Source organism: Sceloporus occidentalis, unplaced genomic scaffold (assembly GCF_023333645.1).
Source record: "Sceloporus occidentalis isolate IW3139 unplaced genomic scaffold, rSceOcc1.0.p SCAF_2, whole genome shotgun sequence".
Classification (NCBI taxonomy): domain Eukaryota; kingdom Metazoa; phylum Chordata; class Lepidosauria; order Squamata; family Phrynosomatidae; genus Sceloporus; species Sceloporus occidentalis.
The window spans coordinates 212,133,942-212,255,837 of record NW_028316982.1 but is presented as its reverse complement, the minus strand read 5'-3'; the positions used below and the strand labels follow the sequence as shown (position 1 = coordinate 212,255,837).

At 38.6% G+C, this 121,896-nt stretch overlaps 1 long non-coding RNA gene across 1 annotated transcript; it reads left to right on the top strand.

Moving 5' to 3' along the window:
* The first annotated feature begins 12,540 nt into the window (after positions 1-12,540).
* On the top strand, positions 12,541-103,601 carry LOC149319668 (uncharacterized). Its single transcript, XR_016279888.1, has 3 exons — positions 12,541-12,843; positions 69,405-69,466; positions 102,284-103,601. It is a non-coding gene; the product is annotated as an uncharacterized LOC149319668 (long non-coding RNA).
* Positions 103,602-121,896: the final 18,295 nt, after the last annotated feature.

Sequence of the window (121,896 nt, the reverse complement as noted above, 5' to 3'; positions counted from 1 at the left end):
GAAATCCATTGAGTGACACTCAGCCAAAGGAAGGCAATGACAATCTCCCATCAATCAAATCTTGCCATAGAAATCCTGTGACAGGTTTCTCTTAGGCATACAATAACACCAAGAATAAATATTTTAATTAATAAACAAATATTCACCCATCCATCCATCCTTGTCTGTATATGTTCATTCACAGAGTATATATGGATACAGTGTATCTTTTCTGTCCTGTAAAGAAACAAATTCCAGGGTACCATTGACAGAAAAAATATTTTAATTAAAAAAACAGTTGTGAAAAAGTAAAAATGTGAAGTGTACCATAATTGACAGGTTAATTAATAATACTAATACTACTAATAATAATACAATTTATTTATATTCCACTTTTTTGCAAGGAATCAAAGTGGATTATAATAATATAAAGATAAAACACGGTACAGTTAAAATTATAATTGAAAAACAACCCCATATGCCAACCCTCCACCAATCATAAAACAAAGTCAAATTCATAAAAAGAGATTAAATGATAAACTGAATTAAAATGATCCAAGCAAGTTCTCTAAAATTATGAGTAGAGTGAGAAGATGTCCTCTTCTGGGGGGTGGGGTGGGAGGACAGGGGCCAATGGTAGAATTAGGGGAGGCTAATCTCGAAGGGCTAATCTGAAAAGGCCTGCTGGAAAAGATCCGTCTTAATGGCCTTTTTGGTAGTAATATGATGGATCTTGTTCAGCAGGCCATTCCAGAGCCTAGCAGCGGCAGAAGAGGAGGTCCTCTAGGTCACCGCAGAAAGTCTGGTCTTGGATTGCAGTGGCTTCTTCCCAGAGGATCGAAGAGTGTGGGGAGGATTATGTGGAAGAAGATGCTCCCACAAGTAGTCAGGACCCAGGCCATGTAGGGCTTTAAAGGTCATAACCAACATCTTGTACCTTGCCCGGACACTAATAGACAGCTAGTGGAGAGATTTTAAAACAAGTGTAATGTGGCCAGTTGTAACTGTGCCCGAGACCAACCTGGCTGCCATATTTTGTACCAGTTGGAGTTTCCAAACTTGGCACGAGGGTAGCCCCATGTAGAGTGTGTTGCAGAAGTCAAGCCCAGCATGTACTACTGTTTCAAGGTCTCCCAGCTCCAGGAAGGGGCGCAGCTGGCGTATCAGCTGAAGCTGATAACAAGTGCTCCTGACCGTCGCATCCACCTGAGCAGTTAGTTGGAGCGACAAATCAAGGAGCACCCCCAGACTGCGGACAGAGTCCTTCAGGGCAAATGTGACCCTGTCCAGAACTGGCTGGCATATCTCCATTCCCAGATTAGGGGTTCCTATGACAAGTACCTCCATCTTACCTGGATTCAGCTTGAGTTTATTTTCCCTCATCCAGTCCATTACCGCCCTCTGCATTCAGAGGAGAGATGCCAACCTTAGTCACTGCATCAGTCAGAGACATAGAGAAGTATATTTGGGTGTCATCAGCGTACTGATAACACCCTGCCCCATGTCTCTGGATGATCTCACCCAGCAGCTTCACGTAAATGTTAAACAGCATGGGAAACAGGATGGCGCCCTGGGGGACACCAGATTTTAGCTCTCTTTTAGAAGAGCAACTGTCTCCCATCACCACCTGGAATCTGTCTGAGAGGTAGGAACGGAACCACTGCAAAGCAGTGCCTCCAATTCCCAATTCTCTCAGGTGTTCCAGAAGGATACCATGGTCTATGGTATAGAAGGCCACTGAGATGTCCAAGAGCACCAACAGGGTCACATTTCCCCTGTCAGTGCCTAGACGGAGATCATCGACTAAGGCAACCATGGCAAACTGAACTCCATATCCTGTCCTAAATCTGGTTTGAAATGGATCTAGAAAATCCATTTCTTCCAAGATTGCTTAGAGTTGAGTGTTTACTATATAATTATAGTATATAGCGTATAGTTTACTATATAATTATAGTAACAAGGGTAATATAATATATTACCCCTACAATTAATCTCAAAATTGAATAGGTTTTTCCCCCACTGTAGGACACATTTGTAGTTGGACAATTTTTCAGATACTAATATTTATATTTTATTTTTCAGCTACAACCATTTTGTGTCTCCCTCTCAAAAATAAAATGTTCTAGTCTGTCCAGCAGCTCTTACTTTGACTTATCAGTCATGAGCCTTTCACTTTTCATTACTATTTGACTTTTGTAGGGATGGGACTGTGTGGAAACAGAGCAAAACAGGATGAAGAAAGCATGTAATATTGTGTGTGACATTCAGGTTTCTATACTGTATATCCAAACTTAACTTCACATTCTATCATGCCTGTCTATTGTAAGAAACACTGTGTCAGATAATATTTTAAAGACATTCTCTCAACAGGTTAAAGGGAATAAATATCTGTAAAATATCTGTACAGTGGACCCTTGCCTTACGTGGGGGATCCGTTCTGGACCCCCACCTGTGTAAGGTGAATAACTTCTATACTCAAGCCCCATTGAATATAATTGGGCCAAGGTACAGTGGTGTGACGGTGTGCATGCACCATTTGTTTTATTGCAACGTGGCTTCAGCGTAAGCTGAAAGCCGCATATAGTGTGCCCTCATATCGTTTGGGTGCACTGTACTTTGTTATTTTGTTACACAAAGTCTTTTAAGTATAAAATAGCTTAAGACTCTACTTAGTTATGCATATAACATGTTTTATTGGTCAGATTTCCACTATCCCTAAAGTGGTCAACATATGAGAAAATATCAGTGAGAAACTCAATGTAGATCAGTGTTTTAAAAAGGAACCTTTTTCTCTTACTAATTCTCTGCCTCCTTTCAGATTTGGTTTCAGCACAGACTAAATTCTTGCTACAAAGAAAGCCTTCACCTGCCTCCAGCTATCCCAGACATCAACCTAGTTTGATGAGAGTTATCCATAAGTCAGCACCTCTCACACCTTATCCTTTCCCTTTCAAATCCAAACACCAGAAGAGCTGTTCCAAAAGATATAATGCCTTCATTTCTGTTTTAAGCAGCCAGAGGAGCAATTCTGAGGTTGCTAGATCAGGGTAGCACTTTGCTAATCTTCAATACCTACTAAAATGTAAGGCACGCTGCCCAGAAAGGTACCATCCTTCAAATGCATTTAATACACCCCAGGTATAGTCCAAGAATTCAATCTCTAAATTAAATCCTGGCATAAAGTCTCAAAAGTAGCTAACTAACCCACAGGGGCTCTAGCAGGCAATTGCTTGAATTTAACTTTAATAAAAACTGAAGATGCAAATATTTAAGGAATTATTTTTGTTATGGTTTGGGAGACTGACCATGATGACCCCACAGGATCCTTTCCTACTTTGTAATTCTTGTCTCTAAGATATTGTAAGTAGAACTATTACTGTGGGTATCATGGAGCGGCATCATCATCATCATCATCATCATCATCATCATCATCATTTATGTCCTGCTTTTCCCCCCAAAATTGGGGCTCAAAGTGACTTACAATAAGAACAATACAATTTAAAATATACAAAACATCAGCATTAAAACAAGATTGCAGTACCTTTGTAGCCCATTCTTTAAAACCTTTCGGTTTTAAGAGTCTTTTTGAATAAAAAGGTTTTAGCCTGCTGACAGAAGGATACAAGGAGGGCGGTATTCTAGGGGCAGTCACCAAGGCCCTCTCTCATGTCCCCACCAACCGTGCTTGTGATGGTTGTGGGACTCAGAGAAGGGCCTCTCCTGATGATCTCAGGGTTAGCAGCAGCACTTTGAAATGGGCCCAGAAGAAAACTGGCAGCCAGTGAAGCTGTTTCAATAGGAGCATTGTATGGTCTCTCTAACTTTCCTCAGTTAACAATCTGGCTGCAACACTTTCATACCTTGCTTGTTTCCATATTTATCCTATAGGTACATCCCAGTTTTTGCACCTCCTTGTGGGGAACTTAAAACAGGGGCATGTGGAAAAACTGCCTTGATTGCCATTTGTTTCAGCATAGTGAACCTCCAAGAATGTTTGCAAATTAATAATTTTTTAAAAATTAAAAGAAACAATGGCGGGTTACAGACCGCCGAAATGCGGCGGTCTGCTGCCGCTGCCGGCTGCTGCGTCCGGGAACCGCAGCAGCCAAACGGCGCAGTTCCTGGACACAGCAAAGAAGGAGCACGAGAATTGCGCTACTTCTTGCAGCCTGGAAGATACGCCGCGAGGCGCTAGTCGTGCACTCGTGGCGTCACTTCCGGGGCGTGATGTGCGGACACATAGCGTCCATTACGTCAAAATGACGGCGGCCATGTGGAACGGCCGCCACCATTTGTTATGGACTCTGTCCATGATAGGGTAAGGGGCGTCTGGAAGAGACGCCCCTTTTTCAAAATGGGACGTCCTAAGGACGTCCCTTATGGCGGTGTGTAACGCGCCAATGTCTTACTAAGACAGTATTGAATACTAACTCTGAGCTGATCAGCTAGGACTCATAGTATGAGGTTGTTTCTTCCCTATCTGTGTGCCAAATTGTGCTAGACAAAACAGGATCCTATTCGTTGTCCTTTAATTGTCCAAAACAGGATCCTTTCATTCACCTAAGGATGGAAAGACTATTCAAAATATTGTGGAAAATCCATTTCTTGAGAGTTGAGAAACCCTTACAAGAACAATTCTAGACTGAGTGCTAATCTTAGCACTTAGTCTATGCAAAAATTATGTGCAGTATTTTATTTTGTGCATAAAACAGCATTTTATGAACAGGAAATAACATTTTTCTATAGAGAAAATATTTCTGTGCAGAAATATGGATGAGAGTGGGTGCTGTTTCCTGCAGAGAAAATGCTGTTTTCTTTGTAGAAAATTCTGTTTGCTGTTCAGAAAAAAATGCTGTTTTCTGCACAAAAATACCAAGTGTACATTTTATGCAGAATGAGTTCCAAAATGGAAATAGCCTTTGAAAACTGAGCATAACTTCCCTCTATGAAAAAGGTAGCAAACAATTTTATCCATAGCAAATAATATATTGCTATTTCAAAAAGCTTTGGATGCATGTGAGTGCTGCTTAGGATATGTTATTGTCCTATTTTAATGCTGCTGCCCTTCTTTTGTATATAGATGTGTTTTTTTTTAACTTATAGATATATAAAGACATATGCACCAGTACCTAGTGGTTTAATTCTATCAGTGCAAGTATTGTAGCACTAGCACAAGTCTAGTTCTAGTTGATATACTGGATGACCCTTGCGGTCTCTTCCAACTCTATGATTCTATGACTATCTTGTACAATAGAATAATGTTGTTGGGCAGAGTGGAATCTCTTGCACAAGTGGAAAATCTAATGGAACTCTGCTAGAGCATTATCTATATACATTATTTTATATTTTTCTTCAGTCATTTTAGCTATTTTGGCTATTTTACATGCAACTCATGATAGAAAATTGGGATACAATTAATTACAATGTATTGAGTCATTGAGTAAACACCCATTAAAATTTAAATCTAAAATTCACTGAATGAATTTCAACTTCTTCAGTAGTTTAAACAAATTCTATAAGAGAATGGTCTCAACATTTGGAAGATCATTCCTTCAAAGAAATATATCATGTAAACTGCCAATAATCTTATATATGTATTCACTGACATGAAATTTTAGCTTTTAATTTTAAAGTTAAATGCCACCATGTTAACTCTATCATGTAAACTTGTTTGAAACAGATAGGTCCAACAATATACTTCTTTACCAAATTCCACATCTTAGAAGTGTTTCTCTAATTTCAAGTGTTCAATTTGCATTTACAAATACTGTGTAATAAATACATATGAAAATTATTTTTGGTAGCTGTTTCAAAAGATTAAACTAGATGAAAAACATGAAACTTGGGGATTCCTTTCTGTGTTGGTCATGAACATTTCTCATCCTCAAAAATAATGTGTGTGTGTGTGCTCATGCGCGCGCGCGCACACACACACACACACACATACACACTGAAATGTTTTCATTACTGAGTAAAAATATTTAAAAACTCAACATAACACACACCAAAGGCATATGTTGGCAGACGTATGGGTACTTTAAACTTTTCAAGGAAAGCATTTAGTTTTTAAGTGACAAATACTGAAATACATAACTTGAGCTGCAATCTTTAACTCCCCTACTCCTATTAAATTTAGTGGTCTTTATTTCTGAACAAACATGATCAGGGTTTTTTCCATTTATCATTCGGTACCCCTCCCTCCAGAGTGTATAAAATTGAAACACAAGTTAAAGCCTGCCATCTTCTCCTTGTGGTTGCATTCAAGGAATGCAAGATGAAGACCCTATGAGCCTGAGAAAGACTTATCTGCACAACTCGGATTTGGCGTTATGTCCATATTGGGCCACAGAATAATGCAAGTAATATTTGGACTCTAGATTTATTTAGTCCTTGGCTCTGTGGGACATTATTTTATATGACTGAAATGCTCTTCTAGATGTTTCTTCAGGACTGTCATGACCAATGTCTGCAACTATTGTCGGAAATAATATTATTTATGGTAATTCCATGGCACTTATGGGAAATTCTTCCTTTTGATTCCATTCCTTCTTCTCCACTTCCTCCATCATCCTACCTCCTCAAATTAATTCATTCCTTGCCTTTTCCCAAAAAGGTGCCTTGCAATTTAAAAGTACAATATAGTGGAAACCATACAAAAGTCAGTGTTAAGAGAGAACTAAACTATTTACAATATTAAAACAATTCAAAATACACACAATTGATAAAAATAAAAACAGTTAAATCAGCTCAATTCAAATAATATAGCAATCTCTTGAAAGCCCCTTTCCTGAAAACATTCAGTGCTAGAAGCTTGTCTTGGGGGTGTGTGTGTAAATGTGTCTGCCAACAGTAGGACAGCAAGGAGGTGGGGGGGGGGGTTCACATCTTCCTGAAAGTAATTTGCAACTTGATTTATAACTGGTTTGGTAACAATAAATTGTGTTGCTGGTTGTGGAGGCAGAAAATGTTCTCCAAAATTTCTTACCTGCCATATAATGCTGGTCTTTGGTAACTGTCCTATCCTTTAAACAGCAAGTGTCCTATCCCAATGCTTTGTGCCATTGGAACAGCTCTCAGGAACAAGAGCTGTTGATCTAACTTTTGATGTGAGCTGTTGTATAGTTAATTCAGACCAGGTCCAGTTCAGTCCCATAGTATCCAGCAGGATGGAAGGAGAGGCAAAAATGTGATTGTAAGTCAGAAGTCATTCAGCAAGTCAGTAGTCCAGATAAACTAAGGCTCTGTACAGACCGGTCATTAAGGCCAGCCTGGGGACACAGTCGGGATGAGGCGTCTGCACAACATCACACCCGAGGCTGGTGTGATGCCGTGCACCAAACCACACAGTGCATAGCATCACAGCGCTCCTCTGGCACAGCAATGTGTCTACATGATGCAGTGCCAAACAAGCACCAAAAAGCTGCGGCACCAGTGGCTATAGTGCCCTTTCCGATGCTTTTGCGGCTCCTTTTTGCACCACAGAAAGGCAAGATTGGGGTACCACAGCCCCGATTCAGTGCTAAAAGGGGTGGTCCGTACACCCCCAAAGTCAGCAAGAAGTAAAATAGAGTCCTAAAAGCATATCCAGCCCAAGGTCAAGAGTACTGTCAGTCACACAAATAAGACTGTTGTGAGTCACAGAGATGCTAGGGAGCTGCTGGGAGATTTATGGGCAACTGTCTCTAAAGCACCAGGTGTCTAATTAGATCAGTGTTTCCTACTTAACAACACTGGAAAGGATGCAGTCTCTCTTTGTCTCTTCATCACTCCATGAATGATAGCAATAGGTCCTCAACATCTGCAGCCTCATACTAGAGAGTAGTTCTTTGCCTCAATCCCTGGCTCTACAGACTCACAAAGGTAATTGTTATCAGGAGCAACAGATTCCTGGCTATCTGCCTTTTTCTCTCCATCTCAATCCTCTGACTCTAGGGGAAGAGTTATGACAGTGACACACACAGGTGCATCATACTATTAACAATTGTAACTTCCAAGCTCATCCATAAGGGAAACTGGCTGGAGATTCAGCAGGTGTTCCCTCCCCAAAAGCTCACAAAACTGAAGAGCTTGAGTGCAGCTCTTAGGAACAGGAGAGCTGTACCAGCCCTGGGTCCCCACCATTTTTTACTGTGATACCCAGATAATGCCCAGAAAAATGTGAATTAGCCTAAATATTCTAAAGGTACCAGATATCATCTGATCCAGGAAGCTAAGTAGAATCAGCTTTGGTCAGTACTTGGGTGGGAGATGACCCAAAATGCCAAGTGCTGTAGGGTATATATCTAAAAAAAAGGAATTGGCAAACCAATCCATAAGAGAACCCTATGAAATTTATGGGGTTGCCATGAGTCAGCAGGAGACTTGATGGCACACACACACACCGTTCAAATTTACAGCACTTTATAAATAAAATTTAATAACAATAACAATAAATTCTGTCAGTCCAGGAAACCTTGAGAACCTACAGGGTCCTCTACATAGTTATAGCATTTTGATGCTCTTTTTTACACCATGACTCCATAATCTGAAATCATGGGATTTACAGTTGTGAAGTATTTAAAATTCTGTGCCAGAGAGCTTTACTGACCTTGAGCTCTTTGCAAAAGCGTCTAGAGCAGAAGTAACAACAACCGTCAAGGATTCTGTAGAATGCTACCATGGCAATTAAAACAGTATCTAAGTTATATAACTGGGTATCATAAAAGACACCTAAGCAATTTACCATCAAAGTATCTGCTTTGCCTTGTCTTGTCTCACCTCCCTTTCCTGGCCTGCTGCCTTCTTGAGGCCTGCCTGCACTGGATTGTGTCTCTTTGTCTTGACACTTCAGATTTACAATTTCAGCCTTCATGACTGACCCTGCTTATTGTCTCCTTCTGGACTCCTCTATCTGGAAATTTACCTGTATCTGCCCTGGCTCCCCACCATTTCCCTCTGACTCCCCCCACTGAATGCTTTCAAGTTTTACCTTGCCAGGCTAGCAATGATAAGGAAGATTTGAATAAAAGGAAGCCCGTTAACACATAGAGAAGATGATACTGGAGTAAAAAATCATCACAAAATAAAGTCGGCCCTTCTTATACACTGATTTTTTATACACAGATTCAAGCATCCACGGTTTGAAAATATTAAAAAAAAGTATAAATTTCAAATATCAAAACTTGATTTTCCATTTTTCATAAAGGACACCATTTTGCTATGTCATTATATTTAATGGGACTTGAGCATCCATGGATTTTGTTATCCACGGGGGATCTTGACACCAAACCCCAGCGTATAACAAGGATCCACTGTACTGGTTTCCAGCTGTTAGAGTCTTGGCACAGCAGAAGATATGGTTCCAACTTTCAGGGAACCTACCTGCCATCTAATAACATTCACCTCCACCCCTGTGGGAAAACCAGCAGAGTGGCTGTAATGGGTTGAAAGGCATTCTGGGATTCCCAGTGCCATCATAAAGCAATGATGATAGCTCCCCACTTCAAGCTGGGACTGCTCTAAGTGCCTCAAACCCCAAGGAGATTCCCAAAGCAGGGTTATGGACACATAGATCTGTTTCTATCAACATGGATCCAGCCTGATGTCCAAATATCACCTCAACGTTGTGATGTTACAGTACTACCTATGGCAGGATAGGAGTACACCAGAATCTACATGTATTGCACCAGTAAACTGGGAAAACCTGTCAAAGTGAGACTGGCTGAAGTCACAACAGGGAACATATCTATGCTCTCCAGGTGGAATGGAGTGAAGATTTCCAGCACATGCACTGGGGAGTCCTGCTACCAGCCAACCAGCTATCATTTTCTGACATCTTCAGGAAGCCTGCGCTTGTTATAGGACTCCCTGGGGGGGAAAATCTGCTGGGTGCAGAAAATGACAGTCCCTTTAATCTTTCTCTCCTATAACCAACAAAGGGGAATTTGTGGTCATACAGGAACTTGGTACATGGTGATGTAATGAAGATATTGGCCCTTTATCTTTTTGCAAGGTGGTAAGTCAGAACACATTTCTAAGGAATGACTTATTGCTTCAGCTGGTTAAATTAAAATAATGATTACAGACAAGAATGAACTAGAAAAGCTGGGAAAGGAATTAAGCAATGCTATCTACTTGAAAGTAGAGGTTAGGGTCAGATGCTGGATTATGTTTTGAGTTGTAGAAGCAAAGTTGGGGGATTATGTAGATGGAGGTTTTGTGGCTAGATGTTGAACTGCAGTGCCCAGTATTCCTCACCATTGACTATGTTGACGAGGGCATCTAAGAGTTGTATTTCAACAGCATCTGAAGGGCCATCTCATTATAGAATCATAGAGTTGGAAGAGACCACAGGGGCCATCCAGTCCAACCCCTGCCATGCAGGAAATCACAATCAAAGCATCCCCGACAGATGGCCATCCAGCCTCTGCTTGAAGACCTCCAAGGAAGGAGACTCCACTACACTCTGAGGGAGTTTGTTCCACTGTCGAACAGCCCTTACTGTCAGGAAGTTCCTCCTAATGTTGAGGTGGAATCTCTTTTCCTGCAGTTTGCATCCATTGCTTCAGGTCCTAGTCTCTGGAGCAGAAGAAAACAAGCTTGCTCCCTCCTCAATATGATGTCCCTTCAAATATTTGAACAGGGCTATCATATCACCTCTTAATCTTCTCTTCTCCAGGCTAAACATCCCCAGCTCCCTAAGTCGTTCCTCGTAGGGCATGGTTTCCAGACCTTTCACCATTTTAGTCGCCCTCCTTTGGACACGCTCTAGTTTCTCAATGTCCTTTTTTAATTGTGGTGCCCAGAACTGGACACAATATTCCAGGTGGGGCCTGACCAGAGCAGAATATAGTGGCACTATGACTTCCCTTGATCTAGACACTATACTTCTATTGATGCAGCCTAAAATAGCATTGGCCTTGTTAGCTGCCGCATTGCACTGTTGACTCATGTTCAACTTGTGGTCTACTTGGACTCCTAGATCCCTTTCACACGTAGTTTCATTCAGCCAGGTGTACTCCATCCTATATCTGTGCTTTTCGTTTTTCTGCCCTAAGTGCAGTACCTTACATTTCTCTGTGTTGAATTTCATTTTGTTAGCTATGGCCCAGTTTTCTAGTCTGTTCAGGTCATTTTGAATCTTGATCCTGTCCTCTAGGGTGTTAGCTATTCCCCCTAATTTGGTGTCATCTGCAAATTTGATAAGTATGCCCCCAATTTTGTCCTCCAAGTCATTGATAAAGATGTTGAATAGCACTGGGCCCAGGACAGAGCCCTGTGGGACCCCACTGGTCACTTCTTTCCAGGATGAAAAGGAGCCATTGTTGAGCACCCTTTGGCTTCGGCCAGTCAACCAATTACAAATCCATGTAACAGTTACTTTGTCTAGCCCACATTTTACAAAGCTTGTTTGCAAGAATATCATGGGGAACTTTGATACTACATCCACAGCATTCCCTTCATCTAACAAGTTGGTAATTTTATCAAAAAAAGAGATCAGGTTTGTCTGGCATGATTTCTTTCTCTGAAGCCCGTGTTGACTTTTTGTGATTATGGAATTGCTTTCTAGATGTTCACAGACTTTTTGTTTAATTATCTGCTCCAGAATCTTTCCTGGTATCGATGTCAGACTAACTGGACCATAATTGTTGGGATCCTCTTTTTTCCCTTTTTTGAAGATGGGGACAACGTTTGCCCTCCTCCAGTCTGCTGGCACTTCTCCTGTTCTCCAGGACTTCTCAAAGATTATTGCCAATGGCTCTGATATTACATTTGCCAGTTCTTTTAATACCCTTGGATGTAGTTCATCTGGTCCTGGAGACTTATATTCGTTTAGGTTGAACAGGTATTCCTGTACAATCTCTTTACAATGGCATAGTAAAATAGTGCTTTATATATAAAACCTTATATATAAAAGGTTTGCTCTTTGCAATTTTTCTGTGTGGATATTTTAACCATGGTTGATTGAATCAATGGGTGCAGAATCTGTGGATACAGAGGGCCAACATTACAAATTGATCCTAGACTTAGAATCATACAATCATAGAATAATTTTCCTCTCTTAATAATTTTTAAATTGTGTTGCAGCCAGTTTTGGGGTTCAGTGGTTTATTGGTGTTTCTAACATCAATAATGGTGGAAAGGTTTCCCTGAAATTTTATTTATCTTCTATCACCTATCATGTACCAGGCTCTGCCACTTGTATTCCAATCCTTTAACCCATTCCCAATCTCCAGCATTCAATGAGCACCTCTCTTCTTCTTCTTTCAACAATCACACATGCTCATCTTTCTTTTATTGCACCAGGAGAGAGGAAGTGGTTAAACATAATGACGGCTATATGACAAAAGCAAACAAGGAACATATTTTAACATGATAGAGTGTGTTGGAGAGTCATCACAGCCCTGGTGCATAGCTCAGAGCCGGAAAGCAAACAGCTGCTGTAGCCTGATTTGAGTTAAAATAGTGTCAGTGTTTAGTCTGGCGCAGTGCTTCAGGAGAGATTGGCAGCTGGGTCAAACAAAGTCATTCCATTGGCTCCTTTCCCAGTAAGCTTCTGCTAGCATTTAGGTACTAGTGCAGCCTAGGCCCTTTTTCTCAGGGATAGCCTAACATATAACCGCACCCTCCTTACTCGTTTTGTTTTCTTTTCTTTTAAAAAGCCCTGTTCTTTAAGATAATTTCAGTATTCTGCAGTCTCCTGGCTTTTGTGTATTAAGTAAGCATTCTGCCTTGAAAACCGATGCATCCTCCTCCCAACATGGTGCAGAAAGAAGTTTGTTACCGTGCTGGATTAATAAAAGGGGCCTTTATGGGTTGTGAAAGAATATCTGTGTGCTTAGGAAGGAAACTTTTTGATCCACAGAAAAGCCAGACGACAACTAGGTAAGGCTGAATATCAAATCTGCTTTTATGAGAAACTGTGCAGTGAGTTCTCAGTTAATTGCAAATGCTTAAAACTATCCTGCTTGCATGAAACTTTCCTTTATAGTCTGAATGAGAGTTGTTGTCACACAGTAACTGTTTTTCTTGATTTTAAAAGCTAATAGGAAGCAGAACTGTTATGTTTAGCTTTAAAGTTATCATAAAAATAAAATAAGTTGTGGCATGTTGTTTTTATTTAGAAGAACCAATAGGAAAGAAAATGCGTAGCTATTTCTCTCATCTACATACATACATACATACATACATACATGTATATGTATATTCATCCAATGGTTAGGGAAGAGTTACAAAGAGTGCTTTTCAGCTTTTAAAGAATATCGGCACAATAATTTAAAAGCAGTTGGAAATGGCTTTGGACTAATAGGGTTTGAATGACTAAAAAGTTTAATGTAGCTCTGGAGAGAATATTAAGTAAGTTGTCTTTGTCTCCTAGTTTCTAATTTTTGTTGTTGCTTTAGCCTGTTGGGTCACATTTTTTGTTAGTGCTGAAGGCTGCCATGAATTGGTAATGAGGGCCCCTTTTGCACATGATTTTGGCACTTGGCCAAAATCAACTTCCCAACGGAGCGCTTTCTCTAAAAGAACCTGGAGCATTTTTCTTTCTTTTTTGTGATGAGGAATCACTCTGAAAGCTGCCATAACCAGTTGTGTAGGCATGTCAAAATGACTTTATACAGTGGATGTGAAACATTCCTTTTCATTCTGGTCTCTCTCTCTCTCTCTCTCTCTCTCTCTTTTTCCTAGTATGCAAAATGGTTTGTATTATCATTTTACGTTTCTTTTAGCCTGTTCACCATTCAGAATAGGTTTCACTGAGCCCATTCGTACAGAAGGTTTGTACTCAGAGAAGCTTTCCTTGGAACATCAATATAAGCGTTAACTATCTCATTTTAGTCAGTTTACAATGGTGAGCTTTACTCTTAAAAACAGCAAGATAAAGAACAGAAGAATTCCTTGAACTCTTCAGTTCATTAAAGCTATATGAAGAGTAAGTAAATACCTTTACTAGAAGTTTCTCTACACATGACTAGGAAAATCTTTAAGACAAAACTTTTCTTAAAGTTATAAATATAATATTGGGTATTTTCTAGTAAAGAGCATTTAGGATTCTTTATGAAGGGGAGATTAAGATTCTTTGAATGTGTCTGTAGAGTTGGATTTTTCAAACTCTGTGTAAAATCTATGCAGTTTATATTAATAATAGAAAGGGATGAAATACTGTAAGACTGGCATCTCCAGACTGCTTTAGATTTGTTCCTGTTGTGCGTCTCTGCAAGTAATTGCTTACAGAATTCAGCATTAGCATTGCTAACAAATTTGGAAGCTCTCACCTTTTCCCCCACAGATCTGGGACGATTTGTTTTACAATGAAAGATCATAGTGATCATAGTGTGTTTGGATGCATTGTATACTTGTATTTGTGAGTGTGTATTCATATGTTTCTAATAATGCAATCTAGTGGTTGGAAACTAAGCACCTGGAACAGCTTGAGATGTTTTATAAAACCTCAAGGGTTTGCAAATTCCTGTCAGTTCACCATGAGTGGCGGTTGTTCGGTATTATATAGCTGTGGTCCAAATTATGATACTGTAAACTATTTCCTAAGTGCAATATTTAAAGTGTAGTGCATGAATTTTACAGCGATGAAAACATCTTGCATTAAAATATGTTGAAGTAATAGATTCATGGTGTTAATAAAGCATATAAAATATATAGGCTTTAGTAGATTTCACTGGGGATTTTTTTTTTAAAAAAAAGTTGCTAAGTGGAAAAATATATATTGCTGTTCAGCTTTCTGGTTTTTAACCAGAAATCTGTACTTCTAATAACCAGGGTAAGAGTATAAAATAAAATGTTAGCAGGGATTCAGAAATGCTTGTGAACATGATAATTTTTTTTCCTGGATACTTTATGAATATAAAGATCAGCTTATTAAATTCCATTCAGTGAGCCATCCAATATGGTCAGTTATGAACTTCAGGTTCTTAACTAAAACTTGATATACAGCTTAAGTAACAGAGAGGTATTCTGTTTAGATAAAAAATATCAAGAAGTTCTTCTCTGTAGGCAAATTAATTTTAAAACTTGGAATTTAAGAGACAGGTTTAGGTTATTACATAGCTCAAAATTACTGGGCTTGATTATTCAGAGTTTTGATCTTTGCTATATAATGGTCCAGTTTTTGCTTGGCAAAGGAAAACATTTAACATGGAAAAAGGTTGACCATTTTAATGTCAGGCTATGGAACAATATATTGATGACAATATTACTCTCATTGGCAGTTCCAAAATTATTTATTCCAGAGTAGTAACATTATTTTCAAAGAGAATATCACTTCAGCTTCTTAACCCAAACTGTGTTCTTTCACTGTGTTTTGAAAGTGCATGTAAATGAGGACAACATTTCTATACTGGTCAGTTTTCCATGAAATTAAAAATAATATGAGGATGACGGTTCCTTTTAAAAAGCCCTCCAAATAAGTTCTTTGAGATGTTTATGGCTGGTTTTTATTCAATGTACTTCTGGATGTATCTGTACAATGGATTATTCTAAATATTTTTTTTTGCCATGACTTCTTTAGACATATAAACTCACCATATTGGAAGCCATGCTGTAACCACTGGAACTTACTTGCACAAAATGAGTGCAGGACAGTGGTGCTATGTTTTCTACCATAGAACAATTGTGCCTTTGTATTCTCATCCCTGTGTATCCTCACTACAAATTAGTGTATAGTTTTAGGTAGTTTGGGTCTTTCATAGTTTTGGAAGATGATGTTTTGAGACATTTGATAGCAAAAACACATATTTCAAATTGCTAGCTAAATTTTCCTGAGATCTAACATCTGTAATGGCTTCAATAACATTCCTCAGAGCACTCTCAGGTTGCAGAATGGCAAAAGTTTATATCTCAGTCAAAGACTTCAAAGTACTGAGATGATAACTTTTAAAAAGTTGATATGATTTAATTTTTAATAAATGAAGCACTCAGTTGAATATGAGCTGAGCGCCAATAAATAGATAAACACATCACTACATGAAAAGCAGCATATTTATTGAACTTGGACAGAATTTCAGTGATCCATGCCATGCAAGATTAATGTACAGATTTATCTAATGTTATAAAGTAACAAGACTTTGATAAAGGTTGTACTGAACAATTTTGCCATTGTGATAAAAAGGGAAGAAAGGAGGGTGAGAACAAGAAAGAGAGAACAAGAAAGGGGGGGGGGGTGATAATATAAATCATGTTTTCATTTCAAGTTGCCCACACTACAGTTTTAGTGATACAGATACTCTGAAACATGTTAATGTTTAGTTCACTGTGAATTTGGCTGCAGTCCTAAACATACATAACTAGGGAATAATTCTAATTAATCTCAGTGGGACATACTTTTGAATGAACATGCTTAGATTCATGCAGCAGAAATCATGATTTCTTACTTTATTTAACTTAAATATGATTTCTAGTCTTTGTTGTTGCTGCTGCTGTTGTTTTAATCTAATATAAAATAAACTTTGCTTTAACATGAAATGGAAGAATAGTGTTAAGGAGCTGCTTGAGAGGAAGAAATCCATGTTATCAAAGTTTGCTTACTGTTGGTTTAATTTGTAAATGTTATGTAACAGGTTGGCTGAACTTGTTGCACAGAGACTGTATCTAGTTATTTGGCTGATTTTTATTTCTGTGTTGATCACTGAGTTCCTATTGTGTTGGTTGCTTGTTAAAAGAATAATTCCAAAATCATTTATCTTCAGAAGTTAACTTGCTTAAATACTTCTTTTTTTTTAATATTTAAGAGTCATTCTTTTGCTTATTCTGTTTTTCCAGATGGGAAAGAGCAGAATTAAAAAGTAATTGTATTAACAATTCCATATGGAAAGAACTGAGGAAATGTATGTACCAAAGGTCATATACTTTTAAACTATTACTGTTCTTAGTTTTGTAAGTGGCCTGTTTCATAGCTATTTAATTTTTTCTGTGTTTTTAAAATCGTGTTTGCAAGCATCCTTGGGAAAGCTTTGCCCTGCATATAGGGTTGCCATAATTGTCCACTTTTACCAGGGACAAAATGTGGAACAAATTCAAGACCAAACTGTAGGACAACTGCAGGACAAAACTCAGCCCAAAATGTAGGACATTGAAGAAAAATGGTGGACCTTAAATGTCCTACATTTTGAGCTGAGTTTTGTCCTGCAGTTGCCCTACAGTTTGGTCTTGAATTTGTCCTACATTTTGTCCCTGGTAAAAGTGGACAATTATGGCAGCCCTACCTGCATAGCATATATATACATTTCTTCAGTACACAGAGATACATACGTGTGTGTGTGTGTGTGTGTGTATATATATATATATATATATAGAGAGAGAGAGAGAGAGAGAGATGGGTATGATGAGAAAAACTCTGGACATAATAACTTTATTTATTTATTTCACTTATAAGCTGCCTTTCTCTCACAAGGGACCCAAGGCAGCTCATAGATAAAACCATCTTCCTAGATACCATACTTCTGCTTTTTTATTACTATTTTCTTTTAAGAATCTCAGTTTAAAATCAAACAGCTAGGACTCCCCCTGCCCCATATACTTTTAATCACATTTTACTACCATTTGTCTTATCCCATAATGAATACAAAATTTAATGCATGCTTGAGCAGTACAAACACTAACCAGAAAAGACCTTTATACATATTTGCATTTCTTAAAAACTGCTGTAAAAAAGTAGGTTCTTATTGATATTAAGGATGCACCCAGTGTTTTGGAAAACAAAATGTCTCCATTGGAAGATTTTTTTTTTAAAAAAATCATGTTTTAAATATAGTTTGTATAGTAAACACAACATAAGCCAACAACGTGTGCATTATAATACTTGTGTTCTGTTTGCTGAATCAGCGGTGGTGAACATGTGATCCTCCAGATGTTGCACTCCAATTCCCTACCCACCCCATGAGCAATAGGTTTGGAGTCGTATTGAAATAATATGTGAGTTTTTAGATATAAACAGGTTCATTATCCCTGATATAAATCTAAAATGCTAAATGACTTTTTTTGAAAAGGAATATTACACTGACAGAATATGAAACTTAAGGAGCAAGATCATGTGAAAGGTTTTGGAACAAAGTTACAACAACATATAGTTATCTGAAGGGGTTGGTATCTATAGGAATATAGACCTTATCTACCTCTGCAGTCTGCCTTTGTGTTAAGAAAAAGTGTATGTTGTATTGTGGTATGCCTTCAAGTCATTTCCAGCCTATGGCACCCCTAAGACCAACCTATCACAGAGTTTTCTTGGCAGGATTTGTTCAGAGCAGATTTACCCTTGCCTTCCTACAAGGCAGAGAGAGTATGACTTGCCCAAGGTCATCTAGTGGGCTTCTGTGGGTGAGCATGGATTTGAACTCTGGTCACCAGAGTCCTAGTCCAACAAACCAAATTGCTATGCCATGCTGGCTCGGAAAAATCAGGACTAGTTTCTAAATAATAGTTCAGATGTTCTGTCATCAGATTTGCTAGAATCTCTCCTAGTCTTACATTTTAATTCTTGCTTTTCATTTTGTATACATTTTCCAGAGAAAGGGAGGAAGCTTGAGGTGTATGGGATATTGTGTTGTGATGTTATCCCATTCGCTGCACAATCCAAGATATGCTGATATCACATGGCACAGAAAGAGTCCTTAAAATACTTTTACTAGCAGCTGTGTAGCCCTTAAAACTAGTTCTGCTGTTTCAAGGGTATATGTCCATTTGTACAGTTCAGGCAGTTATTTTCAAATAATTATGACAGTATCATTGTGCCACATTCATTTCCATTGACTATTACCAAGTTTAACATGGAGATACTTCTATGAAGCCTTTCATACTGGAAAGGGTGTGTAAGTATTTGCAGAGAGGATCAGAAGGAGGGTGGAATATTTTTGATATTGCAACTAGACTGATGCTTTTCCCCAGCCCAGTTACACATAACAAACTAGCAGAACAGCTGTATAATATACATCTGAATAAACATCACAGTCCAAGTTCTGCAGATTATAGTGATATACACCTGGATGCTCATTTGTTCATGGAGGTTGTCCTTCCTTTCTGTATCACTTTGAATTATATGTATTTTAATTTGAAGCTATACCCCCTGAACTACATTAGAACTGATTACATGCAACTAAACATCACTAGGGTAAAATCTTTCCATTAAGAGATAGGCAATTGGGTTGCTTTGCCAATGTGGAAAATTGCCCTGATCAGTAACATGACACTATGGAAGTTTTTTTTATCAGAGATATCATAAAAATGTGTCCTGACCTGAATGCTGTGTGATGCCAAGATTTTATCCTATTTAATATGTGGTCCCTGATTGGCCGGTTTTAAAAAATAAGAATGGGGGGGAGAGGTCAAACAGTGGTAAGAAGCAATGCTATGTTGGAGTTATGTAAAGATGTGACAAAAGGCCACAGAGGCAAGTAGGATCAATGGGTGTTTGGCACTCCTATGATGTTTTTGTTTTTTGTAGGCATGGAAATGTTTAATCATGACAGTTCAGAACAAGCTATTGATCACTATCATGAGGATACATTTTTGCATATGGACAAAAGTTTAGCTTTTAAATTTAAAAAATAGGATTTTTAGCTATGTCTAGTGTAAGCTATTGGATAAAATGCATCACACATTTCCCCCAAAATATTGATTGACATGATGATTGTTTTCCTCAGAATTCCATGCTGTTTCATGATTCTGCCTGCTGCTTGCACTTGACATATTTGTCTGACAGTTTATGAAGTGTAGTGGCTAGGAAACTGAGCTGTGAGTAAGGAAGTCCTGTGCTCAAATCTCAGTTCTGCTATGAATTTACAAAGTGGTGTCAGGTAGTGCAAAGTCATTTATCTCAGCCACACACCATCCCCTGTGTAGAATGGAAATAATAATACTCACCTACTTTTCTAAATAATCTTCACTTCAATGTGTGTGATGTGTTTTAAACACTAAAATGAAATCTAAATATTATTGTTCCTATTATTATAGTACTTTCTCTCACTTTCATCTCTGAGATATAATGGAAACAATGCCTGAAATGAATATGTAGCATTTAGTTGTGTCATCAGATAGAAATACTACTACTAATAAAAGCTAATATTTTGTTATACAGATACTCCTAATCATGATGGCATCTATGGCCCCATTCCCACTGGGCTATAAAGCGAATCAAGAATCAGGTTATAGGGACATTGTTCCCATTTGAACTCACGTTCGATCCTTGTTTATGGAAAATCGTTCCCATTTGAATTCACGTTCAATCCTACTTTGATCGATTTCTCCAGCGAAAGCCAGAATCAGTGATGGATAACCCGGGTTATCCTGACTGCACTTTTCCAGAGGTCTTTTTAGCAGCTGCCATATCGGATCTGGGGCAAACTAATGAAAATGACAGGTGTCTAAATCGGTATTTAAGAAGGGGAGAAGCAATGTTCAAGGGGCTGTCCCGGGGGTGTCACCAGCTTTGTTCTCTTTCCTGCATTCCCGGTGCCATTTCTCCCCCTTTCACGTAGCCTTTCCCCCGGTGGAGTGGGAAGCAGGGCATGTGTAGACAAATTTATTTTTTTTAAATAAACTAAGCTTTCGATTGCCTAGGCATTCTGTAGGGTGTCCAAACATTGCAAATTGCTCCATTGGTCTCCAAACGCTGTAAGCGATGCCCCCCTGCCAACTCCACATAGATCGATGTGTAAGGAGACACACTGCACACCCTTTTTATAACTATTATTTCTTTTTCCTTTTTCTGTTTTTGCTGAGCACTTAAGCACCTCAGCGCTCCAGCCTCAGCGCTCCAGCAGGCCTATACCTAGGCTGGGGCAAGGGGGTCCCAAAGAGAGGGAGAGAGAGAGACTTCTACACTGGAGAAATCACCTGTTTTGGCACCACTTTCACTCTTTCCTGGCTCTAGGCTATGGAATTCTGGGAGTTGTGCCCACAACAAACTCCAACTCCCAGAATGCCATAGCCTTGAGCCAGGATGCTTAAAAGCAGTGCCAAACCAGGTGATTTCTCCAATGTAGATGCAGCCTCGATCTTTCTTTCTCTCTCTCTCTGGCACATGCGCGCCTGCATGCGCTGCCTGCTCCTCCTGGGAGTTGGAATTTGTTGTGAGACTGGAAACACACACATGCACACATGGGAAGACATGTGTGTGTTTCCAGTCTCACAATGGGATAACCTCCTATTCTTCCTCTTCTTCCCCTCCTTGCTCCTCCTTCCTCCCCTCTTGCTCCTTCTCCTCTTCTTCCTCCCGTCTTCCTCCTCTTCTTCCTCCTACTTCAATTCCCAGAATTCCACAGCCTAGAGTCACAAAAGAGTGAAAGAGGTGCCAAGAGTGTGGATGCAGCTTCACCCTCCCTGGTGCGTGTGTGCTCCCCTGCCCCTCCTGGGAGTTCGGTTTGTTGTTGGCTGGCTGGGTGCGTCCTATTTCTCTTCCTCCTCCTCCTCCTCCTCCTCCTCCTCCTCCCCTCCCTTATTCCTCCCTTCTTCTTCTTCTTCTTCTTCTTCCTCCTCCTCCTCTTCTTCCTCCGCTCTTCCTCCTCTTCTTTTTTATTTTTTCTCCTGTTTTCCTCCTCCTCCTTTCTCCTCCCCTCTTCCTCCTCTTCCTCTTCTGTTGTTGTTGTTATTGTGTGCCTTCAACTTCTTTCTGACATATGCCAACCCTGCAGAGTTCCCTTGGCATAGTTTCTTCAAAGGTTGTCTTTACTTTCTCCTGGGATGCTGAGAGAGTGTGTCTTGCCCAAGGTCTCCCAGTGGGTTTGCATGGCCAGTCTGTCTCCTTAAATTCTCTAGCCACCAAGCCAGCCCCCTCTTCTTCCCCTATTCTTCTTCTTTTTCCTCCTCTTCTTCCCCTGTTCTTCCTCTTCTGTTGTTGTTGTTGCTGTTGTTGTTGTTGTTGTGTGCCTTCTTTATGTCTTATGGCAACCCGGCAGAGTTCCCTTGGCATAGTTTCTTTGGGGGGGGGGTTGCGTTTACTTTCTCCTGAGAGGTTGAGAGAGTGTGTCTTGCCCAAGGTCTCCCAGTCAGTTTGCATGGCCAGTCTGTCTCCTCCAATTCTCTAGCCACCAAGACAGGCCCCTCTTCTTCTTCTTCTTCTTCTTCTTCTTCTTCTTCTTCTTCTTCTTCTTCCTCCTCCTCCTCTCCTCCTCCTTTTCTTCTTCCCCTCTTCCAATCACAATGACGCCTAGCCGCCCAAGCGCTCAGGCACTTCAGCGATCCATTGACCACAAAAACAAACAAACAAACTAACAAAAACAGAAAAACAGATTTGAAAGATGCAAACGGGAATGGGGAACAAAAATAGCCCAAGTCAAAATACATCGAAGCAACTGAGGTCACTGTAATGTCTAATCACCTAAGTGCTTGATTGACACCTTAAAAAAGGAAAACCCAGTTCCAGACAGGCAATGGGAATGGGGAACAAAAAAGTCTGCATCAAAATACAACGGAGAAATATCAATGGGAAGGAGAACACGGGTCAAGAAAAACCAAGTCCATTTCCTTCCTTGTGTAATGGGAACGATGGACATGATTAGAATACGACTCGAGAACTCACAAGATTCGTCGCTTTATCGCCCAGCGGGAATGGGGCTTACGTATCTAAATGTGCTGGCACAAAATCATTTTTCTGAAGTAATTAAAAATATAATTATAATATAAACCATGTTGCATTTGTTAAATAACAGTAAGTAGTGAAATCAAGCATATTAATGTAGATTTAAATTCTATTTATCTGGTCCCTTTTCAATATTTTCTTAACAAGATGTCAATGTGATATAGCAATCCTGGGTGACAACACACTTTAATTTTTTTTTTATTAAATGGATTTTTTGGTATTATTTGTTAACACAAGACACAATAACACAACATATGATGGACCAGAAATGTAAACAGTGATCATGTAACCACTTTAACCAGCTTTAATCATAATCAAATTGGCATGTGGCACATCTTCACTGGTGCTATAGCAAAATAAAGTATGCTAATATTTAGCATAGCTCCTAGGAGCAATTGACTCAAGCTGTTACTGTGCATTCATTAATGCTCTTACTTATCTTTTACCACATTTAAAAAAAAAATCTAATGGCCAACTAAAATGGTGTCACCAAAATACCAGACTGAGGTGTTGGAGCACAACATAATTATATGTATTGTGAAGTCGAAGGCTTTCATGGCCGGCATCCATAGCTTTTTGTGGGTTTTTCAGGCTATGTAACCATGCCCTAGAAGAGTTTATTCCTGATGTAATTATGTGTATTATTCAGGTGTGTACAATATGCTTCACAGTTGTTTGGAGGGTTCCTAGATATCCTTCTTCTCTTTGGCCACACAAAAAGAAAGGATCTATTACTTTTGTGTCCCTTCTGTCTCTGGAAAAGGCTCAAAATATCTGTCTTCTTTGGCCTTTTCCCTCTTTCTTTTGCACACCTGCCTAATCTGTATCCATTTCCTGTTCAATTCACACTTTCATATTCATGAATAGATCTCCATTCCAAGCAGGTCTTGGTTGCAAACAAGACTATAATGCACAGCCCTGGCTGGAAGAGTATTTGGGGCCACAACACTCTGCTAAGAAGATATGGCTGTTTGCCACCCCAGGCTTGTTGTCCTATGTCCAATTTATCTGTCAATTCAACCATTCGTTTTCTCTCAGGGCCTTGTTTCTGCATTTTTAGACACAGTCCAGGGTCATACCTGACCACTACTAGCATTTTGTTTTAATAAGCATAATTCCAACAGCCTAAGTAGGTTTCCTTACATCCTAGGTTTGCTGCTGGCATTAATCAAAAGTACAGGTATTCAAGGGAAGCTGTTACTTTTCTAGATAAGCCATTGTGACTATTTAAATTTAGATTCATGATGCTTTAACTGCTCTTTCATACTATAATGATTTTTCAAAACTGTGATGTGCTACATAGAATTTGTTTAGTACCCAGGCAATCAATAGAATTTAAGGCCTGTTACAGACAACCAAAATAAAGCTGCTTCGAGTGACAGTGGAGGTATGGTGTTTCAATGATGCATGCGTCCTAAGAGTCCAGAAGCCGCACCAAAGCCACACTCCAGTCCTTAGGGCTGCAGCATGGCTTTGGTGCGACTTCTGGACTCGTAGGACACATGCATCATGGAAACACCATACCTCCACTGTGACTCGAAGCAGCTTTATTTTGGCTGTCTGTAACAGGCCTAAGTTTCACTGAAGATTATATACATCAGTTAATTCACCCTTATTACAATGAGTCTTCACAAACATACCTAGGTGTCTGCTATCAAAGCTGTTTCTTACAGGATTCTGACAGGTCAATAAGGAAACATAATCTGTAAATAAAAGTATGAAAAGAATTATCTTGTGTGAAACAAAACCTGGAACCTATTTATTTCTTTGTTTATAAGAACGAGGTTCTTTCTAGTTCAGATAGATCCACAAGGCAATAGATAATGTTTAATGTTATGAACATAGTTTAGGAATAGTCTATCTATAGTCTAGTCTAGTCTAGTTTATCCTATTCATAAGGGAAATCTATGTGGTTGGAGAGAATGTCTCCTTTAGGAAACTGAAGGTCAAACTACATGTTACACATAGTGCAACTGGGTAGCTGACTCCCATGTTCCCCATATAGATCTCTGCATGCAAAGGAGAGAGGCATGAAACTAACTTGAGTTATCAAAATCTGCAGGTGTTCAGAACTGGGGTTTTCACAACAAAGAAAAATCCTCAACTGGTGATACTAGAATCTCCAGATATACAAATGTCATAGTAGATTTATATATAGTAATTTGTTCCATGCAAGATTGTTATGGAGGTTTACAAATGAAACACTCAAATTAGACTTTAATTCAGTGTGTTGCATCTAAAGAACAAATGAATAATTATGTGTGATGAAGAAAAGGGGATGGGAGTGTGTGAATTTTATTCATGGGTGAATTAGTCTCTTTACATACAAAAGTTAAGACTAGCATATTTTTGAACAGCATTTCAGTTTTCCAAAAATACACCCAAACTGCCCCTGTTGGTTTCCAGTTCTGTTTGACTGCATATCGAGTTTTAAATCTGGACTAAGATGTTTGTGGAAATCTAAATTACTTTTGTATTGTATGCAATTTAAGTAGATATTGAAGGAACATACACACAGACACACTGACAAACTGGAACATGCAGTTAAGAAGGACACCATGTCCTCTAAAGAAATGTTGAAGAGCTTGGATATGCTCAAGCTAACTGGATAATGGTTAATATGCAACATAACTACAATCCTCACTAACCTGAAGGGATGTCACCTAAATGATGGAGCAAAGTTGTTTTCTGTTCCAGAAGGTAGAACCCAAACTTATAATGGGCTTATATTACAATATTTTTTTTAAAAGCTATCACTAGTCTTATAATTAGATGAAAGCATCCAAGAGAGTGTTCCTAAGAGGTTATCACTGAATGTTTGTCCATCTAGCTCTGTGAGGTCATCATTATTTGACAGTAGCTCTCTTGGGTTTCAAGGAGATGTCTTTCATATCACTTGTTGTTGGACCCATTCAATTTGAAACCTGAGACATTCTGTACACAGAATATAAGATCTCCCTAGGGATGGTATAGAAATTAATTAATTTTGATTGCATTTTAATGCAAGTTTCCCAAATCACATATATTTTCCAAACCAATATACAAACTGGATTTGTATATTGTATATAGCATTGCTATTAAACCTTGTTCATTCATTAACAACAACATTAAAAATGAACATAACAGGAATGAAGGGAAATAACAGGTTTTTCAGATGCACTTCGGGTAACTAATATCTAACAAAACTTCATGCAGTTGAAGCAATACATTTGCTTTATATCGAACAATAAAGGTTATTGCACAGATAGCATCAGTTTGTAAAACTCATTATACTCTGAATTAGTAGGGAATATTGAGCATAACATTCCAACATATAACCTAATTTGTCCACCAGAAGTCTTGTTGGAACCTTCAGTGGTTTATTTTTATTCCAGTCTACAGTTATATAATAAAATGTGAGAAAAATATTAGGAACATACTGATACGCACCATTCATCAGTACTATAACCTGACCAAACTTGAAAACATAATCTCTTTTTGGGGGAGATAAGTTATGTTTATTTCTGTCCATTTTGATTAGGCCTAATGAGCTGTATCCATATAAGATGTAAGTAATGTAGGTAGATGGTTCTTATGCCCAGAAATTAAATGTGGTGCCTTTTAGGGATGCTGGTGAAATGTGTCACAAAATTTTCTGGCATGAGACTGTCTTTTTTCTGGAGGGGTGGCATTCTTGCAATACCAGACTTGCCTTCTCTCAATGGAATTTGTGGTTGAGTGGGAAAGATCTGTTGCCATTGAAACTTATGAAATTTTTTAGATAGAAGCTGCTGGAAATTTTTGAAAATGTGGGGTGATGATGGAGGGCATGCAAATAAAAGAGAAGGGTGAAGGAGCAGATCTTTGTTTATGAAATGCATATAAGTAGATTGAAAAATGAGTATTATTTTGAGTTTTTATTTCCCACCCAAAATTCTATAATGTGGGGTTTTTTTTTGGGGGGGGGGGGCAATCAGAATCAGGGCACTTGACCTGCTGTAATGTATGTGGGATCAACTATATTTGATTTGTACTCCATGACAGTCTTTTGTAGATGGGAATGCACTCCCCAAGAAAGAACAGGTATGTTGCTTGAGTACTTATTTCAACATTGTCACTTGAGGCCCAGGTGGACTTGGTAGAATGTCTTTTATTGGCTAGCGTCATTCATCCACTACTTCCATTCCTGGGGAATGGAGGGATAATTGGCTATGATGTTTCATGCTGTGATAACCTCCTGAATGTAAGTAGGTAGCCCTTGAGGATGATCTAGAAGATCCAGGCAGTGTAGAACATAGTGTGCAGAAACATAACTGTTACAGCTAGGGAAAACCATGTGATGCCCATTTTGAAAGTGCTGTAGTGTATTCCTTTCCAAACACAACTCGTAGTGGTGCTGCTTACTTCAAATACTTGGGTGCCCAATAGCAAAAGGAAGGTATCTCCTTCTACTAGCCATTCTATGCTTTAAGGTGGCCAGAGAAATAGTAGAGAGAAGTAGAATAGTAATGTTTTTCATATATTATAAATCAGTGGTTCCCAAACTTTTGTCCTGCAGCTGTTCTCAGTTCCAAGAAACCTCAGCCTTCTTGGCCAATGGTCAGGGATTCTGGGATTTGAAGTCCAAACCACTTGGAAGACTAGTGTTCGGGAATCTGCTATAAATCTTTCAGTTATAATACTAACAATTATATAGGGCAGGACCAACCATACCATTAGGCAGAGTGAGGTAGCTGCCTCAGGTGGCAGATTTTGTCACAAATGGGGTGCAAATAGTAATGTGTTTTGTTATGGTATTTTTACAGTAGATTTTTACTCTTTTTATTGTTTCCTGTGTCAAAAATTATTTACCTAGCTTTGGGTCCTTTGCAACTTGGTTTGTGTGAGTGGATCACACAATGTACTCTTCTGTTTCAGGGAGGTAAATATATTAATTCATTTGTGCTGTAAGGTAACTATTATTAACCCTACAATGAAGATGGGGGGAGGACTGAGTGTGAGAGAAAGGCGTACTAACAGTTAACTAGTAAGTTAATGACAGGGTTGATATTTCAACTGAGGACTTCCTGGTTTGTAGCCCAGTGTCTTATTCATTACACTGCACCAAAAATATTTGTTTTTTAAACGCATGTGCATGCAGAACATAGGAAAGCAACTAAGATGCACACAAGCAGGTGGAAAAAAATCTCTGATCTTTCCTTAGACATCAAGAGAAAAAATGTTTCACCAACTGAAAGTTGTACTCAGTTTTAGCAAACTTGAAGCAAAACTTTCAATTTTTCTCTCTTTTAAAGTGAAAATATAAATAGGCTCCAAAGCATTTATCTTTCCCTCGTTTATCTCTCCTCAAGGTCACCTTCCCAAACATTAATAGGGGTAGCATTTCAAAGGTTGGAGAAATTCTCATGGAGCATTAGTGTTCTTTTTCTTATTGAGTTGTTAATAATTTAGTTGCCTGGTGACAGGCAAATTTACAGTAAACAACATGGCCAGAATCACATTAGTATTGTCATGGCCATGTTGCTCTGCCATGCAAAATGAAGCCATGCCAATACCCTCCAGGTTATTTAAATAGTCCATTATTTTATCCTTCTTGAATAATGGGGTATTTGGATCCTCTTGTCCAAAGTTAGATTGGAATGTGGGTAACACCCACTGTCTGGAGACTAAAACTAATTTAGTCAAATGAAATCATATTACAAGAAACCTGGTAAGGTGCAGCTTGAAGGTGGCTGGCAGAATTGATGGTATGAATAGCTATAGAGTTTCTGCGTGTTCCAGAGAGGGATTCTGACAGTTTGAGGGCACATTAAACAGGCAATAAAAAGGCAATAAACAGTGGTGAAATCTCAAAAATGATTTGTGGCTGTTTATTGCCTGTGTGTGTGAAAAACGTATTTGTGATATCGTGTTTTACACAGGATAATTGCTGTTTAAACCCCTGATTTCTCTTCGATTTTCCCCATGTGATAAGGTCCATAATAGACTTGGTCTACTTCCTCAGATGCATGGAGTTAACTAATACTTAGGAACTTTAGCATAAAACAGTATGAATAGCTATAGAAATGCAAACATTATTGGTATCATAATGAGATGACAAGTTGAGTTTTAACTATGTTTTTTAAGGGACTGGACTGCTGAGTTCTATTTTACTAAGGGCTTTTCCATTCATAATCATATAGGGAAATGCTATCTATGGGCGAAGCAGACAGCTCCATAGGAGCAGCCTTTGCCTGTTCTGGCCATTATCTGGTCAGGACTGTGGCAACAGCATGTCCCACTCCCAAACAAGGTTGCCATCAGAGGTTCCAAGCCATATGGCCAGGAGCTGGATTTTTCAGGTCCTTTTGGCTCCAGTCCTTTGGACTAGACTGAGGCATCAATGGTTTCTAAATGCTTTGGGGGCATGCATCATTTGACTGGCACATGCCCAAAGTGACTGGAAGCCACTTTATTTGGCCCATTTGTTCTGGGTCTATGTCTGAAGGTTGGTAATGTAAGCAGCCCTTGAGTTTCTGATAATCTGATAATTACAGTAATTTGAAAGAGTAGGGAGGAAAAAATTGTGTATAAAAGACATTACGGAGAAGGACAAAATATTGCAAACAAGATATCTATATTTATAAGTTTAAAGCAAAACAATCTAATTCAACAAAGACAAGTGTTTTTAAAAAATACACCAGAAGAGAAATAAATAACAAACACTGAGCTACAAAATGAGAAGAGGATTGGTTATGTTACAGTTATGTAAAAAGCTATCGTTCATAAACCAAACATCACTGGGAAATGTAACAATACTACAAAAAGGCTGGTTCTGATTTGCATTGAATTAACAGAATCATCATAGCTATGTTCAACAAATAACTGTTTGACACTAATCAACACTATTTCAAGTCTCAGCAGGAGTGTGCTATACAATTTAGAAATCCACACTGCAATAAAGAAAAATAAAAAGTGCAGATAGAATGGATACCAGGAGAGATTGTTTAGACATAATGTTGGTTCCCATTTGGAATCCTAAGGTTGTACTTTATATATTTTGATTTTAAGATAAAACCTCTGTTGGTTCCCTTTCAACAAGAGGTGTGTGCAAGTAAAACTGGTGCTGCTTAGGGTCTGAAGTCAGCTTGAATCTGAAGACAGATTCAAGACAGAAACTACCCTGCTTCTTTAAATGTCTCCAACTGAATTATTTTCTTTTTTAAAAAAAAGAATCAGTGGAAATGTAACATGCTTGAATTTTTTTGTAACATACCCTCTGTCTCTTAAATTTGGCCCTGCCACAATACTGGCTGAATGTGAATTGTTTTGCTCTTAAAACTATTTAGCTCTGGTGTGTTGTTATAATAGAGAATATTCAAAAATTCAAATTTCAGACTGATGAAAATGAAAATACTCCAGATGTTTGATCTTTCTAATAGTGACTAGTAAAATAACATTTAGCACTCATAATATATTTTTTGTCAGGCTCTTCAGAATGATAATGTAAAGAATATTCACAGGGTTTTCTCATCCTCAGTTGGAAAGTTGTCTTGATACAACAGCTGAAAAACTGTTGACCACACCAAATTTTTGGCCTTAAGCAAGGCCAAAAGATCAGCAACTTTTTCAACAGCAGTTACAGCTCTAGCAATTCAAAGGAGGTTCCACAAAAATGTACTTTGTACAGAAAGTCTGAAATGAAAAAAAACTAATTGAAAAAACCTGACAATGTAAAACATGTGCAATGATTTCCCTCATTGGGGAGAAAAGTTATGAAATTGTTCATTCTTGAGTGCAAGATTGAAATAAAGGTGTACCTGTTACCTTAAAATGATATATATTGACATTTTGTAATCTGCACATTTAAAAAAAACACTAGTTGATTAAAGATTAATTATTAATCAACTGAAGTCCTTCATTTGTAAGTCCTAATTTATGCATAGTGTTCATTATGAGTATGTGCATTTGTAAGATCACTGCTAAAGTCAGATGCTATCATCATTAGACACAAGTATTTTTTTAATATTTTTATTTTGGTTAACAATGAGTAAAAAGAAAACATAGTATAATAATTACATATATAATTTCTTTTCTCTTTTATCTAATATACTATTATTTATACAGTTCTAGTTCATATTGTTATCCTTTCATATTAGAAATCCTAATATACCTCCTTCCAACTAAGTCAGTTTGTTGAATCGGTTTAGTATTTACTAAAGCAACATGTGTAAATATTCTTTCTTAAATTTAGTTGTTTCTCATTTTTAATTTGTTTTCTCCAGATCATCTTATGAAATTTTGTGTATATGTGCTTATTTAAAATGATCATAAGCCATCTTATACTTTTATATTATATTTATAATTATAATTTGTTTAACTCTTTTTACAATCATATATCATCTCTCTACTTGCCCTTATTCTTTTTACACTTTTACAATTATTATAACCAGAACACAGTGTGATGAGGATGCAATACATAGATTTGCCTGTCCATAATTCTTGTTATTCAATAATAAAAAAATGCTATAATAACCTTTAGGTAGACCATTTAGTCTTACAAAAACTCAGTAGTAAATTCCAATCTCTGTCCTATCCTTTTTTCATATTTTCATTTAGTGACATTGTCAGTCTGTCCAACTCTATCATGTCTATGGATTTTCTGAGCCAGTCATCTACGGTCGGTGTTTGTTCATCCTTCCATTTTTGTGTGTATATTAATCTGGCGGCAGTGACAGATTATAAAATAAATTTTAGATGCTTCATCTCTTCTCTTTCTTCCACATTGTTTAATAGGAAGCTCTCCGGTGTCATTTTAATAGGGATTTGTAATATTGCTTGTACTGTGCTATGAATACTTTTCCAAAATTTAAATGCTACTGGGCATGTCCACCAAAGGTGGTATAGTGTCCCTTCGTTCATATCACATTTCCAACATTTTCCTTTTTCGAAGCATCAAATTTTAGCCAGTTTATTTGGTCTTAGATACCACCGGTGTACCATTTTGTAAAAGTTTTCCTTCAAGTCCATCCTCGATGTATACTTTAAATCTTGACCCCAAGCTCTCTCCCAACTTATCATCTGAATTGTATGACCAATATTTTTTGCCCACTTGATGGTACAGACTTTTACTGTTTCACCTTCTAATTCTCTTCTCAATAGTAGTTTATACAGTTTAGATATTGTAGATTTTTGAGATTTCATTGGGATCACATCTAATTCTGTTCCAGTTTTGCTGATCCCTTCTAGTTTTGAATCCATTTTAAATTTCATTGAGTTAACGATAGGTGAACCAGTGACCTGTATATTCTATCTCTTTCAGATCTTTATTTGATTTTAGATTTGTTTTTTCTCCATCCCAATTTAAGAGATCCTGATATTTTAAACTTCCTGTTGGTTCTTTCATTTGTCCAATCATCCATGTCTCTTGGGGAGAGAGCCAAGTTAGTAATTTGTTGTAGAATTTCCATTTTATTTCATTCCATACTGTTAATAAGGATCTTCTGATTATATGATAATTGAATTCTTTATTAACTTCTGCTCTTTTATACCATAGGCATCCATGCCAACCATATAATTTGTTGAAACCTTCCAAATTTAATAGCTTTGCATCTTTGAATGTTATCCAATTGTAGATCCAGTCTAGAGCACACAAATAATAATATAATTTGAGGTTTGGGATTCCTAGTCCTCCACATTCCTTGGTGCATTAGACACAAGCATTATGCATTACCCACAGATTCACCATTATTATATATAGCTACATTATCATATAAGAAACCTATCCTCCTAGGAGAGGAGAAGTAATGTATGTTTAAGCATTATTCCTTGTATAGCTAACTTTCTAAAGAGATTTGTTTAAGCATCCCCACCCACAAATACTTAAAGGAAATGTTCCACCCCCACCCTGAATGTTCCTCCTCTCCAGGGCCTGCTACTTCAGAACATATTGAAGGTATCTACATATATAACAACTTGTACATGTAGACAGTATTGGCTGATTCTTCCATTACTCTGAGATGATGAATCCATACTGGGTATTACAGGAGCTATTCTTGGATACTTTTATAAGAGCTAAGAAAAATGCCGAATCCTACTGCCAAAATAGATACAGTTGCTTGGATTATTCCATTGAAATCAGAAGTAGCTCTTATAAAACTTAGCTTTGATCGATCATCCAAAGGAAGCAAGACTTGCTGGTCACTTCTGCATGTAGATCTCCAAGTGAAGCAGGACTTTGACCTAATTAGACCCCCCTGTGCACTTGCCTCATGTGGCAGAGCTTATGTCTGTACAACAATTTTTGATGTGTTTTGAATGAATGGCAGTTTTGGCATGTCAGCCATTTGCAAAAGTAGCAGTGAGTGGAACTAGCAGCTATAATCCTGGGATCCCTTGTGTGCCCTTTCAAGATCTGGAGGTGGTCGTGTAAAGTTCCTGACTGACAAATCCAAATAAATTCTTAATAGGAAATTAAAGGAATGTATACCGTACTGTATAATAGAACATACTGCTTTAATTGTGGAAAGAGAAAAATAATGTCCTCATAGCTGGTGGTGAGCTTAAGTGACCTCCTGTCTTTCTCCAAAGTGGATGAAGCCAACATGGATTCTTTTATGAGTAAGTGAAAGCACTTAAAGGCATCATAATTTTTCCTGGTTTTGAATACAGCCAAAGAGGACTGTAGCTGTAAGATAGCTTTACTGAGTCCAAGTCAAACGCCTGCAGCAAGATTTTAATGATTTGGAGGAGTAAAATACAAGGATTTGTTTAGTGCTTTAAGAACATACTGTTTTGTTGTTGTTGTTTCCACTGAAGGAAAGCACATTAGCCAACCTGACTTTTCTTTTTTACCAGTAAAGGAAAATTTGAGAAATGGATTCATAACTATGTTATATTTGAGGTTTTTGAAAATTCAACATATTGAGGTATAGGGAAAATGTGGAGATAGTTTGCAGGGAGGTAACAGGAAATTCTTCTCTCCTTTCTTTCCATCAGGAAGATAATATTTTATCTTCTGAAACTCATAACTCTTATCCATGGTTATTCTCACACAGCTATACTACCAGCAGGTGTACTGGTCTGAGTGCTGGACTAGGACTCTGGAGGTCAGGGTTCAGTTCCCCACTCAGACAAAGGAAAGCAAAGGCAAAAACCATGTGAAGAAATTCTGTCAAGAAAACTTGGTAGTAGATTCATTTAAGGATCACCATAAGTTGTAAATGACTTGAAAGCGCATAGCAACAACTAGAAAGAAAAGCAGGCATATAGAATTACAAAAATGAACTTCATAAAATTCTACAGAGCAAAACAGGGTAAATATTCAAGGCCCACATGATTTCTATGCTCTGTATGCTTTTGTTGTTGTTGCGTGCCTTCAAATTGTTTCCAATTTATTGTGACCCTAAAGTGAACCTATCATGAGGTTTTCTTGGCAAGATTTGTTCAGAGGACATTTGCTTTTGCATTCCTCTGAGGCTGAGAGCACTGATTTGTCAGTCACCCAGTGGGTTTCACGGTGAAGCTGGGAATAGAATCCTGGTCTCCAGAGTCATAGTCCAACACTCAAACCACTGCACCATACTGGCTTGGTTCTGGGAATGCAAAATATTTCTGTCCTAGCCAGAGTATGGATGTAACATATCAGATTATGGAAGTAAAATAGCATGATGAAGTTACTTTTTCAAAAAAAAAGTAATGAGGAGGAACAAATTTACTTAACTCATGAGAAAAGAAACACATTCTAGTTAATTTTCAAAGTTACTTAAAATGTCGTTTTTAGAAACAATAAGAACTTTTCAGGTTTTATGTCATTCTCTTATTGGTCCTAAAGATCCACTCCAGCAAAAGAAGAAGAAGAAAGACAATTTAAAACATAACACAAGTAACTTTTAGAGAAATCGTAGCATCTAATTGCAAAAAAACAAAAAAAAAACAAAAAACAAAATTAAAAAAAACCTTTGTGACAAGCAGCAGGAACACATGACTTTTCTAAAGAACTTTCCAAGCTGTAGTGTAAACATCTGCTCAGGTTTAAACATAATTGCCAGTGTCAACTAAAGTGGATCCATTGAATTAACAGGAACACTAGTAAATATCACTGATTATTGGGTCTGCCTAAGCAATGAGTCCACTCTAATTGAGACTAACCATTGTCTGTGATTAGTTGCTACTGATCATGTTGAGTTCTCCTGTAGATTCCCACTTTAGTTTTTTGTGTTGTTCTGCTAATTTTGCGGTTTCCCCAGTGTACAGATCCTTTAAATGTGTTGAATGTATAGTAGCCAAATAAAGATTATCAGTGGGAAGAACCTGTTGCCAATATACAAGCTGAACATTTATAATTAGTGATACTGTGTTTAAATTATAACAGTGGTTAAAAATGCTTTTTTATTTTATTTTTATTTTTATTTCAGTATTTTTTTAAAGGCTGTAAACGCTTGTTTGCTTGTATGATAATTATGCACTTTATCCTATACTTATGCATTGAGGAAAAGGCTGAAAGTGCTATTTCTGCAGAATATTAATTTTTGCAGTATTTTTTTTAATTTTCAAGAATCCCATGGGCTGAATGGAGACAAGAGAAATGAAATCAATAATGTGATCACCCCAGCAAGATATCTGGCTAATTAACACCTTGCAACAGCAAAACAGATTCCTAGAAATTTTAAATAGTTTTTTGCCAAACATTACCAGGGCAAAAAGCAAGCTTTGCTTTTACTTACTTTACTTGGCTTTGTATTTCTAAAGATAACACACTGACAAGGGCATTCAGTTTGTTTACAGTGTGACCAGCATTGCAGAACTGTCCTCACCCTCCTTTTGGGGGAGGGGAGTTAGTTGAACAAATGCTAAGGCATTTGTAGAGGTTTGTGTAGAATTAAAAGAGGAAATATCTAAATGTCAGAAAGCAAAGTGACTGATAAAGAATCACAAGGAAGAGGAAGTTAGGTTTATGGACCTCTCACTCCTCCAGGCACAATCCAACCTCAGGTTGTCAGGCAAATTCAAGTCCCAGACAATGAATATAGGTGATTATTAAATCTAGATTTTTTTTCTGTTTTGAAAACAATAAAGAAGACTGAAATCTTTCATGTTAAATATGTGGACAATCTCAGAACAGCTCTATACCTGAACAACCTAGCCCTAAAAGGAGATGGAGGGTTAAATCCCATTGCTAGTCCTCATTACAGAAGTCCTTTACATAATATTAATTTACTATTCAGAAATTGATTTAATGGGTCTATTCTAGTCAGAAATCATAATTGGATTAAGGCCTATGGTTTCATCATAAAGGGGCGGTATAGAGAGCCTCTAAGGGGTGGCGGGATGCCACCCCTTTCCTAGCTGGATCCGGGCCGTGGCAACCACATGCTGTGGCTCTGATCTGGCCTTTCCGCTAGCGTCATGGCTTTTTGACACTCCTTTGGCACAGCGGGTTTACATGCTGCACCAAGGGAGCGCCGTGATAACTCTTGCCATGTGGTGGGTGCACATCATCATGCCAGCATGGGGATGGGGTCAGGGCACATGCTGTGTGGCTGCCATACCCCCACTCTGCCTCGATGCCAGTGTTTATTCCCCGCTTCCTACAGCCTCAAAGTTACCGACTCCGGCAAGCAACCGAGGAAATGATCTTTAAATGCATTCATTTCAAAATCATATTTAACAGTTGAACTAAAAGTGCTTGGGCTAAAACTATAACCATTCCAGGATCAGTATTTTTTTTTAAAAAAAAAACACTTCAGAAACTGTTTTTTTTAAAGGCTACCGTAAGTGTATCCACAGTGCACAATGGTAACACGTTAACTGCTATGGTTACATGCTATGAAATTCTAGGATTTGTTCTTTGGTAATGTAATTACAGTATGTAGTTAGAGTTCTCTACTAAAGGCTAGTGCTGTATTTCAGAGGTCTGCACTACAAAATTCTGGGTACCTCTAGGGATGTGACAAAAACTTGTTGCTGTTTGAGAAATCCCAAAAATCCTGTATGTTTAACCATTTTCAGCTCAATTCTTTACAAACTCTGAAATTTGTCACCTGCTCAAATGAGTGTGAGAATGTGCAGATATTACATTTGCAAAAGAAGGAACAAGGCGGACACTTCAGTGAGAAATTCTATGTTCAGGGCTTTTGTTTTGTTTTTTGCTTCAGTAATAAAAGTAACAGATATTCATTTTATGTAAGTCTCAGTCAACACAAGTTGCAGGAGGACAGGGAAGAATTCAATGTTCAAGATAAACACAGGTTATCCTTCCTTGTTAGACACTACTAATGAATTTTTATGGTTCACGTCAATGACTTGAAGAACAGTTAGGGAGGAAAAACCAGCTGAGTGTTGTATAGCCCTCATTCTTCAGAAATTTGCCAGGAATGGTTTGTTTCTTTGTGTGGTTGAAATATCTCTCCACATAGGAGCAAAAATAATAAAATTCCCTGCCCTCTTTGGGGATGGCGAGAATAAAGAGGGAAATTAACAGCGCTAGGTGCCTCATTATACTACATATATCTCAGGATTTCATACAATGGAGCCATCGCAGTGGTATCAAGCTACTATAATTGTGCTCTGCTGATAAATCCAGACACTGACATTATCAGAAACTGAGGTTCTTTGTATATTTGGATGGTCCAGCACACTAATGACATATCTCTGATACTTCATGTCATCACTGACCATTGCTATCTGAAGCTGATGAGAGTTGTATTCTGAAACATCTAGAGAGCATCAGATTGGGAAAGACTTCTGTAATGCTCTGCACTCCTTGTGTATTTCAGTGGGAAAATGATAAACTACAGATTCAAACGGAAAGAAGGCTCACCACAAAAGCAATGGCAATGGAGAGATTTTTTTAAAAGTATAAATAAAAAAAGGCCAGACACCATCATGTTGCACATACTCATGGAATTAATCAATTAATCAGAACAGTTCTGTGGTGAAGGAACACCAATGAACATCATACAGATAAGAAAACAGATGATACATAGGTTTGCCCTTGGCTCTGGAAGGAAGAGGTGCTTCTAGCTTGGCATTGTTTCAGTTGCTGAAGTGTAATACTTGCTATTAAACTAGCTATTTATGGTATGGTATCTCTAATAATAAAAACTTGATATAATTGCTGAGTATAGATAAGTCCTTGATACATTGGAAATGGGAGGAGTGCCCTAGAAGTTATTTGGCATGGTAAATAATATTGTGCTTTTTTCCCTTTTGTGGTCATGTTTGTCCACTAAATTGTCAGCTTTGCTTTCACTGCTCTAATGTCAAGATTTCTTTTTCTTCCTTAGTTACCATTTTAAAATGGAATGCAGTAAATCTGTTTTCTAAATGCATAAAGATAACTCTGAAAGTTGAAATGCATATGAACACATTTAATCTAAACACAAATAACAAAATACAGTACTGAAATCTCATGTGGAGCTCTGCTTCAACTTTCAAAATTCAATCCATCATTTCAAAACCCAGGGGGCCTAGATTTGAATCTCAGCCTAGAAACCTTCCATCAGATTGGTTGGAACCATGCCATCTTGTGTTCAGGTCAAAGGAGCAGCAGCAATTTGTCTGGCTAGCAGTTTAACCATGTATTGCTTAGCATAAAGACTATCCTAATAATAAACTTAAAAGCAAATCTATAGCCATTCACTTTATTTGTTAATTCAGATTAGTTCCTCATCAACTTTAATGCACTGTTTTAAAGAGCCAGATACAATTACACTGAATTTTGAGACATACTTTCATATGAAGCCAAGAGTATGTTAGAAGAATTTGTTCTCAGCAGTAGATGTTTTGGTTTTCTGATAGTACCTCAGGGCTGGGAACAAAACAGAAGGAAATACATTTCACAGTTGAGTCTTTTAAATATGTGATTATAGCAATAAAAATAACCTGATTTTAGCCTAGTATTGATCTTAAATAGCATTAATCTGCCTACCCTTCCATAATTCGTCTGGCCAATTGGTCTGTGTACCTAAACAACCAAGTGAATAATTTATTGCATTTATTTAAGATACATTTATGATTTCCATGTGCTCTACATGACTTACAAAGGATTTAAGAAGACAAAACATAAAACATCAGATTCAACAAAACATTTTGGATCAAGAAAGAAACTAGTATTAGAAAAAGATGTAAATCAGGAAGATGTAAGTCTTCCTAAAAGCAGCCAGGAAGATAAAATCAATCCAGCTTGTCAAAAGACCTGCTTCTATTCAAACGAGAAGGTACACACTACAATAGAAATGTGAAATCCAATTAAATTTCTAAATACTACTTTAGATCATGATACAGGAGATGTCTCAGATTGTGAAAGTCCTTAAAGGTTAACACCAGATCACAGTAATACTAGAGAATCAGCATTATATAGTGCGCTGATCCCCAAACTGTGTTCTTTAAGGGATTTTGGATTACATCTCCCAGAATCCCAGACTATTGTCCAATATGGCTAAGACTTCTGGGAGCTGAAGTCCAAAATCTGTTAAAGGGCACAGTTTGAGGACTACTGATAAAGTGTTGAATGTTGGATTGGGACTCAAGGGCGGGGTACAGACCGCCGCTTTGCAGCGGTCTGCCGCCCCCGCCAGTAGGTCCGCGGGGGAGCCGGAGCCTTCAGACGGCCCGACTCCCGCGCGGACCGAAAAAGAAGCTCCAAAATTGAGCTTCTTTTACCGTCGCGTTTGCGACGTAGCGAGGCGCCAGGGGCGCGCTCGCTACATCATAAGCGGCGCGACGCGTACGGATGCTCAGCGTCCGATACGCAAAGATGGCGGCGCCCATGTGGAAGGGGCGCTGCCATCTTGTACGTACAGAATACGTACTAGGGTTAGGGAGGTGCGGAAGCACGGCCCCTTCCTAACCCGAGTACGTATTCTATACGTACTAAATGGCGGTATGTATCCCGCCAAGGAGACCAGGATTTGAGTCACTGCTTGGCCATGGAAACCTATTGGTTGACCTTGGGCATTCCTTCAGTTGTATTACAAAACATCTGAGGAGCATCAGTTTGGGGAAGACTGCTGTAATGCTCTGCACTCCTTGTGTCTCTTGATGAGAAAATGATAAACTACAGAATCAAAGGGAAAGAGGGATTACCAAATGTATCTCAATGGCAAGTCACGTTCTCTCAGCCTCAGGGAAAGGCAATGACAATTCCCTCAAAGAAAATTTGTCAAGAAAACCCTATGATAGACTCACCTTAGGGTTATCATAAGTCAAAAGCAATTTCAAGGTACAGCACAAGAAGACTACTATATTATATGTGGCTCTGCACTATGCAGGCCACATAATATATAGCATATTTACACTATATTATTGAATATGTTATAATTGAAAAGAAGTGGGTAAGGTGTGGATTTTCCCATTACAGAACTAATACTTGAATTTTGTAAAAGCAAACCATATACCTGTTGATTTCAACTTGCTTCTCGCCGATAAATCTGTGGTAACATACAGCTGTACATGTATCCTAACATCTCATCATACCAAAAGATTTTTGAGAGAGTTTAAATCTTCAGTAGGATGTACATGTACTGGTATTAGACTTCATTTATCATTTGAATATGTTCACTCATCCATTTCTCAGACATGCTTTGGAGCTCTCTGCAATATATTTGATTTTGTTTTTACCTCAATTATTTGAATGTAATCCTCCAACTTGGGGCTACAATAGTGTCATTTGTAATGGATTGGACATATTTGTCATAATGAAATAAACTCCTTTCATTTCACTGAGACTAGTCTAGGTACAGCTAATGTTGTATTTATCCCTTGGCCACCACATTATTCCTATATTATTTACATGCATAAGTTTCAGTCTTAATACAGTCTTAATATGGACCTTACTTCTTAGATTTATTCATAATGATAACAACTAGGGATGTTTTCTTCACTGTTTCTTCTTCAAGGAATCAACAAGTAATTCTAGCAATTTTCTTCCTGCTGTGAGGAAGGTTTTGTTTTTTTTAAAAAAAGCATGCTGTTTTCAAAACCTTTCCTCAGTATAGGTCAAATCGTGTGCAAAATTCACATGTGCTTGCTTTGCACGTAAAACAACAGGTTCAGTGAAAAAACTAATATTCCTATGTAGAAATATTATTTACTATGCAGAAAAATCTGTTTCCTGTGAGATTTTTTTCCCCTGTGAAATCACCCACATGATAATTTTGTGTGGAATAAGTCCCTAGTTACAGCATTTTCTGCACAAAAAACAGAAGTTTGAAGCACAGGAAATAATATTTCTACATACAAATATTTGTGCATATACATACTATTTCTGATGCAGAAAAAAACTATTTCCTATACAAAAGACCCACAAAGAGAATAAGCCCTGAAAAAGGAAGAGTCCGGACACTCCAAGGTTCTTCTTGCCATGGTTTCTTGATACTTGAAAAACATGTTGTTTTAAAAAATCAAATTTCTTTTAGAGTACATTTATTTCTATTCTCTGCTTCTGACTCTTCATTACTACTCTAGGAACCTGTGTCCTCATCCTGTGGCTTCCAGATTTGTTCAGGAGTCTTTGGCAAGCCTTATGAAATTCTAGATAAACATCTATAACTCTTCCAAAATTTCATTATAATGTGAAGTCGAAGGCTTTCATGGCTGGCATCCATAGTTTTTTTGTGGGTTTTTCGGGCTAGGTGGCCATGTTCTAGAAGAGTGTATTCCTGATGTTTTGCCAGCATCAAAGATGCCAGCCACAGATGCTGGCGAAACATCAGGAATAAACTCTAGAACATGGCCATCTAGCCTGAAAAACCCACAAGAAACATTCATGGTAATTTTGAAGAAATATGATAATATTACTTGCTCTTTGAGAAGCTATGTTGATTCCTTCAGCAAGATATAATGTTCTATATTTTTTGACAGCATATAATGCAGATTAACACAGACAGTGTAAGGCATACTGAAATGAAATGATCTGATATAGTATAAGCTTTCATTAAAATGTCTCAAAGTACATTGAACTAAATTGCTGAACTGGTGTCTATTCCAATTCAAGCTTTTTGTTTTACAAATTGTATTGAAAATTTAAGCTGTACCAGCACTGCTTAAAAGAAAAGCTAAGTCTACACTTTTTTACAAAGTTTGAAGGAGAACTTTTTTGGACTGTGACTTTCAGAATTACTGAATCAACATGACCATTGCTCATACTGTTTCAATTATGTCCTTCCAAAAAGCTAAGTGCTGCCATTTTATTTAAAGACTGATATTTCTCTTGAATAAGTCTATAGTGTGGCCATTGTCTAAAGTTCTTAATGGACATTCACTGGCCACATAACTTCAACTGGGAGAATGACATGCGAATGCCCCTCTCTATTTCTAACTGACATGTACAGTGCGCCCGCATCATACACAGGCACTCTATATGCAGCTTCCAGCATACGCTTCCAGTTTACACGTGTGCTCCATACGCTGGAAGCGGTGGTGGAATAAAGCCTCCTGTGCCCCGGAAGGAGTAATGGGGTGCGTGACCGTGGTGCGTGCCCTGCAGTGCACCACGGGCACAAGCCCCATTGCTTCTTATCGGGCTTGAGCTTACGTGCTTTTTTCTTACATGGGAGGGGTCTGGAGCAGACCCCCCGCATAAGAGAAAGGTGCACTGTATATCTTTTCATGTTTAAAATGAAAATCTGGAAATGATTTTGTATGTGGAATCAACATGATATTTCTGTCATGATCAGGAACTCTTCAGGCTTTCTGCTGCAAGAGTTTTGTACTCATGTTTAGGCCTATGTGCTTACAAAATGTTTTTTTTAGATCTTTGCAGTAAATATATGACCTTCTATAATATAGGCAGGAACACAAGGATATTGGGAGACAGAGCTTAGCTGAGGAACCATGTCTTCCTTGTTGTGTCTAATGTTGCAGGCAAACACCTTCATAGTCACTGTATAGAACAATATATTATTTTTGGTTTGTTTAATGTCCTTTCAAAAAATGAATTTAGTGTATATTTCTGACTGAGGCTACCGAAACTTCCTTGCTGGAGCCAAAATTGACACCAAGCTCTATGTGGAATGGAGGGAGATAGGTATGTTTAGTTTGGAGATAAGAATTTTAATAGGTGATATGATAACATATTTAGCCTTATGATAAGAGCTGTTTAGCAGTGTAACAACATGCCTTGCAGCAGGGATGTAGCCGGGGGGGGGATCCGAGGGGTCCGGACCCCCCTTCCATTAGATACAATGAGTGGTGTGTGCTGCTGCATCACCATGCTCAAGCCCCATTATAATGGTGGCACTTAATCTGGACCCCCCCCCCCTTCCCAAAATCCTGGCTACATCCCTGCTTGGATATTGGGATCTATCCTATTAGAGGTTTTAAAGGAGACATTGCATGACCATCAGTCAGAAATGCTTAGCTACAGATTTCCTGCATTAGTATGGGGAGACACTAGATGAGCTTTCATATCCTTCCAACTCTATAATTGTATGATTCTATGCATAAATGTTATGCTACTTTACAGAATTATTTTCCCTAAGAACAGTCAGTTTCTGTAGAATGTTGTCCTCTCCAAATAAATGTTAGTTGAAAAAGCAGTATCCAGTTACTGGAACCTCCTTTCAATGTCTGCATGTAAATATGCACCTCTGAAGAGATTTATAATTGTACATCATCAGTGATGGTGATAATCCAGTAAAGGCACTGAAGATCAATAGGCATTCTACTCAACTGTCAAGTCTGTTTGTCTCAAAGCAGACAAAATAGCTCAATAAAGCTCAGTAGGAGTTCAAGCAAGCAAGATGATCTTGGTGTTTCTCAGAATTTGCATTCTTCCCCACTATGGAATTTAGCATTAGGATATGGTAAGGATACAATCCTGTGCATGTATCTAGTGTGGGACAAACCAGTTTAAAGTGTATAATAATCAAATGTTAGTGTAATTCATCCCATTAGAATCCTTCCAAAGAATTCTGCTTCTAATCTAAGACATATGTAAGAATATAACAAAATAACTGCAGTAGGTCAAGTCAAAATCCTGAACAATAGTCCACCTGTAACCGAAAATAACAGTTTTTGTTTCATAAATTTATGTACAGTTTCATAGATATATAGATAGACAGATGCATCAGTTTGACAATCTCATTTGCTAGTCGTATCACCTATTTATCCTTAGGAATGCTTTCCAGTTTTCATTATTTGGCATTGTCCATGACTTTGGTTCTTTCATTGCTCATCTTTTTTTCAGATTATATATCAGAAGTTAAATGGCAGGACTCCCAACCAAACACCCCACTTACCTTCTTCTGTTGTGACAACTATTTTACTCCTGCTAACTAATTGTGATTTATTCTTATCACAAAATCACAAATTAGTCCTGAAAAGCATATCTAGGATCCACAAGCAAAAGAAGAAACAAGTCTTTGTGTGCTCATTAGTAGTTATGTTTTATTCTTTAAAAATATTTTTAATTTTTAAAAATAATTTTAACATATAAAATTTAAAATTACAAAAATATACCTCACACGTTACAACATGTAAACCTATTCACCACAGTCAAACCACACAACCCAACACCAAGACAATTACTTCCTCATCTCTTTGCTTCTTCTGTCTTTAATTATAATATTTTTGTTCATCAGGGATTGATCATTTTTTATCATTTTCCTGTGAGGGAGTGAATAGGCTGTCCCAGCTCCACCAGGGCTAGCCTGAAGAAGAAGAGCCCTCCCTCCAGTCCATCTGCCTTGGTCCAGGCCTCAGAGGGAGAGAAGAACCACTGGACCTCATCCCCTTCCCCACCAACATTCCCTTCTCCTTTTGTGTCGTGTCTTTTAGCTTGTAAGCCTGAAGGCAAGGAACCATCTTATTAAAAATAATAATTGTAAGCCGCTCTGAGAGCCATTAGGGCTGAAGGGTGGGGTATAAATAACATAAATAAATAAATAAATAAATAAATAATTTTCCCATTTCTTCATGTTTGATATCATATTTTGAATATACAATCCTCTTTTGATGTCTTATTTTCCTCAGTTCAATCCTATTGTAAATGTTAGACCCCATTCCTTGTTCAAATATTTTATAAGTGGTTCCCAGTCTTGTTTAAATTTATCAGTCTTGTTTTTTCCTCAAAGGTTGTGTCAATTTATCTATCTACATATAATTGTAAATTTTCCATAACCAGTCGAATCTCTGGACGTTCCTTCTTCTTCCTCTACTTTTTCCACTACTCTTGCTGCAGTTGTCAAATAAAACAACATCTTTCGCTATTTTTGTTCTAGAGATTCAGCAGTTAGCATATTTAATATGTATAGTCTAGGATCTGCACATGCTTCAATATTTAAAATTTTCATTACCTGATATGTATCTCATTCCATGTTTTGTTTTGTTTTATTTTTGCTTTGCAGCATAACCACCAAATATGATCAAATGTTATGGTATCTGACTCACATTTCCAGCATTTATTATTTAAATTTTAAAATATTTTTGCTGATTTATATAGAGTCAGATATTTATTTATACATTCAATTTATATATACATTTCAACAGATGGTTAGAAAAAGGACACACACACACACATACACACACACACACACATAAACCCTGTCTCTCATTTCATGATGTCTACTTTTCCTCAGCCTTCAGTGAGAAAAATTAATCAAATCCTAATGTACATATTGCACTGGGACAAGGGAGGCTGGACACTGTTTCTTGAATTTCAAGATGACTACAACTTTAACACATAATATAGGGGTAATAAATCAATCATAAAATGGCCATAAATCAATCATAATTCCATAATAAATAACCATAATTTGTTTATTTATTTATTTGTGGCATTTATATCCCACTCTTCAGCCCTAAAGGCTCTCAGAGCGGCTTACAATTATTAGTTTAATTAGACAGTTCTCTGCCCTCAGGTTTACAATCTAAAAATTACAGTCTAAATCATTCATTCTGCCTACCCCCAACCCCTACATTCATATCCAACTCATCCAGAGTTTCACCCCTATCCTGCACAGGCCATGTAGCAGTCACACAGTCTGAGGTCCACATGCAGTGTGAGCTGCACACACAGGCTGCCCAGCTGACAATGGCCCTAAGCCACATGGGCAGGCCAGTATAGCAGTGCCCAGTCTGACTACAAACGCCATCAGATCTGGACCAAGATTTCACTCCTGATATCATGCAAAGTCTCATGATGGTTGGCAGCCATTCCAAGACTTTGGCCTCATTACACCAGGTAGCCACTCAGAATAGCAGCAACCCCCTGCTTGGTGCCAGCCCCAGTCCCCATGCAAATGCACTCTTCCAGGAGGCTTCAGAGTAAGTTTTTACTGGATCCCCTTTACTTGCACTTTTAATACCCTTATTTCCTCCATTTTTACTATAAATACTAATAACCAGGTATTACCTTGGTTTCTTTTGTAGTGTTTTCTTGTCTGGGATACTCATGTAAAACAAATATAAATAGCCAAAAACTTCTTAAAGATGGAATTACACAATAATTTTACATGAAGTGGTACAGATCTTATCAGATATGTCCCCTTTAAGCAAATGTTTGGATACATTTTGATTGCTTTGGGAAAGGTTGCTCATTATTGCATCACTATAAAATATTCTATATACCTTTAAGCTGCTCCAGTACATAGATAGCATAGCTCTAAATTTAAATTTGTTTTACTTTCTTAGTTCCTTATCCTTATAGCCTTTTTTTTAATAGCAGAAAATGACATGGCATAATTCTTGAGAGTGGCACCAATTACACCAACTGTTATTCCCTTTTTATATGCAGTACAAATTATTATCTAGTTGTCATTGATCCTTCTTTTAAAAAAATTTATTTGTTGAATGCTGGCAGTACTGTTGTCACAACAGGGCCACTAAGAAACAGGTGGACATTCTCAGCATGCTCAAGAGAATTCACAAGTTTGCAGAACTACATTTCCCCCAAAAAATACTAAGGAGAGGGTATTTCAAGAAAATATCACAAGGAAAACTAAGCATGCTTAGCAACTGAGGTCCCAAACAGACAGGCCAAAATAAAGCTGCTTTGGGTCACTTTTGAGGTATGCTGTTTAAATGATGCCTGTGTTCTAAGAGACCAGAATCTGCGCCAAAGCCACGCTCCAGTCCAAAATGACCCAAAGCAGCTTATTTTGGCCTATCTGTTCAGGCCCTAAGTCAGATTGACTCTCCTGCACTCCTAAAGAATGAACAGGAGGTAGAATACACAAGAAAGGAGGTATTGCTCCCATGACTATTGATGGTTCTGAACACAGCCTCTTCCACGCATGGATAGTCTCATAGGGGCTCTACAGATGGGCAGCATGTAGCCGCCCCTTTTAGTCCCAGATCATTGTCGTGGCAACCACACACCACAGCAATGATCTACTCCCTCTGGAAGGGTCACGATGCCCCTTCTGTCCAGCACCTTTTGGGCGCTGCACCCAGTGAACACCATCATGGCTCAGACTCTCCAGAAGTCTGGCTCATATGGAGACCCTCCATGCGCAGAAAAGTCTAAAAAAAAATAAATCCAGAACATTTGCTTTAAGTACAATCACCAACAAAGGAGGGATGTGTGATGGCCTGCTCATCTCCTTATTTTAACTTGGTTTTGTGTGCTTGAATAAGGTTTCACTTGGAAAATTGAATGCATTATTCAAGTGATAGAAGAGAACTTCAAAGTAAAATACACCTATTAGAAGGTTATAATATTTTGTTATAACAGGCAAAGGGATCTTGTGGCAGCTTTGTGACTAACTGAAACAAAGAGGCTGGTAGCATGAGCTTTTGTAGACTTGAGCTCATGTATTAAGATTTATATTAAGCTTCTTCCAAAATTTTCCACAACACAGGCTTAAAACACATGATTGTAGCTTCTGCACAAAAGTCTGGGAATCTGAATCACTCTGCTTATTCTTGTCTGAAATCAACCCTTTGTGGTGTAGTAGTAGTAGTAGTAATTTACATTAAAAATATGCCAGATAACTGTGGTGTTATAGTTCCTGTAGGATGTACCTGCTTCATTGATTAAATCTGTTTCCTGCTTATTAGTGTTTGCTGCTGAGTAAAAGATGAAGTTTAGCATTAGCAAAGACATGTTACAGAGATGAAAGGCAGCACACAAATCAACAACTATACCACACCAATTAAGGCAAGTGTATTTCAAATTGTTGAAATCTGGGCAATGGCCCTACAGATCTTCTAGGTGAAGCCTATTAGCTTTTAGCTAGGAAACCATTTTTTAAAATTCATTTTGTTATTTTAAGTGAAAATGTTACCAGTCCGTAAATTTTACTTTTAAAGATTATAATTTATAGAATCTCCGAAATAGTATGATCAGCAGATGTAGGAACTGTGCCCCCAAAATATGCCTTTCCAAGCTGTGAATCTTATTAACAACTTAATAAATGGGGAAATCTGGTAAGATCTGTGCACTAAAGTAACATGTTCATGACAACTGTCATTGCAAAATTATTAGGGAGCCACTTCTTTGATGAGCAGTGTTGAAAATGCAGTCATTGATTTAACAACAGTTCATTTAATCTTCAACTTCATTTATTTCTGTAGAGAAATCCAACAGCTGAGCAGAGATTTCTAAGAAAAATAACATACTAATGAATGGATGAAACAATCTGAAAGTTTCAATATGTATAAAATGCAGCAGCAGTTGGTAGGTAATTGTCAGAAGACAGAGGGGCCACACTGGAAACCTTGGAAGACTACTACAAGTAAAATGGTGCTGGGCAGGGAGGTGGGGCATGCTGGTCTGGATGTCACTCTTCTTCTGGGGTGTCATCCAACGTGGTCCACATCCCCCATGCCCCCGTAGTGTTGCTACTGATCCGGATGCTACTTCTTGTTTTTAAAAAGGGCCTAAAATGGCACTGCCCTCCCCTAAAATGGTAAAAATGCCACCTGCACCCCCTTGTGGTCATCTGACAGCAAGTTAAATTTAAAAACTTGAAAGGAATTTGACTCAGTGGCCACAAAAATGCAACCTATGGGCCACAGTTTGCCCATCCCTAGTATAGACAAAGTACAGTCAGCCCTTCTTATACACAGCTTTTTTAATACATGGATTCAAGCATCCACAGTTTGAAAATGTTCAAAAAAAAGTATAAATTTCAAATATCAAACCTTGATTTTCCAGTTTTTATAAGGGACACCATTTTTCTATGTCATTATATTTAATGGATTTTGTTATCCACGCGGGATCTTGGAACCAAACCCCAGCGTATAACAAGGGTCTACTGTATACTGGAAACATACAGCTGCCACTCAAAATGACCTCACTCTGTTTTTCAGCTTCATAGAACCCTCATCCCCTCCCATTCTTACACTTCAAACTTGCAAGACTTATAATCTTGGTCCACAGGGGTCCTCCTCCTCCTCCTCCAGCTCATACAATAGGAGAACCACCTGGATCACTTGAGAAGCATCCTTCGTCCAGTCCTTATTTATCCTAACTTGACCTTTCCAGAAGCCAGGACAAAGATTTCAGGAGACGTATTGAGGCTTGTAGCATCTTGTATTTTTCTTGGTGGAGTGGCAAGCAGCCGGGATGCTTTTGCCTCTGCACTACCTTCCCAATGTAGAGAAGGACCCAGTTCAACAAAAATAAAATGTCTATCCTAATGTTAGTAATTCCGTGATTTCTATTGTGTTTGCTGAGTCATTGACTTAATCTGTAAACTACACTGGCCAAGGTGCAATTTGAGGATCAATTTACCATTATTTCAAAATGCTCCTCTACATAAAGAAGTGTATGGGTTACCTATCTGGATTGGGACCAACATTCAAGAAAAGGGGAAGTTTTACCACACACAGAGAGAAAGAGAGAGAGAGAGAGAGCATGGCGATGTAAAAAAATGGTGCCAATAGTGGTGTTTTTCCACAATAAAAAGATGAAGAAGAAAGAAATCCAACTCAGAGGTGAGGGTTCAGTATGAGGACAAAGCAGGACTGAGGGAATGCTTAAATCTCAGCTCATTGTATGCAGTGACCCTGATACAGATCTGGCTGTGGGTAATTAAAACATAGGGGGCAGCAGTCCTGCTATGTCTTTAACATCATGGATATTACTGCCCTCAGGGTGAGACAGGATTGGGGTTTCATATGTATACAGTTTCATATATGTTATGCAGAATGCCAAAAACTAATTATCCAAGACCACCCATAGAATGAAACCTGGACTTGAAATTCAACCCAAGCCTCAAATAATATTGCATCCAAAAATCATTCAGTGGCATAATAAATATTATGAAAATCAAAAGTGAAATATAAATCTTGCAGAAATGTATTCCGTAATTGGCTTAGGACCTCCCTTTATTATTTATGTTTCCCACTGTAGTACTAAGATTTTAAAAAACTTTATAGACATTGGGGGAAAAGTGCTTTCTTCTGATCAGTAGCATTGTAACTACTTAAACAAATCACTTGGGGGGAAATGAAAGCATACCTCTGCTAAGGGCAGGGTGTTAAAGTATTTTCCATCTGTTTGTAAAGCTGGTTATTTGAAATCACCCACGGCTATCATACATTTAAAAAACTAAATTACATAGCATTGTGTGCCAAGCCTCTCTGTTAAGACATTAAAACATTATAAATGTGTGTGCTCAGCCAAAAGATTTGTTCACAAAGAATCTCTAATAGCTTTCATCCCTTCAAATGTTACAGAGAAGAGGGACAAGCAATAGCTAGAGTGAGCTGCATATGGGCTTTTTCATTCTGCTGTGGGAACATGTGAAATGGGGATTGCAGGTCTCTCAAAGGAAACTAATCACTTGGGGCTAATCCTTCAGCCCCACTTAGCACAAAAAGCACAAGCACCACTTACAGGTCTTTCACAGCTTTGGTGACCATCGACACACACACACACACACACACACACTTATAGTGGTGTAGCATTCCATATTGTTCTATGTGACTGAATTTACTCTATAGAGTTATATTAGTTTGATGCCACTTTAGCTGCCATGGCTCCATCCTATAGAATCCTGGGATATGTAGTTTCACAATGCAAAATTCTCTGCTAGAGATCTATACAGGTATACATCAGTTAATGAAATCAATTTGTGCATTACTTCTTTAACAGAAAAGGCAGAAATAGCATGGAATAAAGATAGGTTTCTACTCCACACAAAAAAAGAAAGAAGTTAACATGTTTCATTGATCTTTTTTATCCCAAACTCACAAATTCAAAATGGTTTGAATCTTCTAGAGACCACTTAAAAGTCCCCCCCATTCCAAATGCATCTAAGGATTATTTTCCCCCTTTCACCAGCATCCACTTTTCTTAAGATTTCCATTTTGGTAAGTGAACTTTCATTTGTATTCTTTATTATTCTGGCAGCAGATGGTGAAGGAGGCTTATCTGCTTTCCCCTTTTAGCTCTGTTTTGCTGTTCATGCCAGCTCAACAAAGGATTTTGGAGGGAGCTGCTGTTTACCTTGCCTCTTCTAGGCAGGCACAGTGCTACAGTCTGATTAGCTACAACAGAATCCCATTCCTTTGCAGTTCCAGTTTATTGATATGTTTAATGCAGATGTGCTGTTGGAACCTGGCACCAAAAGACTGTTTCCCTGTGTGCTGCCTGGCTAGCATCGCTTACCATGCCAGCTGTAAAGGCAGTTTCTTTGATTTTACAAGACAGTCCCAGAAATTTCACCAGGACCCATTTTGAGAGCGACTTTAAAGGAAAATGGAGGTATTTTTATGCTTAAGAAAGGTGTGGTCCATTGAGGGTTGAGGGAGTTTCTGGGGGGGAAATTGATCACTTCCCCATGTAGACCATTGTATTAATGATTTAATCATTTTGAGCCTGAATTATCTCAGTGCGTTAAAAGAAATCAGAATTAGAAATACACCCATGTGATTCTGACTTATGATTGCCTCTTGAAATAATTTTGCCCGGGGGGGGGGGGGGGGGTTGGTGCACCTTCATTGGGAGTCAATGAAACCACAGTTTTACCTTACCATACAAAGTTTGATGGTTTACCAATGTTTTTCTAGTGCTGAATTCAGACTGGTGTGGTGGTTTGAGCATTTGACTACAACTAGAGAACAAGGTTCAAATCTCTACTCAACTATGGAAATCAGCTGGGTGACCTTTGGTGAGCCATACTGTCTCAGCCTCAGAGAGAGGCTCAGAAGGCAAAGACAAACATCCTTTGAACAAACAAATCATGCAAGCATTGCCCCTATATGATATGATCGATTTAGGGTTTCCATAAGTTGAAAACAACTTGAAGACATACGACAGCAACAAAATCAATTAAAACCTAGACTGTTCATACTAAATTACCTCTCATGTGTTCAGAACAGCTTCATTTATATACTGCTCCATACTGAACTAACAGTGTCTAAGTGGTTTTCAACTGTAAGTTATCTGCCCCCAACAATCTGGGTACTCATTTTAGCGACCTCAGAAGGATGCAAGCCTGAGTCAAGCTTGAGCCCTTTCACTGGTATTGAACTCGTAATCTTATGGTTTTGAGTGAGTGGCTGCAGTACAGGCATTTAACCACTGCGCCACCAGGGCTCCTACTTACTTCAATAACAACCTAGGCTCCTGCTTGTAGAGAAGAACTCTACCCATTATAGAAATGTGTATGGTTTATTCCTATTAGTGACCAATGCCTAGACTGCTGCTGTTGCTGTTGTTTGCCTTCGAGTTCTTTCGTACTTATGGTGAACCTATCGTAGGGTTTTCTGGGGCTGAGAGAGTGTGACTCACCCAACATAGGTTTCCATGGCTCAGTGGGGAATTGAATCATACTCTCCAGAGTTGTAGCTCAAATCACTATACCACACTTGATCCCAAATGCATAGATAGGAGAAGGCTAGATTGTTCCATGGGTAACATCTTGCTCCCATCTGTTGTTTTCTTTGACATTTGCACTTGCTGCTGCCACTGCAGGACAAAAAAATAAGCATTCTATTGAAATTCACCACAACCACCACTACAAAAGGAGTCCCTTTGCTTCTTCCCTTGCTTTCTGCTAGGGAATGAAGCACTTTATTCTGCCAATATGTAGGACCTTCTAGTGTGCAAAAGTATTTCAACAACTTTCTTGTCATAAAGTTTTGCCAAAAACCACCAGTGTATTTCTATGGCAGAGCAGGGATTCAAACCCTTACTCCAGAGTTGTAGCTCAGCATTCAAATCATTCAAACTGGCTCTACATAGACAAATAGCCTGAACTGAAGCTATACCACCCTGTTCTCACATATTTCTTAAATACATGGAGTTGTGTGTCTTTAGTTTGGCAGGGATACAGGCACTATCAGAAATAATGTAGTATATTGCAAAGCAAAGCCCAGTCTAGTCTTATGGGTCTTGAACATTAGTATCCAACCTCTTATTATGCAATATAGTGTTTGGGTTAAGGGAATGAAGATGAATTTGTTCAACAAGTTTCCTATGATGCAAAATGCAGTTTCATGCTTAGGTCATACTTTAAGTGGGAGCTCTGGTGGCGCAGTGATTAAATGCTGGTACTACAACCATTCATAGCCACAAGGTTGTGAGTCTGATCCCAGGGCTCCAGGGTCAACTCAGCCTGGCATCCTTCTGTAGGTCGCTAAAATGAGTACCCAGCTTATTAGGGGCAATTATCTTACACATTGTAAACTGCTTAGGGAGTGCTTAAGTGCAATGATAAGCAGTATAGAAATGTACTTGCTATTGCTTGCTATTGTAATTGCTCTGAGGACATAAATTACTTGGTAATCTTGATCTGAAGACTTCTCAATTGTTTATATTGTCTTTTAGACATAAATTGGCTTTTGGGGTGATAAATTGCTTCTTTGGATGATAAACTAACAGCAAATGCCATCTCTGGTAGTATGTAGTACAAAGTACCAATATCATCTCCTAGTAATGGCAAGAAAGTAAAAAAAAAGTACCAAACTTAAAAAGAAAACAAATATAATGTTAAATATTTATGTGGATGACCTAAATTTCAATAGAAAATAAAAGTGGGGAATTCTGGCCTTACCCTTACTACTTTCAGAACATGGTCAGCTGTGTTTCTGAGAGTGTTCACAAGTGTGCCTGTTCAGGTGACAATATTTATTAAAAATCTCAATCAATAGAATGCTGGTATTGATTCATTAATTTGATTAGATTTGCTATATCATGTTTCACACAGTTAGTCTCAACGGTGTTACAAAATCCCTTTGTATGCTGATATGCCAGACTAACATGGCTATGCCTCTGACTACCAGTGTTGCCAATTTCGCGACTTTCACGCGAAAACAGGGACTTTTCAGAGCTTTTCGTGTGATTTTCGCGCCTGGCTCTTTTTCAGTGCCTTTTCGGCGACTTTGGCCCTTTTAGCTCCAGACTGCTGGAGTGTAACAGTTTTCAGCCAAGAGGGCTGGAGAAAAAACTCTCTCTCTCTCTCTCTCTCTCTCTCTCTCTCTAATGACTCCCTTTGAGAGCCAGGACGGAGCAAGCCCAACCAACCCCAACTGTTTGGAGGAATAGTTCAGCCAATCAGAGAGAGTACAGTGATTATTGCCCCCCCCCCCCCCCCCGGTCAGGCATTCTCAGGCTCCAGGGGCAAAGCACAGTGGCTGCAGGGCTGGAGAGAGGCAGGGAGTGAGGGATCTTGGCTGGCTTCTAAATTGCCTTGGATTTCCAAGTAAGAAATAAGTTTTAAGGCACACAAAGGCAATACTTGATCATGGTATCATGGCTTGATGTTGTGGACTTCTGTGTCTGCCTGACAGTGACATTTGAATTTATGAATTCCTGAGCTTGGGCAGAGTGCCCCAAGCCTACCTCTCAGGGTCGTTGTTGTACTGTGAGGTGGACCATTTGGGTTGTGTGATGTGAATGTGATGTCCCTGAGTGTGTGTGTGTGTGTGTGTTAGTGATTAAATATGCCTCTGAGCATGGGCAGAGCACCTGGTCTGTTGGCATCCCTGCCCTGTCTTCCCAGAATTTGTTTTGTGGCTCTCTTTTCGTTCCCTTTTCCATTGCCATCCATACTGCAGAAATAATCCAGTTTGGCACTGCTTCTAACTGCAAGGCTCCCTGCAATGATGGGATTCTGGGCAGAACAAACCACCAAGCCCAGAATTTCATGCATGGAGCCCTGGCTGCCGGTAAAAGCAGTGTCTCAACATGTCACAAGAAACTACAATTCCCAGGATTCCCTGGTTGAACAAGGGAATTGCCTCCACGCTTCCAGATCACAGCCCTAGAGAATGAGTCTACAGGATATCAGTGTTGCCAATTTAAGTCCACTTCTTCAGCTGCATTTGGATTTAATAATGATAATAATAATGGTGATGATGATAGAGAGATCTTGTATCACCTTTGAGTCTCACTGAAAGAAAAGTTGGCAGCATGAGCTTTCCTAGACTTAAGCGTATTTCCTCAGATGCATGGGAACTGTAGTTCATTGTGGCACCAGAGCTCTTTCTCACAAAACTACAATTCCCAGGGTTCCCTAGCACTGATCCAGGGCAGTTAAAGCAGTCTCAAACTGGATTATTTCTGCAGTATGGATTGGACCTTGAGCATTTTTAATAACGAAGGTCCAAAACACTGCAGAAATAATCCAGTTTGTGACCGCTTTAACTCTCCTGGCTCAGTGCTAGGGAATCCTGGGAATTGTAGTTCATTGTGGCACCAGAGCTCTTTCTCACAAAACTACACTTCCCAGGGTTCCCTAGCACTGAGCCAGGGCAGTTAAAGCAGTCTCAAACTGGATTATTTCTGCAGTGTGTCTTGGACCCAACTCAGGCTGCATTTTCACTCCAGACTCCAGAGACAATCCAGTTTCATACCGTTTTTACTGCCATGGCCCAGTGCTATGAAATTCTGGGAATTGTAGTTTGTTGTCACACCAGAGTTTGCTGAGAGAGAAGGTTAAATGTCTCCCAAAACTAGAATTCCCAGGATTCCCTAGCACTGAGCCATGGCAATTAAAAGGGTGTCAAACTGGATTTATTTCTGCAGTGCGGTTGCAGCCAAACACATTTCTATTTGGCACAAAGCTTCCTGGACCCCCTTCATGTCAAAATAAATATCATAAAAGGACTGAAAGATTCTTTGTTTGGTTCAATGGTGATTTTGAGAGTTGAAATAAGTTACAATTATTTTTATTCAATTATGTTTATGTTTATTTGCAAAACATCTGCCATTTTAACATTATGGGAATTTGCCGGGAATTGTATCTGAATATTCCGTGTGATCTGGGGGGATTCAGCGGGTTTTGGACAAACATTTCTGGGAATTATCTTCGAGGCTTGTTGGCAACACTGTTGACTACTCTCTGGCAGAGATGCTGATGTTCATTTATTTAATCCCTTTACAGTACAAAGTTTATGCTATACTACATGTCTGCTACATTTACCTACAGAAAGAAAAAGAAGTTACTATGTTAAGCATACAGTTAGTTACAGAAACCAAGCCCCCGGCACCTTTTGCAAGCCTGTATTTATTGTACCTGTGAGTCATTTGCCTTGGCAAATAGATAGCAACTTCCAGAAGGTGGTAATTATTTTACATATTCTTTATGTTTAGAGCTAATTACATTTTAAACAATGACAGTGATATTATTTTTTTCATCCATTTGCTGGAGCATTCTCAAAAATGTTATATCAGTCTTTTTTGTGCTTCTGAAAACAGCAGTTTTTAGAGAAGTAATATCACTCACAATTTTAAAAGAGATCAAAGCAAGTAAGAAATTTAAACTCTTTTATATAGCTCCAGGATATTGGTTACTCCGCCCCACACAAGCTCTCCCCCACTTCACATAGTCTTGGCAGCAGACCTCCAAGGATGAAAATGCTGCTGCTCAATGCCAGGTTGGTGAATGGAAAAACATACTTGATCCAGGACTTGATCCTGGAAGAGCAGGCTGTCCTGGCTTGTATTACAGAGACCTGGCTGGATGAAGCTTGGGGGTGAGTGGGAAGTTAACCATCTGGGTACTCTATAGCAGTAGGTGAGGCCTGGTGGGCAGAGACGCAGAGTGGCAGTGGTCTATTGGGATTCTATCTCCCTCACCAGATGCCCCATAGCACACTATGCTGGATTCAAGTATTTGTTTTTGAAGGAGGGTGGCCAGAACAGAATAGGGATTCTGTTGGTGTACCACCTATGCTGCTGCTCAACAGTCTTGGTCACATGGTTGGAGTCCAGCAGTGGTTATGTACTGGGGGACTTTAACGTCTATATGGAGACTACTTTGTCAGGAGCAGCAGCACAGGCGTTCATGTCTACCATGACAACCATGAGGCTGTTCCAAGTCATATCTGGTCCCATTTATGGGGCAGAACACACTCTGGAATGGTGTTATATTCTGGATGGGATGATGGTGATTTGGGTGTGGAGGAACTTTCTGTAGTGCTGTTGTCATGGATTAATCACTATCATTAGTCTCACTAGAACTGAGGGCCTCTGCAGGGGTAGGAGGCCAATATGGATTTCTGACAGTTCTTGGGCAGTTTCTTGTTGCCTTGGCACATGATCCTGTCAAAGCTCTGGCTGATCTCTAGAACAGGAAAATGGCTAGGGCAGCAGACACAATTACTCCTAAGCATCACCTCCCAGGAAGTGGAACCAAGTGAGCCCCTGGTTCACTAGGGAGCTAGTGGTGATGAAGCAAGTGACAAGGAGATTAGAGTGACAATGGCAGACGACTCAAAGCAACACTGACTGACTATGGGCTAGAACCTATTGGAAAGCCTACACCATGGCAAAGGTGGCAGCAAAGAAATTGTGCTTCTCTAGCACCATTGCATCTGAACAGTGTCATCTAATGGATCTGTACCGAGTACTCAGAGGCTTTTTACACTCTTACCCACAAGAACAAAGACCACTCTTTATTTTATGAAGACTTTTCAAGGCACAATGCAGAGAACATTGCTTGAATTTGCTCTTACTTGGATGATGTAGTTGGGATAGGTCCACTGGATGTAAACTTTAAAAATTTTAAAATGTGTTACTTAAACTGAGGTTGCAAACTCGGTGAAGCACTTGTTATTCCTATGTTGAAGAATGGAAGTACTGCAATTGTTGCTGGTCCTTTCACAGCCACTTATGCTCTTCCTGTTTTTCATTCTGCTCCCATGCAGGAGGGTGTTTGAGAAACAACAGGGAAGGGAGAATTCATGAAAATCAACTTCTGTCCATGGAAGTCCCCACAGACTCAAAGGCCTTTCAGTTCAGAGCAGAATTCTGGGAGACTGAAACCATTGTTTGCAAGATATAGCTTAAAAAGAAAAACAGAACAGTGTGGAGGAAATGTAGCCTAAATTCTACACTGTTGTAAAACAATCCATTTAGTAGTTTCTAATCCTGGTCATATCTCTAAAGCTGCAGAAAATTCATTCCAAAGGACCCAGAATTTCTTTATAAAGAATGGTGAGCATTGTATCCATGCAAACATAATAAACGTTTATTGAGGGATTTTGTTGTTTTTGTTACTCCATTCTTTCAAGTAAGCTTCTGTTGTATCAGCTTTTATTGTGAGTCACTGTAGGTTTTTTTTAAAGATTTAAACCAGTATAGAAATCTTCTAAATAAAGAAATAAAAAGCCAACACCTGTGCCTGAAATCGATACAAAGACCTTTCTGTGTTGTTAGCAAATATTGCGTTTTTTCATTGCTTTCCTCAAGACCATATATTGCTTTCACTATAATTTCAAACTGTAATGGACAACCAAAAGTATTTCACAATATATTTTAATTAAAATAAAATAGTTTGTCGACCATCCAAAATTTGTTTTGCATCAAGATTTACTAGTCCTATTCCCTTAAAAAAAAAAGGGGGGGGGGCAGTGAATTTTTAATGTAAGGAACCTTGTGTGCTTCATATATTTTTGAACTACAATAAACACTAGCCAGCATGTCCAGTGGTCAGGGATTAAACTGAAGTGTAAAATATCACCAGGCTTGCATTCTCTTGATCTACGCTATTCTGAAAGCATCCAATAGGAATCTCTGCTATCCTCCATCTTTTTAATTTTAAAATTATTATTGAGCCCTGGAGTCTTTAGAACTGGTTAAATCAAAAACATCCCATACACTTTATTGTGAAGAGAAATTGAATAAGATGTGTTTGAAACCAGCTCCTTCTAGTACAGATGGTAAAATGATTGCTATGATGTATAAACAGTCTGGGAACTGAGAGGCCACTAAAAATAATCAGAGAGAAGTTGTCTAGGTAAGTATGTTTTCATTTCTTAAGAACATATTAAAGGGCCAGTTTGGGGAGAGGAGAGATTCCTACTGTTTGACAACTGATAGTAGTACTAATTCAAAACAGGAAAGAAGTTACTGTTGTGACAATTTTAAAAATGTAAGGACATTTGGAAGTATTTATGTGGAAAATACCAAAAGAATGAAACAACCTATAAATACTTCTTGTGTATGCACACACAGGTGCACTGTTTGTGGTTCCAGAACTAAGATGGAGCTCTGTTTTGAGATTTCAGTAAAAGAAAACAAAACCTCATCAATTTTGTTCAGAAAGCCATAACTGAGTTGTATGCTGTGCATATACAACAATCAACATGAGTTTTAAAAATTGTTCATAGATTTACATTCCTATTCATAAAGCACTGAAAGTATGCACATAAACCAGAAATTGTGTGTATTTTCCAGTCAGTAGCTTCCAGCCAATGTGGGATAATGTCTATAGCTTCATTGCATGTACATGGAATCATGCATTTTCTGTGTTTCCCACACAACTTTCACTTACTACCTGGAATTTTTGTACATTACCTTGCCAAGGTATGAAATTCAAGGGGTTGGTATACATCCTATCGTGCAGTCAATCTACAAAATTGCTCTCATATTTATATATCTCCAACACTTCCAGTGCTTCTTTATGTGAAACAGGCTATGTGTAAAGTGTCTAGTCAACCTGTACATTTGTAACTGTTTATGAACATTCACTTGTCAACTTATGAACAAACATTCACCTTTCAATTTACAGTAATATCAATATTATTTCTTCTGATTCCATATTCAGGGAATTAGCATCAATACTTATCTTGCAAAAATTGCACCAGCCATTCACTAGAGGACAGGTTTTGAAAGATGCAGATTAACAGCATTCTTTTAAAATTCTTTAAGAAAATTATCCTTTCTCAGTCATCCATAATAAGCTTCTGAGCAAACTCCCACCTGAGGAGGGATGCATTTGAAGAAGAGGATTCAGTTTTGTTTGTTTGTTTGTTTGTTTTTATCAGGCAGCCAGAACTGTGCCTATAAAGCTGTTTCTTCTCAAGCATATTCCGTTGTCAAAGCTCACCTTTCTGAGAAGATAGAGTCTTGAAATGGGACAGGTTGTTGCATGACCCACTTCTATATATGATATACGATAATAATAAGATCTGCATTAGCAAAGAGTATACAGTAAAGTCTCGATTATCCAACCTTCGATAATCCGACATTCTGGATTATCCGACGTCGCTGCTCAGTGATTTCTTTACATTTTCAGAGGACTGAACTGTTTATACATTGTAATGTTGTTACTGTAATGTTACTGCAATGTTACTTTTACTGTTACTGCAGTAAAACTTCAATACATTTGCAATTCATAGTGATTTCAAGGCTTTTCTTGGACCCTCCGGATTATCCAACATTTTCGGCTATCCGACTATCAGCCCGCTCATTACGTCGGATAATTGGGACTCTACTGTAATAAACTCTGATACGATCATTGTATTTATAATTATACAGTTGTGACCCAGCATGATGTATTTGTTTAAGCACTGGACTAGAATGCCAGGAGTTGTTGTTAGCTGCCCTTGTGTTGGTTCTGACTCTTGGGGCCCGTACAGACAGGCCAAAATAAAGCTGCTTTGGGTCATTTTGGAGGTATGACACACATCTTAAGAGGTCAGAAGCTGCGCCAAAGCTTCACCCTGGATTGGCGTGTAGCTTTGGCACAGCTTCTGGCCTCTTATGATACATGCATCATTTAAACAGCATACCTCCAAAGTGACCCGAAGCAGCTTTATTTTGGTCTGTCTGTACAGGCTCATAGTGACCTTGTGGATGAGACATCTCCAAGAATCCTCCACTGCCTTGTCCAGATCCTGCAATCCCTTGCCCATAACCCTTCTGATGAAGTCTATCCATCTGGTTTGTGGTCTTCTTCTCTTTCTTCTACCCTCTACTTTTCCTAGCATTATTTTTTCCCCAGTGATCCATGCCTTCTCATTATGCGGCCAAAGTATGATAGTCTCAACTCAGTCATCTTAGCTTCCAAACAGAGCCCTGGTCTGATCAGTTCAAGAACCCATTTGTTTGTTTTCTTGGCTGTCCATGGTATCCTAAGTACTCTTATCCAGCGCAACATTTCAATTGAGTTTATTTTCTTTCTGTCTGCTTCTTTCACTGTCCAGTTCTTGCATCCCTACATGGTAATTAGGAATTGGGTAATTGGCCTGAATGATTCTGACTTTAGTGCTCAGTTGTATGTCTTTGCACATCAGTATCTTTTCCAGTTCCTTCATAGCTACCCTTCCCATTCCTAGTCTTCTTATTTCTTGACTGCAGTCTCCATTCCTACATATGGGAATTCTTTAACAAAGGGCCCATACAGACAGGCCAAAATAAAGCTGCTTCAGGTCACTTAGGACTGGTGCATGGCTTTGGCACAGCTTCCGGACTCTAAGGACACATGCATCATTTAAACAGCATACCTCCAAAGTGACCCAAAACAGCTTTATTTTGGCCTTTCTGTACAGGGCCAAAATTTCCTTATTCTCTAGATTGAATTTGATGTGGTGACTGAAGTGGTTAAGATGCTGACTCTGTATCAGCAGGTTGGCAGTTTGAGGCCTGGGTGCCCCATGATAGGGTGAGTGTCCATCACTAGTCTCATCTTCTGCCAACCTAGCAATTTGAAAGCATGCAAATACAAGTAGATAAACAGGTACCACTCCGGTGGGAAGGTAAACAGTATTCTGTGCCATCATGGCTGGCCACATGACCACAGAGTAGTCTTTGACAATGCTGGCTCTCCGGTTTAGTAATGGAGATGAGCACCATCCCCTGTGGTTGGACATGACTTGACAACTTTGTCAACAGGGAATACCTTTGACTTTACCTATTTCTTCTGTGGTCATTATTTTTGTTTTCTTTATGTTCAGCATCAGACCTGCCTTTACACTTTCATCTTTGACCTTCCTTATTCCAATTCCTGAATGTTTTCTGCTAATATTATGGTGTTGTCCACATATTTTAGATTGTTAATGTTGCTTCCTCTTCACTTCTCCTTTTTCAGATTCTAATTCTACTTTTCTTATGATGTTTTCAGCATATAAATTAAACAAGTAAGGTGATAGGATGCAGCCTTGCCTGACCCCTTTTCCTATTGGAAGCCACTCTGTTTCTCCAAATTCTGTTCCGACTGTGGCCTCTTGTCCTTGGTACAGATTCCTCATCAGGACTATCAGATGTACTGACAGGCCCATATCTTTGAGTGCTTTCTATAATTTTTCATGATCTATACAATCAAATGCTTTGCTGTAGTCTGTGAAACACATGCTGATTCTTTTTTGGAATTCTTTGGTGTGTTCTATTAGCCATTGCATGTTTGCAATGTGGTCCCTAGTGCCCCTTGCTTTTCTGAATCCTGCTTGCACCTCTAGAATTTCTCCATGTATATTTGGAGTCTGTACTGCAGAATTTTGAGCATTACTTTGCTTGCATGTGAGATTAGTGCTATTGTTCTATAGTTGCTGCAGTCTTTTGTATCTCCTTTCTTGTGGATTGTTATGTATATCGAGCATTTCCAGTCTGTTGGCCACCATTTTGTTTTCCATAATTGTTGGCATATTTCAGTTAACACTAAAGATGCATCTGTCTGTAGGCACTGTAGCAGTTTAACTGGGATATTATCTGTTCCCGGTGACTTATTTTTCCCTATTTGCTTTATTGCAGATTCCACTTCACTTCTTAGAATTTGGGTTTGTCTTCATATGGCTCCTCATTCCAAATATAATTCATTCCCTAATCTCTTTTGTATATTGTGTATTGCCTCCAACGTCTTACTCAGGTCTTGCAGACTCAGGGCCTTGGCTTCCTTGATTAGATCAATCCAACTATAATTGTGTCTTTCTCTTTTCTTACTCCTTCTACCTCACCAAGCATTATTGTTTTTTCTATTGAGCCATGTCTTCTCATGATATATCAAAAGCATGATAGTCACAGTCTAGGGAGAGTTCAAGTTTCATTTGCTCAAGAACCCATTTACTTGTTATGTTGGCAGTCCAGGTTATCTGCAGAACTCTCTCCCAGCACCACATTTCAAATGAGTTTATTTTCTTTGTATCAGATTTCTTCACTGTTCCACTTTTATAACCATACATAGAAATTGGAAATAAAATAGGACGGACAGTCCTGACTGGCATTCAAGGACATATCTTTACACTTTGGGACCTTATGGGGTTCCCTCATAGCTGCCCATACAAATCCTAGTTTTCTTCTGATGGCTTGACTGCTGTCCCCATTTTCATTAATGACTGAGCCAAGGTATAGGAACATTTGATTGCCTACTTTAGTAGTCTTTGTTTGTTTGTTTATTTATTTATTTATCCCACCTTTCTCCCTGAAGGGACCCAAGGTGGCTCACAATAACAATTTTAAAAATTTGTTAAAAATAACAATTATTTAAAAATAATTTAAAAAATTAAAATATCAGATAAAAGCAATATAAAATTACAAATATTAAAACCACAATAAAATCACAATACTCATGCCATATAAAACCCATCCCGTAACTACACATTAAATGTCTGCCTGAATAGAGCCATTTTTACCTGCTGATGAAAGGTCAGCAAGGAGGGGGGCAGCCTTGCTTTTTGTGGAAGGGCATTCTAGAGGGCAGGAACAGCTACTAAGAAGGCTCTCTCTCCTATCCTCACCAGGAGAGCCTGTGGTGGTGGAGGGACCAAGAGAAAGTCTTCCCCAGAAGATCTTAAGGCTCTAGCAGGTTTGTATGGAGAGATACGGTCTCTCAAATAATCTGGACCTAAGCCATTGTCTAAACTAACATTGTCATATTTTTTCTTCTTTATAATATTTAACACCTCTGACTGACCAAAAAAAAAAGTGGAACTCAAAAGATGGGAATATGTATTTTGTGCATTTTGGTTGGTCCAATAAAGATATCACTGTTTTGGGAATTTTGTTTTGTGGTTTTTGTATTTCCTTGTCTAAAGTTTTCAAAATCATCTCTGGTCATTATTTCATGTTCTTAATATTCAGCTGTTAACCTGCTTTCACTCTTTCTTCAGTGACTTTTTTCAGTAGTCATTCCAAGTGCGCTATTTTATGCTAGTAGTATGATGTCATCTGTATACTGTATCTTAAATTGTTGATGTTCCTTCCTCTGGTTTTCACACCTCCTTCCTTAGAATCTAATCCATCTTTGGGCACTATACATTCAGCATACAAATTAAACAGACAAGGTGATAAGATGCAGCCTTGTTTGACCGCCATGCCAATTGGAAACCACTCTATTTCTCCATATTGTGTACTAATGGTGGCCTCTTATCCTGGCTACAGGTTATGCATCAGGATGATAAAATGTGGTACATTCATTTTTTAAAAAAACAGCGATCCATTTTTTTCATGATCTATACAATCCCAATCCTAAACTGCTCAATATTCTTTATCTTCAAACCAACCAGTTCTGCCCCTCACACTGGCTTTTAATTGTTTTCTGCATTTTAAGCAGAGGTTGCAAAAGTCATTTTTATGAAATGTAATGCCCAAAGATAGTCATACTCTAAAATCCAAAACTTTTTTCATGGATGGCTGAGATAGTGACACCTTTCCTTTCTGATGGTTCAGTGCAGAAATTATTAAAAATAATTATAATTACCTTCAGATTATGTGCATAAGGAGTATATGAAACTTAAATGAATTTTGTGTTTAGACCTCTGCCCCATCTCCAAGATATCCCATTAAGTATATGCAAATATTCCAAAATCTGAAAAAGTCTGAAATCCAGAACACTTCTGGTCCCAAGCATTTTGGATAAGAGAGACTCAACCTGTATTATTTACAAATTGCTTGCCTGCAAACTGAGAACTGTAAACTATACTTTGAATAGTAGAAGATTAGTAGAAGAGAAATAAAAAAGGGCTGAAATATTTAGGAATACTCAAGGACAGACTTCCATATTTGAGTCCTATTGGTGTGGACAATATTGGTTTGAATTATTTATCAAAATTTAAATCTTAAAAATGTTTAAAGTTTTAAGGGCTCAAAGACTATTCACTGGGATCTTGGGATTCCCAAGAATTTTTCTTTTCTTTTTTTAACAGTCCTGTCTTGATCCATACCATAGCTAAATAGAAGAAAGGGGTTACAGTTCAGGCCTCAGTATTTATCATATCCCCAAAATTTGGGCAGAAAAAAAGAGATTTTACTGGAAGTAAGATCATGCCACTTTGCCTTGAGCCTCATAGAAGATAAGGAAGTGAAGGAGCACATCTGTCACAACTACTTCCTCCAGTATTTAAAGACTTTCGGTATTTAATGTTCTTTGTTCTTAAGTCAGTGTGAGCAGCCCTAGTTCCTATTCTGGAAGAAAGTCAGGATACAAATAAAATAAATTTAAAAAATTAATCCCTTTATTTAAAATATCACCTACAGACTAGATCAAGGGTGGAAAACTATGGGGGTGACATGGGGCAATGTCCTTCATCCCTCTGCCCTTGGGCCCCATGGCTGCTCCTGGCAAAAATGACAGCATCATGTCCAGTTTGGGGATTTCACCAAAATATATCCATTCCCATATTTTGGGGATAGTCAGGGGGAGTCAACCCTTCACATTTTTGTGGGGTTTCATTATTTTTGTTCATTATTTGATGTTGGTTTGCAGTGCAAAAAAAAAAAAAAAAAGATTTCCTTGAAGAAAACTTGGGGACTGAAAACATTGGGGAATGAGGGGGCTTTGAGGTCTCCAAGGAGGAATCATGAATCACAAACCAGGCCTCAGAGGCCACATGTTCACCATCCCTGGTTAACATTATTAGGCAACAGGCAGATTACTGAAAAAAACAGCTCTGTAGCTTTAATGTAATGCACAAGCCATTGCAACCCATCTTAACTAAGGGAAGACATGGCCATAAATCTTGTTCCTTGTGGTATGGTTATAGAGAACTATAATTTGTGCCCATGTGTCAGAATCAGAATCTGACAGAAGAAACAATTTTATAAATAGCTGGAAAACTTCTAATTGATACACATACATACACATACACATGCATACACACACACAGAGTGGTAAGAAGGGAAACATCTAGAGGAAAATACAAAGCAATCACTTCTTTCAAGCAGAATGCATTTTATAAAAACGTTTTCACTTCTGTATGCATCTAGGTATGCTGTGGCATATATTTTGAGATACAGCTTATTTACCAGGCTTTTAACTTCTACATTTAGAAGAATATCCTGCCTTGCCTACTCGGTTCTTTCTTCACCCCATACCACCCCTAACAAAAAGACAGAGCTGTGCAAATGAACAATCTTTCTAAGCATCAGATTCACTTTGGGCAACTCTTCCCTTTCCTATTCATCATTGTGTTTAGGCAGCACAATTTTGCCTCTGGTTGATGGGCAGAGAAAGTGGGCAGCTTACCAGGTAGATGTTACCATGACTCCCAGCCCCCAAAGGTGATGCATTTTTTCAGCTAATTCAATGAAAAGTGGGCTGAACGTTGGGTATAAAATAGAGAATAGTTGCCTTTGCCATATCAGCATACCCCCCCCCCCCCCAATCTTTTCCTTTATTTCTTACATGGCTCAGAAAATGATGGATCTTAATAATTTACTCTAACCAGACTTGGCTAGCAATTGAGCTTTGAAACACAACTTTGCCTTTATACTTCTTTATTTTTGGCAGGCCCCCAAGCGGCTGCCCCCTTTCATGCCTGATACAGTCTGTTGCTTATCTCTCCTAATAGACATGAGGGAAAGCAAGGAAAACTTCAACAGAGTGTGCAATGTTTAGCAAACACATTAGGAAAGTACAAGTACTAAAAAGGGTGACAGTATTGTTTACAGGCAGTTTGAAGCCTTTGGTAGTATAGGACAACTGTTCTGAATGCCTGAAGAATAAAGGTTTCTAGTGCTTTGGTGAACAGGCATTTCAGCTAAGCAATCTCGGCAACAGCATTGAATATGAGATCACTGCAAGCAGACTGTAACCAACTGGCACCCTGCCTTTTTGCCCCTTTGCTTCAGCAGATTTGTGCAATCCTCATTTATGAAATCAACACAGGAGCTCAAGGACTTTTTTCCCTGGTTTCTCCTGCTTCTGGTTCTACACAGGCATTTGTCACGAGGATTGGTGCAGATTTTACGCAGTAATGTGTGCTTAGAATTCCAAGTAGAACAAAAAAGATGAGACTCTGGTTTCTATTTCTGGCTGTAGCAGAAGGCTAGGGAGATACAAAGTCTGAGTTTGCAAAGAAAGGCAGTTGATTTGTGCACAAAAATTAATAAGCAGCTGGCAGGTTGGACAACAAGGACCATCAAGAGATCTTAAGGCTTCTTAGGACATAACTAAATAAGATAAAATGACTGATTTATACAACAAAATTGTGATTTAATTAATGTGTTGCATTGAATGATAAAATATTTTAAAGGTATAGGATATTTAAAAAAAAAAAGATTTTACTTTCCTTCTTTGTAAGCTGAAATTTTTGTGTATTCACTTTTAACTGACCATAATGCTTAAAAGAACTTTTTCTTGCAGCCATGCATGAATACATCTAAAAATACAAAAGTAAACAGAGGTCCAAGAATGTTATGCTTAACTGTGGGCCATATGTATTCTTAGCAAAGTGCTGAAGTAGTGTAAAGACCTCTTGTCTTACATGTGTTCAGTATAAACTTTGGCTCTCTTTATGACACTTGTTATATATGCTGGCTGCTAAAGAATAAAAGTTAATTTTCTTAGATAGTTATTCGTGCTCCAAGAAAATGATAGAATGGATATTTATTCCAGTCAGTACCTCAAAACAAAACTATAAACCCATTGGTGCACATGAAAGTTTCTCACAAAATTAGAACTTTCCAGTTAGTAACAGTGTTTATTTTTGGGTGTTTGGGATAGGAGCACTCATCCAAGAATAGTTAGAGAGAGAAATGTGAGCAACATGTTCTATGTTTGTTTACAAAGAGACTATGCAAAGTTACTGCTTGCATTAAAAGCTGAAGCCACTCCAGCAATAAGTTTCCTTTAAATTGTTTTGCCACTATATGACCTAAATATTTCTAATTAAAATTCATTTTGGCTGCAAGACTGGAAAATGGTTTCTGAAATAAGTGCAAAATTTCTTTAAGTATTTCCATACTTATGAGGCTTGTTTGTTTTTGAGCAAAGAGCTTCAGTCTGCCTTCATGATGTAAAATAGATAATACCTTTTTCAAATGGTATGTGTAGAAGTTATGGGTGTACAGGCAACATGTGCCAGGTAGAAGAAAAAGAAATATTTCCAACAGTGTTTTTCATAAAATTTCAGATATTGATTTCAATGCACTGAATGAACTTTGCATTCTCTTTGTTCTTTGCAAAGAACGGTGGGAAGCTCTCAATTGAAAATCCTTCACATTTGACAAATATACATCTTTCACTTGGATTTATACTAAATCAAACAAACAAACAAACAATTTATTGAGTAGCCCAAGGGCCGTTTCAAAATACTAGTAACATAATAAAAAACAGTATCACAAAGCTATATATAAAATGTAAATATAGTGCACTAGGTGCAATAAACCTCCATACAATATAAGTACATATGCATAACCTAAGCGTGCACCAAGACCAGAACATGCACTACTTGTATACAGCTTATATATATATCCGAAAGATATACAGTATATGCTAAAAAATATACTAGTAAACAGATAAAATAGAATAGTTAACAATTAAACAGTAAAATGTAACATAGTTACCATAAGGAATAAAACAGAATTAAAATTGGAATTGAAATTGAAATGGGAGGCAGAAGTAACATAAAATATCCGTCGACATACGTCAAATCTGTTCATCCCCCTTACAATTAACACCAATCATTCCCACATATCTAGATCTCAACAGCGATGCTTTATGAAGGAACCGAGCTGTGGCAATAGAGATTTTTGAATCTTGTCCACTCATAAAGTATGATGTTCTGATGTGGGTATCCCAGTATATTGTTCGTTTAATATAGGGATGAAGATATTGATCCCTTTCTACTTGGTACAGATTACAACTAAACAAAATGTGTGCTAGATCCTCAATTTCATGATCCCCACAAATACAAATTCGTTCATTATAAGGGATACCCTGGAATCTTCCATGTCTTACCATGGTATCAAGTTGGTCGAATCTTGCTCGGGTAAATGCCTCTCTGAGATGTTTAGGGATCTGTATTTTTAGTACTAAATCATTAATTAGCATCATTGTGCATTCTCTTCTTAATTGTTCCAATAAAATAATTGCACACTAACATTACAACAAATATGCCAATAGTTCACATTATTGTAATGGAAAAGCAGTTGTTTCATAGACTAAGGAATAACCATTTTTGTAAACAGATAGATCAATACATTTAAATGTTTTATAGTTTCAAGAGTAATCTCAAGACACATTTCTTTTAAAAAACCCACTATTATCATCATTTCTAAGCAGCACATATTTCAGTTTTATTACACATGCAAAAATCAATGTTTTGTCCATCTTTGCTTTGTCTTTTTTTTTTAAAGCATCTTTCTTGGTGTTTATTTTTCAAATGGAATTTTTGTTTAGATTGCCATCTCATTAAACCATTCTGGGAAAAAGCTCTTGGGGAGCATCACAACTATAATGTCAGATTGCTTTATTTTTACTTATATATACTTATATTTATACTGGTATGATATTCTCTTGTATTGTACACAGTTTTGATCTTGAGTTTTTTAATATTGTTGCAGTGCTATGAAAACTTGAAAAGTGGAAAACATGAAGAACATGGCCCCGAAAGAACTGAACGAAGGTAACAAAATAATGACTCGATTGTTTAGCTCTGTTATTAAAAATTTTATTATAAATCTTTAAATTCAATGGTTGCATATATTACAGTAAAATATATAGCTATTGGTAGTTTTGTTTTTCCTCAGTGTATTCATTTAATTAACCTGGTTTCATTCATGTTGGGGGAAAAAACAAGATCTATCAAATTAGAACTGCACTCTTAAAGAGATAAAAGTAACTTTAAGCATGATACTTTCACAACAGCTGTAACATACAGTGCGTTTTGCAAAACCCACAGAATATTCCATATTGTCAGCCATAGTAAGTGAGGTGGATGTTCGTAGAAACTTTGACTATCTGTATGATAGATATCTGTATGACTCAACTACATATGTGCTTCTATAATCTTGTACACAGTTGTCCACTGGGGCTGCTTATGAATAGGCATGTGTAAAATTGCACTGTGAAAGCATCAGATTATATCCATAATCCATAAATCTTATAAACAATACTTTTAAGTCCATTATAACAATCATTTGTTAGAAGAACATTTCTGGGAATAAGATTGAATCAACTAGAATATTTTTTTAAAAAAATCAACAACATTAGTATGCTCTTTTCTGAAGCAGGAAATGTTTAAAATGCAGTGCACATTAAATAATTATTGACATACCAAAGAACCTAATCACTGGCTTGTATTACTTGAAACTAAGGTCTAATTCCATTTACAAGTACCATACAGAGTACTGAATGATAGGCCAACACTTACATAAAACCTCTTGATTTTATGAGTTTCCTCTAGTTAAGTGTAACAGTTGGATTTAGACCTAAAATCAAGAACAAAAACACTCTTCCAGCCATTTGCACAAAGATAATCCTGAACATGTAACAGTGGGTCACTTTTCTTACTGAATTTCCCAAGAACTGAAAAAAAAATGAGCCTGGTTCATTAATATTTAAGCTAATAAAATTAATTAGCCATATAGTAGTGATCTGATTAATTGGTATCAATAAAACTAGAATGTTTGGCTCAGATGATGTAATGTCACTGTTGAAATATCTCTTTACTAATAATGTACATTTCTTTGTCAAGTGTGTCTTTCATATCAGTACTTAGGTTTTTACAAATAGGATTGTTCATTCACTGTCTGTGTGCTTCTTCTCCTATTAGTACAGAAAGCTGTTTTCTAAAAAGGACAATGTCCTTTATTTTATTTTAGTTTTGGGGGGAAAAAACTATTAAGAAGCTTTTTTTTAGGCCCACAATGTTGCAGTTGTTTCTATACATTGTTATTGCTGGAGCACTTTTATGCAGTTTGAATAAGCATACTGCACTTTTAAACATAGGTTCTTGAATAGTACAAAGGCGGGTTACACACCGCCATTTAGTAAGTAATGAATACGTACTAGGGTTAGGAAGGGGCGGTGCTTCCGCACCTCCCTAACCCTAGTACGTATTCTGTATGTACAATATGGTGGTGGCCGTTCCACACGGCCGCCGCCATATTTACGTATCGGACGCTGTGCTTCTGCACGTGTCGCGGCGTCTATGATGTCGCGAGTCCACCCCTGGCGCCTTGCGACATCATAGAGGAACCGCTTAAAGAAGCTCCATTTTGGAGCTTCTTTTTCGGTCCGTGCGGGAGCCGCGTGGTGTGGCTGCTGCGGCTCCCACACGGAGCAAGCAGCGGTGGTGGCGGCGGCAGACCACCGCAAAGCGGCGGTCTGTAACCCACCAAAGTTTTTAATATAGATGCTTGGGCTTTCTGCATGATATCTTTTCAGTTACAGTATTTCATTCTTTGCAACGTATTGCTTAATCATTAAGAAAAGAATCACATTTTCATAGCTTTGGGGTTTTTTTTACCCTTTACAAGTTGCTACATATGATTATGCAACAGGTTTTCCATACAAGTCTGTTAACTGCTATATGTAGCTTCTGAACATTTTGAACATATGAATAATCTAAATAGGATTCTTATCATTTCTATTATGTGAATTTCTAAGTTATTGTTTTTTATGAACAGAAATGCATAGCAATGGCTTGTTCTAACTTATTTTCATGCTGTTTCATCTCAAAGACAATGCTAAACTCTGATGCCAATTGGCATAAACCCGTAGATCCGATCTTGTGGTGAAGTATAATGCACAAGCTCGCTTCTATGGGTCTGTGTCACTATGGTGATTTGACCGAAGTGTACATAGCAAGTTTATTTGGGGTAACTATTCTCAAGTTCTCTCTCATCCCCATACATAAGTTCTGACCTTATCTTCATCATTATGCATGCATGGAGCACATTTTCCTGTAATTTTATTTTATCTGTTCAGTTACTTTTGTTTTGAAAGCACAATACAGCATGTTTATATTTTTCCCACAAGTCTTTTCCATACTTAAGAAATGGAGATGGATTAAAAAACACTGACTGTAACCTGTCAAAAGAGAGCTGCACAGATAATTTGACTTTCCTGTTATCACCTATGGAGGGGAACTGCTATGGCAATTCCATGGCTGACAGCAGGTCTCTGGAGTGTAGCCCTTGGCTACAATCCTGCAAATATTTATTTACAAGTTCTTAAATGGCACTGGCTTTATCAACCCAAAGAAGGGATATAATTTCACATCATGTAGAAAAAGAAATGTTTGCTGCATATCCATGTGTGACCCAACAGGCAGATCCCATTAATTGTTTCTAAAAGGCAGGTATTTTTTAAATAAAAATGTGAATGGATTACAGGGAAGTAAGTGGCTGAGGCCTTTGTGAATATTGCATCTCAATCAGGAATCTGGAAAGCTTCTAACTCCAGGCGAGGTCAGACTTATCAAGGAAAGTACCAGCTTGGTTTGGCAGCAGCTCTCTTAGGGCATAGGGAAAGATCTGTACTATTGCCTTGAACTTTTTAAAAAATGAAAAAGATGAGATTAAATCCTGGATGATGTGTATGATAGTTAGGTACTCCATTCTGCTATGCCTCCTTCTCCACAGTCTAACTGTTGTGGTATGCATTGTAGGGATATGTGTGGCAAACACCTCTTTTCTCTGTAGTGTGAAGTGGCCCTACAGTTTGGGCAGGTATGCAACTTGGCTCTGTTTAAATCAGAGGCGGGCAAAAGGCAGAGCTGGTCCTTGGGGCTTCAAAGCTAATTTATTTGCTTTAAAATTTAAATTTAAATTTGCCAGAATTATCTCTAGGGCTGTTTGTGTGGAAGATATTTTAACCATGTTTGGAGACCCCCTGGGGCTCCTGGGGAAAAACAGGGAACATATTGGGCATTTCCCATTATGGGGGGTCCAGATCAGCTTAGGCCTTTCTTGAAATGGGAAGTGAATAGCAATAGAATTCTGCTCATTTCCTGTTGTGGAAAAAAAAAACTTTTCCTGAGCCTAAGTTGACCCATAATGGCCCCAAAACATGGCGAAAATGCCCCCATACCATCTGGAGGGTGTTTGGGGCCAAAACATACATTGACTGATTGATTTTTACAGAGCTAGATATAACAGGGCAAGATACTCCAAGACCTCCTGGAAGATGAATGTGGCCCTCTAAAATTTTGCAGTTGCCCTCCCCTAATTTAAATATTTTGTACACATTTTAAAATGTGCATTGAGCATACCTTCTCCTCAAAGACCTGCCTAGCACCAACACTAGGGTCATTCCAGTGTCAAGTCAAAACATGGCTTTTTAAAGCCTTTGGTCTATAATTGATTTTATCCAATTTGTGCATGTACTATGGTTGATATAATTTCAAATTGTCTGGTCTTAAGTGATTAATGATTTAATATATTTTAGTCTTTTCAATTATTTTTATAGTTATTTATTGTTTTTAAATTATTTTTATTACGTGTTGTCCTGTAAGCTTTGGATGTTGGGGGAGATATAAATATTTTAATTAATAAATAAATACCCCCATAATCTGAAAAGGCTTCATTATTTTTGGAACATACCTCAACATCCTCACTGATCCTGTCATGTTCATACCACACATAATGGAATCTGATGAATGGTAAGTTTCTGCCATATTTCAGAGAGGTGCAGAAGATAAGAAGACTTTGCAAGCTGTGTGCATCCGGGTTGAGGTAGTAGGTTGTATGGTTTAGAGTTACACCCTGGGAGTTAACTGTACAACCTTCTAGCTTTCCTTGGAGCACACTTGAACCATCAAGGAATTCATCATCTTTTTAATCCAATAAAACAAACTCTGTATTGTAAATGTACATAAATTATCATCTGAAGCTTTTGATGCTCAAATAGACCCTATTACATGGCTATTTCATTTACAACTTATTGGAAATGATGTGGTTATCCTCTGTGCATCTGTACATGTCACAGATATTTGAGAAAGAATAATACATGTCTTTAATTATATAACAGCCAAGTTTGTTTTCCTATACTTATTTAAATGTGGATCTTACTTCTGAGTACAGATGCACAGAATTCCATTGGTAACCTATACGTTTCCCTTCTAGGTTCATCTGGTATAGTTGGTGTTTTTGTTGTATTCCATACCTATAATACTTCGAAAACATTTTCACGGATAACATATGCTTATGTTTGAATAGAGGAAAGCTAGTACCTGCACAATATAACACCAAAATGTAAATCCCAGAATTGTGGCAACAAAAAAATCCCATCAGAGGTTTGCAGGTGCCTTTCCAGCTTTGTGAGAGCTATTCTCCAACACAAATTTCTCATGTGGCTAGGGGAGCATTCAAATAACCCAAATGTTTGGGGTTCTGCATGGTTGGTTGATTCCCCCAGATACTTGCGAATTGCTTATGAGAACAAAGGATTTGAACATGGGTGGAAGAACTTTTGGAAGCTATCTTATTGTTCTTCAGTTGATACATCTTGGAGTCAACCTACCTCACTAATATTGGCTGCATATTGTTATTATATAGTTACTGATCTTTAGAATGCGGTCTTGTTCTTCAATACCACATCAAGGAGGAAGTATCTTTCCTTTTGAGATGGCAATTTTTTGTGTGCAAAATTTTGCTTGCTTGCTTGGAGAAAATTATTCAGTCTATCGATTCCCATGTGAAGTAGTACAGTCCCATGTGATGCTTCTGTTTTGTATCAGTATATGCCAGGAGAGGTGTTTTAGCAAAGCCCTAGCTGAACTAAGAAGGAATTTGTCAAGGACTTATTTAATTTTCTGAATTTTTCAGAATTCAGGTTAGGCAACCATCTGTGTGGCATAATTTTCAATGCTTGGTACTGCCTGAACTGTTCACATAATAGGACCATGTGCTAGTAGTTAGTAGACTGTGTGCTAGCTGTCTTTCTTAAGTTTCGCGTGCATGCATTTGAGGAAGTAGGCTCAAGTATATGAAAACTAATGCTACCATCATCTTTATTTAAAATAGTCTTAAATGTGCGACACTGATTTTTCAGACTAACACAGCTATGTCTTTGAATTCTAAATTTCACATTGTCATTCTTGCCCTGTTGAGTGTTTCATGATATTCATTATTAGGCCTAAATGAAGCCCTGTTCAAATATAAAAGAAACAAAATAGGAAACATGAAATATCTAACTTGATTGACTTCACCAGTTTATATGCAGTTTCTAGTCCCATTTAGACTAGACTCATTTGCTGGATAGTAAGTCAGTACTCACATAAACCCAGGGTATTCAATACACTAGCTGGTAAAGCAGTTGGATTAAGATTACTAACTATAGTAGAAGAAAGAGGAGCTGATCTACCTCAATAATATAAGTTTTTTAATTACTAATTTTACTTTCATAAACTTACATGGCAACAAGTCCCAATGCAGATGTAGGCCATATGTATGGCAGTGAATATGAATTCTGTCAGGTGAGAACACCTTCTTGTTGTACCTACCCAAAAGGATGTAAGTATGTGTGCATACGTTCTAAATGCATCAATATTAAAAAAGAAATTAAATGTATGAATCTTATGTACAAATGCCTCAGAGACTGAGTTGTCATGCTTACATTTTTTGTAGATAAATCCCTGCATGGAAAAGTGTGGGCACACTCCTGACTTATTTTAATCTATATAACATTCTCTGTCTTCACAGGGCTCCAGACTCTTTTAAACAGAAGCTGTCTAAAAGACAACTTGGATGGCATTTCATTTTGAATGGCATATTCTAAGCCACTTCTTTCAGAGACTTACTAATATTGCCAACCATTCCCAGCTAGTTTCTGACTATATTTTAAATTATTATTGTTGATTATTTAATCTATTTGTGCCACCATTTTCCCTAACCCTGGGATTTACAATGGTTTATAAAATCAAAATAGATACAGATAAAAGCTCTTTATCAATTATCTGATATGCTGCTAGGGAGGTTTAGACTGTGTCCAATTCAATTTCTAACCTAGTAAATTTCTGCTTTGCATTCTCTTATCTCCTTTCTAATTTCCTTATTTTCTTCATGAGATTCAGTTCAAAAATTTTGGAGCAGGGGAAAGCATATGCTAATATTTTCCTGGAAATATAAGTGGGGTGGTCAGTGACTCTCTTTGAATTAGAAATTCCCCTTTAAATAGAATGCTAGTATACTGGGGAGAAAGGAGGCTAAGAATTCTGTTTCTGTGCTAGTTTTTCAGATGCAAAAGTTTGGGTGTTTTTATAAGTAAAATTTTAGTGTGTTACGATATTCAATACTTATTGGATAATTAATACTCTTTTATATATTCACTTTGTATAGGCCATTCACACAACATTGTCAACAGAATTTTATTTCCACTTTTTTTCTGCTTCTCTCACATTTATTTTTAGAACTGAAAAGCTCCAGCCAGCAGCATCACTGGAGTAATGCAGGGGGTGCAGACCGCACCGGGTGACACCTCAGAAGAGGGATGATATCTGATGGGGCCCTCGTCCTGCTGTGGGTGGCATGGTGCTTCTCCTTCTCCTTTGATACCATTGCTCTCTCCCTGAGGAAGAAGGCAAGGCAGTGGAAGAGAGGAGGGGCAAGCACACACACCCCGGCTTTTCCATTCAACTTCCTTGTGAGGAGAAAGCTGCATGGAGGCTAAGGAAGGGCTAGCCTGGCCCTCCTTGGAAGCACCTGTGGTTCTGCTGTGGGGCTTCCAAAAGCCACCATCAGCCTTTTACAGCCTCTTCTTGCATGAGAGGGACTCACTTTGGGGAGGGCATCCAGAGGAGTGCATGCTGGGGCCATCCATGCAAGGGTGCAGAATCCTCCCACTGCCAGGGCTATCTTTGCCACCTCACCAGTCACCCCCTCCTCAGTGTCCCCTTTAGCCTTGCAGTTGAAATAGGCACCTCTCGAGGGAACAGGGTGGGTGGCCCCAAGTAGGGTGACCCTGGGCAAGAGGCAAGTCCTAGGCAGCCTCCCAAGCCCATCTCTCCATTTAGCCACTGTCTAAAGCTTTGAGTAGGGGAGGGGGGCAGGCAGACTGCTTTGTCTCTCAGGAGGAAGAGAAAGGAAGATTTGGCTGACAGTGGTGGTGGAAAGGAGAGGTCAGCTCTGAAGCCAAGGCCCAGGGGTGGGTTGCTCATGCTTGAGCCTGGCCATCCTGGCTTTGCCTTCCTTATGATAAAGTCTTGCAGAGGGGTAGCAGTGGAGAGCTCAGCCTTCTTGGTTTTGACTCTGTGCAGCTTCCTCTTGAGGAAGAAGCCACGTGGAGGTGAAGGAGGTCTGATCCCCTCTCACTCGCCCGACTACCTCCCAACACAACAACAATCATACTATCTTTTTCAGCTGCTGTACCACACTGTTGACTCACGTTCAGCTTGAGGTCAACTAAGACTGCCAGGACCCTTTTCCATGTATTGTTGTCAAACCATGTGTCTCCCAACCAATATCTGTGCCTTTTATTTTTATTTTTTCCCTGCCTGAGTTTAGTACTTTACATTGATCCCTGCTGATTTTTTTTTTAAGTTTTGGCCCAGCTTCCTAATCTGTTAAGGTTATTTTGAATTCTGGTCTTGTTCTCTGGGGTATTAGCTACCCCACCTAATTTGGTGTCATCTGTATATTTGATAAGCATGCCCTCTATTCCTTCATCCAAGTTATTGATAAATATGCTAAATAGCACTGGGCCCAGGACAGAACCCCATGGCACCCCATGAGTCACTTTTTGCTAAACATATTTAGTTATTTTTCAGTCCATATTAGTGGTCCTTAAACTTTCCTTAAGAAAACAAGGAAAGAAGAAATCTTAAACTCCTTACAGTTTTATCATTATATGTTTTATTACATAGAAAACTATTACTTCTTCATTTTCAAAACCAGTTTTCACTGTGTTGGGGAATAAAGTTTGAATATGACTATTATTAGTGGTCCTTTAGTAGTCCTTAAACTTTCCTTAAGATTTCTTCTTTCCTTGTTTTCTTAAGGAAAATTTAAGGACCACTAAAGGACCACTAATAATAGTAATATGCACTGAAAAATAACTAAATGTGTTTAACAAAAAAAAAAATCTAAACATTCCTTCAGCTCCCTGACTTAAATTGGCTCCTGTGAAGGGGTCATCTTCGGACGCCCAAGAGGAGCACTCCCTGCCGCATATTCTATGCTTGCTGCACACAATCACTTCACTCTGGCTTGATTCTTTATAACATTTATTGCAAGAGTTACATTACATCACACATTTCTTGTCCAAGGAAAACAGAACAGTTCCCTCTTCTTCATCACTAACTGCAGGCTGGACTCACTAAGACAAATAAACATGTTCTTCCCCAAAACCAAACAAGAAAGGACTTCTGGATGACACCACTTTAAAACTGAGGGAGGGAGTGGAAAAAATGAAAAGGCAACCTTATGTCTACTTTACCCAGTATATACACGGATCCTGACCAATAGTTGTTGTTGTTGTTGTTGTTGTTGTTGTTGTTGTTAACAATGAGTGAACTTAATGGAAGCAGAAGGAATTTGGATATAAACACTGAACCAGTGGATGTAGAATTCAAAGACATGGCCATGTTAGTCTGGAAATCAGTATGGAAAGGAATCTTGCAGCACTTTTGAGCTAACTGAAAGATAGAAGTTGGTAGTATGAGCTTTTGTAGAGTTGAGCCTCAGATGCATTTGGTGGAGTTTCAAGCTCCTAGGAAAGCCAAAAAGCATCTGAAGAAATAGGCTCAAGTTTATGAAAACTCATGCTACAAACTTCTGTCTTTAGTTAGTCTCAGTGGTGCTGTAAGATTCCTGGCATATTTAACCAGTGTTTATCTTCAGTATACAGTAGTACATGAAAGGATTGTAGTATGAAAAAAGCATCCTGAAATAAAGGATAGGCTATAAGGATGGGGAAAATGTGACCCACAACTGCAACCCCCATTATTCATCACCTGTATTCATGCTGGGTAGGACCACTCTTCCTTGGGATCCAATAACATCTAGAGGGCTACAATTCACCATCCCCTGGAATAAAAGGAATGGCATCAAGCATAGAAAAGTAGTTGTGAGATTGTTGAGCATTAGGCAAAGACAAAGAGCCCTATCACATTATTAAACAAATTCAGCAGGCAAAAGAAAAGATGCAAAGTTTTTTTGTGGTTTTTTCAGGCTATGTGGCCATGTTCTAGAAGAGTTTATTCTTGGTGTTTCACCAGCATCTGCAGCTGGCATCTTCATAAAATGCTGGGCCTGCCTTTCCACTCCCACCCAGGCCGGATGGTATCAGGTGGCATGGAGGAAGGGCTCTTCTTCAGACTAGGCCTGATGGAGTTAGGGCAAATGGAGTTGGGCCTGCCTTTTCACTCCCTCCCAGGCCAAATGATGACAGATGACATGGAAGAAGGGCTCTTATTCTTCTGGTTAGGCCTGAAGTTCATTTTGTTAGTTTTGGCCCAGCTTTTTTATCTATTAAGGTCATTTTGAATTTTGATCCTGTCCTTTGGGGTGTTAGCTACTACTCCTAATTTGGTGCCATCTGCAAATTTGATAACTATGCCCCTAATTCTGTCAACCAGGATATTGAATAGCACTGGGCCCAGGACAGAACCCTGTGACACCCCACTAGTCACTTCTCTCCAGGATTAAAAGAAGCCATTGTTGAGCACCTTTTGGGTTCGGCCAGTCAGCTAATTATAAATCCACCTAACAGTTGCATTGTCTAATCCACATTTTACTAGCTTGTTCACAAGAATATCATGGGGGACCATGTCAAAGGACTTACTGAAATCCAGATATGCTATATCTACAGCATTCCCTTTGTCTACCAAGCTGGTAATGTTATCAAAAAAAGATCAGATTAGTCTGGCATGATATGTTTCTCAGAAACCCATGTTGACTTTTTGTGATTATGAAATTGCTTTCTAAATGGTCTCAGACTCTCTGTTTAATGATGTGCTCTAGAATCTTTCATGGTATTGATGTCAGACTAACTTGGACGATAATTACTGGGATCCCCCTTTTCCCCCTTTTTTAAGATGGGGACAACATTTGCCCTCCTCCAGTGTACTGGGACTACTCCTGTTCTCCAGAGTTCTAAAAAATCATTGTCAATGGTTCTGGGATTACATTTGTCAATTCTTTTAATACCCTTGGATGTCAGTCTTCTGGTCCTGGAGACTTAAATTTGTTTAGATTTACTAGGCATTCTTGTACTTCCTCTTTACTTATTCTGTGCTGCATTTCTCCTGTTGTGTCCAAAATCTACACAAGAATCTTGTACAACATATGGGCTTCTTATAGGAAAATGGTTGGCTGTGTAAACAGATGCAGAACTATATATTCCTTTGGATTCATTCAAAATTATACCATTCAGATATTATTATTATAATTATATTTAAAAGGCAAGACATATGTCTCCTTTTCTGTCTCTGTGGACAACATTTCTATTCAACCAGTCCAGCAAGCCCGCAGTCTTGGTTTCATCTTTGATTCTTCTCTGTCATGTATCCCTCAGATCCAGACCACAGCCAAGGCTTGTCGATTCTTTTTGTACAATATTGCTAAAATCTGACCATATCTCTCCGCCTCTACTGCCAAGTTCCTGGTCCATGCCCTAGTGATCTCACGACTTGATTACTGTAACGTCCTCCTGGCTGGGCTTCCTCTTTTTCACCTCCGTCCTTTAATCTCTGTCCAGCATTCAGCTGCACACATTATCACTTCCACCCACCGCTCTGACCACATCTCTCCTGTGTTGGCATCCCTTCAATGGCTCCCCCTCCCTTTCTGTATTCAGTACAAGCTCCTGCTGTCGACATTTAAAGCCCTCCATGGACTGGCCCCTCCTTACTTATCAGACCTTCTTTCTCCTCACCTTTCCACCAGGGCCCTCCCTTCTGGTAGTCAAGGTCTGCTGTCCCAGCCCAGGATTTCCCCTGCCCCATCCCGGATTCGCCCCTTTTCACTTGCTGCCCCTCACCCCTGGAACCTTCTTCCCCCGCGAGCAAGGGCCATCACTTCTTTAACCAGCTTCAAAACAGAGTTGAAGACCATCCTGTTCAGAGAAGCGTTCCCAGGCATTGCATAATTGTTGCTTGCTATTTGATGTTGTTTTGATGCCTGTTTTATCGAACCATTTCCTGTATTGCCATGTATGTATTAGCCTACTAGCCCCACCACCTTTCCCTTCTCCTTTTATGTCATGTCTTTTTAGATTGTAAGCCTGAGGGCAGGGAACCGTCTAATTAAAAAGATTGTATGTACAGCGCTGTGTAAATTTATAGCGCTTTATAAATAAAGGTTAATAATAATAATAATAATAATAATAATAATAATAATAATAATATGCAAAAAGTGGCATATTGATACTGTCCATTCCATAATTTGAGTACTCTTATATAAACCTTTCCCAGACGTTTTTAAAATATAACTTTCTTTGGTGGTCATCTTGGTTATTTGTTAGATAATGCCTACTGTCACAGAGATTATTATCAGGTTTCCCATAATTCTATTCAATGAGCATACATTACTCAAATATGCACTTTCTTTGTCTAAGAAATGAAGAGCTGTTCATTGCTATAAAGTGAAAGAGGTTATAACAGATATTCCATTAAAGGTGGTTGATAGTGGATATAATTGCAGTTATGACTAACAATGCTGATATTCAAACTAAACTCCAGAAATAGTATTGTACAACCAGAAGCTTATATTGGATGGACATTGTGAAAATGCCCTTTCCAACTAATTAAAATTAACCATGTGTGTTCTTACCAAAACCAAACCAAACAAAAAGATTTCAACATGCTTCAGAAATGCAGACTATGTTAAGACCAGTGATAGGGAAAATACTGTTATGGAAGCCACCTTGGGTCCTGGCCTGGGACAAAGGTGGTAAATAAATAAACAAACAAATAAAATACTATTTTAGCCTGGGAATTTGATTTTTGCTTTGTTTGCCTATTATAATAAACTTGAATATAATTTAAACATTGATTGAAAGTGCTTGTGACGAATCCCTTCTCCAGGTTGTCTTCCAATCTGTTGGTTCCAACCGTTGGGCTCCTGTCACCACTATCCCTGGATCTAGAACTTATGTCCCAAGATGATCACTAAACTGCACCAGCAGAGATATATATTGATGGGTTCAGTTTAGTGGCATATGACCTAGTTCTCTTAATAAATAAGAAATGAAATATATCCAGGCTCAGAAGTAAAACAACAAAAACAACCAACCAAACAAAATAAAACAGCAAAATGTTGTATAACACACCAGTTGTTGTATGACACACAGGTTAAATATCCAGCATGGTGCCAGTTCCACAGACAATGCAATGTAACATTTTAATTAAAAACAAATTATGTGGAGTCGAAGGCTTTCATGGCCAGCATCCATAGTTTTTTCTGGGATTTTCGTGCCATATTCTAGAAGAGTTTCTTCCTGATGTTTCGCCAGCATCTGTGGCAGGCATCTTCAAAGAATGCTTGCCTGGAAAGGAGTTGGGCATGTATATACTGTGTGATCCTGGGAATGTGTGACCCTGGGAAAAACAAATTATACTCCCCACACTTTCAGTCGCTTTTCATGTTCTCTGTTCTCATCAAACCAAATTTCTGTCTCTCACTTATTGCTCCTATCTATCTGTAACCCTAATAATTTCTCTGCTCTGAACAGGCCCATCTGACTTATTGACCAACAAGTCTCTGAATTTATTTTCTTTTACTCCAGAGCCCTAGTCCAGAATTCCAAAGTTGTGATTGTCTGGCTATACTCAAACTTGCCAAGTCTCTCTCCTCACTGTGCTTCAAACACAACATTAGTTAATTTATGAAGGTTCGCATAAGAAAGCTTTTATATCTTTTCCAGCTTCTCCACCCTCCCCTTAGAGCTGCTAAACCCTCCAGGACTGCCATTTTAGAAGACATGGGATTCTCCCATGTAATGTAAGAAAGTTAATCAAATGGGGGGAAAAATGGACCTTCTTACCCTGTGGCCTATTCCCACAGTACCAGAGTGCTGTTCATACTTTAGAGATTCCCAAGACAAGGGAGCTATATAGAAAGTAACTGGACAGGAAACTTTATTTTTATGAACCCATCATCTGTTAGAATCAAATCCATTGGGTTTGAATCATTTGGGTCATGAACACAGACTTCTAAATAAATATTCATACTTCATTTGGGCAGACCAAAAACTTCTCATAATCCATGTCTTGGTTTGTGTCTAGGGTGCAAATAAAAATTGCAAGCAGTTTTGCCTCCCAACATACTTAAAATGTATATATTCATTAAATTTATATCCCATGTTTGTACTGAATAAGTGTCAGATATATGTAATGGCAAAATCTAAAGCAACTCCAAGATATTGATCAAAACATTAAAATGGTTGTGTAGAACATCAATAAAATGGCCTACCAGTTATGACTATTCTCCCAACTAATATCAGCCAGACTGTATCTTTTCCCCAGACTATGGAATATTTAATCTGGCCACCTTCTTTCTTATCTCCTGCTTTTGAGGAAATATTTCCTATTACAACAAGAGTATCTCAGTAGTCAGAAAATATTTTTACGTGATGAAGTTTGTTTTTATCTACTCAGAGTATCTCCATTCTGTTTTTATTTAAGATTGCTGATGTTGTTTTATTGACTCTTGAAAGTCAATATGCAGAGCCACTGTGAAATTGTAGGAAACTTTTAGAAAGCTAAAACTTCTGAACTGAACATCTTTGGCTTGAAATGGAAGATTGAGCTCTCAGAGGAGGCTGCTATGTGATACAAGATAGACATTGAATTGGCTTCCTGATCATGTCTGAATTCTTAGCCCTAAAAAGGTGACTGGAAATTCCCATCCTATATAGACACAGTTGAGTGGAAAGCAAAAATGGTGAAGAGGCCTGAATCAAGGCAACACTGCCTTAAATAACCCAGTGCATCCCTGTACAACAACAGTATGACAGCGTAACCTAGTGTGCCATTTGGCCAATGGCTTGAGGAAGATAAAACCACTCCCATTAGAATGCCAGGAGAGTGCACTTGTTGAAACAGCTTATGTGCTATTATGTCTACCTAAAGTTGCATATGTATGTGTTATATAAACCTAGAATATGTTGCTTACATATTATTACAGATGCTGCTTATATACTGTTAGAAATATCTAGCTATACAGAGTACAGCAGTAGCTTTCAACCTTTCAGCCAGAATTGTCTTAATTCCCCCCCCCCCCCAGCAAAATTGTTTTCACTTTCATTCATTCATTTATTTTACAGCACATAACTGTCTTCCTTATTGTTGACCTGTCTAGGGATATATTTGTAAATTTCCTCATCCTTGTTGATAAAAATGGCAACCACTGCAAAAATATGGTCCCAATTACAAACACTCATTAAGAGATATTTCAAAGGGGAAATTTTACCGAAGTCTCTTATGAACTCATGAACTCACAGGAATAAAAATCTACCTGTAGAGTCTTCAAAACTGTTGACTTTAAATGTATTAACTATTCAGTGGAAGGAGTAATTTTTTAAAAAGCAAAGTTGAAAAGGCTAAGATAGAAAGGCCTACCTAGTATATGGACAATTGAGGAGATCACAGGTGGTGGGATGAAACAATTTGGACATCAGCTGTTGGTGAGAGAGAAGCAAGAACAACAGAGGCTAAAAGAATGATTTTTAGAGTCCAAGGAAGAGAAAAAGATTACAAGCAGGGTAGAATTAACCTTTTCCAACCCCTTTCTCACACACGAATACACAAAAAGAAGGGAAAATATGGAAATCTTATAATACGTTGTTGTTGTTGTTGTTCTTAATTGCCATCATGTTGGCTTTGATCTATGGTGACTGTATGATTCAAAGACATCCCAAAAGCCTGGTCATCACTGGCCCAGCTCAGGTCTTGCAAACTCAGCTTGTGCTTTCCATTATTAAGTCTAATGCAGTCTTCCTTTTCCTACAGCCTCCTGCCTTACCAAGTATTATTTTGTTTTCCAGTGAGTCATGTTGTCTCATGATATGATAGCCTAAGTTTAGGTATTTTGGCTTCTAGTGAGAATTAAGATTTGATTTTACCTATTTAATCATTTTTTAGTCATCCATGGTCTTTTTTTCATTACTTCACTTTAAATGGGTTTATTTCCTCCCTGTAAGCTTTTCTCACTGTCCAGTTTTCACACCCATAAACAGAAATCAGAATGACTTTGGTATTCAGACATTATACAGGACCTTATCGCACAGGCCCTGCTGGAATGGATCGGGGCAGAACAGAACGGGCAGGAAGGGAACGGGGAAATCACACATATTACTTCACGGGAGAATGCCGCCAATGCCACCGGAAGTTCCAGATCCGTTCCCCGTCCGTCCCACAGCAGCTGATTTTCAAGAACTGTTCAGAATCGTTCTTGAAAATCAGCTGCTGTAGGACAGATGGAGAACGGATCAAGAACTTCCAGTGGCATTGGCAGCATTCTCCTGTGCAGTAATATGCGTGATTGCCCTGTTCAGTTCCCTTCTTGCCCCCTTCCATCCTGCCCTGATCCCATTCCCCAGGGCCTGTGTGATAACCTCCAAAGTCTCATCTAGGTTGTTTATAGTTGCCCTTACAAATAATAGCTACCTTCTGCTTTCTTGACTAGAATCTTCCTTTTGGTTTATGACTGAGCCAAAGTATAAAAATTATTTTACCTACTTCAGTGTCTTCATCCTTCTCCTTTAAGTTATGTAAATCATCTGCTGTCATTATGTTTATTTTCTTATTATAAAACTAAAACCTTCGCACGCCAAAATGACACCCTGGAGGAAGGGCTGGGGCATCCAGCGTGAGGACGCTGTGCCCTACCTCCTCCCACAGGCCAGCACAAAGTGCCGGTCTGTGTTGCCTCTTACTTCTCCCAAGTGCTTTGAAAGTAGCTTTCACCTCATTTTCTAAAATTCATAGTTAAAACCTTCTTCCTTGAGGGAATATGTTGCCCTTTCATCTTTTTTATATAGTACTTCAATATCTTGTTTCCACCATGTTGTCCTCCCTGACCCCTTGACCATATAGTGTGTTTTACTGTCGGTCATACAACATCCCACTCTTGATGTAAGTTTCCCTTTGATTTCCCAGGTCTAGTTGAAGCAAACTCTTATTTTACTGTTTCTGTTGTCTTCTTTTTATTTGCACTGACTATGTTAACATCACTATTTGTCCCAATTCACAAAGTGCTGAACAGTTATGTTCAGGATGCTGAACCTATTGTTGTTACCTTTTATTTTTGCTTCTCGCCTGTCCTTAACTGTCATCCAATGATGGTTTCTTTTCTTTTTTGCTACCAATAATCTTCTTTTGCATTATCCCCTAACAGTACTATCTGAAATATTGTATCTACCCATATGAGCCTGCTATAGAGGGTAGATGCCATTTGAATTGTACCCAGAAATGGACCTGTAGCCAGTGGGGATGTCTCAGCAATGAGGTTATTTGCCCCCTATAACCACCCCCGTCTACCAGTTTGCAATTTTGGACCTGCTGGAGTTTTCAAAAGTTTTCCAAAGGCACCCCCCCGCCATACAGTGTGTTTCCCTAATCCAAATAGAATGTAATCAATGTATGTGTTACTATAGACAGATTTGATATCTCTGCGATATCCCTTGATTTCTTTTGCTACATTTCAATCACTATCAATGCCATTCCATTTCTTCTTAAATGGCCATTTCCAAAAAGACTGTGAAATTATCTGATTCACAATATTCCATTCTTGTCCACTTTAGCTTGCTTTCCCCAAGCATTGTAATGTTTATAAGCTCTTTTTCTTGTTCTACAATTTCTAGCTTTCTCTGATTCTGATTTTTCACATTCCATGCTTCTAGTTTGTGTGTTGTACAGCTTTGGACTTTACTTTCACATATGTGTATGTTAGCAGCTTGATATCCTTTTGGCTTAAGTATATTTGCATTATTGTCCTCTACTCATTCCCAGGTTGACTGTCTTTTGACCCAGAAGTCCCATCTTCTGGCACTATCTCTTGCATCATTTTGGATTGTTTCATTCAAGAGTATTCACAGTAACTTTTTCCAGAAATAGCTACCTCATTCTGTATGTACCAACCAGAGTTAACTAAAAGGTCACTGCAAGTGTCTCCAAGAGATCCACAGTCATCTCATCCACCACCAATATTGTAACTAGTTGCACCTCTAATCTGGTTCCTCAGCAAAAGCTGTTTTATGCAGATGAATCTACAAGCAGCAATGCTATCAAGAGCATAGCCTGTTACCTCAGAGGAGCATTCAGTCTCACCACAATGGGCAGATACACTGTGAAGGGCTTACATTGCATAGAAAGCATATTCTCCAAAAATGGTTAAGGAATACAAAACTTGCTTTCTCTCAAAGTCCTCCTGGACTTTTCTGAAAATACAGAGGAATGTTGAAACTCAAGTGCCTCTTACAAAATGGGCATCTTAGCTATGAGGTCAGGACTAACAAAGTTACTGAGAAGAGAATCAGCTGATCCTAAATCTCAAATGCCTAGTTAAAGTTGTTTCAACTTGTGCTTGAGATGAGATAGGCCAAGCTTCAGACTTTGGCAAAGCTTTAATAAGACACATTCAGAAGCAGGAATTTTTATAAGGATGAGTGCAGGTAACAACTTATTACAGCCACCAAAAGTTTTAGAGATGGGAGTAACAAACACAACACTGAATTCTGATAGTCCAGGATCTTTTATAAGGATTTGGGTGAGAAACCCTGACTTTCACCTGCCACTTTTACTTTCTTTACTGTATGGCAGACACCAGATGCACAGTGCTGTCTTTGCCAAAAGATCAGAATGATCAGCCTGGCTGAACAGGTGAGACATCCTCAAAGTGCTTATCAAAGAAAAGGAATGGTACAGACAACACTTTCCTTGCCAACTGCAAAATGTCTGGAAGTAGATGTCTCTTTTCCTGAGTGTACTACTCATGCTGAATGTCTGATTAATTGCTCCCAACAACACTCATGCTGCTATAGTGATTTTCTGCAAGAGCTTTATTTGATGCTAGTTGTGCTCTACCCAGCTGAACCCATAGTCAACGCCTCCCTCTTCTAGTCACTCAAAGCTTTACCTTCAATTTCTATGTAAGACAGCCATAGAAGCCTACATGTCCTTGTAAGATTAAAGAACAGTTCAAAACAAGAAGCACCCAGTGAACACAATAACAACAATCTATTTATGTAATCTGATACAAAAGGACAAAGGATTGGGGAAAAGTTGTCTTGCCCGTTGTTTAATTGGTGTGCATAAAAGAACTCAGGGGCTGAGCAGATGGAGAGAAAAAAACTCCACATGGCTCACTTCCAAGGTGGACTGAACGCCCACAGGCAGTGTACACCACATGGCTGTCAGGGATGATGGGAGTTGTAGCTCTTCACCTCTGGCTCTAACTCACCACCTTGTTATGCAGCAGAGCTGACCAGCTTTGGTCAGTGATTAATGCTTTTCTTCAAAGCAGCAGAGTTTCAGAGATTAGGCTGAAGACCCTGACAAACTCTCCAAGCCTTCTCACTCTTCTTCCTCAGATGTCTCCAAACTTCTCCAGGATTCTGCTGGCTCTTGTATCTTCACTCAAGACACCAGACAACTCAGTAGTCTTATATAAAAGATCTATTTTATTCTACTATATACAAATACTATATGCCCTACAAAATCACAATCTCCAATACTCCACAATATCTCCAAACAACTCCAACTACCCAACAGACAACATTGACAAACATTGCAATTATTATAGCCATTGTTAATCACCACCCACTAGTCAGTTTCCACCCAGTGGGTGTGTACATTCATTTTGATTGGTTCACATAGTTCAACCCACACTTAAGACCAACCCAAGTATTTCATCATTTCACCTTGTACACTTAATGAATCTCAGGTGTTTCCAATTGTACATTCTATAATTCTGTCCTTGACTTTCAAGACTTCTAAATTACATTAGCTTTTTCACCTGTGTAGCTTCTTAATTGCTCTTGCTTAGTCATTGTGACTTTCACATACATATTTTATTTCTATTACTGTATGTCCCATGTTGCATTTTCCTTAACAATGGCATCAAGCCACGCTGCTCAATTATTATTTTTCTGCTTCACTCCATGAATGTGCTTGATTGCACAAGCACACTGCCTGTGATTGCCAGTTATCTCCCTTGTCCCACCCAGCTGCCATCCCATTGGACACCCTGTGAGTGAGCAATGCACCGCCCATACAGTGCTTTAGTGAACCCAGTGACACATTGGCAAAGCACAATTATGGAAGCCCCCCCTCATACATGTGCTGTTTTCCCCACTTCATCCCATGGCCCTCTGTTTTTATTACAAGCATTGCATTATTGGTGACCTGCTGTTTGTTGTCATTTCACTTCATGGGGTATGTGATGGCCCGCTGGTGCAATGGGTCAATGGCGCATCTGATCAATTGTTATGGTGAACAAATATTATGACAAGCAATGGCACCAGTGACAGTATCTCACTGGGCCCACTCACATTGTGATGTTTATACACCAGTGCGATTATGCACATTTTCCACATTAGAACAGAGCAAAAGAGCTTTTGTTGTTGTTGTTATTCCATTTGTTTTGCCCTGGAACATGGCATCATCCCAGTTTCACCCCATTTCAGCCTCATGCATTGTATAAATAGCTGAGGCTTGAAACAGGATCCAAAGAAAATATTGTAGTTAAAGGTAATCTAATCTAATGAATACAATATAATACAATGATATATTACATGATATCTATATAAAGGCACTATTATATCAGAATAACTTGTTTAAAAGTTTTCAGAATATATCTATTACAATCATATATTTGCTTATAAAAGTAGGCTGGCATTCAATACTGCAGGTTCACATCCATAACATAGATTTATAGTTCTATAACTGCTCTGTGTTCAAAAAGACTACATACTCTAACCATAAAACTACATCAGTGCCATCCCAGCTAACTGTAAGAGCCAGCAGCTAGATTGGGCAAAGGTGGTCTGAAGCTTCCATTCAGGGCATAAGAAGACTGACATTTCCACCTCCTCTGACCAGCAACTAAGGCTGTGACAATCCTTTCTCCTGACAGCATCCTGAAGCACCCTCAGTACCAGTATGTATACAGATTGCTTTCTCTTTATTCACCTCTGAGTGGTGACACCTGACAGAGTATTCCATCCAAAGCAGTCTACATAACAACTGCCCAAGTATTTCAATCACAGTGCAAGAGCTGTTCCACAAAATCCCTTACCTACTTGAATCTTTTGATTTAAATTAAAAGGGTTAATGTGGTGAACAAAACTCCATTTGTAGTTTAACTGCTCTCATATAAGCACTTTGGAAAATGTGGTATATATCTCAGCCATAATGTGGATAATGACAATATTTTAGGGACCTTTGTGAAATGAAATACATGATTATAAAAAATTATGCCATGAGTATTGTGTATGTTGAAGATACAGTACATGGAAAATGCTAAAACTCAGAGGAAATAGGTGTTTGAAATTGAAAACATGACTGTTTTCAATTTTTTTTACAATTAAATTTCAAATTATTTCAAGAGATTCCAAAACTGGCAAAGCAAGGACTGTTGTATGGTATTGGATGTAGATTGTGCAGGTACTGAGGCTGATCTTCACTGTTGGTTGAGTTTATTTAAAGAGCTTTTCTATTCACCTTTGATCCCAAGTGATTTCTCCAGATGCACAGAAGTGAACAATGTAAAAAATCTTGCTGCTTCAGCAGAACAAAATCCAGCTGGCAGGGAAGTGAATCTGCAAGTCATTGGTTACAGCTGTGTTTCGATTTATGTGATGGTTGGAAAAATAAATTACTAGATTAAATGGCTAAAAGAAGACTCTTTGTTTAGCCTGTGTGTAGGGAATGAAAGTGTTTATGGTGCTGTTTCATACACAGCCTTTGCAATGTAAGCTGGACAAATAGACTTATTCAAAACTTTTTCAAAATGTTGTGCATTCAGTTTTTCTTCACAAAGGACTATATGTTTGGGGGATATGGTCTTGTCAGCCTGAAAATGTGTTAAAAGCCTTCAGTCTTTGGGAGTGTCTAAATAGAATTTCTGGCTCATTGGACAGTGTAGTTTAGCACTGAGCAGTTGTTTCATTCAGTTTATTTCTTAAGAGTGATAAAATGCATGTTTTAGCATACCTGGAGTTACATGTACAGTCTACATGGCACTGCTAGCTTTTCAGTGATTCTGTGGCCTGTTACAGACTGCCAAAATAAAGCTGCTTCAGGTCTCTTTGGAGGTATGCTGTTTAAATGATGCATGCATCCTAAGAATCCAGAAGCTGCACCAAAGCTGCACTCCAGTGCTTAGGAATGGAGTGTGGCTTTGGCGCGACCTCCGGACTCTTAGGACCCATGCATCATTTAAATAGCATACCTCCAAAGAGACCTGAAGCAGCTTTATTTTGGCAGTCTGTAACAGGCCTGTGTTACAGAACTGCATTTTGTGTGTAGGTTTTTTGTACAGAAATGTTCTGCTAGCCATAGGTTGATACACACAAAGTGTGGGATAGTGTACGCAGATTACTTTAAATGTACCAAATCTATGCCTGGAAATAATTCTGTATGGTTGAAGATGTTGTGAAATATGGAAAGTGGGTGAGGTTTTTTATTTCAAATGTTTGGCATGTATGTAGGGCACCACATCATGGGGGGGGGGGGGGACTTACAGCCACTGGAGCCACTAGAATGGAATAGCTCTTGTGTTCTGATTATGATTTCTTGTTCCTGAATGATCTGAGGACATTTTGAAGGATGTCTGGGCCAGGAGTAGTCATGTCTATTCATCATATTAATTTGAAAGATATATTACTCCAAATTGTTTGTGAAGCAACATATTCCCAGAATATAACACTACATGGGCATGGGATATTCCTCCCAACTGCAACTTAAGCTCTGTATGCACTATCTTCCAAATTAAACTTCTTCATAGTGTTGTGGATATGCATTTAACCTAAATGTGCATATAGAAAAATTTAAATGTACAGAAAAAGTTTTACATGTAGTTTGCAGCATTGTTTTCACCGCAACAGATGTGGAATACAACATATTTTTAATTCACTAATAATCTGTTTGGTGCTATTATATTTTTTTAAATATTATATTTAATCAGTTTCACTTCACAGTGATAAAACTGCCACTGTCTGAGGATTGGTTTGATTTACATTATGATCAGCATGGCATATTTCAAAAATAAGTGCCAAAATAAATATTGAAAACAATGGCTGTAATTATGTGTTGAAACTGTTATTCTATCAAGTATAATTACTTTCGAAAATACATTTTGTGCACCGCTTTTCCAAAGGCTGACCCTTATCCTTGATTAACTTCTACAAAATGCTGGTAATAAAGAGAGTTTCATACCAGTGTAAAGAGTTCTTTTCCAAGTTAAAAATGAAATACAGAGAGTTGGTCAAGTTCCATTATAAACCACCCACAGAAAGACCCGAGAAGCACTTAAAATATTGTTAATGAAATATTTGCCCTTTTATTTTTCTCAGTAGCATTATTACATTAAAAACCATGTGACAGAAAACCAGGGAGATGCAGAATAAATAACTATAATGTATTGAAAGCAGACAAAGGTGTGATTGATCTGTCTGGAATTGGTAGACTCTTTCGCTGTGTCAGGCTGTTTCTTTGATCAATGAAGGTACAGCCTCTGACCTTAAAATCAATGGAATTGATTGAAAGGGGAAGGAGAGTAAACCATGAGAATGCAGGATGGGCTTTAACCTTTACTGTGTATAAAGGTTTGAAATATTAATTTTATGCTTATACCTGATAACTAAAGCTTTGTTTAAGGCACTTCCTTCATCTTAGGCAATGAACCAACCTCCAAAACAAAGTCATCCATTATCATTACATATGTTTCTCTGCAGTTCTGCTTTCACTAAGAATTATTTACAACGTATCCATGCTTATGCCCCACAAATAAAGTTGCATGTTGCTGCTTTTGTAAACAAATAATGCAGATTTTTTTAAAATTAAAAAAACACAAAACATTATAAACTCTTAATGCTTCCTGTGAAAGCAGCTAGTGAGCATATCTGCCTAACTGCAACTGCAATCAGACCAACTGGTTCCTATACAACATCAACCCTGTAAGTACTGAAAGTAAATGGGAATACAGATATAGATATATACGGGCAAGTCAGGAAGAAATTTCATTCATGACAAGGACTGTCTTCTCTGCATGAAAGTTTTCTGCATGATTACTGAATGGTCTTAGAAGGTACTGTAAAAGATCGACTAACAGGATAAAGTTAGAGCTGAAAGGAGACAAAAGAAGAATAACACATTGCATAAATATTGTGTATTCAACAAGAGAAATCTCTGTTGCAGTTAATACTGCATATTATATCCTTCCACATTAACTCTCAATGTGCCTTAAAATCTTTTGTAACATGTTCTGTCTTTTTAATCTAACAAAAATCATTATTCTTGCATTGTTAAATTGAAAAAAAATCATGCACATTTTTTAAAAAGAAGAAAAGATAAGACATATAAATACTCAATGCTAGCACACTTCACCAAAGTAGATTGCTTTTAAATGCATGGTTTTTAATCACTCAAGCCTCAGGGGAAAGGTGTCTGCAAATAACAAATATTTTAATTTGCATACACTGCATTCAAACATGAGTGAAAAGGATAATGTTTAAAGTAAATTTAAAAAGAAGTGTTTCATCTGTTTTAAATGAGAGAAACAGAAGGAGAACAAGACAGATACCATCCTCTTGTATGAATTCTTCTCTGTGTCTGTCTGTCTATCTGTCTAGTGCTAGAACATTGCTATTCCAGTCTGAATAATTGCTCTGTGTTGTCTCTAATCTATACAATCCGACTCTGCTGAAGTAAATGTCTAGTATTTACTGTAGCTTGGAATGGTTAAGGTTACCAAAATAAGAGAAAATATGAAGGGGAAAAAACAATCCATCAAAAGAAAGTAAAAAGGATGGCAACTGACACATGGAACAATCTTTATCATCTCTCTCAGATTAAGCTGTAATTCTTTCAAGCATTTCTTGCCTTGTTCTTCAAATAATGACAGATTTTAGGAATTACCAGGCAACAAATTAACAGAAAAAACATCAGCGTACATACTCTGACTCATTTTATGTCCACTTACCTGGGAGGAAGCCTCATTGAACTCAGTGGGACTTACTACTGAGCAGGCATGTATAAGATTTTGCTGTAACTCTTTCTAAATTCTTTTGATACTTAAACAGTATTAAGAGTTTACAGCTACCATTAAATTCACATTGTTTCACATATAAGGTTAAAAGCAAACTATAAATGGGAAATGCTGAGTGCCTACAGTGGCTTGTGCTACCAATTTATTTGTACTGTGCCTGAATCACTCTTAATGTGCTCTGACTTTCTAAGCAGACATATTTATCAAAATCCACAGATCTCACATTTGTTGTAATTTTATTTTATTCCTTAAAAAAGGAGCAAAACAATTTTTATCCCTCCCAAATAATGCATTTCTCACAGGTTTTCTTTTCATTGCTATAGTCTTTATTTTTTCAGAACCAAAGAAAGAAAGAAAAAGAAGACAATGCATTGCATATAAACTTGGAATTTAAAGCCTATCCCATCATTGCATGCATCCTGCAATCTGACAACCTTCTGCCTCTTAAATCTTCACCATTCCTATTTTTCTTGGACTCCACAGCAAAAGAATAGCTTGAATATCACCTCTGTTTTGGGAGCTGCAGCAATGGCTGCTTCTCATTTTGCTTCTTCATGTAGAAACTCTGTATTTCTAGTCTGGAAGCAAGTGCTGTCCCCTTGTGGGTGATGAGAACAATGTTAAGCCTTGCATGCATTACATTCACAAGAAGCTGAGTAGTGCTTCTCTTAAATTCTTCCACATCTACCTGAAATTCATACTTTGCTTGCTGAAAATGCCTCAATTTGCTTTTCTCCCTTTAAAAGGAAGCACAAGAATAGCAGAAAAAGTTTGTTCTATGTTTCATGCCACTCTCAACAAAACTCTACTTTGAGAGGATATGAAACAAATCTATTTGGAACCTACAGACTAGTTGCGATCTTGCCAGGAACATGAATTTCCACCTGAGAAATCAATGTCTCACAAGGTAAAGAAATATTTTCTAAAGCTGAGTTTTTTCATTAGCATGCTTAAAAGCCCAGAGATAACTACCCCAGATATATTATCATGTATAGTCCTATTTTCTGTTAGTGGAGCCATAAATATGCTGTTTCCCAGCCTAGCCATGTTTATTCAGAGAGAAAAAAGTTCTGTGAAAATCAACATAACTTTCACAGCCTGTTTGAAACAGTGTAATACATATAGAAGGCACAACTCAAGAGTATTACTCATATGTAAAAAATGTTATATCCAATATCCTTAAATCCTGTTTTCCAGCAAAATTTAGGCCACATTCCCATACACACAAAACTAAAAGTGAGCCTGCTGGACACAGTGGCTTCAGTGCTATGTTTTGATAGTGGACTAGTATAAGAGGACTTTCTTCCCCTTTCCCACCACTAGCCATCTGTGTTGCTTGAAAATCTGCTCCAGAGGATTTCTTAGCTTTTTAGGGTATATTTTGAGGGCACAGAGTGGTTGAAGGGGGTTGTTTTTAAACCCCACTCTGTTTTTTTGTTTTGGGGTTGTTTTTTTTAGTAGAAGCCATTTCCACAGTGAGACAACAGAGTTCAATTTAAGGCACTGAAAATTACTTCCAAGTAAACATGAACAGGACTGTACAATCAATTTTGCATAGGCATTAATAACTTTAGCCACAATACAGAAGTTAAATACACCAAGGCCTCTATGAAATAATCCATATTATTATGTCTTTTTGTGTGTGCTTTCAAGTCGCCTTTCAATTTATGGCGACCCCATGAACCATAAATTCCATAGGGTTTTCTTAGACAAGTAACTCAGAGGTAGTTTTGCCAGTTCCTTTCTCTGCAATAGAGCCTACATCACCTGGTATTCATTGGAAATATTCCATCCAACTACTGACCACGGCTGACCCTGGTTAGCTTCCAAGATCAGATGGCATCTGGTGTCTTGGGGTATTTAGGCCCTAATCCATATTATAGGATAACAATCGTACAATGCAGTGTCAATGTCCAATTTCTTTTTAATGGCTTTCAGTCATAACCTGATTTTCCCCCCTAATTATGCCCAACTGCTATTTTCTATCTCACTCTGGTATCTCTACTCCCTGCCAAATAAGAATATGTTGCATTTAGCTGAGTTTCAGCCTCCAAGGCAAGAGATTCAAAAACTATTTCTAGTGCATTATGGTCATGTATTGCCCATCACATCCTTTCATCTGCAGTTTCTTAGGGAAAATTTAGCTCATAGACTTGGGATAGATAAAATGCTGAGATGGAGAGACTTGTGGTTTCATAAGATGGCAGGGATAATGGAAACCTATTATTTCTTAGTAATGTAGCTGTATATATTTTCAATAATACTGTTTGAAATTTGTTTTCCCTCCCCCCCACCTGTGTGACAGTAGTTATTTAACAAAAGCAGAAAGATTCACACAGCCTTCTGTCAACTAATAATGCCTCAAATTATTTCTCACAGCATTAAACTTGAATAGAAAATATGGAGATAATGTGTTAGAGCTTCTGTAATATCTAAAACATTTTCTTTTCCCCTAGAGATTAGTAAATATACAATATGGTAGCTATACACTAGGGGAATTGTGGTTCTTTTAGTTTGATCAAAAAAAGGTGTATCTAATTTTTAAAACCTCCAATTATTTACTGTGTGAAGTCAGAGGCTTTCATGGCCGGCATCCATAAGTTTTTGTTGGTTTTTTGGGCTATGTGGCCATGTTCTAGAAGAGTTTATTCCTGACGCTTTGCCTGCATCTGTGGCTGGCATCTTCAGAGAATGCATTCCCTAAAGATGACAGCCACAGATGCAGGCAAAAAGTCAGGAATAAACTCTTCTAGAACATGGCCACATAGCCCGAAAAACCAACAAAAAAACCTATTTACTATGTTCTCCATAGTCTTACACAAAGAAAATATGATTTAGGAACTGAAAGTATTATCCCTAAGGTCAAACTTTTTAATAGATTGAAAAGAGGTTTTTGAAATGGGTTGCACACAAATATTCCTGAATAGAATATGTGTTTTAAAAATGTTTTTATCTTTGCATTGTTTTAATTTAATTTATTTGTTCCTTGCCTCGGGAACTCTTGTAGACTAAGAGACAATACAGAACTATAAATCAACCAACCAATCAATCAGATGCCTGTGTGTGCAAACTACTACACAAAATGTGGTAAGTATTTTATCCACATTTAACTCGCAGCAGTGACTGGCTCCTGCCTAATGCTGCAGGTCCCTTCATATTTCCAGACTTCCCAAAACTGCTGTGTTTAAGGTTAGACATTACTCTTTGATCAACCCTGCCTGTTCCATAGGCATCGTAATAGTCATATATATATAAAAGAGAGGGAGAGAATATAATCACACATGGGAAAGAAAATATCCACTCCAGTCTTACTTATTATTTCTTAAGGCATACTGTAACAGAACACACACACACCCGTCTCCATGCTTACAGTTCCCTTTATGAAGTAAGATGACTGGAACATTTAAGGATGTTCAAGGGTTAATGATTGGAAAAGTCGAATCAGGAAGGACCTTAAACCTGGATCTATGACAGTTGTAATTGAGCTGATTGATTACGACATCTCAGCTATTGATTTAATCTAGTCTGTCTTTCCCAATGGGCCCAGTGTTTCTCCCACATCAAGTGCCTCGGCACTTGAACTTTGTTCACCCAGTTACCTCCTGAGGATAAAATCACAAGACCTTCAGCCACATATCACATTGTTCTTTTCCTACCTCATGCTGCTGCTGTTGTTGTTGTTGTTGTTGTTGTTGTAATGCTTCTAAGTGTCACCGGGTTACTGTTTGTACTACTGAGGAAACAAAATCAGAATGATAGAAAGACTCAGAAAAGAAAGAGAAATATTTGGCTAGCGTTTACACTTCTGTTTCTGATTTGCAAAGTTGACATAGGCTGTTTTGGAGAGAATTGGTCCAAAAACTTGGGATATCTGACAAACCATCCACAGTATATTCAGGTTCATTTATATAGCAAGCTTTCCCCTCCTTTTCAAGCAATATTGCTTATTTATTTGTCATTTTGATGTCCTTACTTTCTTACCTCAGGGATACAAGGTGACGTAGAACAAGCCCCCTCCCCCCAAAAAATAAGATAAAGCTAAAACCTGATGATTAAAAAATTAAAACACAACTAATTATCTGCCACTTCTAAACTTTGGAATGACCTACTGGAGGAGATCCATCACATAACATCTTTTGAGGCCTTTTAAAAAGCCCTCAAGGCTGATCTCTACCAGCAGGTATTCCCACACTAATACACTGTCCCACAATGTGCCTCCTTGACTCTCCCTTAAATTGCCTCACTGTAATGGGGACTGAATTTTATTGTAATTTTTAATGCGATTTTAATAACTGATTTTTTTTTTAATTGTAACCTGCCCCAATCCTCCAGGGAGAGGTGGACTAATAATAATAATAATAATAATAATAATAATAATTAATCAAGCTATCATGTTAAAACACTATTCATTTTTAAAAATATGAAATTGTTTAAAAATTTAACAATAAACACACTGATAAATTTATGCAGGGCATTGGGGCAACTCTGTAGGAAAATAGAAGGAAAGGGCACAGATGGGACACCAAAAATGATAGACGTAGGAATGAGCAAATGAATATTACGGGCTTCTCCTGCAGGGACGTAGCTAGGATTTTAGGAAGGGGGGGGTCCAGACTAAGTGCTACCATTATAATGGGGCTTGGGTGCAGCAGCGCAGCAGCACACACCATTCATTTTTCTAATGGAAGGGGGGGTCCGGACCCCAAGAAACCCCCCCCCCCCCTTGGCTACGTCCCTGTCTCCTGTGTGTCATTTTTTTTAAGCAGTAAATCCCATTTTCTCCAGTAGGGCTTAGTTCCTCCTAAGTTTGTTTAAGTGTGATTCACCCAGCACAGGATAGGACTACCAAGTAACAGGTGATGCATGGCTCCTTTAATATGTGTGAAGCTGTGAGGAATCAGAATTTGTCACAGACAGTTGATAGCAATAAGTTCAAGCCAAGCAGTATGTGTGTTTTGGATTTTAAAAAAAAGATGTAAAGCGCTATGCAGCATTTAATGTCATCATCTTTTAACTGTTAACAGTTTTCTAAAGCTGATTTCAACCCTGTTTTTGTTGTGTTTATGCCTCTGGTCATTTTGGGGACTGGTTATGCCTGCTTCGTTTTTGCATTTTTTGAGATAACACACTAAACCCCTTCTAACTATATACCTTGGGGAAGAGTTAGAAATTATGTTTGTACTAATGGATGAGGAACATTTTCTAATTGTTTTCTATAGAATACATATCTTTGGTTCTTTCAGTTGTGTATGGTATTTTCATTTTGTACCAATAGATGCCCTTCATGCTGGCTGTCCCCTTAAGTTGCCAAGTGCCGTACCTTCATGCATTGTTGCCTTGAACTTAGGATCTCTGTGTGGTGTCTATCACACTGGAGCTGATTTCGACATTAAAGAGAGATTAAAGCGCTTTTAAACCATCCTGCAAATGAAGTGGAAATGGCGATTAATTGCACAAATGATTATCACACGCAATTGCGTAAATAAAGTGATATCGAAAATGCATTATCGCTGAAGTCCTGAAGCTAACAAGATGTGTGTTAATGCTTCTTTGTGACCACTTTAGTGGTGGGGTTTGTGCGATGTTGTGTGAAATCGTTACATGCAATGGCATAATTTCCCCAGGATATTCATGGGATAAACTCCTGATCTCCTTTGTGTGATAAACTCCTGTGTGTTAAAAAAGGGGAGGGAAAGTGGTAGTTTTGGTCTTGAGAACAGAGTCACACTCAGAAAAACCCTGTATTCCAAATCACTATGACATAACATTCCTTTGCTGTTGAATTGTGTCATACACACCTGTGTCTATATAGAGATACATTATGTTATCCGCTTTATAATTAAGTACATCCGCCAGAATTTATCCTTCATTGACAATGGTCCAGGTAAACCATATTAAATCATCACGCTTTATGGAACTGGTATAGCATGTACAATTCTGGCATTTCAGCTTGCAAAGTTCTTGCTGAGTTTTACATGATAGACCGTATATCTGGGCGAAATGACTCAATACTTATGTGGATGGATGGATGGATAGATGAACAAATAGATACAGTGATAAATACTTTTCAAAGGATGAGAAGAATGTGGGTGGTGGTGGTGGGGACACACCTATGCCCAGATGCATTGCTATAGTACAATATAGCTGGTATCCTTATGTTCTGTCACAGACATTACACTTTGCGCTCACCCATACCCACACAACTTTCTCTCACTCACAGATAACACACACACACACACAAAGCATGAGGCTGTGGTGAATGGATGTCAATCCCAGCCTTTTTGCTGCTGCTTCACAGTCACCTGAGTGACTCAAAACCAGACTTGCTTCCCTTGAAGGAACTGACTGCCCAGCAGAGAAAGAGAGAGGGAAAGGAGAAATAATAAGGCAACACAACGATTGCCTCCTCACCCTTCAAATAACTAATTTGGCTTTCCATGAGGTGGCTTTAAAAATGCCCGGCTAAAAAGAAAAAGAAACTTGGCAAGCTGAGAGAGCGCGAGAGAGAGATGGCTGGTGGTTTGTGTGTGTGTGAGAGAGAGAGAGAGCCTGAAGGGAAGGAGCCTTTCCCCTCATGAATTCATGAAAATGAGGAAAGGGGAGTTAGAGAGACAGAGAGAAGGAGGAAGAAAGAATTGCTGGCATTATTCCTCACTCCATCACGTGTGTATGTTTGTGTGTGTGTACGTTTGTGTGTGTGTGTGTGAGAGAGAGAGAGAGAGAGCGAGAGAGCTGGCTGGTCTGTTCTTCCTGAGGCAGAAGCTGGAGGACGCAGCGCCTTGTGTCTTTTCCTCTCCTTCTCCTTCTCCCCCCCCCTCCACCATCTCCATTTGGCGATCTGTCTTATTGATCAGGGGGAGAAGAAGAAGAAAAGGGGGTGGGAGGAAGAGCCGGGAGGGAAAGGGAGAAAGAGAAGGCGAAGCAGGCTTCTTCCAGCTCTCAAGCCACATTTTCCTCCGGGAAGATGTCAAAGACCCCAGCCACAGCCCCCGAGGAAGTAGGCAAGGAAGGGAAAGAGGGGCCCAAAGCAGAGGAGGGACCCCTGTAGAGAAGACCGAGGAAGCCATTCCTCAGGAGGCTCCTGGGGGGGGGGGGGCTCTTCGGTTTAACAACCCCCTCTCTCTACTCCTCTTTCCCCCCTCCTTTCCTCCCTTCTTCTTCTCCTTCTTCCAACATCAGAGCTACCAAGGGCTGGAGCACCAGGCAAAGGCTGCAGTCCAGTAGGTCTCTCAGAGGTTGGGGTGGGATGGGGAGAAAGAGAGGGAGGGAGGGAGGAGAGAGAGAGAGAGAGAGAGACTGTTCATGAGAATTGAGGAGGAGCTCAGGGAACCTTGCAGCCGGTGCCTCTCAGCCACCCCCACCTCCTTTACATGCAACTAAGTCAGCATCCCTTTGTGTGTGTGTGTGTGTGCGCGCGCGCGCACGCATGTCTCTCTCTGCAGGTGTGAATGTCTGGACGCGTGTCAGGGAGCCTGCCTGTCTGGAGTGTGTGGATGGCTGGCTGGCTGCGATGGGGGGGGGGGGGGGGTGTTGCGCGCGCGCGTGTCCATGGGAGGCAAAAGCCCGCCCGCGCGCCAGGCAGTCAGTGAGGACTAGCAAAGGTACGTTGGAGACCAGCTGAAGGGGAAAGAGGAAAGCACCAGCACCAGCACCACCCCCATCTGACTGATTTCCATCTACTGAGCATCCCATGTATTCCCTGAGGAGGATGGGTCTCAGGGAGGGAGGGAGGGAGGGAGGGGGTGTAATTATGTTAATGTCATATTTGGAGAGAAGATTGTCTTTCCTTCCTTAATGGTTTGTTTTGGAAAGAGGAGGATCCCCCCCAAAAATTGTTTTTGGAAAGCCATCCTATAGTTTTGACAGCAAGTGTGATCTATATATGTGTGTGTATGTTTCTGTGTGAATAATACCTATATATATGAAGAAGGGAAAGATTTAGAAATGATAGTGATGGTTTGCAGGAACTGTTGCCTGCCTGAGGCATCCCATTTTGAACTGTGCCGCAGAGCAAAAAATGACAAAGGAAAGGTTGGACGGTCACAGGATCACCTTTCCTGGCTCCAAATGTTGAAAGGAATCCAATCTCTCCTACTGGGTCCAGAGGTAATCTTGGAATGAAATAAGGGGTTGGGGCAAGGAGTTAAGGGAACCAACTGGGAGGGGATCAATTAGCAAATATTTTCTCTCCGCTTCTCTTCTGTATCGCTTTGTCAAGTTGTCCTACGACGAATTATTTTGATTACTGTTATTTTTCTCTCTCCACCTCTTTTTCTCTTTCTCCTTTCAAGACGAAGTGCACCACGAAGAAAAGCACGCATGAGCTATGTACGCCAGACGCTACTTCAGTGGCCAGGACCTTTATGGCTGCTGATTCTTTGGCTTTTTGGTTCTTCCGCCGAACATCATGGATCTGTTCATAAAGTAGACATTTTCTGTTCCATTCCACCAATGAAACTCAATGCCGAAGGAAGAAGGAATGTGAATCTTTTCAACACTGTAGTTGTCTTATTAAAAATGCTTGGACTTTCAAACAAATAAAACAAAAGTGATGGAAGGAGCAGGGCAGGGTTTCTTTTTTTCTTCTAACTGTACAAAGAATGTTTTTGTGAAAGCTGAATTGTGGTTCAAATAACCTGGCACAACGAATGACAAGTTACTCAAAATCCCTGTACAGATTAGGAAGTGAAAAGCAGCTCTGCATTCAGAAGGAAGAAGCTTTTTTTTTTTTTTTTTTGTCTACAGATAAAATATTTGATATGGGACCGAGAGTGGAGAAAAATACCCCTTAAATTGTGCCCAAAGGGCATTCTTGCTCTGGAATGGCTTTAAGATGCAGAATGGGTCAGGGCCCACTATAACAATGATACTGGAGATATAATACTGAACTGTTTGATCTGTCTTTAAGCCACTGGAAGAAATGGAAGAAAATTGTATCAAAGTCTACTTCAAACAGATTTTAACTTGTATTTAGCTGCCTCTTCTTTATTTCTTTTGCATGTACAACTTTGAAAACCTTGAAGAGGGGAGGCTTTTAAACAAATCTTAGTAATCTTGTTCATGCAGTAGAAAGCCTATTTTGACAGTTTTACTGCTGCCTATTCATGTTCTATCTTCCAAACCTACTGAAAAAGATATTTTTTTTTTTATAAAACCAACAACCAAACCCAATCTGATTAATTGAAGAAGAATTCGACTGGATCTTATCAGACTTTTCCTAGTCCCTGAGACCCTAACTTGTGAGGTTTTTAGTAACAATCACAAGTCAGGCTCTTGGGACCTAGGCGGAGGGGAACCAGCAACTTTGGACTTTATTGATTAACTTATCTGCAGTATTAATAACACCAAAATATTTGCCTGGGGGTGGTGGTACATGACACGGCAATTGGATGTTTTGGCCTATTGAGAAAGGCATTGTGCATAATACAGATGATAACATGTGCTGCATAGATTTCTGCATTCATATGCTTGCATTGTACTCCAACAATGCAATCCTATATGTATCTACTCAAATGTAAGTCACATTGAGTTCAGTGGGATTTACTCCCATTTTTACATTATTGAATATTTTGTATTAATGAAAGGCATCGATCCAGGTTTAGATGAATAAAGCAACACAAATATTTGACAATGAAAGTATTGTTGATTTGTATATTATTTTCATTCTGAGGCCTTGCAAACACCTTTCTTCTTCTTTTTTTAAAATTTTCTCCTTTAGAGTTTCAGTTCAAGTGCATGTGAGCATTTCTCTTTTCTGTAGTTTTGTTCCAATATTTTTCATGTTTGGGTCTTATAAAAAGCCTCCTAAGTATATTACAGAACTTCCAGACTTAACATAAAGCTAATGTCAAAAGTGCTGTGTTTTCTTGCAGTTATTTTGATCAGATATTTTGTCCAACTTTAACCCAATCCAGCTGTGCTCTACTTTTTCATGCATCATTTAGCAGACCTTAGTTGTCATGCATTAAAATAACTTGGCTTATAAATCATGATGCTGCTATGGTGAACTATTCAGCAACCTGATGAGAGGAAGCTATAAAGAGATACAAACATTTCACGATTTGTATTAAACTTATAATAGTGCTTAAAATATCTAAAATATTCTGAATGTATTACTTTACATATATCTCTAAAGTCCACAGGTCTTTTTCAGCTGCCAGTGTGCTGTATTACTCATCATCCTCTCCAGTGGAAAATTCAAACTTTGCGAACAGAAACAAAAGCTTTGCATATCGCAAGCATTCAAACAATTTTCTATTTTGAATGATATTTTGCATCAGCTGGCTTTTCCCCCACTTATGTGGGAGGAATTGTTGTAATGTCAGCATCAGCAGTGTCATAACAATACATTGTTCATATACTACAGAATGATTCAGTGGTATATTTTTAAACATTGTCTTCCCTAAACTGTTACAAATAAATAGGATGTAAAGGTATAGCACATTATAAAACAATAATTAGCTTTTTGGTAAATCCAATCTAACTGCAAATTTATAGTCTTACTCTGACAAATTACAGGACAATGAAAACTATATCCAAATCTATAGCACTGTACTGTAAGCAAAACCTTTTTATCAGAAAAATATGTATAATCTATCCTGACTAGAAGCTGCAATAATGTATATGTACAGCTTGAATGAATGAATGAATGATAACTCTCCATGTACATTCATATAAATAGAAAGGCAGAAATATATGGCCTAAATTGATCTTCTAATGTCAACCAGGGCCACATTCCCACTTACAAATAAATCGCTTTGTGATCCAGATTGATGGATAGGTTTGGCAGCAGAGCATGGTTCACACTACATTTGCCCAATCGCATTTTCTTGCTGCAAAATAAAATAAAATAATCCACTTGTAGTTCACATTGATGAATGAATCAATTCAAAATGAACCTGCTCCAACCGGCCAAAAATCAATTCAAAATGAACCTGCTCCAACCGGCCAAAAAGCAAATTTAAATCAATTCCGATCCACATCTAGTTCACACTTGCACGGAATCAATTTATCCCAAAAGATGCAGAAAAAACAGTGTCAAGAAGACATGGGTTAAATGGGTCTAGTGCGTGCCCCCCCTCTCCGAATCGCTTCAGCAATTCGGTTCAAGTGTGAACCATGGTAATTTAAACCGGTTCAAACCAATTTGCGATCTGGTGTAAAAGGTAGGGGGAATGAGGCCCTGCAGGATAGACCAACTGAATCAATTGCTGAATGGTACATCAACACGGATGCTAACCTTGCTGGCCTTGTCACCCCAACTTTCCTTCTGTACAACCACTGATCATTTGATCAGACCCCATAAAATCCATAATAGATCTCTGTTGAAATAATCCTGAAATTTGTTTATACAAAAAACCATTCTTACCATTTTTGAAGGAATATAGCAGTATACATTGAATAAACCCACATTTTATTAAAATTAATATGCCAAATAAGTTCAAATGTAGTATCCTAGCAGTGCAGGCCTAATTTGTCAATTGTTGAGTAGCAAGCACTATAAAATATTATCTTATATCAGGTCAGAATATTGTCCATCTAGTCTAATACTGAACTGGCAGAGATTGCTGTATTTATTTATTTAATTTATATCTTACTGTTCTCCAAAATGAGACTTTTTCTCTTGCCCAATACCCGATTCTTTAAACTGAAAATGTCAGTGTTTGAACCTGGAACTTTTTGTTTATAAAGTATACATTATATTATTAAACTATAGATAGAACTGTGACCTGATTTTGAAAGGTGGTATGTGTGTGTGTGCTACAAAAACTATGTAATGATACCTTGTCATCCCGTTCCATTGATAATAGTGTCCAATAGCCACACTTGGAATCACCCTGTCCATAGAGGTTACTTTCAGTGAATAAAGCAGATCTCTATGTTTGTCAATTGTGAGACATTATACTCACTAGAGTATAAAATATCCTGTGTAGTTATTAGGACTGTTGTGAAGTTATTAAAGAAAGAAAGAGGAGACTGCCAAGGCTTACTGACTCTTTAATTGCTCCTTGTGATGGTTGCATGGTACATTCCAATTTCAGAAACTGTGTGCCTCTAGCTTCAGTGTGAAGTATCAGGAAGTGAAAATAGGAGAGGACCATTATCTCTAAGCCCTGCTTGTGAGTTTATCAATAATATGTGATCCAGCATGATCTTAATATGTCATTTCTTTCCTTTTTTAAACTGGAAGGACTGACCCTGCCACTAGATACAGTGAAGAAGTTGCTTCATTAAGTTGATTTTGATGCAAAGGGAGGAACCACATGGCCTATAAGATATCCTCTATAGCCAGCTTAATTTATATGACAGAGAAAACTTGAATGCTGTCTTATTTTTTTGCCTCAGGAAGAAAATATGTATTGGCTGGACCTGTAAAGTACCCTCCCTTCTTACACCCATATCATTAACATGATTCCATAGGGACTGACTTTCCCACAAAATCACTGTGAGTAATGATATGTTGCCTCACAAGTAATTTAGTAATAGGGAAATACCTACTCCAGAGCTGATGCTTCCCAGATGGAAGGAGCTAAAACAAGATGAAATAAGAGAGGACATTCTGGAATCGAGACTTTCAGCATTCCTTGTCAACGGTTATCCTGGCAAGGCCAGATAGGAATTGCAGTACTGCAACATCTGAAGGGATATAGAATCCCACCCCTGTTTTATGCCTGCAAATATAACAAACTGCAAACAGAAAAATCACAGGGCCATAGTACCTGCTTGACAGTTCTTAAAGAAGTCTATCCCATCTTTTAAACTAAAATATGTAACACATCTCTAGATCAAAAGACTGAAGAGTAGCTGTTTTTCATGAGCCCCCACCCCCTTTAAAGGATCCAGGACGGTAGATTCAAGAAATTACAAGCCAGTTAGTTTAACATTATCTTCTAGGTAAACTGGTGGAGCCCAGTGGTGTGGAATGGTTGAGCATCCCTGCTCAGCCACAGAAACTCACTGGGTGGGCTCAAGCAAGTCACATTCTCTCAATCTCAGAGCAAGGTAATGGCAAACTCTCCTCTGAAAAAACTTTGCCAAGGAAACCCCATGATAGGGCCACCTTAGGGTCACCATGAATCAGAAATTGCTTGAAGGCACACAACAACAAACTGGTGGAAAACATCCTGCACTATAGTTAAGGATTCATAACCTCACGTTACAGATCTGTAACTGCTCCTTATTCAGCTATGCTATGCATTCACCACAGTCATAAGTGCCCCCTGCAAACCAACTGAAACCCTTTGTCACACCATGGTTTTGGATCAGAAGAGGGCTGGCTGTGTCATCCTGAAGCATTGCATTCAGCCATGCTGCGGTCCTCTCTGGAGTTTAAGATGGCTTTCAGTGGCTGGTTTCTTGGGTCATTTGAAGCTAAATTTATGTAGCTATGAATGTGATTTGATATCTTGTCAACTCTTAAGGACAGAATTATAAGCAAAAAGATGGACAAAACTGCTGAAACAAACATGCCTTCTGTAAAAGTAAATCCAGTGTCATTAGACTTCTCTAAAAGTGCAAATAAATAAAGAGATAAGAGTGAGCTAATTTTGTTTTTATGGACTCCCAAAAGGCTTATAAGAATTTTACTAACTTCTGAGTTACAAGAAAACCTAGTTATAAGATATGAAGAGATGTCCTCTAATGGACCAAAAACTGATTCAGGAATAGAAAGTAGAGAATGGAAATAAATGGTAATTTCTCTCAATGGAGGGACTCCCTAAAATAGCTAGAACTTTTAACTTCTTCATAAATGATACAAACTTAGAAGTGAATAGTGTAGTGGCCAAGATAACTCATGAAACAAATTATTTAGGGTGGTGAGCATGTCAGCAACAAGAAATTGTGAACTCCAAAAAATCTCATCAAATTGGAGGAATGAGGATTGGACTGGCAAGTGTTATTCAGTATAGGCAAGTGTAATTTGATGCATGTTGCAACAATAAATAAATAAATAAATAAACAAATCCCAGTTTCAAATATATATTAATGAGATCAGAGCTGGCAGTTACTGATAAAGAGATCTTGGGGTTGTGGTAGAAAGCTAGATGAAAAATGCTGACCACTATGCATCTCTGGTTTATTATTTTAAAAATGGGATAAAACTGCCTACATCATACTGCCCTCATATATATTCAGGACATAACAGCTTCTGCAAAACTGTGTACAATTCTGGTTAGTGCACCAGAAAAAGTGCACAGTGCACAATTGTAGTGCTATGATTCCACTTTAACTGTCATGACAACATCCTATGAAATCATGGGATTTGTAGTTTAGGAAAGGGTGTTACAGTTCTCAGACAGAGGGTTCTAGTCCCTCACCAACTAAACCACAGGATTCCATAGGATTCAGCTATGGCAGTTGAAGTGGAATTCTAGTTCTATAACTGTGTGAGGTGAAAGGGAAACACAGAACTAGAAAAATTGTAGAAAGGGGCAGCCTAAATAATTAAGGGACTGGACCAACTGGCATGAGGAAAAGTTGCAGCATTTAGGGCTATTAAGTTTAGAAAAATATACGGCAATACATGGCAGATATGTACAAAATTATGTATTGTGTGAAGAAAATAGATAAGAAGAAGATGTGGAATTCACAATCATAGTTAGGAATGCTCAATCTAGAGATATCCAGGGATAGCCATGTTGTCCGTACAGCAAAGTACAATAACTTCCAAAATTCATATAACAGCAATTCCTTTATTTGGACCAACCAAAACGCACAAAATACACGATGAAAGCTTTTGAAGCTCCACTACCTTCTTCATCAGGCAAATGTGTTAAAAATCAAACAAAAGAAAGAAAGCAATGACAGTATTCAAGCCATAGGCCTACATTTTGTACAGATGTTGTTACAGTTACTCTTAGTTAAGATCGTAGAGAGGGATATCTATGTAGGCAGAGGCCATTTGTCCTTTCTGGCCATGTGGGCTCTGGGAAACAAAGAGTCATATAGTCCAGGAACTAAAATTTAAACTCCATTAGCATCACAAAAAGAACACTGAATTTCTCAAGAAGTCTCTGTGCTGTTACATTTGGAAAACTTTTAGTCACTGTTTAGGTAAAACAGGCCAAATGTAGTCCCATATATTTATAACTGATCCATATTCATAAACTCTATATATTCAAGGGGTAGGGAATTCATAGGGTTTGTAAAAGTTCCCAGGCAAGTAGGGTTGCCATAACCCGGTGGGAGGCGTGACTGCCCCGCTTTCTAGGGGGCAGTCCTGGTCCCTTCCCACCCTCTTCAGGTCCCGGGTAGGTGCCCGGCTCCTGGCCCTGCTGCATCCCTATACTGTGATGAGCTGAGGGAACGCAGCAGGGCTGGAGCTGGCAGAGGGCGGGCTCTGCTGCTCTGCCTTGCCCCCTATTGGCCAGCCCTCCCAAGGAGCAGGCTTAGATGTTTATCACACTATGCTCTTAAAGAGCTACTATTCCAGTGTGACTCCTCTAGCAGCCTCCTGTTGCATGCTGGGATTGGCAGTTTTAAGGACCTGAACTTCTCTGCCTGAGAATTCTAAATACCCCTCCTTAAAACTGCCAATCCCAGCATGCAACAGGAGGCAGCTAGAGGAGTCACACTGGAATAGTACCTCTTTAAGAGCATAGTGTGATAAACACCTTAGTCAGGCAGGGCTCCTCCTCGGCTTCTCCTCCTCCTCCTCTTGCAAGGAAGGGGCTCTGAAGCGCCGGGAGAGCTGCCTCACCAAAGGGGAGGGGCGCCTCAGTGACCCAGCCATCGGAGAAGAAGAGGAGGAAGAGGCCTCAGCAAGGCTCAGAAGAGGAGGAAGGGGCTGGCACCTTCCACACCCCTTCTGGGCCCCAGGCTCCCCCCAGGATTGCCCCCGTCGGACATTGGAAGCCCCCTCCCCAAGGCCCCCCAAACACACACCCCTCTCTTCTCTAACCCTCTCTCTGACTCCCTCTGTTACCCCACTTTAGCTAAGCCCTCTCTAACCCCCTTCTATCTACCTCCTTCTCTCCATCTAAACCCCCCTCCAACCCCTCTCTATCTACTCCCCCCTCTCTCTAACCCCCTTATTTAATAATAATAATAATAATAATAATAATAATAGGATTTATTTATATACCGCCCAATCACTGGGAATCCGAGCGGTTTGTGAAATTCACAGATAGCCCAACTACACAGGCAGATCAGCTCCTGGCACTGAACAAGCAGAGCTCTGCTCTGGAGCCACAACAAACTACATTTCCCAGAATTCCATAGCATTGAGCCAGGGCAATTAAAGTAGTGTCAAACTGGGTTATTTCTGCAGTGTGTATGTAATCTGAGAGCCCTGCAGAGAGAACAACTCTGGTGCTTTAGAATTTAAGCCCATGCCCATCTAACCCCCCTCTATCTAACTCCCTTATTTATAAGCCTCTGAAATATGCAAGAGGCCATGTTAAATAAAGCCATGTTCAATGCCCAAATGTGCTGTTTCGAATGGAGGGGGGTGGTTTGGCCAGAAAGGGAAGTACATTTCTGCCATCTGTCTAGGAATAATGCCAAAATGTCCTCCATTTTGATCATGCCTAAGAAACATGCATTTATATTAACATTTTTTAAAAATCACCCAATTTTTCTGCATGTCCTCCATTTTAAAAAAATGCTGTCCTACATTTGTCCCGGTTTGGAGATCCTGACTTATGGCAACCCTACAGGCAAGGAAGGTTACTGTTTATACTCGACTTTAAGTTGACCTTATGTATAAATCGACATCAACTTTTGGGGTCAAAAGTGTGGATTTTCATAGGACCCGTTGACAAATTGAGGGTCAGCTGGAGCAAGGCTTCGGGGCCAGTGGATCAGGCTTCCTAGCTTTTCCCCCACTGGGCTCTCCCTGTTGAGGCAGCTCAGTTGAGGAGAGGCTTCAGGGTGATCCATCACCCTTCCCACCTTATCCCCAGCTGGGCTGTCCCCACAAGCAGCCCAGCTGGAAAGAGGATCACAGGGACGTACTGTGTTGAACTGTGTATAAATTGAGCTTAATTTTTTGGATTAATTATTGACCTAAATTTCTTGATTTATAGGAGATTTTCAGACCAGTGCTTAAGCGCTGGTAAAATGCAGCTAAAACATTTAGGAAGCGTGTGTGTCTGAAAGCTTGATGCGCTTCCTAAATGGCAGGGAATCTTTATGTTCATAGGAAATTGCCTCTCCCTGAATTATTCAGGTGTGCTGGAGGGGAGCAGATGATTCCATGCCATTTAGGGAGCGCATCAGGCTTTCTGACACACACACTTTCTAAACGTTTTAGCTGCGTTTTACCAGCACTTACCCCACGATAAGCACTGGTCTGAAAATATTCATAGACTAGTACATACAGTATTCTCCTATGGATTGGGATAGAGCAAATATTTCCATCCCATTCCCACCAGCAATCTCCAGTGTGAGAAGGAATTGTGACAGGGATCCTGCTTCTATTGTTTCACCAGAAACAACTGTTGGGAGGGAGTTGGAAACATCTTCTGCAGCCTGATCAACAGGAGAACAAATTCCTGTTTTTCAGAGTAACTGCTCCCTGTTAAATCAGGATGGGAGGGGGGTGTTTGAGGCCAGGAGACACTACTTATCTCAGCTAGGGTTTATTTTGTTTTGTCCTGTCCTGTCTTGCCAAACCAGAGATGAGTTAATCTACTGAATATGAATGGTGGAAGAAATAGGGAATAACTGTTGGCCCTCAACTTTCACAGGGGTTCGTGGTACAGAACCTCTTCAAAAGTAAAAAGAAACATGAACATCTTAGGGCCCCCAAACCATATTTTACGCACGCACGCACGCACGCACACACACACACAGAGAGAGAGAGAGAGAATACCTGTACTGAAAGGATGGCTGCATAGGCATTCCCTTGCTCGCTCGCTCACTCACTCAGGCAGAAGGGAGAGGGAGACAGGAGATGGGCATATCCTTTCTTCCTATTTCCAGTCCACCCCACCCTCTTCCCCCACCCACCTACCCACCCACATGAGTGAGCAAGGGAATACATGCACCTTTCTTTCTCACACTAATGAACTGGGAAGCAGTCTTCCAATAGTTGTACAGCAAACTACTCTTGATGAGAGCTACCACCTGCTTATCATTGCAGAAGCATTTTATTTTTATTTATTTTGTAATGGTAGAAAAAAGAAGGAATGCATCATTCCAGCTGTTTGTTTCTCTTGCTTTCTTTCATAGCAGTTGCTTGGGTCTGCTAATTACAGGCAGGAATAGCTACCACCAGCAAGAACATGGAAATGAACAAGCTAGTGTGGTGACCCCAACTCCTGGCAAAGCAAACTGACAAACAACTGTGACTGGTTGCCCAATGATCAAACTGGGAACAATTGTTCAGACCAGAACTGACAGAAGCTTCCCCTTTTTGGTTACCGTCCATGGCTGTTGAGTAGGAGTAAGTTCTGGTGGCTGCTCTACAGATGGTATGGTGGAAGCTGAAGGTGTGATGGAGAAGAATGCACATCAGTTCAGCTTCATATGTCCAATAGAATTGAGGAGGTACTTTCCACTTCCTCAGTTTGCAAACCACCCAAGGTGCACTTGGCCTTATTAAGTTAACAAGATAACCATCCATAAGAAGTTTTCTACTAGATTAATTTGATATCTCTACCTCATTTGGAGTGTTGTTAGCAGGTAGAATATTAGAAGTATTGAAATTTCTTTGCATGTGTTCCTGATCAGGAACATGTGTACATTGTTCTGTTCCCTTACACGAACAGAAAAACCAAGATATGAAGACCACATGAGGAACACACGTTAAAGCACATTCTGTCTAATATTTGTTGTTGTGTGCCTTCAAATAATTTCTGACTTATAGCAACCCAAACCTATCCCAGGGATTTCTTGGCAAGATTTATTCAGAAGGAGGTTTGCCTTTGCCTCCCTCTAAAGCCAAGAGTGTCACTTGCCCAAGGTCATCCAGTGGGTTTCTATGGATGAACAGGAATTTGAACCATGATTTCCAGAGTCTTAGGAGTCTATACTAGCTGAAAGTCTGAGGTCATAATGCTCTAGGTTGGCCCCAGATTGGTCATAACTGGCCCTGGACTGGCCTCAGATTCAACCACGTGCACCGAGCCAAACATAGTGATATGCCACAGTGGTGTCTATGTGGGAGAGCCATGCTGACAATGCACTGGCTTTATTTACTCCGAAACAAAGCCAGGTATACAATGAAAACCCACAGTATTTCCTCAGAAATCACTGTGTGTCATGGAAACAGACAGTATCTGCTTCAGGGTGAATTCAGGGGGTTTTGCCCATATAGACAAAGCCTTAATGCAATGCTCAAACCACTACACCATGCTGGCTCTCTTAGGTACTATCCTCTGAATACAGCATGAAGCCTTTTTGTAATTGAAAGCTGCAAAAAAAAAAAAAAATGGGAGAGAGATCTTGATTTGCTGATCAGCAGCAGATTAGTATTTTTCTTGATGAATGACAAGTAAGCATGTTTAGCTAACTATGTAAGTGCATGCCCACGACTCTATCCATGCTACATTTCTTTAAAAAATTACAGTATAATGTTTTAATATGCAATATGTATTGTAATCAGCCCATGCTACTGCTAGCAGGTCTTATAAAGGTAACCTGTAGTAACACTAAGAGAAAGAGTGTGTGGAGAATGCAAGAGAGAAAATGTGTGATGCATACAAAAAAGGGGCGATATTCACTATTCGATGAATTCCTGGTTGGTAGAGCAGATTGAGCCAGACGCATACATTAGTGGCTGTCTGCTGCTGATGTGAGCCATGTTCACTGCGGTGGAAATGAAAGATCACCTAGTCTCTGACACAAGCTTATTTGTACATTTTAATTTTCAAAAGGGAAACCATTGTTTTACATATGTGTCTTAACCCTTCTGTGTCTTTCTTTTCATTCCCATGCCTTTACGTTGTTTACTAATTAACTGTCATTCTGAAATGCTATTTAGTAGCTTCATGAAAAATGTCTGTCTCCCCCCCAAAAAATGAGAGAGAAATAACAATTGTACTTTTGTTTTCCATATTCTTGTGATTCTTCATTATCACAGTAATCATAGTGCAATTTTGAATTATCCCAGGAAGGTTGCTATTTCTTAACATTTCTTCAAATGTAATTTTTCACTTTCAGTCAAAGCAACACTTCTTATTTCTTCCAACCTATATATGTTTCAGATCTTGCCAAGGAGAATTTTGTCAAAAGCCTTTTGTTAGCCCAATAGAATTAGCATATTTATACAATAATATTACATGTAATTCCAGTTATTCTCTTTTGGCTGTTATAAAACAAAAGGATCAGATAAAGCTGCTTAGTATAATATTGCATACAAGTGAAAGAGTGTCACCATAAATATTAACAAATATTAGACACATCCACTCAACGTGAAGTACCTCTAAGTCCCATTCATTTCAATTTCTAACCAATCCTCTATTTCTCTGATTTAAAGCAACAGAATTTAAGAATGCCTGTATGTGGCTTGATTAAGCTTATCTGCCAAATTTATATATGAACCACCTTTCCACACCTTCTTCCTACATTACTCCAGTAATATGTACAACCAGCGATGTTGGGAAAGGACAAATTACCTACTCACAATGTTTACCACTATAGCACAGCAGTGTAGAAAACCTCAAAGGAAAACTGGCTCATACTACATCAGTCACATATATGGTGTCATATTCTCATTCATCTGTTGGGATTAATTGATGGGGAAGATATCTTTAGTCCACTTCTCACAACATATTTCCCCCTCTAGATGTGTTGAAATGGGAACAGTAGCCCTCCAAAAACTGGATGGCACCAGGTTGTAAAATACTCTAGATAGTAAAGACTGTAGGTAATAATTAGAACCAGGAAGATGGGGAGAAAGGATCCATCGGATGGTAAATATATGAGGAAAAGAAATTAAAGCAATTTTGAATGTACAGGAACTAAACAGGTAATGTCTCCCCACCTATCAGCTAAATATTATTGCTATTATTTCATTGTGCAACATCAGGAAGGTCTCTGCTGAAATTAGATTTACTTAGTATATTTTACCTATTCAAAGTATGTTTCCAACATTTATTTGTTTATTTAGTTAATGCATGTGCAACTTCTACTATTATGGACATCTTGCATAGTGTGCTTTCTTTAATATCTATGATCCAGTTGTTCTGTAATAGTGCAGTTATCTGAATAAAGCATATTAATATCCAAGATCACTAATATGCTATTTTTACTTTTCTAAGGAAGATGGATACTAAATGCTGTAATATCAAGTAGTTATCAAGTTGATATATCTGATTTTTTGTGTCTGTATTCCCTTACCTAATAACATATTTAAAATTTAACACAGAATCCAGTTTATTAATTCTATTGTGAAGCTTCTCTCAGTTGACTTTCTTGCTTGTGTTGATGCTTATTTGGGAATAAAAGATTGTTGTCTAATAACATGCAACCTGATGTAGCTTTTAATAAGACTCCTATTGTGTATGAAATGCATTCTTTTTATTTCCTCCTTTCCTTTCACATCCAATTTTATGTATACAATATTTTTCTTTGAAAACAACTGGATAGCTTAGAATTTAAGCTAAAAATGAATATTCATTTGAACCAAACCTGTCCCACTGAAATTAAAAAGATTAAATTTTGATGATTTTTAAGTGACAGGCATACTAGTGCTAAATAACATTGCTGTGGTGTCTATATACAGTAATATTGGTCCAGTTCTGATGTATTACAAAGGCTTATGAAATTATGCTGACAATTGGTTGGTATAATGATGGTTTGACATAAAATTTGTATTCAAGGCTATCAATATATGCAGTTGAAGCATTTGCTGTTTCTATTGCTACGTCCACATTCTGTGTAATCTGAGAGATTGGCCAAGGAGATGAAACTTCAAAAAGCTTGCCGGCCCCTTTAAACTTATCTCAGCCTATGAAAAAGTACTAACAATGTACAAATCTCATTTATTTAGTGACTTTCATGGATTTCCTATCATAATACGATGCTTTGATGGAAGAATATAACAAAATAGTTCCTTTAATCAAACAAGGAGTACTGAAGGAATTGGAGGGTGTTGGTTCAAAGAGTGAACAGGAAGAGAGGTTCTATTATTATGATTTAATTCCACTTGCCTAGTGGGATCCCTAGTGTTAGTCAAAACCCAGTATGTGTCTAAATATATTGGCTATAGTCTTCCCACAGGGTAAAAAAAGTAGTCTTAGCATTTGTAAATTTTCTTCAGGGAGGTTTCTTATCTGGACAGCATTTTGTTGGGGAATTACACCACAATCTGTTCTACATCCCCTCCTCCCTCACATGTAGCCTTTTCAACTTCTTCAAAGAAGTGGAAGAAAGTAGATTCTTTTATTAATGGCAGAAAACAAACCGACTGCTGGACTTCCGTGCCAGGACTCACATAATGCAGCAGGGTGGGAACTGTAACAAAGAAATCCTGAATGCACTAAAACATATAGTGAAACCCTATTTGAATTCACTGGTGGAGCTTAGAGTACACAATGAAAGGAAAGTCTGAAGTAGGATTTAAAGAAGGAGATAAAAGGGGAGTATACCCCGTTTTTTTAAAAAAACGCATTTCCTTTAAAAAGTCAGTTCAGAAAAAAATCATTTCAAACATCTACAGTATCACCTGCTTGGAAGTATTTAAAAAAAAAATGACCGTCAAGCAAAAAATTAACTATTGACATGAAGGTAAGGAGAGTGAATGACACTGGGATGCAGAACATATGTTTAACTATTTGGGTTAATTTTCATATCACTCATGCAGCTAGCCTTGAATATACACGAAAAATCCCATGAAATAAATGTTCTTGACATTCAAACACGTCTGGGATGAGAAAGTCCTTTAAATACACACATAGGTATGGTTGTATGACATTATCAATCCTCTTTGATTTCCAGGGTAGTTTTCTCTTTACACATTAGGAACATTCTTGATGGGTGAGAGGTATTTATTATCCAACTATACTTGCTAAGAGTGGAAATCAATGGGACAAAAATTAGTCATGACTCAATGAAGCCTTATTGGTCTTATCTAAAGAGAACTAAATATGAATCTTTACATGAATGACTAATAGATCATTTTATATAAATAATTATATAAATGTTTATAGCATTTTGTATATGGTGTATGATATATAAATATACTACACTGATAAACTCCTTGCTAGGGTTTCTCTTATTTTTCTTTCTTAAAAGATCTTCTACTTCATTATGTAATTTTCTGCATCTTACAGTTTCACATGTGTGTGTGTATGCCTTCAAATTGTCTTTCAATGTATGATGACCCTCATGAATTTCATATGGTTTTCTTAGGCAAGGAGTATTCAAAGGTGGTTTTGCCAATTCCTTCCTGAAATAAAGCCTACAGTACCTGATATTCATTGTTAGTTTCTCATTCAAGTACTAACCAGAGCTGACCCTGCTTTGTTTCCAAGATCAGACAAGATTTCATGGCTTTAGGGTATTTAGCCCCCACAAAATCTTTGTGTGTATGTGTGTATCTATGTGGCTGCTTTGAAAACTAACCAAATGATAGAGCTTCTTGGATAAATTCCAATGTAATTGTTGTTGCCAAGATGAACTAATTTTCACAGTAGCCACATGATGAAAACTTCAACAAGCATCCTGGTTAAAAAAAAAAAAATAACAACCCAGGGGCTGCTCCACTTTACTTACCTCTAGCCACCTGTAATATTGATAATGCATGATCAGGAAGTACCATTTACTCTTTCATCTCTCTCTCTCTTTTCACTTTGGCACAGTGTTTTCTTTATGTTAATACACAGTGAATGAGTTGCCCTTGGCTTTGGCACTGGAATGAAGGGAGTAGCATGCAGACTAGTCAGATGAAGTTACCCAGAAATGTCTGACTGAAATCACTTATTCACTAAGAGTTAGGATTTGCTGTGGGATTTTGGAGTGTTAGGAAAGTAATAGGAATTGCTGCTTTCACTTCCACTGGTATAAAAAGGATAGATGAAAGAGGAAGATGTATTCAACCTTATTGGACAGAGTATTCCATCCATTGTGGGTGATGTGGATAGCAGGTGTTTTCATCAAGGTATCTAACATGGCCCTAAGATTGCTTTTCTTTCCAGTATCTACTATCTCAGATCTCACAAGTTTACACCTTAAATTAGGTTGGATTTTGTTTTGTCCCAAGACTACATATACACTTCCACTGAAATGCATGACATTTCTTTAAACCCCCACCCCACCCCTCTGGCCACTTAATTTGGGGAGATCCTTATTGAGCTCTCTTTATCACTGAACAATTTGGTGTAAGATACCTAATTGAATCATATGAATGTAATTAGATGGCTGAGGGCCTTTCAGATAGAAGATGATAAATGACACAATAGCTTCTTCTTTTTTTAAAGGGATTCCTTTATTAAAGTACTTGCCAAATCAATTTTCATGTGGATTCGCAGTTTATTGCTGTTTTAGAAGTTTGTCTGAGAGACTTAAAATAGTTCTCTGTTTTTGGATGTCCAGATGTTTTTGACTTCAACTCCCAGAAGTCTCAGCCAGCATGGCCTGGGCCAAGAATTCTGGGCATTGAGGTCCCAAACATCTGGAGGACCAAGGTTTGAGAAATACTGCTATACATAACTTTATTGCCATGTACTATTGCATAGTACATGCTTTATGCTGGGATTCAGGGCTTTAGATAGAAATTCATCATTAGACTTCCTGTATTCTCATACCTTATTTTTTTTTATTCCACACAACGTGGGTGATAAAATGTATTTTATCATATTGTTTTGATGTGTAATAACACATGTGTTCTGCCCTTCATACTCAGCTCCAGGTCTCAGACTATATGGTGGAAAGAAGATTGAAAATACTGTTCTTACCTTTTATAGCTTTGCGATTTTCCAAAGGAAGTTTTTGCATGGGAAACACTGCTACAAGCAGGATATTACCCATCCTGTTCATCTTGTCGCTGCCTAGATGGAGGGGCACATCCTTCATCTTCTGAATGAAGAGACACTATGAATCTTTCTCCTGCTCATTACTGCAAGCCCCAAACACCCTCATTGCCTATACATGATGAGAACCCTTATCCTCCCTTCTTTTGAATCTCACTCAATCTCTCACCAATCAGGAAGAAAACCCACAGGTATATTGGAGTTCACAAGGCAACATTTGAATCACAAGGATTCAAGAGGCAGCATTTAACCTAATCTATTTCTTTCACCTTTGCTTCTTTACAAAGTACTGTGCAGGTTCAGATGACCAAATGCTGCTGCTGGTGGTGGTGGTACTGCTGGTACTGCTGCTTGCATCCATAACATCACATTATTTTCAGTTCAAAAAGAGGGCAACAGACAATGAATAAACACATTGTTATGTGCTGCTGTCTCACCATGTCTTTTGTTGGACAGATTGCTTAACAGGAATGATTAGACTGATATTTCTTCAATGGGACCTAATCGTTAGAGGTTTTTGTATTATAAAGATGTAAATCTTCACTTATTTCATTTTCACACCAAAGAATGAAGGTTCTCAAAGTGTTCTCTGTGCTGGGTGAGAGCACATATTTTTTCCAGTTTTGGGGGACTTTTTTGCAAAAATAATTGTACAAAAATTACTTACACAAAAACACTACTTTCTGTGTAACTTTTTTTAAAATGAAAAACAAGGTCTTTTTTCATTTATGCATTTCTCAAAAAGTCCAAAAACATCTTGTGAAGATCACTCATTTTCTTGAGGAAGTGTCCGGATGTTTCAGAATACCCTTTTTCATTAAAGATGAGAAAATTGATAAGTACTTTTTATATCCCTACACTAAGATCCTGAATCACACTGGTTGGCCATAAAGTTCTGCCAGGTGTAGTTATAGCTTCTCCACTTCCTGTAATGCTTGACCTACCTGTTTTCTACCTGGTTGCCCTCTCCATAGTAATTCAATTACTAGGGGATGACCATGGGCGAACGAGAGTCATTCATGGGATAGGTTTACACTGGCCAGCATACTCTGGTTGCTCTTGAAGTATTCTGGCCCTAAAGCTGCCCTGAATTCCCACCATTACCTGGACACTCTGGAGTGATGCCAGGCAGCTGTCCACAGATGTGTACCACTGTGTTGGCTAGAGCCATCACTGTTGGTGTGACTCACTCCCTCTGAGGTAAAAAATGAGGCATACAACATTGATCTGGGTGTTTTGTTGTAACCTCAGAGGCAATGACTTGTCCCAGAGGCAGCAGCACTTGATGGCACAGTGGGATGCATGTGAGGACATGCGCCCAGAGTGCTCTAAATTTTCCTGGAAAATCCAGAGCAAACAGTAAGGGTTGTTGGTTTTTTTAAAGTGGTTTAAGGCAGGCATGGCCCAGAGTCAATGTGCAACTGACCTTACACCAGGATGACAGTCTACAGTCAAATAAGGGCTTTGGCTTTGCATCAATAGCAAAGTAATTTTTATACCACTTACCGATGTACTAAGCAGTATACAATTGCCCGTAACAAGCTGAGTACTGATTTTAGCGATCTACGAAAGGATGCCAGGCTGAGTTGACCCAGAACCCATGGCTGGCATTGAACTCACAACCTTGTGGTTTATGAACTTTAGTTCACAACCTTGTAGTTTGTGAGTGAGTGGCTGAAGTACAGGCATTTAACCACTGTGCCATCAGGGCTCATCAGGAACACTGGTTGATGTGAGCAGTGGGAAAAACCAATGGAATTGGTCAATATAGACATGGCTATAGCCAGCCAGCTGAAGGAAGATGATGTCATTGTCATTGACACCAACCAGGAAGTCCAGGAAAAGATCTTTTTCTTCCTAAAGGCACTGCAGGAAGAGAAATGTTCACAAAGAGTTAGAAAACAGGTGAGTTGGTTAGGGGGGCATAGAAGATGCAGATGCTGTTGCTGAATTTCTCCTTCCACCATAACCAATGATATGCAACTTTCAGTTATGATCTCAGCGTTAGTGTCTTAAAATAGGATATCTACCAGAACTTGACAAAGACCTGCATACATAGCCAACTGAGATAAGAAAGCATTCTGTAAAAGGGAGGTGTAATTTGGCTGGAGGCACCTTGCTAGGGTAAGCAAGTTGTCTGCCTTATAGGAATAGCTTTTTTTCTTTCACTTATGTTTGTCCCTCTGGGTTTGTAAACAACTAGTGTCCCTCCACTGATACAATGCTTTCACAGAAGAAAGAGAATGGTGGTGGTGGTTTCTGGTGATTCTTGTTCTCTCTAAAGCCCCTTTGCCTCCCTCAATTTAATCTAGAAGTTTGTGAAGGTGGCATTATGAATGAGGAGAGTGCAGGGGGAATTGGTGGAAATCCCTCTCTATTCCAATGGTAGTAGCCTCCACTGGATCAAAGAACAGATCAATGAAGTGAGGGCAGTTGGATAAGATTTTTTTTAAAAAAAAATAAAACAACTATTGTAAAAAACACATTCAAACCCTGACACAAGTATCACTTGAACTTATAACTTCTTTATTATGTAACAACAGCATACAAGGCTCAGCTAGCTATCTCAGATTTCTCTGTCAAAAATCATTTAGAAGGGGGTCACAGTGAAAAAGAGGAAAACTGGGTTATGAAATGTGGCTAAAAAAGCAAGGCCAGATCATTCATTCACACTGGTTGTAACTGTAGTATCAATTTACTCACCAATTCGATCTAAATGGGAAAGAATTACTTATTGGTTCTTGTACTCAGTCAATATCTCCTTCAACCAATCTTCATTATTTTGTGAATATCTTTAACAACCATTGCTTGGTTGCTGATGTCTAATTTCTAGGCATAGTTCTAGGAGGTTAAATGAATAGTGGCTGATCAGCTTCAGACATTGTGGTATGGACTTATCTGGACTTTGGCCCAGAAGCAGGGCTGAAGCAATCTTCATGTTCTGCTAGGTGACCTAGGCCAGGAGAGGTAAGTAAATATACACCCTT